Below are 144,179 nucleotides of genomic sequence, written 5' to 3'. Positions count from 1 at the left end.
ATAAAACATTTTCTGACTATTGTGTACATTGCCTTTATCATCACTTGCTGGTCTGGTATATTTATTGCTTGAAAAAAAATAATTACTAAGCATATGTTTCGGGGTAAAGCCTCTTGAATACATACATACTATATGTCCATACCGATTGGTGTGATTGGCCTTTGGACAGTTGCACCTACAATTAGATAGCAAAAATACATGTGTTCTACTCATCACATTTATTAATGATTTTTGTGAGATTTTTGCATGTTACTCCTTGGTCACACCTGCAGTGGTGGTGTAGTACGGCGTATTTCTATATTCCAGCATTCAATGGTGCATGTCACAAGTTTTTTTTCTATTGGATTCATAGGAACCCAACAGAAAGAGAAAAAAAATGCTTCTATATAAAACTAGAGCCGTATAACGGTACAGTATGACTTCATATTATGGCTCCCCCTTTAACTTATTCATTATTTATCTACATTTAACTTGTATACAGTGTGATTTATCTGTCTGCAATTACCTTTGACTTGTCTCTATGAAAATAAGATGGAATTTCCTGTATGCATAGTGTGAACAAAATAAAATAGTAGAGAAATTTTCCTACAGACAACTAATCAAATTTAACTGCACAGCAATTGTAGCGAAGATATAGTTTGGGTTTGGCGTCCTATTATACTTACCGCGCTTCCCCGAGACACTGTCTTACATTAATTTTTGCCTCAAAAAGGGCACAGTGTCTTATTTTCAGGGGGGGGGCTTATACTCACCTGGTCCGCGGCGTACTGATGGTCTTCGGCGGCGCTGTGATAAACTGCGTCCTCCTCGTCTCACAGCTGAACTTCTCTGGTAACAGGGCTTTGAATACCCCAGCTCCAGCAAAGCGATGTCATTCACTGAATGGCTGTGATTGGCTCATCGAGCGCCGGCTGTGATTGGCTGCTGGTGTCGGTTAGCTAATCACAGCACTCGCTTTCCTAGAGGCGGGATATTCAAAGCCCCATCACCAGCAGAAGTTCAGCTGTGAGATGGGGAGAACGCAGTTTACCGCAGCGCCGCCGGAGACCTTCAGGACGCCGTGGACCAGGTGAGTATTGATTTTTTTGGGGGGGAAGGGTGGGGCACTTTAGCTAGGTGCTATTTTCAAGGGAGGCCTTATATTTCAAGTCTGTCCCAAAAACCAGATAGGTCTTACTATTGGGGTAGGACCTATTTTCAGGGGAAACACGGTAGTTGTGAAAGGCAAAAGTGACGCTCAGTGGTTTCAGGATATTGCATACAGAAGACCATTATTGCTATAGTGTAATAGCGTGAATTTAGGTTCTCTTTTAGAATGTTTAGTGATATCTAATATTTAAATGGGTTTTCCAGTGAAATACTACTGATGACCTATCTAAAGGATAGGTCATCAATAGTTGATCGGCTGGGGTCCATTGCTCGGGATCTCGACTGATCAGTTGAGAGGGTGCATGCTATCAGCATTGCAAATACACAGAGGTTAGAGTTAAAAGCCTCCATGACAACCTCTGTAGTGGCCAGTGCATGTAACTGCAGGCAAGGCTCCCATTGGAATCAACATGAGCTGAGCCTGCAGTTACAAGGGCCAGCCACTACACAGAGGTCAGCACGGAGGCTTTCGATCTGACCTCTCTGTATTTGCGGCGCTAACAGCATGCGCCTGCTCAGCTGATCGGTCGGTGTCCCGAGCGTCCAGTCGATCAACTACTGATGATTTAACCTGAGGATAGGTCATCAGTAGTATTCTCCCTGGAAAACCCTTTTAATTCTACCTTCTGTTTCTCATTTTATACTATTTCTGATTATAGAATTAAAAGCAATGGAGGATGTTTGGAAAGCAGAAAAGTAAAAAATGTCTGGGATCTACACGGCACATACGATGTGGTTGTGAACTGTTCAGGACTAGGCTCAAGGGATCTGTTTGGTGACCAATCTATATATCCTGTTAAAGGACAAGTAGTGGAAGTCAATGCTCCATGGATAAAGCATTTCATTAGAGATGGTGATGGGAACACCTACATTTACCCTGGAATATCCGGTGTTACTCTTGGAGGAACAAGGCAGAAGGATGACTGGAGTTTCTTCCCAAATGTACAGGACAGTAAAGGTATTTTAGATCGATGTTGTCACCTGGAACCTTCCCTGCATGGTGTCCCAATAATCCAAGAGAAGGTGGGCCTGAGGCCAACTCGCTCAGGGCTAAGAATAGAAAAAGACCTTCTTAATAAAAATAACCTGCAGCTCCCTGTTATTCATAATTATGGTCATGGTGGAGGTGGGTTTTCTAATCACTGGGGAACTGCTAAAACAGCTACTAAACTACTGCAAGAGTTAATTCCTTCAGTACATAATGTTTATGCAAAGTCAAAATTATAAATTCAAACAAAACATCTGGGAATCACAGCTGCATTATTTCACATCATGTTTCCAATTCATATTTCAGATCTTTATTTTTTTTAATTCTGATTTCCTGTAGAATTGGATTATAAAGAATTGCAAAGCATTTTTATCATGGGTTAATGTACTGTGATTGAGAATTGAATGATTAATAATATTTATACAGGGGGGTGGACAAAAATAGGGAAACACCATACAAAATGAATGGGATTTTAATCATTAGCACTGAGCTGCCTTTTTGACCCCTGCTTGGCTGAGAGCTTTCCCAGCAAATTTGTGTTTACTTCACCTCTTGCCCTGCTCTGGGTGGTTTTGGGAGTGATCTGGTAATAGCAGCTGAGTGGCTCAATCACCTGACCAATGGAACCTTGTTGCCGAGGCAGCTGTTCACTTCTGCCCAGCAGCATCTGTGTCATATTACCACCATTTAAAATCAGTCTCTACATGTCTTATTAATATATGACTTATAATCCCATGTAGTTTGAGGCATGCATTTTGTATGGTGTTTCCATATTTTTGTCCAACCCCTGTATCTGTAATGGAAATCTAGTTATAGTTGTGTTTTCTTGCATAATTGTAAATAGAAAAAGTTAATAGATTGCCATATTTTACTCATTATCCCCCCTAACTAAGGCCGCCTGCAGACAGGCGGAAATTCCGCGGCGTGATTTCCCGCGGAATTTCCGCCCCTGGAAACTGTCATAGGATTGCGTTAACACACACAATCCTAGGCAGACGGCCGTGATTTGGCCGTGCGAAATCTCGCGCGGCAAACAAATCGGAACACGCTCTATTTCTGTGCAGGCGCTGGGGTCGGGTCCCGCTGCGAGAATTCTCACAGCCAGATCCGACCCAGCCGTCTGCAGGCGGCCTAAGTGTGTATCCTTAGTTTGTTTTTTCAATGCTTAACTCCTGCTCACCAACAGACAGTTTTTGTCTTCCTAATTTTTTTAATCTGCCATGTCAATTTATGTGGTAATAACTTTGGAATGTTTTTACTTATGTCAGGTGATTCAAAGGCTGTTTTTGTGACACATTGTATTTTATGATAGTGATAATTTTTGGTTGATATGTTTGGCATTTGTTTAAAAAAAGAAAGGAAAATAGAGAAAATTTGGAAAAATGTAATTTTAAATCTTCTGTAAGATAGTAATACCACGCAAAATAGTTAGTAAATAAACTTACAAAGCCTATAACAACAATTTTTGAAATATTGAAGAACATTTCTATAATTAACTTTTTAGGGACCATTTCAGTTCTGAAGTGACTTTGAGGAATGCCTATATAAGACTGCCCTAAATTAAATATGCCATTTTAAAAACTGCACTGCACAAAGTATTCAAAACAGCATTTAGGAAGTGTGTAAACCCTTTGTTTTCTACAGGAATGAATGCAAAGTGGAGGGAAAATTTAAAGAGATTGTTGGACTTAAATTATTTATATAGTTTTGGGCCTCAAGTGCCCAAAACTAAATTAAAGCGACATACTCACCATGGCACTGCAGTGCCAGTTTGGCACAACATCACTATGGCATCTGTGAGGTGACGTCAGTGAGTCTTTTGGCCTGGTGATATCAACTAAACCTGTCATATGCGTTTCTAATGTAGAAGCCCCCAGCAGGTTTACAGAACGTCAATGATGACATCCCTGTTGGATCTCCCATAGCCTGCGGCAATCACATGAGTAAACAACTATGTGACTGCTGCAGCCGAAGTAAACATAAAGCCGAATGCACACGGATTTGCATTGCGGAATCCGGAGCGGGCATCTGCCTTCAGATTCCGCAGCAAATACCGCCCATAGCATGCTATGGCAAAACGCAATTTCATCTACACAAGCGGAAATTAATTGCAATTTTCTACTTGCAAAGGAGAAATCGCAGCATGCTGTGATTCCGTACGAGATCTGCACAGACAGCTTCCATTGAAGTCAATGGAAGCCGTCCATCTCGCAACCCTTCTGCAATCATCATTGCGTGAAGGTCGTGGGATCTGCGTTATTGCCTAGCGATGGAGCAGCATTATCTGTACGGCGCATGTGCTCTGGCGCGACAGCCGGCACATCTGCAGTGCAGAGGAGAAGAAATCCGAATAGGTACGCAGGAGTCACTGGCTGGGGACCAGGTTGAATTCCATTGTTATATGCTATATGCTCATATACTAATTAGTTAATTGCCTCACTGCATAGCTTTCACAGGACACACACAAAGAGACTGAGTGGTGGAAAAATGGCAGAAAAAGAAACTCCAACAAAAAATAAGCACAGATGCAGATAATGTACATCATTAGTCAGCACTCAGCACCATATGGACGGTTTCAGATGAACGTGCTTTTCTCCCGTTATGCGGCCATGATTATCACGGCTGCATAACGGGACCTTGGTGGGGTTAGCTCCATGGTTTTGTTTTCACTAGCTCCTTTCACGCCCGTTAATTGCATGGCTGAGAAAAAATAGGATCTACCTTATCTTTCTCGTGCGTACTGAATACTACGCGCAGGACAGATCAGGCAGCACCTATTTTCCTGTAGTAATTTTCAAACTCCTGTGCTTTGGTGCAGAATTTGAAAAGCTGGAGAAGGGGAAGAGATTCCCCTCGTTCAGGCACAAGTACGCTACGTACCGGTGGGCGCAGTTGCGCCCACTCTCGTCTGAAACCGCCCCCACATAGTTTATGCTGCTGTGGGGATGTGACGAATTCCGTTTAAAAAGACATGTAAAGTGTATAATTCACGTATTTTAAACCCTCATAGCCTATAATGAACATATTACTCCCCAAAATAGGATATGCTGGGTTTGTTTTGAGGTTGAGGGCTGGACGTAGCGATTGCAAGATCACTCAATGCAGAAGTCAACGTGGGACCTGTGCAGCGCAGAATGCAGAGGCCAGGAGGAAAAATATGGGTGAGTATAAGTTTTTGTCTTTTCATTTCACTTCCGCAGTTTGCCCCTGCCATGACTGACCCACTGGGACTGGGATTCCTTGGCCAGTCTGCCAATGTCTCTAGACATATTTAAAAGTTAAACACATTTAGCAACATCATATGACATTTGATAAATTTGTCGCATTTTAACCAGGAGAAAGGAAGAAAAGCTGGCAAAACTGACATCAATTTTTTCACTGATGATGATTCCCCTTAGAATGTCTAATAGTCGTAGTAAATCTTCCATTGCATTTTAGGGCTTGTTCACACAATCAAGATTATTGCACAAGTTTTTTGCGATTCCATGTGCACAAAACGCGCAGGAATATGAAAACCATTCTTTCCAATAGGACCTTGAAAGAAATTACATGACACTCGCATGCTATGCTATGCAATTTGTTACTATTGACGACAATGGGAAGCGGTCGCTATGTTTTTACACGCAGTGATGGGAATTGTAAGCAAAAACGTAAGACAATTGCATATATGCAGGTGCAATATCAGGCTGAAGTTTCTCGACCCGTTAGTGCCCTCGTCCGTGTGAATGTAGCCTCAACTTTACAGGCCTTTCTCTCAGGCCTCATTCACACAGCAGTATTCTGGTCAGTATTTTGCATCAGTATTTGTAAACTATAACTAGAAATCTAACGTAAACAAGAAAAAGTATAATGGAAAGATTTCCACTTCTTATGTGTTTTGGACCAACTTCTGGTTTTAGCTTAGAAATACTGAGCACTGACCATAAAATGCAAGTGTAAAAGAAGTCTTACACAGATGGTTCACTGTGTACATATTTGCTAAAACTAAATATCTAATTGTTCAGAGATTATGTTTTTGAGGAGAGAATACAAAAACTGCCTCAAGTGCAATACTGCTTCTGACCACCAGGTTGTGTAAAACACCTTCTTTTATAGTAGGATAAACGCAGCATTCATGCAGGATTCTAGAAGGTCCAATATCTGATGTTTACAGAAGTAGATTCCAATTGTGTTTTTGTGAAATATTTATATGATTATTGTCTATCTGCCTATCTACACATCCACACACAGGCAGTTACATTCTTCATGTCCAACATCTCATGGTCTCCAAATTCTAAAACTGAAAGGGGAAATTTATATCTTTAATTCATGTTTCATATGGTGTACTGGTTTTCCCAATGTGTAAATACTGAGCTGTTCTCTTGACTTGATTGAGTGATCTATTTAAAGAGGTTCTTTGACAGTTTAAGAAATCAATCTGATAGCAGAAAATGTAAAATAAAAAAAATCAAACATTACTTATCTGTAAATCCACCGCTGCTCCAGTGCTGATGTTTTGGTAGTCGCCATGGTCTGTGTTTACTTTCCTGCAGTGAGGATGTGCCATATGTTAAAGTCATCACTGTAGCCAATCACTGGCCTCAGTGGTGACACCGCTGGGATTGGTTGCAGCGGTCACATGGATGTACACATGGTTGGACATAGCTATATTCCATGGAGGAGGGGCAACTGCAGATCAGTTGATGGTATGCCGACTACTGGAATACCAGGAGTGTATAGGACTGGGGACAGAGGATGCCATCACTGGCTTTCCATATGTTCGTCCAGCAAAGCAAAAGAAATTTCATCACTCATCTCATGCTGCTACCTGACCTGCATAGCACAACTCCTCCACCTTTTTCTGCTCTCTCCAGCGCTTTAGAACAAGTCCAGTACTGACAGCAGGGGAGGAGTCACAGGCTGTGCTGGCCGCAGCAATGCCGCAAATCACCCATTCCAAAAATTAGCTTAAAGCCTCAGAATAAGCATAGGAGATAGAGCACTCCATTGGGAGACAGCGTTTAACAAAATATTACCCATTCTAATAGCACCCCAACAACCAAATACTATCAGGATTCACTTGGAGGAGCCTAAACTCTGACTCACTGTCAGTTTTTGCCAACAGTGCCCCCTTTCTGTGTCTGCGCACCCACTTCACAGCTGCAGCAAATGATGTATAAACAATAGAGCACATCCCTGGATCTATGCTATCATTGACCTACACAACCCAGGGATATGACAGATGATGAATGAGCTGAAATTTGTCTCTTTGTTGGGAACTTCACCAAGGGGTAAAATGACCAAGTCTGGAAAAGGAGTTTCAATAGGCTTTGCCATGCAACCAAGGCTAACTTCCTTTTTTAGTTTGGCTGAAACAATCTCCAGAAATTGAAGACTAAAAATGGGATAAGATGTGCAGGAGATGGGATCTTAAAACCCTCTCCAAAACCTCTAGCTAGCAACAGTCTATTTGATGCCCGCTTTCTGTGCTGTGGCTACTTACGTGGTGCAGGGATTTGAAGGAGGGAGGGATGGAGGAAGGATGAGGAGAGAGGAGAAGTAGCAGTCCTTCTGTCTTCTTCTCTTCCCGCCCCCTTTATACTGCTTTATACTGTTTTTTCTAACTGTTGATTGGTGCGGAGTAGCAGTCAGTCTACTACTCCAATCAGAGCTCTGTGGGCACTATGATTTCACGTAGCCCGGTTCTCCACAGAGGAAGATTGTTGAGTCACTGGGGCCACTCTGCTGTTGAGCCCTACAATCTCAGGCTGTCTGGCATCCTATCTTGCTGCTGATTATGAGACAGCACCTCTACAGAAGCTGAAACCCCGGCTGTGTAAGTATGTATTTATGTATGTTTGTGTGTGTATTTGTAAGTATGTCAGTGTATGCCCCCATGCATGTATGTGACATGTATGTTTGTATGTATAAGTGCCATTATGTACCTCTATGTGTGTTGTAAGAAGGAGGGGGGGGGGATATGTATAAGTGCAATACCAGAGATGGCCTTTAGGGGGCTGGAGAGCAGACTTACCTTAAAAGAATTGGCAGACTGAGAACAGGGTCATATAAGAGTCATTTAACAGTGTAGGGGAGTTCTGGACATTTCATTCCCAATTAGGACATTGAAATGCCGCTGTCAGAAAGCGTTAACAGACACGAATTATCTCCGTTTCAGATATTGCAAGTAGATGTTGGCTGAGCCCACTCCATACACCATATTTACCACCAAAGTTTATATATGTCCTATCTGCACAGGGCATAGGCAGCGAGGCTTTTTTCATAGTAGCATTGTAATCTCCATTTCTTTTTCTGATACGGGAGAAGGAAAACGAATCCACTGGTCAAATGGATCAGTGTTAGGATTCAACCACTGACTATAATGGGATCCATTCAGTTTGTGTCTGACTTTCTGGCATTTACCATATGTGAATGAAACCTAAATGCTATAATCATTAAAGCGTAGCTGTAGGGATGCTGCTGATTATTACGTGTCATAAATTCTAACATTTATACACTAATCTAGGGTAATGACAGAGGCAGAGGAATCAGGTGCCTTTCTTATATTCGTCACAGGGGAGATTCCTAAAATATAACTTTTATTTCAATCAAAAATCACGAACAAACGTACAATAAATATCACCACCACCTTATGTCAAGTCCCAATGGCTATTAAGTGCCATAGGACTGAGCATATACCCCTAAATATATGTATATTCGGGTATACAGTGTATCCCTAGTTAATATTAAGATCTTTCTATCGCAGATATTACTCTCTAATATAGGAAAACTAAAGGTATAAAGTTCCTACTAGATTCAGTTAGAGGGTATGTGAGTAATCACTGTATGTTCATATCTTCCCCATAAACTAGAGTTCTTGTAATGATAGTAGCTCTTCTAGGAACCCAATACAGTGAGGTACAGATGGTGTAAGCACTGGTATATTAAATTCCCCTTGGGGATAAGTGTTCAATCTGGATCCTGTGTGGCAATAGTTGGTATTTATGTCAGTCACTAGTAAATGCAGAGTCCTAGCTATTCAGAGCTGGGCCTGATCCAGAAGAGGCATCTATCTTCCACTTCTATTATCCCAACTCAATAACAATTTATGTTGGATTATAGATTATACTTAGTGTCCAATATCAAACATCAGAGCCAATGGGTGGTAAGACCAAAGTGTGCTCAACTACTGATGTTCAAACTGGTTATAGATTTTTACAATCACTGATGTTGTGATTAGTTCAAGAGTTTATTCTTTTAACCCCTTGAGTGGCGGGTTTCCTACCCCCCCCCCCCCTGTCGTGCCCATCAGGGCAGGTTTTTTAAAATGGTCTAATCATTGAATTTCAACAAATTTTGCAGTTGCGTCTCAAGAGCCATAACTTTTTCATTTTTCCATTAACATGGCCATATAAGGGCTTGTTTTTTGCGGGACAAGTTGTGATTTTTTTAAACAGGGGGGAGGAAAAAAAGAAATGGGGAAAAAAGAAAAAAAGGGGCCATGTCATTAAGGGGTTAAATAATGTATTAACTTCCTTCTCTGGGTCATTACGACGCATGGACACCACATGTGTGATTTGATTTTTGATTTTTTTACAAAGTAAAGGGAGACAAGTGTTTTTATAATTTTTTTCCTTTTTTTTTTTTGTCCCTTTAGGGGACTTCCACAGGGACCCATCAGGACCCCCTGATCACATTCCAGGGGTCCGATGCTGACAGCCCTTTACATGCTGCAGTGACAGCCCTTTACATGCTGCAGTCACATAGACTGCAGCATGTAAAGGGTTAACACAGCAGAGATCGGAGGTTTTCTCTGATCTCTGCTGTAAGAGCTGGTACCTAGCTCTCCTCTGACAGCCAAGCACCAGCTCTCCCTGCCACAGAGACCATCGGCTTGCTTCTGACAAGCGGATGGTCTCTATGGCAACCTATAAACAAAGCAGGAGACTTAGAAGCAGGAGGGCAGATCGGCAATATCTTCTGCTGGCTTTTCAAAGCCCTTGCTTTGTTCTCTCTGGGTCTGTGCAGGCAGAGCACAGTGTCACAGCTTGTGGCATTGTGCTCTGCAGCTCCCATAGTGATATAGCCCGGAAATCTTCCGGGCTATATCACTATCGGCAGTGGAGCTCGTCCCGGAAAATTTCCGGGTGTGCCACTCAAGGGGTTAATAGACATGAATGCATGGGTTGGTTCTATTCTTTTCCAGACACAAGTTTATGGACAGGTTAGATGCATTTCTGTTAATTTAAACGACTACTCAGGAACCCTAGTTCCCCCTGACTCTATCTATAAGTGCCTGAAAAAAGGGAGGGCAAGCACCACTCACCCTGGGTCGAACTTATTTCAGTGAATGTCTAAAAAATTGGGCATTCACCAATAACCTGACTAGAATCTAGGTAGTCAGTGATTGTTCTGTAACCCATAACAATAAGAACTACTCAGCTAAGTGTGCTTAAGAAGATGCCTAGGTAGGTTCTCCCTACAAGGAGCAATATCCCTCACTTAAATCCTGACTGAGTGCCTTGAGATATAGGCTGGCGAATATATCTGTCCCTAAGAGCAATATCTTAGTTCTCCAGCCTTGATGTCTAGAGCCTACCACTATAAATCATTGCTGCAGGGGATGCTTTCACCCCATTGATTTCAATGGGGCAGCAACAGCGTCGGCAGCAACAGCGTCGGTCCCATTGAAAGCAATGGGATAGCATCGCAGACTTTTGCCACAGCTGTGACAGGGGATTTCTTCAACCCCGCGGTCCTGGCGGGGATGAAGAAATCCTCTACCATAGTTGTCACAGCTGTGTCAGGGGAGCGCAATGTACTCCCTATGCTTTCAATGGGGCTGTCACTAGCCCCATTGAAAACAATGCGTGATAGCGCAGATTTTTCTTAGTGCTGCAAACCTTGAGTGAAGAGTCTATTGCCAGTGGGTATGAGCCCTTAGTCATAACAAGTCTACTCTAATTATGATCTCTCACTATTTTCTGTCTCCCTAGCGCTGTTGATTGGTAATATTGTATTATGTCGTCACTGGAAGTTAGGGGTGGGACATAATACAGCAGTATCAAAAAAAGGTCACGCCCCTAGCTAGTAATTGGCTAGGGGGTGTTTCATAGCCAAAGTGCCGTTCTCAGGACTGCGGCACCAGGAATGTCTGTGTCAGCACATCGGCACCAACTGTGAGCAGGGTAATTCCAAAGAAAAAGACACTTGACAATAGTGTGCTGTGCTGTCAACTTGCTCACTTCATATGTCTCACGATCCACTGCTTGCTCAAACGGGTTCACCTGCCCCCGGTCCTGGGCTTAAATAGCAGAAAATTCCATGCAGGAAAAAGTGTCATCCACGCTTGCTTGCAGAATAAAATGTATAATCTTCCTTTATTTAAACATATTTAAAATTTGCCAGGTATACACATCTCTGGACCAGACGCGTATCGGCTGCACAGAGCCTTCGTCAGTGGTCTACCACTGACGAAGGCTCTGCGCAGGCGATACGTGTCTGGTCCAGAGATGTGTATACCTGGCAAATTTTAAATATGTTTAAATAAAGGAAGATTATACATTTTATTCTGCAAGCAAGCGTGGATGACACCTTTTTCTGCATGGAATTTTCTGCTGTGAGCAGGGTACTGGGTGTCAGGGAGCAGAGAGGAGGCGCCCGCAAGCGAACAGACAGCCAGTGGCCGGCAAGCACCACTTAGGCGTCGGAGGGGTCAGTGGGGCACCGGGCATCTGAGAGCAAAGAGGCGGCAACCCCAAGACAGCAGACAGCCAGCACGCAAAAGTGCGCTGGTGGATGGGACAGAGCTGTGATTCGCTGGGCGGCTGGGAGCCATAACACAGAAGCGCCGTGGGACCGAGCACAGCTATGGCGCAAGGGGTGAGGAGCAGTGACACGCCGGCCGGGAGCTCCAGGGACAGTGAGAGGTGCAGCATGTGCATTTATTTTTGCTTAGGGTGAAAGTTAACTTACCTCTTAGGCTTAGATTATTAGGTGTAAATGCTGCCATGTTACTGCTGGAACATGCCAGCATTAACAGCTCATAATGTAAGGCTAAGAAGAAAAAGAACCCCTACCTAAGCCTGCAGGTCTGGCAAAAATGAATGCACACGCTGCTGCTAGCCCCTTAAAGCCTTTACCCAATCAGGAGCTAGGGGTGTGACAGGGGCGTTCCTCTGTCAAAGCCCTAGCTTCTGGTGGCGTCAAGATACAATAATACTCTGTTGATCTCCATTTTTCTTTGTACTCCCCTCCCTTTACCCAAGCAAACTGTTCTAAGGTCTGGTTTCCAGTACTGTTAATGTGTGAAGTGGGTGGTCCCTGCTGCTCATTGTCAATGGCAGATGTCGGACTATCAGTCAAGAGCCATGCAGCCAGCCCTGCTGACAGGTCCTCTTTAAGTGATTTTCCAAACATACAAATTCAAGATCTTATCTCCTTATTATGGATTTGCAAACACGTGTACAGTGGAATAATTGTGTCAGTGCCTTGGCTGCCTGCCATTTACAACATGCACAACATCTATCCCCACAGGCTACTGCCACTCAGATCGCAAAAAAATCTGGCAACATTGGATGTGTAATGCAATTAGCAGGTCTCTGCCTATCTCTTGTTTAATAAAGCCACACCCGCTGACCAAAGGAGTCTTAGGCCGAATGCACAGGGATAGGTCGGATTCCGACTGCGAGATCTCGCAGCGGAATCAGACCCTGTGCCCAGGCAGTGACCCCTGCGTACCTGTGCGATATCTTTTTCTCTGTGCTGCGGATGTGCAAGCTGGCGCGCCGCTGCACATGTGCAGTGCAGAGAATGACATGTCGTTGCACCAGCGATGACATTTCGGAATTGCTGCGGGACAGATGGCTTCCATTGACTGTAATGGAAGCTGTCTGTGCGAGGCCTGTACTAGAATAGGGCATGCTGTGACATTTTCCCCGCGAGCAGAAAATCAAAGTTGACCTCCGTTCGTGGGCATGGAAAAGCGTTTTGCATAACATGTCTATGGGCAGTATTTGCTGCTGGATCCGGAGGCGAATTCGCCCATGGGCATTGGGCCTTATTCCCCACAGTACCGCTGCTCCAACCTGAAAACAGCTACCAATGGAGGGGCTTGTGATGCAGCCACGTCCATCAGCATCTTTGGTTTTTTTCCTGTTCGCAGGTCTGGATGCACAGGAAACTAGTTGCAATACGTGCCGCTCTGTTGTTGAACACTACTTTGGTGAGAGACATGGGTTCATAAAACAAGAGAAAGGCAGAAACCTACAAAATACATTAGTTAGTAAGATGCCAACATATACTATATCTACTTCTTTTACACTACTCATGCCAGGTTGTGGTGGGGTCGTTCCCAGAAGCAGGACGATTGAGAGACAAAGCACACATTGCAGTAAACAGCAACAGTGTTTTTTTGGCAGCACACTTCGTAAAATTAGTAATAGAAGTCACTTTAACTTGGCACATGGTTTCAGAACATAACGCAGCACAAAATTTGTAGAATTAGCAGTAAAGTTGTCTACTGCTCATTGCAGGGGAAACCAACTGCTCTGCTATGAGACAGAGATAGCCATCACTTGCACATTCCTAACTCCATGCTGGATGATCTGCTGGGTGATCAAATCAGCAACATGCGAACGCACTGTTAGTGTATAAACTTTGTCACAGGAGAGATTCCAAAAATATAACTTTTATTTCAATCTTTAAAAATTTGGCTCCAAAAATCACGAACAAACATGCAAGAAATATCACCACCACCTTATGTCACGTCCCAATGCCTATTGAGTGCCTTAGGACCGGGCATATACACCTAAATATATGTATTTGGGAATACAGTGTATCCCTAGTTAATACTAAGATCCTTCTATTCCAGATATTATTCTCTGATCTAAGAAAATTAAAGGTATAAAGTTCCTACTAGATTCAGTTAGAGGGTATGTGGGTAGTCACTGTATTTGTATTTTATTGGCTGAGCGCTGTGACCAATCAGAGGCAGGCTCAGCCATTTATTTAATTCAATGAATGGCTGAGCGCTGCCTCTGATTGGCTGAGCGCTATGACCAATCACAGGCAACGCTTAGCCATTCATTGAATTCAAAGAATGGCTGAGTGTTGCCTCTGATTGGCTGAGCGCTGTGACCAATCACAGGCAGCGCTTAGCTGTCCTTCAATGATGGCTGAGCGCTGCCTCTGATTGGTCACAGCGCTCAGGCAATCAGAGGCAGCGCTTTCAGAAAGCGGAGATTTTTCAATCCCCAGCCACCAGAAGACAGATGAAAACTTACGGGGACGAAGAGAACAGCCGGACTGCTCTTCTGGGTGAGTTAATTTTTCTTTTATTCTTTTTAAAGCTAGGGATGATTTTTGGGGTAGGCGCCAAACCCTATATCACTACAGAAAATAATAAACAGGAATAAGGCAAAGCCTCCAGCCTTGATGTCTACAGCCTACCACTGTAAATCATTGCTGCAGGAGATGCCTTCATCCCATTGCTTTCAATGGGGCGGCAGCAGCGCCGGACCCATTGAAAGCAATGGGATAGCATCGTGGACCTCTGCCACAGCTGTGGCAGGAGAGTGCAATGTACTCCCTATGTTTTCAATAGGCCTGACACTGCTGTTGCCGACCCATTGAAAACAATGGGCGATAGCGCAGATTATTCTTAGCGCTGAGAGCCTTGAGTGAAGACATCGCAACTGAGAATGAAACCAATGAAAATCATTCATGCGTTTTCACTCACTCTCCCATTGCAGGGAAGTCTATCGCCAGTGGATATGAGCCCTTAGAGTCTGCTATATAGAGTCATTACTATATGTATCCATGTAAAATGCATCCATTTCACAGGAAATAGTCCCTGAGGGATTGCTTTTATTTTACTGGCTTTTTTATTTGTATTATTTTTACATGGCTTTATTCTTTTTTTTCTATTTTAGTTTTTTTTCTCCTTTTTTTGTCTTTGTCTCATGGGAGCTGGGAGGACATGATGTGTGTTCTCCCAGCATTCCCCTGTATGCAGATAAAAGACAATAGCAATTTAATTCCTGTTGGCCATTATCTCATTATTAGTAGAGGATTGGTGGGAGGGCAGAGATCATGTCCTACCAGTATGCTCTCCCCAACATACTGCTGAAAGCCTGAGACATCATGAAGCCACCAGGAGTTTCCAAATGCAGTAAGGAAGCTTCTTGCATTTGGGTCCAGTTGCAGAACACAGTGCTCACTAAGGCTACTCTCACACATTCATTCAGAAAACGTCACTTGAAATCGTGGCATTTTTACCGTGATCTTGACAGGTGCGTTAAAAAGCGCTAAAACGGGCACAAATAGAACAGACAGTGCTTAAAAACCGTGGCGTTTTAACTAGAGCAGGTCTGAGAAGCCCCATTAAAATCAATGGGAGCATTGTACCGTGGCTAGCGCAGCGCTCGGTATGCCACGCTAATGGTGTGTGTGAGAATGGCCTTAGTGCAAATGCTGTACAGCTCCTCCATTGGGGCTCTTCTGAGGAGCATTTAAACAAAGCGTTTTTAACGCGGTAGAACGCTGTTGTAGAGTTTGACTGTGTTTTTAGACGCAGGTTGCTATGCCACCGAGAATGGGAAAAAAAACTACAAGAAGTTGTCAGCATCTTATCTCTAGCTTCCCAGACAAAGGAAAGGCCAGTTCAGAGAAGATACAGGAAGGGGCAGCAAGCCTTGGGATAGATATAGATATGGAGGAAAAAGCTGCAAAATGGGAAACAGATTTCCCCTGTACAACAGTTAAATAGCGCCTCTGTGGTCATGTGACTGTTTTAGGGCCGTTTCTTGTGGGTTGGCTCGGTTCTGGCATTACCAGCTTGCTTGGCTGCGTTTTTTCCTGTGCAGAAAATGCAGTCAAAAATCCATGTCAACGCAGCTGAAAACGCATTAAACACTGCATTGAAAAATGTAGTATTTTTACAAGTGCCTCTGTAAGAGTGGCATTAGGCTACTTTCACACATGGCCATAGGAAAAGGCTGTGATTTTTACCAACATTTTCTAATGCGTTTACAGCACTTTTTAACACACTCCATCATTGTGATGGGTCATGAGTGTGTTAAAAAGCCTGAAAACACAATGAAAAAGAGCAGACCGCGCTCAAAAATCGTGGCATTGGAAAATGTCGCATTCGAATGCAGGTCTGTGAAGCCCCATTGAAATCAATGGGAGTGCTGTACCGCGGTAAACAGTGCATGTGTGAGAGTGGCCTTAGTGTATTTTAGCTTCCTGTTTTATCTGTCAACCCAATCTTTTTTTAATGGCAGAGCTATATGGCATTAAAGACGACCACAGATATGTGCATTCCTGAAGCACAAAACATCAGCAGATAGGACATAAATATGCTTTTTGTGGTCGTTTAGTGGTTAAATATAAAAGGGGCATATTTATGAAACCATCTAAATGAAAAACTGACAGCAACCAATCACAGGGCAGCTTTCATTTTTCAAGAGCAGACTTGGAAATGAAAGCTGTGCTGTTATTGGTTAAAGCAAAGACAGTTTTGCTTTTAAACAGTTTCATAAATCTTTCCCAATTGTTCTGTCATTTGTTTGTATGCTACCATACACAAGATATTCCCCAACAGGCACCGGGAGTTAATTAGGCCAAGGGTTATCACAAAGGAAGCTCCTCCCTTTGTCTGCATTATATTGCTTGCCTTCTTAGAATACATAATTTCATAGCTTTCTCTATACACTCCTGTAGTGGGCCAGAGTTTGGATTGGCTGATGTACACATGATGAGTGGTAGATGAGTGGTTAGGGGAGAAGTGAATTGGAAGTTGAAGAGAGTGGAGTGTGGGAGGTGGTGGAAGAAGAAAGTGGAGTGATGCAGATGAAGGAGAGATGGACTGTTGCTCCTGCCGAAGCGCAGCAATAGCCATAAAAACCACAAGTCAAGCGACAATAGTGAGTAACCGCCTGACATTAATGTTAATTGTGGAAAAGTCTGGAGTCCGTCCAGTTGAGAGAGTTTCGTTCAAGAGAGTAAAATCCAACAGATAACTGAGACTGTGGATAAATATACCTTGGGAGACCCGCACTGCACGAGTGAAGAAAAAACAGGCGAGAAATGTAAATCTACTATTACTAACAAGTTGACAATGTACAAGTTATTTTCACGCAAGTCATTCATCTGTTATTGCAAAAGTTATTTGAAGTAAAAGAACAAGACCGAACATTCCCGGTTTCTGTTGAAAAAGGACTTTCAGTGTGTGGACTTATTTAAGTGAGGTGATCCGCCTCTGATTAGGAACGTTGGTGACAAAACAGGAACTCAAAGTAACCAAGGTTACTAAATGTGATCTCTTCCGGTTAGTAACGAGGTCAGGTTCTTTGCCAGCCATTAGGAGGAGACAGTAGAGCCCCATGACAGACTGCTATTTTCTCTAACCCGCCGTCTCCTCACCTGAGGGCCTGCTCCTTGGACACTGCACTGCCAGATAATAGACCATGTGACCTTATATATTTGGAAATTAAGACTTTTCGTAAATGGCTTTCATTATAAATGCCTGATTGTTTGATTTCTATGCTTGCATTGTTTTCCAAGGCACTGCATACTGGAGGACTTAGTAATTTCTGTCAGTCAAAGTAAACTGACTCCTCCCCCAGCTAGCTCACCTGCTATGCTAATACAGAAGGCTGTCTCATAGTACCAAAGGATGATGGAGGAGATCAGAAAGACAAAGAGCAGAGCACAGAAAGCTACTATTACAGAGGGCTGTAACTGACTCCAGATGAATGTTCGCTCAAAATTCATCAGAATCTGATAGTTGTGAGCGATAATTTTGCATTAGGTACTAGTGGGCTAATTAGCCCATTGGTAGCTAACTAGCTTCATTTGCATGTATGTAGAGAACAGCGGGTGGCCTGTTCTCTAAATACATCACTACTGTTCTCCAGTGGGACAGCAGCTGAAAGAATGTTATCAGCATCAGCGTACGGTCCCTCTTATTGGGGTCAATGGATTTTAAGCTGAGCTGAACTCAGCGATGGGCAAAAATTGCACAATGGGCACATTTACAAGCAACGATTATTGCTCAAAAGATGGCTTTGGAGCGAACTTTGAGCAATAATCGTTGTGTGTAAAAGGGCCTTTAGACTAGAATTTGATAAGCCAGTCTAAGTAAATGTGCTTCTATGTTCTTGTACAGTTCCCTACAAGTCTTGAGCTATATAACATTTAATTATGGAACAGATAAGACCAATCTTTGCTGGTCATTGTTGTAAGCTATAAAAAGGCAAAAAGATTGGATAGGTTATATCCATTGACAATGGAAAGCAGGGCTGCAAAGTGATTTGTTTTCAGATGCAGTGCAATGCCAGTTAGAAATGGTGAATAGGGCTTTTGTTAGGAGAGGGAAGCTTGGAATCTGCCTCTTCAAACAGGTGAAATTCTTTCAGTAAGGGTTCTGGTTAGACGTTAATAGCTTTGTTCATTAGAAGGTCTCGGGAGTAATGCTATCATTGTAGTGTATTCTTAAATAAAGGGTACACTGGTATTCTGAAGACATCTGACCTTTATACGCTAACACTAATGCCTCCGTCATACAATTTTCTGCACCATGGATTCTTTTGTAGTAGCTTTTGGCAATAGATTTTATTGCCATCCAGAGTCCTTAAACAAAAATATATCTATGAATTGTAGAAACAATCAGGAGATAAGTATGCTGGTATTTTGCAAAATTGTAGGAAATTCAGTCACCCCAAAGCCACAGGCATATGGACAAAACTGAACAAAAGGCATGTAATGGTATTAAAGGGGCTGTTCCAAGATCACATTGGTGGCGCAGTGGCTTCTTTATCTCAAAACAAGTGCCTCATGCGATACAACTTATTTTCAATTTCTTACCATTCTTTAGTAATCCGCCCTGTTGCGACACCATGTCTGTCTATGCCTCATTGCTACTGGAGCCGGCCTCCGGTAGTTCTATCTCCAGTGGTCGCGCATGTGCGCTGTTTTTCTGTTTCCCTGCAGCTTTCCTCTTCACCGTCACTGCCAGGAAGCGATGCACATGTGCGTTGTGACTGGCTTTCAGCCTGGTGGCGCATGCTCGGAGAGGCCGATTAGGCTTCTCTGCACTGCTAATGAGTATATCAGCTGCATGCTTGGCTGTCAATGTTACAGCCGTACAAGTGCCGTAACTGCACTGCTGAATCCACCAATGAGCAACACAAGTGCTACATCTGCATATTAACCCCTTAGTGACGGCCCCATCGGGATTCTACGTCCTGTCCTGCTGGGCTTAATTCCTAGAGGATGTAGAAATATGCATCCTCTAGGAATTAAAGCCCTGCAGGCCCAGGACGTGATAGCTCCATGCTGCTGGTTACCGGAGGTAGCCGACAGCATGGAGCTGTCATCCAGGGCTGCAGGACCCCACCTCCGGTCACGTGATCGCCGGTATCCACCGGATACCGGCGATCGCGTTAAAGTCAATGAGAAGTTTTAAAAAAGTAAAGTTTCAGCTCCCCTTACGGATCGGATCCGTAAGGGGAGCTGAGAGTACTCACCCCGGTCCTTCGCAGCGTCCGGTGTCTTCTATTTTATCCCCGGCCCTGCCGCCGGCGTCTGCGCATGCGCGCCAGATGCATTACGTCACGCGCATGCGCAGAGAGCCGGGAGGCCCGGGAAATTTAAAAACCAAGAGCAGGGAGCTGTCACCAGGAGCCGCTGTATGCGGTTCCCGGTCACATGATCGATGCTATCCAATGGATAGCAGCAATCATGTAAAAGTTAAAAAAAAGTTAAAGAAGTAAAAAAAAAAAGAAAAAAGTTTGTTTCATCTTGAATTTGATGCTGCCACTTCATCTTTATTTCTGCAACTTTGGGATTTGATCCGTGTCCCGGTGGCTGCTGCATCGCAGCTTTGTCCCACCCCTATGGGAATTTAAAGTGCTGCTGTTGTGGATATATTTTTCTGTCTGTAAATAAAAGTGCATCAGGACACGTGAGTGTTCCTTTATCACTTTATGTAATTGCTGCATGAAACGGTTCTCAATGGGGTTTTTTTTATGCAGAAATCAAATGCAAATACTAATATTTGCTTCCATTCCCTCCATTTCAATTTTTTTAAACTGAACAAATGACACAGTCTGCAGCATTATTTGTCCCATTTAAAAACTAAAACGATGGAAACGGTGCAAACAGAAGTATTTTGTTTTTTAAAAATCCCAATGAAATCAACGGGGTAAAAAAATGGAACCGTTTAACTCAGTTTTATTTCCATCTCTCTGCTACAAAAACGGACCAGACAGTCATAAATCCAAATCAGAGATAAATGCAAGTGTGAACAAGCCCTTACAGGGTATACCTATTTTATTGTCACAGTTTTCTCATTTTTATTACATTGTTAGAGCAATGTATCTGTGGCATGGCTTGATAGACTGCCTGTCAGATCGCGGTATAATGTAATGCTACGATATTACATCATACTGCAAGAGCGATCAAAGCATTGCAAGTTCTTGTCTCCTATGGAGACTAAAAAACATGCAAAAATTTGTTTATAGAAGTTTTAGTAATTATTAAAAAAAAATAAAAGGTAATCAAAGTTAAAAATATTTATAAAAAAGAATCTAAATAATAAAACCCAAAGACATATTTGGTATCGCTGCATCCGTAAAAGTCCGATCTATCGAAGTAACGCATTATTTACTCTGCACAGTGAACATCATCAGGAAAAATAAACAGTGTCAGAATTGCGCAATGTAATCAAAAACAATCAAAAAGTCGTATGTACTACAAAATGATACCAATAGAAACTAAAAGATGTCACGCAAAAAATGAGCCCTCACACAACTATGTCGACAGAAAAATAAAAAAAAAACGTCTGACTGTCAGAAGATGGCCGCAAAAAATAATTTAAAAAAATTATATATCTATGTAAAAAAATTTAATTAGTACAGCAAAAACCCCTACAAATTTAGTATCTTAGTTATCGTACTGACCTGTAGAATAAAGTTATCATGTCATTTTTGTTGCAGTTTGTACGCCGTAGAAACAAGCCCCAACCCCCCCCCCCCCCCCACACACACACACAGATTGTGGAATTATTTTTTTTTATCATTTGACTGCATGTTTTTCAGTATTTTATATGGTACATTAAATAGTATTGAAAAATACAACTCGTCCTGCAAATAAACTCTCAGACAGCGACGTCGATGGCTATACAAAAGAGTTATGATTTTTTTTAAAAGGGGGGAAGAAAAGACAAAAATAGAAAAAAAAAGACCTGCGTTTGTAAGGGGTTAATGGAAACAAATTGATGGTATAGCCCCTTTAAAGTCTATTAGCATTCCCTACAAGTCAGCACACAGGACATGGCTTGGAAAGCCATTGTTCCACAGTCTATTGTGATTTTGTAATCTTCCCAGTGTTTTGTGATTATACTGGGATAGCACACATTCCAGTCCCATCCTTGTAGCATCTACGTACCATAGTTACAATACAGTGCTAACCTCCTCGTGTCCAGATTGTCCGCTCCCTGGCCAAATGCACCAGCCATACATCCATATCTCAGTCACTTTCCATGGTTTGAAAAGCCGGCAAAGGGGAAGAGATTCCCTTGTTGACGTGCAACTACCATCCGTGCCGCCGAGAGTAGCTGCGCCCACGCTAGTGGGAACAAACTCTTCATATGGATTTGAAGTACGCTTAACTGAAAGAGGCGTTATGGCTGGATTCACACGGGCGTATGTATTTTACAACGTTTATGCTCTCGTTCAGACGGCACGGACCTGGCGCATATAGGCCGAGCCTGCAATGCCGTTGCATGGGGTGAGACAGTTAAGCTCTGTTAAGCTGTCTCTCCCTCCCCCTCGCCGGCTCCTTGTCGGCAGCCAGCAATGGGAGGGGGCGGGATGGGGTGGAAGCTTAGCAACTAGCTCCTGCCCCCTCCCATTGCAAACAGCCAGCAAGGGGCGGAGAAGAGGAGGGAAGTCACGCTGCTAAACTGCCTGCCACCTCCCTTCTCCGGCAGCTGTCATAGGCTCCCATAGGAGTCTATGCAGCCAGTGGCGGCGTAAAAGCGTCCGGCTAAAATGCATCTTGGATAGGCCGGACGCTTTTACACCACGGAAATACGCCCATGTGAACTGATCCATTGTAAACCAACGCATCAGAGGGGCAGCGTATATCGGCCAGGCATGAAAGTGCGGTCGATACACGCTCGTGTGAATCCAGCCTAAGGTAGATTCACATGGGGAAGACTGAGCATTTTCCACAGCAGATTTGCAAATGGAAAATGTGCAATGCATTACAGAACAAGAAATGTCATCCACACGTTAATGAAAAAATCCTCAGAGTATATTAACTTGCAGTGCGTATTGTAAATCCCCAGTTTGTCAATTTATGTTATTAGATTGTTTGCAGCTTTGTTGCGGATTTTCCCTGTGGGCTTCAATGCGGAAGGCGAGATCTGCAACACATCCAAATTGTTACTAATTTTGCTGCGGATTAACAGATTCTGCAGCGAGGAATACTTATAAAATCAAAAAAGCTGTCAAATAAATATAACATATCCTCACCTCCGTATCTGCTGCGGTGCAGAGGCTTGCCTCTCCCATGCCAGTTCCTGCATCCTATCCTCCAGCAATGATGTGTTGTATGGACACGACTTCTGCACCCAATCACAGGCTACAGTGGGCACATGGGTTGAGTAGCTTAGCAAATGTTTGGGGGGGATTTTTGGCCACAAGGATATTATGTGTGTTTCTTTTCTGGTTACGTTTTCCCATTGAAAGGCATATTGAAAACACTGAACTTCGGCTGTATTTGTAAAAAATCACACTGCACCAAATGGCACACAGGTGGCAAAAGGCAACACAAAACAATGCACCGCTTCTAGTGCATGTAATACTTCCATAGTGACTTGCAGCTACGGTAACGTCTGGTTGTGAGGTATTTTACCTAGAAATCATGGCATAAAACACTACAGGAAAAGGCCATTAAAAATATGGGGTTTTCCTAAAAGCACTGTGTGTGAAACCATCCTTAGGGCTCCTGCACACTGGTAAGGTGATTCACGGCCCGATATCGCCCTCGCAGTATTTCTGAAAACCCTGGATGCAAGGCGTTTTCACTGCAGGGTTTATTTTCATCCCCTCCGCGGCTGTCACAGCCATGGCAGGTGATAGCGATGTTTGCCACTGTTTTCAATGGGGCCGGCGCTGCCACCGGCTCCATTGAGAACAAGGTGAAACCCCTGGAAGTGACAGCCTCACAACCGTGCGGGGCTGAAGGAATCCCCTGCTGTAGCTGTGACAGCCGCGGCAGGGGATCGCGATCTTCTCCCATTGCTTTCAGTGGGGCTGGCACTGCTGCTGCCGGACATTGGAGCCAATAAGCGATATCGCAAAAATAAAGGAGATGCTGCAATTTTGGGGGGCTCAAAAAACTGCCGCAAAACCGTGTGTGTGCAACCACTAAACTAGTCTTACATTGAATATTTTTTTGTAAACACGCTTTTTTATTTGACATAGTGACACTTTTTTCTGGCTGTGTTCAGACGTTTGCTGTAGATCAATAGTAATGTTTTTTGGTTTTTTTTGTAGTGCCGTTTTTACTGACTTTTACTACATTTTTGGGGTCTATACAAGCTGCTTGTCTGAAACTGGCTTAAGGTTGCATTCACATGGGCGAGAGCAGGTCGTGCCTGGTATTCCTGGGCGCGACTTGTATCATACAGCACATGTACACTCTGTCTATGCGATGTACGAGTGACTGCACAGTAACATGTACTATTTTCGTGCAAGACTCGCACGAAAATAGAAAATGCTGCGAGAGAAAATTTCCCATGGACATACACCCATTACAAATAATGGGTTGTATTTTCGTGCGTCTCGCAAAACTCACGCAGTTTTCTCACCCGTGTGAATGCACCCTGAGGGCTTATTCTCACGAGCGTATTTTGTCTGGCGTTTTCACGGCCGGCCAATATATGCTTCCCTCCCACTCACTATCTCTCTGCTTCTCTCCTCCCTTCCGAGCGGTTTGCAGTGGGGCTGGGCGGGACGGGGTTGAGCTAAGCAATGCTATAGAAAGTGTCGGCCGGCGTGAATCGCCGGCGGTTTACGGCCGCCGAAAAAAACTGCCGTAGACAGGGGGCCTAAATGAAGTACAATATGTGGCGAAAAAACAATGTCAGAATCACTTTGATATGCAAAACCTCTACGGAGTTAATCTATGTTAAAGTGACACATGTCAGATTTCCAAAATGTAGCTCCGTCACTAAGGCTCAAACAGGCTTGGTCACTAAAGGTTTAAATTCTATACACCGGGGCGCATCATACAGATGCAGCAGCGCAGGACTGAAACGCTCTTGTGTGCTGGACAGGAAATGCATCCTAGGGACGCTAAGAGAGCCATTGTAGGGCAGCCACCACGCTATGCAAGCAGCTTGTGCAGGATCTATTATCCCCTTAAAGGGGTTGTCCCGCGCCGAAACGGGGTTTTTTTTTTTTTTCAACCCCCCCCCCCCCGTTCGGCGCGAGACAACCCCGATGCAGGGGTTAAAAAAGAACACCGGACAGCGCTTACCTGAATCCCCGCGCTCCGATGACTTCTTACTTACCTGCTGAAGATGGCCGCCGGGATCTTCACCCTCGGTGGACCGCAGGGCTTCTGTGCGGTCCATTGCCGATTCCAGCCTCCTGATTGGCTGGAATCGGCACGTGACGGGGCGGAGCTACAAGGAGTCGGCATCCAGCACGAGAGGCCCCATTGAGGAAAGAAGAAGACCCGGACTGCGCAAGCGCGTCTAATTTGGCCATTAGACGGCGAAAATTAGACGGCCTCCATGGAAACGAGGACGCTAGCAATGGAGCAGGTAAGTGAAAAACTTCTTATAACTTCTGTATGGCTCATAATTAATGCACAATGTACATTACAAAGTGCATTAATATGGCCATACAGAAGTGTATAACCCCACTTGCTTTCGCGGGACAACCCCTTTAACGCCACAGGATGTAAGGTTACGTCATGACAGCGTGGTACTTAACGCGACGAGATGTAATCTTACGTCATGTGGATGGCGTGGGATCAGAGGTGAGCACATGCCACCCCGTAGTGGGAGACAGCTGTTACTGATAGCGGGCCTCCCCCTGCAACTCCGAAGCCCCCACACCCCCCTGCTGTAAACTCCCTACATGCCAAGATCTATGTAGATCACTGCATGAAAAGGGTTCACAGAGGGAGGGAGGGAGCTCCGTGACGTCACTGGACCCCAGTGATGTAATCGTGGAGGGCTGATGGGTTGCCACGGCAACAGGACGCCAGATACTGGTGTCCCGGCTTGCCATTGCCTATGATTGCTATAACAAGCGATAAAGCGTTGCAGTACAGAAGTCCTTCAATGCCTTATCACAGTGATCATAGCTGATATGGTTCAGGTCCCCTTCAGGGACATAAAGAGTGTAAGAAAAGAAAAATAGTGTAAAAAAAAACAAAAACAAAAAAAAACAAAAAACCTTTTTTCCTAGTTTTCCGCTATTTGTATAAAAAAAATTAAAAACTTAAGAGAAACCCCACATATTTGGTATCATCGTGTCTATAACTACCTGAACTATAATTTGAGAACACTATTAATTCTGTGCAGCAAAAACCGTAAACAAATGGAGGCAAAATGCTTATTTTGTTTATTTTGCCTCCCAAAAAGCCCAATTAAATTGACCAAAAAAGCCATATGTACCACGAAATGATACAAAGAAACATTATGGCTCATGCTGCAAAAGAACAAAACCTCACAGAGCGCCGTCTGTGGAAAAGTATAAAAGTTATGGGACTTTGAATGCAGCGATGTAAAAATAACTATTATAAAAAAAAAATGTTATTGTGCAAAAGTGGAGAAACCTGAAAAAATTTTTTATTTTGGGTATTGTTGTAATCGTATCGATCCGCAGAAAGAATATATTAAGGCCTCATGTCCACGGGGAAGATCTGGCCCGCCGCGGATTCTTCATGCAGAATCCCGCAGCGGGTCCCTCCTTTCCCGGGGACATGAAGCCTAAAAAGAAGAATTACTCACCTGTCCGGACGCTGCGGATCAGCCCTCCGTCGCGGCCGGATCTTCTTTCTTCGGCACTCTATTTTTTTTAACTCCTGCTCTCCCGTTTTCCCGCGCTCGAGAGCAGAAATTCAGCTGCTGGTGTGCCGCAGATCCGGACGGCTTCCATAGGCTTTAATAGAAGCCTGCGGGAGACCCGCACTAAAATGGAGCATGTCGTGGTTTTTTCCCCGCACACACAATCCGCGCCTCAGGGGAAAATGACATCCACAGGTATTTAACTACCTGCGGGTGTCCAATGCATCCCTATGGGGTGCGGATTATGTGTGGGGGTGACCCGCTGCAGATCTGTCCCCGTGGACATGAGGCCTTATACGGCCGTGTCGACGGAAAAATAAATAACATTATGGCTTTTGAAAGATGGAGATGAAAATCCCCCAAAAATCGTTGCGTTCTCAACGCCAAAATAGGCCGCATGCTTAAGGGGTTATGATATATATAGATATGAATTGGCAGTGCAAAACACCCCACATTTTGTGAGTGCCACCCTCCAGAACGTGGCTCATGCCCCTTGGCCGAAGCTGCCAGGTAAGTAGCAGAGGTGTGAGGCTCAGGAAGTAGCAGTGGGCACTGAGGTACATGTAAGACTCACAGGGGGAGATACTTGGGCGTAGGGCTGGCATGGTGACTAGTCCCAGTCAGGCAGTGGGCTGCTGTGAGGGACCCGCAGGCTGACGAGTGTGGGCGGGGCGGCGGCTCGGCTCTCCACATGAGGTGCCGCACAGTCGCCTCAGTCCTCCCTCCTCCGGACTCTCACCTCGCGGCACAGTCCGTTCCCGCAGGCAGCGGAGGATGCTGTGGCGGGAGTGCAGGCTGCGCTGGAGACCCTGCACCCTGCGCCTGCTCGCCCTGTGCCTGGCCGCCCTGCTCTGCACTCACTTCTCGGCTGAGCTCAGGCGCAAGCCCTTGTCCCAGCCGGGGCTCATAGCTAAAGCGCCGGCCAAGGAGCTTGGAGTAGAGGGGTCCAACCGCAGAGCTGAGGAGCTGCCCAGCAAGAGGCAGGTGATCTATGTGAGAAGGAGCAGCAAGGGTGCCAGCCACGGGAGACAGGAGGGCAACGCCGGTGTGCCCAGGAGGGACCCTCTGCAGGTTAGTGACCCCCAGTCTTCTCACACAGGGACATTACCGCCCTGCAAGCTGCTAACCATGCCGTTACCTGTGTGTATGGGAAAGCTGGGGCCAGCACAGCGTGGGCATGACTACTGTTCAGGAGCCCGGGCACGTTGGGTGATTGGCATAGTGGTTCCCTCTTTCTCAGACATTCATATAACTAATGCCCCTTTTACGCTACCACATTCTCGTTTGAACGTACGAGTGACGTCACCGCTAATTTGTTGGCACTCGTGCAGCCTGTTTAGACGGGCAGATCATCGTTGAGAATCGCTCACTGTGTAACACTAAGGCTTGGTTCCCGCGGGACGGAAATCTCACGGAATGTTTGCAGCGGGAGCGCACGGACATTCCGCAAGATCTTCGCAGCGGGAAGGCTGCTTCCAAGGCGGTTTTGAAGTGGCTTTCTCACCTGTATTCTGCTATGGTAATCTCACCACGTAGAGAGCAAAGAGCCCGCAGCGGGCATGTCGATACAATTGACATGTCACGTATTTGAATTCTGCGCTGCATGTCAGTTTCCGCGCAACTTGTCCGCAGCAGACTGTCGGCAGCGTGCGAACGAGATTTTTACAAATCTCACCCACTTTGCTGCTTAGTCTCAGGTTTGAAAATGCATACAAAATTTACGTGCGGAAGTCCGCGCCAACCGCACCCTATGTGCACCCAGCCTAAGCGAGGAGTGTTTACACATAACGAAAAGTGAGCTGCAGGCTGAAACTGAGCGAAAAGCCAATGAAAAGTGCGCGATGGCTCGCGTTTAGACGTAACAATTACCACGCACTTTCGTTCTTTTGAGCGACAATCGTTACATGTAAATGGGCCTTAAGAAACAATGTAGCATTTCTAAACAATTGGACTGAAAAGGGCAAAAGTACAAATTTTGATTGAGATTTACAGTTTTTTTATATAACGTGAGGAGGAAATTGCCTTTAACCCCTTAATGCCAGAGGATGCAAGTTTACGTCCTGGCTACGGGGTACTTAGCGCAACAGGACATAAATGTATGCCCTGCGAGTGGCGTCGGATTAAAAGCTGATCCTGCGCCATCCAGCAGCGAGAGTCGGCTGTTACTGACAGTCGGCTTCTCCCTGCAGCAGGGGTGCATAAGGACAGCGAACCCCGCTGTTAACCTCTTACGTGCGACGATCTATACAGATTGCAGCATGTAAAGCGTTCACAGGGAGGGTGCTCCCTCTGTGACACCATCAGATCCCCTGCGAAGTAATCACAGAAGGCCAATAGGTTGCTGCAACAGGACGCCAGATACTGGCGTTTCGGCTTTCCATTGCCTTTGATCACTATTACCATCGATTAGGCTTTGCAGTATAGGGCTGGGTTCACACAGGGCGAAAATTCCGTGCAGAATTTCGCTACGGCAAATCTGCCTGCGGCTGCTAATCCTGGGATTAGCCCACCATGTGGATGAGATTTGTCAAAAATCTCATCCACACGGGTGGCCGATCAGTCGCGGCAAAGCCAGCATTAGCCAGCATGGATTCCCCGGCCGCAGCATGTCTATTTTTTAGCATGCGGCTAAGCTGCTCCAAAACTTGCGGCTAAGTGCCGTGCATTTTGAAGCTGCGGTTTCCTGTCGGAAACCTTCCAGTTTTTTGCTGCGGCAAAACCGCGAGATTCTGCCCTGTGTGAACCCAGCCTAGAAGTTCTGCAATGCTTTATCATAGCTGCTATGGTTCAAGTCCTCTGGGGGAACATAAAAAGGGTATAAAAATATTTAAAAAGTGTAAAAAAGGCAACAACAAAAAACCCTTTTTTGCTCATTTTCCATTTGGTGTTGATTTTAAACAGTGGAAAAATTTGCAACATTTGGTGCAGAATTTGATGTGGATTTGCATCAGATTTAATACCTTAAACTGAAGGGATGAAGTCTGAATACGTGTAAAAAAATCTGCATGTAATACAGAGCGCAAAAGTGTGTGTGAATGAGCCTTAAACTTCTACAGCAGCTTCATACACCTTACATCGAGGCAGTTCTTGAAGACTATACAGTTCTTTCTGAAGAAGGTAGAGCGGAAGGGTAATGAACTGCTGTACATGATGGTTCATTACTATCATCTCTTTGTACTGATGCTGTTCATAAATGACATATTCCATATGGGGGCGCTATTTTATCATCTGGTCTGTCCTCAGCCAACCGTTTTAGGGGCTTGTTGAACTTTCCATGTGGGACATCTGTGCTGAAGATGCCTCCAGTTGTTTTTGTGGCTTTTCTCAAAGCATTGGTACATTATTTAGGAACAAAAAACCCACATTATTTTGGAAAGGCTTCTTAGTTTATATTAGTGAGTGTGACAAATGTTCCCAGATATCCAGATCCTTGCAGCTAGTACAGAGACAAACCAGTAGAATTAATAAAAAGGTAGAGTAGTAAAAACCTCCTTTTTATTGATACAAAGCGTTGATTATTATGTATGATGATCTGTTTCCCCTTAGTCCTAACTGCAGCACAATATGGGGGTGTTTCTGCCCCTGTGTACTGGGAGAATAGATTGAAGTTTTAATAAGTAAAGAAACTGAAAGTAAATAAATACTGGCCCTCCTTCTTTATTAGAACTAGCTACTTCTAATCTGGTCAATGTCTATTGAACGTGTTCTGGGAGCTCCAAGAGGCTGCTTCGCTAATATACTCTAAAGGCAGCAGGGCATTTTCTGCCCAAGAAATGGCCACATCTTCAGTGGAGTGGGCCTTAAAGGGGTTCTGACATGAGAAAAATTTTTTTTGCTTGCCTTGCCTGGCCAGGACCGATCCTCAGGCATGTCCCCTCCATCCGGCATCTTCTTCTGCAGTTTCTTGAAGCAGAGCTGGTGCGGTCAAAATGACCACTTACTGCTCTGCTCTGTCCGTCAGCCACTTCCGAGGTGAACGGACAGGCCGCCCACAGCAAGCACGTCACAAGCAGTGCTTGCTGTGGGCGGCCCGTCTGTCCTGGCTGAACTCCAAGTTCTGCACGTGCGCAGTGGAGAGGCGGTCCATCCTGGCTCCTGTCAGAGGGCACCTCTCATCTGTGCCTGCGCGCAATCCCGGAGGGGGGGGCCCGTCCTGGCTCGTCGGAGGAAGCTGAAAGCCTGCTGGGAGATGAGCCCGCTGCACAACAACAGAACAAAAAGGTAAGCATTAGGTTTTTATGCTTTAGCACGCCAAAAATCGTGGGGTCCCTGTGTCCATTAGGCAGACCAGGGAACAATGGCTGGTAAAGCATAAAAATCTGATTCGTGTCAGAACCGCTTTAATAAACTCAGAGGGATTTAGCCTTTGAGAAGTGAAAGCAAGTTTAATGGTATTATTGCATTACTAACCCACCTGCTAAGAGTGGGTTTGGAAGCCTTCAAGCCTCTACATCTTGCAGGATAAGGAAAAGGACATTTTCTACTATTCTAATGTCTCTGGATCTATTTAAATAAATTCTAAGACCTCTATATATACGGTAACTAGGGGGTGTCATCCAGCTAAGGTTTGGGAAATACTGGTAATGATATAACTGGATTAATATTTTTAAAGGATGGAACCTTGGAAGTAAGTACCTAAGATAGACTGTATCAGGTAAGAATGTTATATATGGCTTCTCTGAGGATAGAGCTTGAAGCTCCCCTATTCTTTCAGCTGATGTAACAGCCAATAAAAAGGTCACCTTCATGGAAAGGTGGTCACTATGCACTGCCATCTTGCCTTGGAGCTGGGATGCAAGGAAGCACCCAGCTCCAGGACTTCTTGAGTCCTGTGAGAGAACTAGTGTTACGGCACTCTGACCCCCCGAGCGCCAGGTGGGGTGCCCTGATCTTCCCGCACCCCACTGTCCCTGCCTACTTGCCTCGGCCCTGGCTAACCCCAGGCGGACAACTGGACATGGTCTCTGCCTTGGCTAGGGACCAGGCGACTGACAAGATGAAAACTACCTAATGGGGGGACAGAGTGCCGACAGAGGAGGTAGGTGGAAAAGACCAACAGAAAACAGACTGCGCTACAGGCAACTAGAAGGAAACTGACAGACAACTAGGAACTGACTGAGACTAGCAGCAGACAGACTGACTAGATGCAAGCAGAACCAATAACTGGCAGTGAGCTCAGGTCACTGCCAGCCTTTTAACTTGGGGGTGGGGGAGAGCGGGCGGCACCCTACGGGCGGACACGCCCACGCCGCCGCATGCTGGTTGCCCCACGCCGCCGGGAGAGCCCCAACTGCAGAGCTCCGGGACGCCGGAGCCGACACCGGAACGGCGCGCACCGGCCGCGGGACCCAGCGCCGCCCGGCATGGTAACATTACCCCCCCTCTGACGGGGGACCTCCGGGCCCCCGGAAACTCGACCAGGCTTATCCGGAAACCGACTTTCCTGACTCTGCGGGTCTGCCTGTCCTGCTTCCTAGACCTGAGCCTCCTATCTGCCTTAACCGCTAGCTCCATAGCCTCCCTTAAAGACCCGGGAACGGGATGGGAAATTAACAGGTCTTTAACTGCGTCCGAGAGGCCCTGCAGGAAAACGTCTTTCAGAGCGCTATCGTTCCATGCCGTATCCCCTGCATAGCGTCTGAAGTTGGAGCAATAATCCTCCACACAAAACGACCCCTGCTGCAGCGCCAACAACCGCGAAAGCGCCAACCCCGCTCGGTCCGGTTCGTCGAAAATACCCCCGAGTTCCTGAAAAAAGGAGTCCACGGACTGCAGGCAGGAGGAACCCTCGGGGATGGAAAAAGCCCAGGTCTGGGCAGAGCCCCGCAGCAGGGACATTATCAGCCCGACCCCCTGGGCCTTCGACCTGGAAGAACGGGGACGCATCCGAAAAAACAAACGACACGCCTGTTGAAAAACAAAAAACTTGTTCCTCTCCCCAGAAAACACCTCGGGAAAAGGGCACTTGGGTTCTGGGCTGGTTGAGGCGTCGGGCCCCTGCGACACCCCCCGCTACTCCTGGGCCACCATGTGGGCGGATAAATCCTGGATCACAGGCACCAGGGCCTGCAGCTGGTTTGCGAGGGAACTGATCGCCTCCATGACAAAACAGTTTTTAAGGGCTAGTTATTATGTTACGGCACTCTGACCCCCCGAGCGCCAGGTGGGGTGCCCTGATCTTCCCGCACCCCACTGTCCCTGCCTACTTGCCTCGGCCCTGGCTAACCCCAGGCGGACAACTGGACGGCGGTCCGTGCCCTGGCTAGGGACCAGGCGACTGACAAGATGAAAACTACCTAATGGGGGGGACAGAGTGCCGACAGAGGAGGTAGGTGGAAAAGACCAACAGAAAACACTGCGCTACAGGCAACTAGAAGGAAACTGACAGATAACTAGGGACTGACTGAGACTAGCAGCAGACAGACTGACTAGATGCAAGCAGAACCAATAACTGGCAGTGAGCTCAGGTCACTGCCAGCCTTTTAACTTCAAGCCTCCGCCCAGGGGCGGAGAGTGGGAGGAGCCGACTCTCCCACTGTTGCATAAGGAAGGTGGGGGAGAGCGGGCGGCACCCTACGGGCGGACACGCCCATGCCGCCGGGAGAGCCCCGACTGCAGCGCTCCGGGACGCCGGAGCCGACACCGGAACGGCGCGCGCTGGCCGCGGGACCCAGCGCCGCCCTGCATGGTAACAACTAGTGCACGCCAACGCAGGTCACTAGTGACAGCATCCAGCTGCACCAGCAGGAAGCCACGAAAGTCTATGGGGTCTTGGCCAATCAGATAGGAGATGCTGTCAGGCAGTAATAAGCAATGTGGTTGTGAATCCAATGCAGGAGTGAGATAAAACACTTCCTAGAAGCAGCAGCAGAATCTGGGTTTTTCTGTAGCTGCTTTCACTTCTCCTCCCCTCTCCTTAGGCTCTTATGAAGAGAATGTGAGCTGATTCATCTTGTCTAAAGGATGAAAATGGACATATGGCCATGTAGTTCAGCCTATTTCCCCCTTCCACCCCAAGGTTGATCCAGAGGAAGGCAACCCCTCCCCCCAAAAGACGAGGTAGAAGCAATATTGTTACAGTCAAGAAAGGCCCCTGTTATACTCTTTTTCATAGTCTCACTGCTCTTACAGTAAAGAACCCCCTTCTATGTAAAAAATCTTCTTTCCTCTAGATGTAGAGTCACAGTCCTGGGTATAAGCAGACGATGGGAGAGATCTTTGTATTGTCCCCCGATATATTTATACATAGTTATTAGGTCGCACCTAAGACCTTTTTTTTTTCTAAACTAAACAACCCAAATTTTGAGAACCTCTTCGGTTATTGTACTCCGCCCATTCCATCTATTAACTTAGTTGCCTGTTTTTGAACTTGTGCAAGCTCTGATATATCCTTATTACCACTGCCCAAAATTGTACACAATATTCCATCTGTGGTCGGTGATTTGTAAAGAGCAAGAACCTAGTTCTTTTCATGTGCCCTTTTACCTTTTTTAAGGGCTCCTGTCCACGGGCAAATTTTCACTGCGTTCCCCACAGCGATAATCCGGCCACGGGAAACACAGTAAACGCTTTCCAAGCGTTGCTATGGAAAGCAAACACCCCCCCCCCATCCACGAGTGGAGAATCATTGCAATTCTCTGCTCGCGGCTGGCAATTCGCAGCATGCTGCAAATTGCCACAATTCTCCGCGGTGAGCCTTTCTGTCAGATAGGCTGACAGCGGAGATCCGGCTCCCGGCTCCTGCTCCTGAGCGGAGGCTCCCTCGGCGGTGATTCGCTGTGGGTTTTCGCAATGCCCGTGGACAGGTAGCCTAAGGCACCTTGTGATCCTATTTACTTTGACAGCAGCTGCCTGACACTGGTTGCTTCAGTTAAGTTTTACGATTAATTAAAATCCCCAAGTCCTTTTTCATGTCAGTTTTACCCCATGTTTTTCCATCTTGTGCTATTTACTTTACATAGTATTGTATTATTTACAGATATTAATAGGCACAGTATCAAACGCCTTTAAAAAAATTAAGATATACTAGATCCAATGACTCTTTCCGGTCCAAACTGGAACTTACCTCCTTGCAGAAGCTGATCAGATTGGTTTGACAGGAGCGATCCCTCATAAACCCTGTAATCCCTCTGTGAACCCTTTACTATGTAGATTGCGGCAGGGAAGGAGTTAACAGCGGGGGTCGCTGTCCCGATGCATCCTCGCTGGTGAAGTGGGAGGCTGGTTATCAATGACAGCCGTCTCCCACTGCCGGATAGTGCGGGATCTCTTCTGATCTCGTGCGGGATCTCTTCTGATCTCGTGCTATCCACAGGACGGGACTGTATCTCCTGTTGCGTTAAGTACACCTCTGCCAGGACGTACATTTACGTCCTGTGGCGTTAGGGGGTTAAAGAGACTCTGTCAGCTACTTTAGCCATATAAGCTAAGCTTATGGGTTGAAAGTAGGTGATCGCTAAGTTCAGAGATGTAAGTGTTCTACTTACCTCCCCTGTTGTCTCCCCACCATCTTCCCCCATTGTGAGCACTGAAAGCTGACGCTTAGTGCTACTGCTAAGTAGACTGACAATTCTAATAGTATATTGTTATACTTAGCTATCAATGCTGACATCGGGGGAACTACGGGAGAGGTAAGTATAACACTTACATCCTCGGACTCAGTGGGTCAACTACTTTCATCCCAAAAGCTTAACGTATACGGCTAAAAGTAGGTAACTGGAAAGTAGGTCAATGGAGAGGGGCGGGGGGAGCGAGAGAAATCTTCTGCAGCCGCCCCGCCCCCCTGCTGGCCGCTCTGTGAGTGAGCCAGCGCTACTAGCTCCCGTGCAGGAGCATGGGAGCGCGGGGATACAGGGACGAGTGTCAGGCATCGTTTGCCCGACATTTGTCCCGTCTCAATGGACCTTTATTATCAGCCATTTGTTTGCAAAGACGATGGAACACTACTATACACAGTAGCCAGTAAAGTCCAAGAAGGAATAATACGACTATTATATGATTGCTGTATTTGGCTTATTGTTAATATTATGGCTGAAATCTGAACACTACTGAAAGGTACAATTCTAAACAGATGTGAGCTAAACAGGGAGCAGTAGGAAATAACTGTAGAATGGAGTGTATAGTAATGAAGCTCATGCATAAACATCAGTTACTAGAATGCCAACCAGATAAGTGTCTGCTTCAAATAACCTTGATACTATTATTCACAATACTGAGTTTCTCTAGTTAATATTCCTGAATCTTATCATGGGATCACTGAATTATTTTAGCTAGAATGTCACTGGTTCTTGATAGTTATCTGACAGCGGCCAACACAATTTGCATAAATCAGTAGTGCAAGTGAATTATTGCAATTTTGGAATATATCTTATTAGAGAGAAAAACCTTTTCTGCACTTTTGAGCCAGCCCTTCTCCACCCTGACTTATACTGATCATTCACTCTGTAAGGGCTTAGTCACACGGGCGCCCGTGTTACTGCAGGTAGCAGATGGCCGCACTTCAGGACGGCCGTCTGCAGCGCCGGAAGAAAGAACACGGGACCGACTTCATTGCTGGTCATGTGTTCTTTCTTCAGTGCTGCGGGGAGTCGTCCGTCCTGAAGTACGGCCGTCTTCTTCCTGCAGTAAGGGCTCCCACACACTTGCGTTTGCGTTTTTTGTTAACGCGATTGTCAATGGGACTTTCTAATGTTAAAAACGCAACGCAACACAATGCACCAAAAACGCAAGTTGCGTTGCGTTTTTAACATTAGAAAGTCTCATTGACAATCGCGTTAACAAAAAACGCAAACACAAGTGTGTGGGAGCCCTAAGGGCTCAGTCACACAGGCGCATCGGCGTCCGTGTACAGGTGCCGATGCGCCCGTGTGACTAAGCCCCAATACTGTTAAAATCATAGTTCTTACCTTTCTTTACACTGAATGATCACTGCATAAGGCCGGCTGCACATGGCCGTGACGGGCTCCGCCGCGGAATTCCACGGCGGAGCCCGTCACGGCGCCCCAGAGACCCCAATACGTACCTTCGGATCCGGAGTCTTCCGTCCCGCATAACGCTTCGGCGCGCATGCGCCGCAGCGTCATGTGACGTGCCGGCCGCGTCATATGACACGCCCACAGCGTCATGTGACACGCTGGCTGCGTCATATGACGCGGTTGGCGGGGAAGCGGTATCCCGCTATCTTCCACTGTACTACAGCGGGAAATAGCGTGACGGACGGGCTTCCATTTACTGCAATGGAAGCCGTCCGCACGTACACCCGCGGCAAATAGAGCATGCCGCAGGTGAGGACGGGTGATTTCACGGTGCAGAATTCCGCCCCGTGAGCATTGAGCTATTAGGTTCAATGGAACCTAATAGCTGCGGGCAACGCGGCGGAAATCCGTCCTCGGGAAGGAGCCCTAAGGAACACTTATTTAATAACAGACTAGTCCATCGTTTTGCGCGATCATGACTTTCAGATGTCATGACAAACCTTTTCCATACTTAATTTGACCCATACTCACTGCAGCAGCTCCGTCAGTTGGTGCACATTTTGCGGATAGGTGGATGCAGATTCCACAGCCCTCTCCAGCACATGTCAAACATGTTCAATAAGGTTACAGTCTAGTAAGTTTGGGGGCCAAGGCAGTGTGGAGAATTCATTGTCATGTACCCCTAAACACTCCCTAGTGATCTGATCTCGATGACACAGTGCATTGATCTATTAAAAGATGGTACTGAGGTCAGGTAATGCTTCCTAAAGATATGGGTGCAGGTGTTCAGCTAATAAGTCCCTGTAACATTCACTATTCAAGGATTGTGGTATGATAACCATATAGGTCCTAGGCCATGCCAGTAAAAAAGTCCGCAGAGCTTGAAACTTCCACTGCTGGCCTGTTGAACCCCAACGGTGTACCCATGGGATACAGCTACATGCTGTTTACGTTGGATGCTGACCCATCCATACTTATTGTTCAGCAGAAAATGGGATTTGTCACTCCAGATGACCTTCTGCCATATGTCCAAGGTCCATGGACATCTTTCCTCTGCCCATGTGAGGTGTCATTGGTGATGACGTTGGGTCATCAGGTCACTCTTGTCGATCTTCAGCTATTGTACTCTGCATGGTCATTGTGGAAATTTTGACTACCGTCACCACTGTTATACTGCTGGATCAGTTGATTCACTCTGCATGTTGTTGCTGTAATTCTAGACTCACCATCTGATGCCCTCGCCTGCAGGATCGCCTCCATCTTCTGTCAGATGGTTGTTCATGGCTCACTCTTGATGTCGTGGTTCAGGAATGGCCAAGAAGTGTGGCTGTTTCAGAAAAACTGGTACAGCACCTCAAGTCACCAAAAATCTGCGAGTACTCAAAGTCACCACGGTTACCGATGACTGCCAAATGTTGCCTTCTTCTGCACAGAGGAGAGGTCAGCACATTGTCTGAGAGTACATCCCAATGCAACAATCACGTGTTAAGGCTGATTTAAACACAGTGAGAATCGCTCAAAAGAGTCCTTTGAGCGATTCTCGTTGTGTCTAAATGCACTGATATCATGCAGTTTTCGTGCATGAGTCGTTGATTGTCACCTCAAGTTTTCTGGAATTGAGCAATCAGCTGTTATCAGCGGAACAGGCTGTTATTACAGGGGTATTTCTATTGAAATACTGTGGTATGATCTCTAGAGGACTCTGTACACAAGGCATTCCAGAAATATTAATGAACTGAAACACATTTGCAAGGAGGTATGTTCTGAAATCCCTCTTCAATGTTTTGCAAATCTGATTTGCAGCTAAAGGAAACTTTAGGTGGAGGTGATTGCTGCTAAGTGCATCTACAGGGTAGTACATTCAAGGGTTCACAAACTTACTTTTTTCCCCTTGCACTGTGGATGTTTACTCAATATGCTTAATAAAAGCCATGTTTGTGTGTTATTAGTTTAGCTAGATTGAGTTTGTGTATTATTGTGGCTTAGATAAGAATCAGACCACATTTTACTAGTAATCAGTGTAGGAATTCAAGTAATTCCATCCAGATTCACTTATTTTTATTCTTGCAATTGTATAGGGACATATTTGAATATTAAAGAGCTGTCTGTATCTTATATCCTGTCATGCCAGGGTTAGATAGTCGGTATGGATGCAGGCTGATATGTGATACACAATTTAAGGCCTCATGTTCATGGACGGGTTGGATTCCATACCGAGAATCCCACACAAAATCCAGCCCTGCCTATGGCAGCTAAGTCCTATTTACCCTTCTCCCTGTCAGCGGTGTACATGCAGATCCCTCCACTTCCGGGTTTGCTATACTGTGCATGGTCCTCACAGCTCGCTGTTAGATATGCGCAGTACAGTTTTTTGTTTTTTTTTTAAGTCTCCTGCTTTCTTGTGGAATCCGTGGCAGGTCTGCAGTGTCAGCTGTAAGTGTGCCACGGATCGGACAGCTTCCTTTGACTTCTGCAGAAAAATGGAGCATGCTGCGATTTGTTTTCCTAACCAAAAGGTCCGCCAAACAAATCTGAATGCTTAAATTAATTTGCAGACGCCCATGTTTTCCCATGGACGCTTGATTTGCGGATCTTCTGTGCGGGCTCCACAAATCAAACCCACCCATGGACCTTGGGTCTAAGTAATACAGAAGTGTTTTCTACCTAGCCACTGCTTAGATAAATGCTAAATCATGGACCCACCAGTTGTCAGAATAGGGTCAGCTTAGCTGTTTCCGTCCGTGCCATAGCCTTCAAACACAACTGCAAGGCACATGCATGTTTCATCCAAACTCCTAGGTCTTGCATTCTTGGTTGGGAGTCCAGTAAGGTTGTAAATCGATCATAAAGCAATAACAGATACTTGTGATATTACAAAACTGCATAAAATAGGACAACTCCTTTTAACTAAATATGCCACAAACCTAAATTAAACCATTTTGTTTTTATGGGAAATGGCACAGACATCAGTTTTTGAGTTGCAGGAATATGAGTTCTCTGGCCACATTCTATGTCTCATGGTGCTGTTAGGACCTCCGTGCCTGTGTTTATGTACAGGCTGCAGTTCTGCTTGGTTTATGGGACGCCATAGGCACTGCAGACAATGAGAGAGCTTGGCCATCAAGCGCTAAGCTCGGTCATTGGCTGCAGTGCCTGTGGCGTCCCATACAGAGAGGCTGGGTTAGCCTGTAAACATAATGTCAGATTGGAGACATGGGACACAGTGACAGCGAGGAGGTGAGTATATGCCTATTTATTTTACTGCATGGGGGGCTGGTTGTACAGAAATGGTAGAACTCTGAATACTCTTTTAACACTTAACAGTACAATACATAAGGATGGGGTTTCCAAAACCCTGTCCACAAGTATCAAGATTTTTACTGCATGCTGCAGACTTGTTATGTTGTGGAATTGGTGCAGATCTTCCCTGCAGATTTCACTCTTTGCAACCTAAAGGCTGAAATCTGCAGCAAAATTATACAAAACCACATAGACTACGAAGCGTAGAGTAAAATCTGTGCATTTGCTCACCAAAACCTTGGAGAAGGCCTGTGCATAGTATACTGCTGCTTTCCTGGTGTGAATGATCAGGCAAGATTGCACAGGTTCTCCGTGTTCTTGTCTTGTCATGGTTTGGTCATGCCTGTTCCGTGCTGTTTGCCACAAAGTCTTCTTCACGCACATTTTCCAAGTTGAAACATCTGCAGGCAGTATGTTATAGTCATACATAAATTAGGCTGACTAAGAAAAAATCTGTGACAATGGCCAACAAGCTCAGCAGTACCAAATGAGCACTATGAAGTATTTGAAGCAGATGTATCTTCTCCAAAATTGGCACTGAGGATTTTGGCATGGAAATGCTGTGTTGTCATCCGCTTGGATGCACAGCGAAGAAGAATTAAAGTCCTAAAGTCTTCCTATTTTATTTTAGTGCTTTGTACATATATACAGAATAGACCTCATCTTTGGAGGACATGGTTGGGTAAACGTCCAAAGAGTCTGCTAGAGCGAATAAATGATTCTTATTCAGGGCTCTTTCACGTGGGATGGAATAGGCCGCAGGATGCAGCGTAGACATGGATTTTGTCAATTAGTGTGGATGTTGTTGTGATTTTAACTGCGGAATGCATTGTGCAGAATGTCTTGCGACACTTCCTGCGGTTTTTTTTTCCAACAGACCTTTTTAGTTGCGGAGTTATATCTCCCGTGTGTTAGAAATCTGCAACAGCAATTCACAAGACGTCCTTCATTCTGCACTAGAAAGCTTTTCAATTATGGAATTTAATCTTGCAGTTTTGAAGTAAAGACCTGAGATGCAGAGAGGTCTGGCATGGACTAATTCCATCCCATGTGAAAGCACCCTCATAGTCCATGTGGTGGTGAGTGAGTAGCTTCTAATATTCTACAGAGCATGTTCCCATAAATTCCCATTTATTTAAAAATATTTTGCCACTATATAGATTGTTGGGGAACAGAACAGACTGCTGTGCAATAAATCTTAGTCTGCCTGCATATGGCAGAGCTGGATTCCGCATGCGGAATCTGGCCCTGGGAGCAGCGGCGTCCACACTTACCTGCTTACTTTGATTGTCATCTGTACTGGAGGGCCCGCAGATTGGACAACTTGCATTGACTTCAATGGAAGCCGTCCACAAGGAATCTGCGGAAAAATGGAGCATGCTGCAATTTTTATTTACCTCCATATGTGGGAACCGCAATTGGTTTCTGCATGTGTGCTGGAAGAATTGATTTCCCATAGCATTCTATGGGCACTATTTGCTGTGAATCCGTGGTGTGGACGCCAACCAGCAAATATCCATCCATCGGCAGGAGCCCTAAGAGCCTCATTTACCTTTGTCAGATGCTTAGTTTGTGGTCCTAAGGCCCTGTTAAAATTCAATTTGTAATGCAGGTTAATGTCTACTCCGGTAAAGCTTTTAACCTATACTGTATGTGGTCACAGGGGTCCATTAGCCACACAGAGGCCCCGAAAAGATTGTGCTTTTGTCCGCTGGCCGTCTTCGCTAAAATAAATGTCAGGAAGCTTCAGTGCTGTACCTCTCCATATATGAACAGCTTCTTCTCTTCACTTCTTGCCTATAGAATATGGGGATATGTAGATTACTCACAAGCTGCTAGAACATGTGTTGTGCCTAGCTATGGGGCGTGGATTATGGGCTGCTCTATACATGGCGAGTTGTGTGAGATGCTCAGGGTGCGGGACAAGATACAGCCCAAATTGATTTCTGGGGCATGAGTAAAGCTTCATGGACGTGATGAGGTAGTGGTCAGGAACAGTATATACTCCTTTGCTGGTAATGGTGGTGGCGAGGTAGATGGTTCAAATACAAAGACTTGCTTCACCAAAAACCTATCATAATGTGAAAGAGCCTAATGGAATTCTCAGATCCAGTTCTTGCTGAGAGGCAGATGGCTCAGAAGCCATGTCACAGAGGCAGCAGGGAACTTAGACCAGGCTTTACTTGTCAAACTACTAACAACCATGTTTTATATATGGCAGGTCCTACAGAGTATATAAAACACAGAGTCTGACCAACAGAAGAAGAACAAAGTTGGGGTTCTTGGAAGGGGAGGACAAAAATAACAAAATGAGAATGCAACTAAGCCATTATCTCAGACACAGCTTGGCGGTCCTGACAGAAGACACGGACCTATTTGCTCTATTTGCCGCGGGTGTACGCGCAAACGGCTTCCATTGCAGTCAATGGAAGCCGTCCGTTCACGCTATCTCCCGCTGTAGCACAGCGGAAGATAGCGTGAAAACGCTCCCCCGCCTACCGCCGCCGCGTCATATGACGCGACCAGCACGTCACATGACACGGCCGGCCACGTCATATGACGCGGTGGGCGTGTCATATGATGTGGTGGGCGTGTCAAATGACGCGGCGGCGGTGGGCGGGGAAGCGTCATGCGGGACCCAGAACTCCGGATCCGCTGGTAAGTATGGGGTCTCTGGGGGGCGCCGTGACGGGCTTTGCCGCACAATATTCCGCGGCGGAGCCCGTCACGGCCGTGTGCAGCCGGCCTAAGGCTATGTTCCAACAGGGCCTAAATACTGTGGACTTTCCTCATGGAAAATTGGCAGCATTCACAGTACAAGCCATGTGGATGAAAATTTAACAAGTCTCATTCAAATAGTGCATAACAAATTGCACAGAATTGACACTTGCTGCGGTTTTTAATCCACAGCATGTCCATTTATGCTGTGTATTTCACCTCTTCAAATTAGGAGTTTAAAATCTGAATCAAAATCGGCACCAAAATTCAAACTTAAAGGGGTTGTCCCGCGCCGAAACGGGTTTTTTATTTTTTTTTTAACCCCCCCCCCCCCCCCCCCCCCCGTTCGGCGCGAGACAACCCCGATGCAGGGGTTAAAAAAAACAAACGGAGAGTGCTTACCTGAATCCCGGCGGTCCGGCGTCTTCATACTTACCTGCTGAAGATGGCCGCCGGGGTCTGCTCCCTCCGTGGACCGCAGCTCTTCTGTGCGGTCCATTGCCGATTCCAGCCTCCTGATTGGCTGGAATCGGCACGTGACGGGGCGGAGCTACACGGAGCCGGCATTCTGCACGAGCGGCTCCATTGAAGAGAGCAGAAGACCCGGACTGCGCAAGCGCGGCTAATTTGGCCATCGGAGGGCGAAAATTAGTCGGCTCCATGGAGACGAGGACGCCAGCAACGGAGCAGGTAAGTAAAAAACTTTTTATAACTTCTGTATGGCTCATAATTAATGCACAATGTACATTACAAAGTGCATTAATATGGCCATACAGAAGTGTATAGACCCACTTGCTGCCGCGGGACAACCCCTTTAAAATCCACATGTAAGATATGAGTTATGTGGAACATACGTTACGTGTGCACATAGCCTCAGGCCTCTCTCACACAGGCACTTTTTAGTTTCATAAGGTTTTTATTGAGATAGCAAAAACTGAAGTGGATGCCATTCAGTGACAATTTTCCCCATGCAGGGGACATACAAAGCAAGTGAAAGATAAAAGCAAATAAAGATAACCTTTTTTTTTTACTTAGAGTAAAAATCTTGTCATAGATTTTCTCACAGTTTATTAAAAATTATACATTTTGCTAATTTGAATCAGAATTTTGAACTAAAACCATAAAACTTATTCAGCTTTACCATTAGGTCATTCTATTTCTCACTCTCTGTACAATCGCAGCAAATTCAAGGATATAGATTCAACAATATATAAACAATGGGATCGCTCTAGGTTGAAAGCAGGCTATTTAGACACAATGATTTTCGCTCAAAAATCCCTCAAAACCATCTTTTGAGCGATAATCGTTGTAGTTTTCGTTAAGCCGTCGCTGAAAGATTAGCGATCAGTTATCAGGGATTCACAGCGGGATACAGCTGATACTATTGTTTCAGCTGTATCCCGCTCCGTGGAGAAAGGCTGGGTATGAAGAACAGAGCGGTCCAGCTGTGTTCTCCATACCCTGCTCTGAGCGCTCTGCTGTATAACAGACGGGCGCTCCAAGCGGGAAACAGCTGGATGCAGAAGGCAAGCAGCTCCGCTTGTTTTCTGTATCCTCTGCTCAGAGCACTCATCTTTATAACAGCTGGGTGCTCTGAGCAGGGAACAACTGGATGCAAAAGGCAGGCGCCCTTGCTTGTCTTCTGCATCCTCCACTTGGAGTGCAAAATGATCGCTCCACGTTTGAGCGATCACTTTGTGCTGTAAAGCACACAATGATTATCGCTTAAAAATCGGTCAAAAGATCGTTAATCATTGTATCTAAACCAGGCTTAAATCCTGTAATACCAGGTCAATCCATATTCCCCATATTACGCCAAACTTTTCTAGCGTGTCAGACTGCATGGTGTGTAGCCTTTTTAAATAGAGCAATTTGTGAAATCCTATTCATCACCTCCGTAAAGGACAGGACATAGGCGCTTCTTGTCATGATTAACGCGGTGTTTTGAATGCCGCATTGATCGCGGTATAAGGCTCCCATTAAAATTGAATTGGGCTTTGCAGACATTCATTTGATTGTGGTGCTTTCCAGCGCTGTCTGCTCTATATTTGTCTGTTTAGCGCACCTCATCACCCATCACAATGATGGGCTGCGCTAAAACATGCTGTCGGTCGCAGGCAGCTGCGGCTGAAAGTTAAAGTAAAATTGCGGTAAAGTTCCACATTCATGTGTGAGTGGCCTAACAGTTCTTACATAGGTTTCATTAGAGACTGTGATGATGGTGGTACCTTCCTGTTGTTGACTGATAACAGCTAGTTACATATATATCTCAAGCTCTCTCCTTCCTTATCTCTTGTAGCGAGACTCTATCCTCCACAGAAACCCTAGTCAAAGTACTAACAACCACTTGTCCGTGGGTGAGTGAAATACATGCTCCGCCCCTCATCACATGATGCTTCACTTTATTAAAAACCCGCAGAGCCAGACGCATATATCTATATTCCAAAACACTTCTGCTTGATTCACAATCTGATTGGTTGTTTGGGTTGGCGGATTCACAATTCCGGCAACCTGATTGGTTGTTTGGGTTGGCGGATTCACAATTCCAGCAACCTGATTGGTTGTTTGCGTTGGCTGATTCACAGTGATTGGTTGTTTGGATTGAATCAAGCAAAAGTGTTGTGGAATATAAATATATGCGAGCCGGACAGCAGCAGTGTGTTTCCAGCACCTGTGGTGATGTCACAGTCATGTGATGAGTCACCTGTGTGGGAGGAGTCCGGGGGTTACGCGATCAGTATGTGTAGGACTCTGCTGTGTCAATTCTGATACCTGGTGTATGGGATGAAGAATGTATATAGCAGAGCTGTGTGTGTGTGTGTGTGTGTGAGACGCACAAGTGTAGCATAGCCGTGTGTGTGTGTGTGTGTGTGTGTGTGTGAGAGAGAGACGCGCTTGCGCGCGTAGCAGAGCCATGCGTGCCTAGTAGAGCTATCGATTATCTATCAAACGCCCTAGAGGCGCAATGACGGTGATGTCATCACAGGTCCTAAAACTATATTATATTAGTGTATATATACTAGTATTAGTATATATTATATTAGTAAGTGGTGCATTGCACCACCAGAAACACTGGTACTATAATTTCCTAGTTACTAGTTTCATTCAGATTCATTCTGCGGTGACATTCCTCTCTCCACCTGCAGACTGATGATACACAGCGTCCCACTCACCTGCTCCACTCTAGCACCATAAACAATGCACTTTTGCTCCCGTTCAGGTCCAGCCCTTTGTAAGGCCACTGGTGCAAGCTCAGCTATTCCCTTCAGCGAGGGGATCTTTCTGTTCACTCTAGGCCATAAACAGACAACTATCGGAGCGTCAACTGCTGCCATGATTTTCAACTGCATATCTCTACACGTCACATCATGACCCCAAACTACATCCATGGCACATGTTGCTGGCCCTTCCTCAGCAGAGGAATGTGTAGACTGTGACTTGTAGGCATTAGGGCCATTTGTCGCAGTGCCAAGCCATTTGACTCAAGGGGAAAATACCACAGATGGTGTAACTAGAAAGACTGACCCAGCGCTATATCTCAATACTTGTGTCCTATATTAAAATAACAGCTACATACTTGAATAGGAAGACATGGATGTGCTACAGGATGGTATGACGCAGCAGCCCTGGAACGTGGATTTCAACTGTGTTGTGGCCCCTGTAGGAGACATAGAGTTCTTACCCTCTCCAATTAAAGAGTTGAAGAGTAGCCTATATGAAGCAGAAATCCGCTTTCTGTATCTCCAAGTTCTGTGGCATTACATAGCCAGAGTTTTATGTGGGGGTTTATATTGTGGCTGTAAATCCTGGAACCCACGTGATTCTTCCGATGCAAACCTAGAGCACCATGAGGCTCTGCCCGAGGTTCAGGGACCACAACCTCTACTTGTTTAACACTGGCCTCTGCTCTAATGCAGATGCTTACAATGTACATCATGTGCTCCGTTCAGTGTTTGGTACTGCAAACAGTAAGTAAGCTGCATATAACCTCTGTGAACTGTTAAAAGAAAAAATATTTAAAAGACCTTTCCATTTACAACAGTTCACGGGGGTTATCTGGGCTGGTGATTCCGACAGCCGGTGACACCCTCCCCCCCCCCCCCCCCCTTCCCCGTATCTGTGGTTTCTGCATTGTGTATGACTGCAGCGACTTGCCATCTGTCGTGCCCAGTCCATTTTTTTTCCTCAATATTTGTGTTTACCACACTGTCATTTACCGATGACACGTGGGTCCACATCCCGTACTTCAATAGAGGCTATCTGCATGGAGTCTGCAGCAACATAGAGCATGTTGCGATTTTTCTTCCACTTGTGGATACGAATTAGGTATTCCACGAGTGTGGGCTAAAAACCAAAAGTACAAGCCTTTCAATCTGTGTGATTTTCTGCAAACACCGCTCACGGATTCCGAAATAGGAATCCAGTCTTGCGAAGCCAGCCGTAGGCTAACTTCACATGGGCGAGCGCTGTATGGGGCTGTGAATCCTGCCACCATATCACACTCGCCACCCGTGTGAAATCCCCATGGATGTGAGGTGTTTTAATGTGAAAACAGCATTTTATCACCTCCGGGATGAAGGAAATCCCCCGGCGCAGCTGTTACAGCCACGACAGAGGATCCGCAGAATTCTTCCACTGCTTTCAGTGGAGCTGGCGCTGCCACCGCCGGCCCCATTGGAGACGTTGGAGCTGCAATGTGAGATCACGAAGCTAGGTAGAACATGCTGTGATTTGTTTTCCTGCATGGCACAGCGCATCGCTGCAAGAAACGTTGCTAATGTATGACCCCATTCAAAAGAATGGGGTTCATATTTGTGCATCTCAAAATCTTGCGCAATTTTCTTGGCTGTGTGAAAATGATTTTTAGTATCAAACACTGAATGGAGCACATGATGCAATTTTTTGGCTATAGTGTTTATATATAGTGTATGCATATTATATATGTGTGCAGGTAAATAGTAAGTACAGTTAAAAAGAATTTGCCAAGAGAGGACACTTGAACTTAAAGTTGCTATTTGGAGAAGGTTTTCAGCCACAGTCCTATTAATGGATGAAGTAATTCTTCTACTGCGGTTGGGTGGCATGGAGATAATAAATGAAGACTAGTTAAGAAAGCAGCTTTGTACATTGCTTGTTAATACAAGTGTATTACCCGTAATATTACCGTACCCCAGAGAATGGCAGCCGGGAAGTAATGTAAGAACATGTGCCAGGCTGAGCGCACGTTCCTCCGCACATGCAGGTGTGTCTCCAGACACCGCTCACTGACTCACTGCTGGGGAGATGCTGACAGCCAGAATTAGTGTTGTCAAAATCTGCTGCAATTTCCTTTATGGCCTCAGGAGGTAGTTTTAAAATGGGTTTCTTTTGTTGCAAGTAAGTAATTTCATTGCCCTCGTCTTCGACTATGAAAAGAGTATTTCAACTTTTTATTGTGTTCAGTTGCAAAATACAGCAGGTGATGTAAATGTAGTTTCATGGGGTTACGCTGTGACTCCTGACAGAATGTAGAAAGTAACAAAGGTTGCTGTTCTTTTTAATTGGTTGTAGTGTAGGTAGGTGGATGGATGGTTGCTGGCCTGATGTTGTCATTAGGATATCTACAAGCTCAAAGCTTCCATTGCAGCAATGAACCCTGGGCAATTAGTTCTAGTCCACCCATGAGCACCATGTCAAAATGTCAATCTAATCTAATATTGCAGTATTTCTTTGCACTGCTTCTGTTGTGTATTTTATCCCAAAGTGGATGTCACTGCAAGCAATCAAAAATTTTCATTAGGCAAATCCTTGACCCTTTCCTGTAGCAGACGTTCTTCACCTTTTCATTGAAGGTTTTTCATTTTTCACTTTCCAAAAGCTGCAACTTTTGATTTTTCCAAGAACATAGCCATATGAGGGTTTGTTTTTGTAGGGCAAATTGTATTTTTTTTTATTGCCAAGATTTAACTCTTTGCATTCAATTTCCCTGCCACCCGCACATTTCCCAGCTCTTATTTATTTTGGGTAGGAAAGCACATTGTAGATTCGTTGGAATTAGGGCTTATTCACATGAGCGTATATCGGCCAGCCTTTTCATGGCCAGCCGATATACACTTCCATCTAAGCAGTTCCTTCCCTCCCCTCACTGACTCTCTGCTTCTCTCCTCCCCTCTGAGCGGTTTGCAATGGGAGTGGGCGGGATCGGGGTGGAGCTAAGCTCCACCTCTGTCCTGCCCCCTCCTATTGCAAATGCCAGAGTGGAGGAGAGAGGCAGAGAGCTGGTGAGTGGGAGGGAAGGAACTGCTTAGATGGAAGTGTATATCGGCTGGCTGTGAAAACTCCGTCCGATCTATGCTTGTGTAAATAAGCTCTGCTGGCCGGACAAGGACAGGTGGGTGGAGATAAGCTCTGCCCCCTCCCATTGCTGGCTGCCGACAAGGGGTGGAGAGTGGGCAGGAGCATAGCACACTAACTCCTGCTCCGTCCCCCCCCCCCTTCCCCCTCATTCCTTTGCAGAAAGCCGGCGATGGGGAGGGAAGGGGGAGACACCTTAGCAGAGCTAAACTGTTTTCCCCCGCTCAACGGCATTGTGGGCTCGACGTATATGCGCCCGTGTAAATAATTCCTGAGTCCAATGTTGGACATGGGCCAACATATGTTTCTAACAGTATGCAGGACAGTGCTCCGATGTTGGAGGCTGTGCTGCATATGTATGTTAAGGGTAAGAGTGCCTTAACACATGACGAATGAAGTGCAGAACTGCTGCAGTTGAATTCCTTTTGCATTTCTACAGATGGGCAGTTAAGAAGCTTTGTGGAATTGGCTGCTTTTTATGTTGCAGATAGTTGTATTTGTATGTACGGATGTTCTGCTGCAGAGTTTGCGTTGCGTTTTGTGATGTGGTAGTTCCTGCACGGAATCCATACTGGAAAACCTTTATTTTCAAACATCAACAAGCGTAGATTTTAAAGCACAACAGTGAAAACACTTTTAACAACTGCAACACTGGCGTAACTATGGGGGATGCAGGGGATGCGGTTGCACCCGGGCCCAGGAGCCTTAGGGGGCCCATAAGGCCTCTCTTCTCCATATAGGGATTCCTGTACTATGAATAAAGCATTATAGTTGGGGGCCCTGTTACAGGTTTTGCATTGTGGCCCATGATCTTTAAGTTACACCTCTGTGTTAAGGAGTTAAGAGAAATTGGGGGGGACCCAAGATAAACTTTTGTACCCGGGCCCATGAGCCTTTAGATACGCCCCTGATCTGCAACAAACTGTATTTGCAGATTTTGGGTGCAGATTTTATGTTACCCATTGAACTCTATGGAGACAATCTGCAGCACTTTCCACAATATAAATAGACATGCTGCAGATTTCAAAACCGCAGCGTTTTTCTAATTTCATGCTTTTCCACAACAACAAAAAATCTGCAACGTGTGCTGTAAACTCTGCAGAATGCCCTTAAAGGGGTGGTCTCGCGAAACCAAGTGGGGTTATACACTTCCGTATGGCCATATTAATGCACTTTGTAATGTACATCGTGCATTAAATATGAGCCATACAGAAGTTATTCCACTTACCTGCTCCGTTGCTAGCGTCCTCGTCTCCATGGTTCCGTCTAAATTCGCTGGCAGCTTGCTTTTTTAGACGCGCTTGCGCAGTCCGGTCTTCTCCTTCCAGCACGAGCCGCTTCAGTGTGCTCCCCGCTACAGCTCTTCTGCGCATGCGCAGACAAGCTGTCACTGCTCGGGAGCGCGCTGGAGCGGCCATTCTGTACCTTCCTCTGTTAGAGGAAGGTGCAGAAACTGGAGCTGCCCAGCGGAGAAGCCCAGCCCAGCAGAGAAGCCCAGCCCAGCAGCCCCGAGAAGCCGCCCAGGTAAGTGATGGGTCGGGGGGTGATCTTGACTAACAGGTGAAGGTCCCGGGCCACAGCGGTAGGCCCCGGAGCCCAGCGCTGGGCTCCGGGGCCTTCACCTGGGCTCCGGGGCCTTCACCTGGGCTCCGGGGCCTAGCGCAGGGCTCCGGGGCCTTCACCTGGGCTCCGGGGCCTAGCGCTGGGCTCCGGGGCCTTCGTCTGTTGTCAGAGTCTAGCGCTGGGGAGCCGGGAGCGTAGCGCTGGGGAGCCGGGAGCGTAGCGCTGGGGAGCCGGGAGCGTAGCGCTAGGGAGCCGGGAGCGTAGCGCTGGGGAGCCGGGAGCGTAGCGCTGGGGAGCCGGGAGCGTAGCGCTGGGGAGCCGGGAGCGTAGCGCTGGGGAGCCGGGAGCGTAGCGCTGGGGAGCCGGGAGCGTAGCGCTGGGGAGCCGGGAGCGTAGCGCTGGGGAGCCGGGAGCGTAGCGCTGGGGAGCCGGGGCGGTAGCGCTGGGGAGGCGGGAGCGTAGCGCTGGGGAGCCGGGGGCTAGCGCCGGTTACCTGCTGCCTGGCGGTGGGTGACTGGTCGGCGGCTGCGGTGGGTCCGGTCGGCGGCTGCGGGGCGTCTGGTTGCCATGGAGACACAGCTGGCAGCGTCTCGGGAGCGCGCACGTCGGGTTGCAGCAAGCGAAGGGAAAAGAGCCGGCGGCCATCTTGGGGAAACTTTTATAAGTTGCTGAAACGCTGGAACGGTAAGTACGAACCAGCTAGAAAAGTCATTTACAGGGGGGCTTAGTTATGTATGCTTAATTAGGGGGACTGGGCAAAAAAAAAAATTCACTGCTTCCTCGAGACATCTCCTTTAACAATTCCACAAACATGAATTCTGCACCATTTACTGCCTGTGTGCCTAAAAATGACACGTTAAGCTTATTCTACAGGTCAGTGTGATTACACCTCCACCAAATGTATTACTTTTTAAGTTTTTATTTCAAATCTAAAAATAAAGAGCTTTGAGGCCTCAAATCTGGAGCCCATACCAACATTTGTATTTTCAATCAATGGAGCTGTGCGAGGGTTGGTATTTATATTGGAACATGTAATAAAACAAAAATAGACGCTTCATATGTAACCAGATTTATATCGCTAAAGAATTTCTGCACTCTCCTATATGTTGTGCACCCACAGCACTCAATGGGCTGGATGAAGTACATGCTGATAGCTGCCAGGGATGGCTCCCGTCCTGCTGGGATGTTCCCTCAGGTAGTAAACGGATAAAGATGGATACCACTGGGGATATGGGCACTATTACCGGCCCTAGGCTTGTACTTGTATGGAAGCAGATAGTCTTTCAGTTTGGTTCAGCAAACAACCATCCCCTCGGCACGGTTAATGGAGGAAGCTGTGGCATGTATTACTGAATTTCAAAATTTGCTGTGAAAAACAGGAGGAGTGAAGTATGGCGACACGTAGAAAGTAGTACAATGACACTTTTCATTAAAAGTGAACTGTGGAATGTGCGTGTTAATCCATGGCTATGTAGCAAGTACTAACCAACAAGCTAAAAGTAAAAACCTGGAATGGAAATTACCTTAATTTATTAACCTGTTAGCTGCTTGCAGTAAAAGAGATGTAAGGCCTTGTTCACACAGACAATAATCTGTGTCCAAAAGCTCAGTATAGTGGAATCTAAAGCCTTCCTCACACATGTGTTGCGGTAAGCGCCACAATTAAAATCACGGCACTTTGCCGCGTTTTACTTTAGTTTTCGGCCACAGCAGTGCTGCAGAAGATCCCGGCTTTTAGCACAACTCATCATTGGTGAGGAGCGCAAAATACTCAAAAAATGGGACAGACTGTAAAATCACAGCGGTGGAAATCGAGTGGCTGTCTGAGCAGTCCATTGAAAACAAGCTAAGCACTGTAAAAACCGTCTGTGTGAGGGAGGCCTAGCAGCTTATCAACCGCTATCAGTTAGAGGCTACACATGTAAAGGACATACATGGTTTAAGCTGTCAGTGAAATAAGCACATATAAACATCTGAACGGATCTTTCAAGAAAAAATATCTTTTCCATCAGTTTAGCAAGTGGTTATAACTGACTTCCAGAGGTAGAATTCACAGTAAATTTAAAGATATTAACCCCTTAAGGGCATGGCCTCTTCTGGCCATAAGGACACAACAATTTTGGGGGGATTTTGATCTCTATTTTTCAAAATCCATAACTTTTTTATTTTTCCGTCGACACGGCCGTGTGAGGGCTTGTTTTTTGCGTGGCGAACTGTAGTTTTTATTGGTACTATTTTTGGGTGCATAGACTATATTGTAAAACATTTTTATTAATTTTTTTTTATGATAGGGAAAGAAAACATCAAATCTGCCATTCATTTTTTTTTTCTTTACAGCATTAGGCTGGCTGCACACGGCCGTGACGGGCTCCGCCACGGAATATTCCGCGGCGAAGCACGTCACGGCGCCCCCCCCCAGAGACCCCATACTTACCAGCGGGTTCGGCGTCCTCGCTTCCGCATGACGCTTCCCTGCCCACCGCCGCCGCGTCATGTGACACGCCGGCTGCGTAACATGACACGCCCACTGCGTCACATGACGCGGCCAGCCGCGTCATATGACAGCGCGGCGGTAGGCGGGGAAGCATTTTCACGCTATCTTCCGCTGTGCTACAGCGGAAGATAGAGTGAACGGACGGCTTCCATTGACTGCAATGGAAGCTGTCCGCGCGTACACCCGAGGCAAATAGAGCATGCCGCGAATGAGGACGGGAGATTTCACGGTGCGGAATTCCGCACTGTGAGCATTGTGCTATTAGGTTCAATGGAACCTAATAGCAGTGGGCAACGCAGCGGATTTCCGCCGCGAATTACGCGGCGGAAATCCGTTCGTGGGAAGGAGGCCTTAGTCATGCAGCATAAATGACACAATACATTTTTGTTTTTGTTGGTCGGTATGATTACAACAATACCAAAATATATATATTTTTTTTCAACTTTCCACATTTAACCCCTTTTTTTAAATTTTATTTTTCCTTTTAATCGCTACATTCAAAGTCCTATAACTTTTATACTTTTCATATTTTCCATGGATAGAACTCTGTGAGGGCTTGTTTTTTGTGTGACAAGCTGTTGTTTTTATAGGTACCATTCTGGGGTACATACAGCTTTTTATTCATTTTTATTACGTGCTTTGGGAGGCAAAATGAAAAAGATAAGCATTTTGCCTCAGTTTTTTTAAGCTTTTTGCTGCGCAACATAAAGAGTGTGTTCAATTTGTTGGGTGAGTCGTTGCGGATACGACAATACCAAATATGTGGGGTCTTAGTTTTTAGATTTTTTTTATACTAATAGGTGAAAAAGCACCAAAAAAATGTTGTTTTTTTTTTCATTTTTACACAATATTGATATTTTTTTTCACACTATTTATGTTCCTGAAGGGGACCTGATCCAGAACATAGATAGCACCTATGATAAAGCATTGCAGGATGCAATTTCTTATCGCTAGTAATAGCGCTCATAGGCAATGGCAATGCAGGACGCCTGTAGCTGGCGTCCTGTTGCCATGATACCCCGACGGCACTCCGCTATTAGATTGTGGAAGTCTGACGTCAGAGAGGGAGCGCGCTCCCTCTGTGAAACCTTTAAATGTCGCGATCTACATAGATTGTGGTGTGTATGGGGTTAACAGCGGGGGTCGCTGTCCCGATGCACCCCTGCTGTTGCAGCAGCAGGCCGGCTATCAGTGACAGCCGTCTCTCGCTGCTGGATAGTGGGGATCTCTTCTGATCTCACGCTATCTACAGGGCATAACGCTACGTCCTGTTTTGTTAAGTACCCCTCTACCAGGACATACAGTTACGCTCTGCGGCGTTAAGGGGTTAAAGGATAACAAGAGAAAAAATCCTTTCCAAGGAAACAATGCTAGTGTGATAGAACCTTAGGCTAATTTCACAGGGGCTAGCGCGATATCGGGTCATGTCAAAAACGCCTCTCATCACTTTAGGGAAGTGGCGATCCTCTACTGTGGCTTTCAGTGCGCCGGAGGACCGGCAAGTGTTTCCCATTTTCTTCAATGGGAAAACTCACATCACACTTGTGTGCACCTCGCATGCCATGCAATTTTTTTTCTAGCTCCATTGAAAACCATAGGCAAAGCATTCCGAGGAAATACCCAAACGTAGGAAATGCTGCGAATTGGGTTCATATTCGTAACACACAAATCTTACACGACTTTTCTCGGATGTGTGAAAGCAGCCTTAGGCTCTATATTTAATCTGTTTTTGGTGATTACACCTTCCTCTTCAATCATGGGAGCCGGAAAACGGAATCCTAGATGGGAACAGACAAGCGTTTACCTCCCCCTCCATTGACTGCATTGGGGTCCGTTGGGCCTCTGGTATGCCTCCAGCATATTCCTGCACTATTAGTGAAGCATGCTGCTATATTTCATCCAGTAGTTTTGTTCAGAAGGCTCCAAATGGAGTTTCTGATGCAGATGTGAACAGGCCCTAACTATAAGGCCTCGTTCACACGGGCTACAAAATCATTGCTATGTTTTGTAGCCTGAAAGAACCCATTGGAAACCACGGGCTTCACATACATGTGTTTTGTAGTGAGATTTTGTAGCCCGTGTGAACGACCCCTAGTGAGATATATATATATACCGTGCTTTGCCCGTGTTTTGATGAACTCTCCGCATACATAACAGAAAGCATCTGCAGGATATTTACAACCTCTTATTGCCATACTTGATTCAAATAATCACCAATTTACCTACAGATGTAAAAAAACCCAAATAACAGCAGTATATTAGCATACAATATAATTACTGTGCATGTATAATCATGAACCTGCACTGTGCATATAATCATAAGGCCCATTTACACTGGGCAAATGATGCCCGACACTTGTCCCTGGACATACTCGCTCTCGTGCACCTGCTGCACAGGACATAGTATCGCTGGCTCACAGCAGCATAACCGATGGATGATGAGCTGATCGTTCAGTGTAAACAGCAGCCGTTCAATACTGAACAGCCGCTATGTTAAGGCAATGGAGAGGGGCGTGGGAAAGCGAGGAAAGAAATCTCCTGCAGCCGCCTGCCCCCTATCTGGCCGCTCTGTGAGTGAGCCAGCGCTACTAGCTCCTGTGTAACAGCATGGGAGCGAGTACATGCAGGGACGAGTGTTGGGCATCGTTTGCCCAACATTCGTCCCATGTAAATGGGCCTTTAGTCAGCAATATGAAAATCACATTTTTGGCTCAATAACTGTTAATAACTATTTGTTTGTTATCCAAATAATGTGAAAATACTATTGATTTCCTGGGCATTCATTTTTGTGTTACCTAGTGAAATCCGCCTGTGTTGCTTAGAGCTTCATTATTAGGATGGATTACATTTGTATATGATTAGCAGTAAAATAAGACCTCAAAGTATTATATAAGCAGTAAGTGAACAGGGCATCCTGGAACAGGATATTCATAAGGCATGGTACAATACATGCTTGGCTCTGCAAAGTATACTTCTCCTAATGAATGGGGCAGTTTGCCAATATGTTATCTGTGCATGATCTCAGAGTTAGGCCTCATAAAATGTGAAACTGGACTTAATGGATATGGAAATGTGCTAAAACCTATTTCTTGTCCAATATCACTTACAAATGATGTCAGGGTTTTTGCTTGGATAAGTGACAGATAATATTTTGCAGTATGAAAAGCTCTTTATTTGGATGCGCTCATTGACACATCTAGATATGAAGTTCATTCCCTTTTTTGTTAATGTAATTCATGGTTACTATATATCTTTCAATAAACTCTAATGCCCTTTAGGTTAAAGTGATTTTTAGCCATTGCTGATCAGTATGTCCGAAAATATTCCTTTCTGATCACATCAAGAACTGCCTTGTTACCCAGGTTGGGTTTTATGCTATCGGAGATTGCAGCACCTGGGGAACCTCGGTTTTCACACTTGACCCTTCCAAATGGGATGCCAACTATGGTGACCCCATAGTGGTTGCTGACGCTGCCCAGGGCCAAGATACAGTACCTGAAGATCTGAACAGGAGTCTTGCAGGAATACAGGCTGTAGTCAGGACTGGCAGCACAGGTGCAATAGCTAGGTCTGGGCTGAAAGTCAGGGCAGGCAGCAAGTAATATCGGTACTGGTGCATTTTGTCTCCACCAGTACAATGGGTGGAGACCTGGGATTGTGCTGGGGGAGGTATAGCGTACGCCCACAGCTGCTGATTGGCTGAGCTCCTGTCTCAGCTGTCCGCTGGACTCCTTTCTCCGCTGTCGTTCTTTTGCCATATAAGCTCCCCGATGCCCTCCTTTCTCAGCTGCAAGCAGCGTGCTGCTTAGCTGCACTGTCTGCCTCCTGTCATGTAAGCTACCTGCAGTGCTCCTTTTTGCCGCTTGTAGCCCCGTTGTTGCTAGCGTCGCGGTGAGTGTGGGCGCCGGGGTGCCATCTGAGCAGCAGAAGGCTGCAGGGGCACTCCCATTTCCCAACTGTCAGCGCCGGTCTCTCTGCAATGTCCCCTGCTGTCTTACCGCCAGGCTGCCTGCAATATCTCATGCCATTCCCGAGCCCCAGAAGGTGATTCCGCTCTCTGTCTAGATATCCCCCGGCAGGTGTCAGCCCCTTTCTTGACAACAGTGCTCTGATACAGCGCTCCCTTCCCCAGCTGGCACAGGCGCTGCCAGCAACAGCGCTCTAACCCTCCATGCCGCAGCTCCGATCTGCAGACGCAGCAGTGCTCCTCGGCCACCTCCTGACAACAACTCCGTTAATCTCGCTAATCCTGTAACCGTAACCCTAAGGCAAACCCCCACCCTAGACTAACCCTAACACTAACCAGCCACAGCAAACCACCACCCTAGCAAATCAGGTGCTTGGGGGTGTTAACAGGGCGGATACAGTCACTGACTATGTCTCCACCCATACTTCTGGTGGAGACAAGATGCACCAGTACCAGTAATATCAGATTCCATAATATAGAGCTGAGATCATGGAGCACAGAAATAAGGATAGTCAGGCAAAAGGTCATAACAGGAAAGTACACAAACAAGGGCTTTGTTACCATAGCTAATGAGACTAGATTGCTTAGGCATCCTTTAGAGGCCAAGAGGATAGCGGAAGCAGGGGAGTGGTGTGCAGCAAGTGACCATTGGCATTGTCCACCCGAAACCCTAGAAGCAGATAAGCAACGGTGACCGATTTTCTCACATGAGGATGGATGGCATATTGGTTAATGTTTAATCTATTACTTAGAATGAAAGAGCTGTGCCTATGGACACCTTTGATGGTTCTAGCTTCAGCCCCACTATCCTCTCTCCTGAAAGTTACACTGGGCTCAAATGTAAAAAAACAAACAAAATAAACACAAAGTAAAACCTAGATCAAATAGGATTTAATCTTAGAATAACATGTCATTCTTTCAGCCTGCACGTTGGCATATTGACCTGCAGCCCTGGGCTGGTCCTTCACGTTCATTTGAAGAAGAAGCAAGACGATTTCTACACTACATCACAGAATCTCAGGTAAACCTACTTTAGAAGGTATAGAAAAATCATTCTATAGTTACCACTGAGAACTACAGTATTAATGACAGCTCCAATGACATATGCAAACTTTTCTTCTTGCAGGCAATCCTATGGTTCATTGTGATGCATGATTTGGGGTGGAATTCACAACTAAAATAAGAGTAATGAGCAGATCATTTTTTTAAATGTCCTCTGCATTTAACACGGGAATATGTACAGTGCTATATTTGATACATATGCTACAAAAGACTTAATAATGATAATCTTTATTTGTATAGTGCCAACTATTCCGCAGTGCTTCGATGCCTGGGGAGCTCAATCTGGGGGGTGAGGGGGTACAGGAGGTATGGGGGACTAGATCAGGAAAGTTGGTATGATTCTTTGAAGGGGTGAGTCTTTAGGGCACGTATGAAATTCCGTGCATCAGAGATTGTCTGGATGTTTTGGGGTAGAGCATTCCATGGGGTTGGCACTGCTCTGGTGAAATCCTGGAGGCGAGCATGTGAGGTTCGTATTAGGGGGACGTCTAGTTTAACACTGTTGGCAGAGTTGAGCATGCAGATTGGGTGATATATGGACAGGAATGAGGTGATGTATGCTGGCGCTGCATCATGAAGACCTCTATCAGTCATGAAATCATATAAAAGTGGAACTTTATACCCTGTGCTGTTTAAGTGACTTCTGCAGTTGTACATATTAATATCTTTATGGAAAAGATTGATCAGAGTTAAATTCTACCTCCATAGATCGATTGTTCTCGTTTGGTGACCAATGGCCTAACAAATCATTATGCTGATACTCTGAAGCCCTGGACAGTCTGCCTGGATGATAAATTCAATTTAGCACACCAGATCAGAAGTAAGCAATGCCGTGTCTACTCCTTCGGGTAAGATATGTTGATCTAGTTCATCAAATGTCTAAACTTTGCAAAAACTCTAGGATTCTCATTTTTGTTGACTATTATTATTATGTGTATGAAGTCCTTTGGGTTAGAAAATGTATCTGTGGCTAGGTTTGTAATTTGCCATTAATATATTTGAGCCCTTTCACTGTCAGAAACGTTTTTAAAATACAATTAAAGGGGTTGTCCCGCGAAAGCAAGTGGGTCTATACACTTCTGTATGGCCATATTAATGCACTTTGTAATGTACATTGTGCATTAATTATGAGCCATACAGAAGTTATCAAAAGTTATTCACTTACCTGCTCCATTGCTAGCGTCCTCGTCTCCATGGTTGCCGTCTAATTTTCGCCGTCTAATGGCCAAATTAGACGCGCTTGCGCAGTCCGGGTCTTCTTCGTTTCTCAATGGGGCTCCGTGTAGCTCCGTGTAGCTCCGCCCCGTCACGTGCCGATTCCAGCCAATCAGGAGGCTGGAATCGGCAATGGACCGCACAGAAGCCCTGCGGTCCACCGAGGGAGAAGATCCCGGCGGCCATCTTCAGCAGGTAAGTAAGAAGTCACCGGAGCGCGGGGATTCAGGTAAGCGCTGTCCGGTGTTCTTTTTTAACCCCTGCATCGGGGTTGTCTCGCGCCGAACGGGGGGGGGTTGAAAAAAAAAAAAACCCCGTTTCGGCGTGGGACAACCCCTTTTAAATCTAAAATAAAATGTATTACATCCTGATAAATTTTCTGAAAGTACACACCTGGCATATTGTGAAAATGCCAACCCGCACTTTATAGCATGGCACTCGTGCAACTTTGCAGTGGTGCATTGCTCAGCTATCTCTACAGACAGTGACTGAAACTGTGGTCATACATTGTTTTACCAAGTCAAGATACCAATAGAAAGATTTTGGACACTGTTACAATCGTACAATTAGTCTTTTATTGTAGGAGTCGTGGAATAAATATAGACTTAGTAGAACTTAATAGAATACATCACCAATTAGACGTAATCATCTCTACATCCTAGTCAGCACATAAGATGGGGGAAGCCCTTGATTTCTATCAAGGCAGAAGTCAATTTTATATTGGGGTCTAGGTCCCAGGCATGCCGTCAGATCCTCTCTCAAGATTATCTTGTATACTATTTACAAATAGTGTCTACATGCCGACGTGCACAGATATTCTTTGTTTATGCGTGCAAGCTCATCTTAATATTTGCCTGACTCTGTTGTCTCAATTCCAAATACTGTCCAGATACCTGGAGAAAACATAAGCTAGGTAAGCAAACATTAAGGCGGGGCTCATATGAGCGTATGATTACCATGTATGATGCATGCGCTGTTCGTCTGTGTGATATGCGGTAAGTTGCAGGAAGTCAATTATATTGCCTCACGTATTACATAGTTCCGACACGCTGATGGGAGGTCTGTTCTCTAAATACTTTTTTATTGTTCTCCAGCTGGACAGCTGCTGAAAGAATGTTATAAGCGCTGCCCGCGGAGAACTAGGCGTGCGGTCCGTCTTATCTTATTGTCCTGAGAGACCTGAAGTCAGCAATGCACAACGATTATTGCTCAGAAGATGGCTTTTAAACGATAATCGTGTGTAAAAGGGCCTTAAAATTCACTGCTTTAGATAGAGTCCATCTTAACTATACTGTCAATAGAATAACCCATTGTTCTAGACAGACCCTATATTAAATACATTGTCAATAGCTTTTACAAACAGAAAAGGTTGCATAAAATGTCACTATGGCTTCCAAAATACAATATGGAGGACATACAGAGAAAGCCACCAGTAAATCTGCGTAGCATTACTTTCATTAGGGGCACTCGGGTGTACTGTTCTCATGATCCACAGGGCTACCAGATGGGAATAACTTTTTTCAACAATCTCATTTTGTTCTTGTTTTAGTCATGTAAACTACAGTGTCAATAAATGAACCACTAATTTTAAAATATACCTGTTATTGATATATATAAAATGGACAAACACGTGTATATTTTTCTTCTAAAGTGAAATATATATATATATATATATATATATATATATATATAATTAAAATTCTCACCGTTTTATATATGCTGTGACTGAATGATGACACTACTATTATGACAGCAGAATATTACTTGTTTCTCCACTGTCTTATAATATCCTAGTGCCACTTAGGCTATTCAGGGTCCAGTCCCGTTCACACTGATAACACAGCCAGCTGGATCCCCAATAGTTCATCCACTCAGTATAATAAAGCCAGCATCAATCTCTGATATATCAGACCTCTCATTATATTCTGTGTAGCTAGAATATCTATGCATTCATGAGTCAATTCCCCTCCTAATATTCACATTCAGGGGAAAATCGCACAGGACCCTCTTCATATCTCAGGTCCTTATTTATAACCCCTCAACCTATTTTCCTTTTGCCATCAATGTTAATGTAACATCAACACCTATAGCCAATGCCGGCCACAGGTATAGAGGATATATTGTCTCATTACCACACTAATGCATCTACTATGGCATCAGGTATAGCTCAAACTCCATGCTCTAGAGTGGTATTCATCTCAGGCTCATACACTTAACATGGGCTTATATATAACTAGAGGGGAGCCATAGTTCTCATCTCCTTTCACCCCCCCCTTTCCTCTTTTCCGGGTGGGGAACTACAGCTCCCCTCCATCTTAAGAGGCTGTCAGTGAAGAGTCACAATTGACTGAAACCTAATATCCTTAAACCTGCCGACCGATTAATGAAGAGAAAGATCAATATGCAAGCAACGATGGTGCCTAAAATTATTGAAATTAAGTTAATTATCAGACCATTATAAGGGATTAGCTCAGCTAGAGACTATCAATTCCAATGAACAGCTGATGATGACCATTATAAGGGATTAGCTCAGTTTAAGATTATCAATTGCAGTGACTAGTTGATGATGGCTATCTGAACATGGGAGCTTATATATGCAGATTTATGCAGCATAAATGATGAGCGATGAGGAGTAGTGAGAGAAATCTCCTGCACTTCCCGCCCCCTGCTGGCTGCTCCATGAGCGAGACAGCTCTGCTAGCTCCCGTGTGACAGCATGGGAGCGCAGACACACAGGAACGAGTGTCGGGCATCGTTTACCTGACAGTTGTCACGTGTAAATAGACCTTAAAGGGGTTGTCTCGCGGAAGCAAGTGGGGTTAAGTACTTCTGTATGGCCATATTAATGCACTTTGTAATATACATCGTGCATTAAATATGAGCCATACAGAAGTTATTCACTTACCTTCCCTGCTCTGGCGTCCCCGTCTCCATGGCTCCGTCTAATTTCAGCGTCTAATCTCCCGATTAGACGCGCTTGCGCAGAAGGGTCTTCTCCCATCTGTTCGGTCCGGCACGAGCGGCATTCTGGCTCCGCCCCCTTCTACGCGTCATCGCGTAGCTCTGCCCCCGTCATGTGTGCCGATTCCAGCCAATGGCTCATATTTATTGCACGATGTATATTACAAAGTGCATTAATATGGCCATACAGAAGTACTTAACCCCACTTGCTTTCGCGAGACAACCCCTTTAAGGGTGGGTTCACACGAGCGTGTTTTGGTGCGTACTTAGGTGCGTACATACGTCCGCACCTAGGTACGAGCAAAAACATGCGTGAACACAACTGCGTGCTTGTTGTCAATGGAGCCGCGGCTGCTGCCGGCGGCTCCATTGAAAACAATGCTCTGCCGGTCCCCTGCATTCTTTTCCAGGGAAGGGCTTTACATATAAGCCCTTCCCTGAAAAAGAAACATTTTAGGGCAAAACAAAAAAGGAATTAAAAAAAACTTACATCTCCGCCGCTTCTGTGACCCCCGCGGGCATGAAGAACACATCTGCCGCATGCGGCAGATGTATCCTTCACCCCCGCTAGTTAAAAGAATTCCCTGCTGCTGCATCTGCCACATCTGTGGCAGATGCAGCAAAAGGAATTCTTCAATTCTCAACCGCAGCTGTCACACATGACAGCTGCGGTAGAGAATCCTGCTGCCGGCATCCTGTCAATGGCTTTTCAGGGAGCTGAAAAGCCATTTAAAATAGTGCAAAAAAAAAATAAAATTCTCACCTCCCTTCAGCTGCCGGGGTTCAGCTGCGACTTCTAGCGCTGTCCCGGGCTCTGTAGTTCTACGCTATCAGTAGCCGGGGAAATCCCCGCCTACTGGTAGCTCTGATTGTGGTTGGCTGAATTGATTCAGCCAATCACAATCAGAGCTACCAGCAGGAGGGGATTTTAAATCCCCAGCTGCTGATAGCTCAGCAGCGCTATAGAGCCGGGAACAGCGGCAGAAGTCCCCGCTGAGCCCCGGCAGCTGTTAGTGGCTTTGCAGGGAAGGGCTTCATAAGCCCTTACCTGAAAAGCCTTTTAAAATAGTAAAAAAATAGAAAATCACCTCCCTTCAGCTGCCGGGGCACAGCCGGGTCTTCTCCTGCTGTCCCCTGCACTGTGGTGCTGAACTTCTGATCTATCAGCAGCCGGGGATTTAAAATCCCCGCCTGCTGAAAGAGCTGAATGTAATTGGCTGAGGTGCTCAGCCAATCACAGGCAGCTCTCACCTGTCATTCATTCGGGGAGAGCTGCCTGTGATTGGCTGAGCACCTCAGCCAATCACATTCAGCTCTTTCAGCAGGCGGGGATTTTAAATCCCCGGCTGCTGATAGATCAGCAGCTCAGCACCACAGTGCAGGGGACAGCAGGAGAAGACGCGACTGTGCCCCGGCAGCTGAAGGGAGGTGAGTATCTATTTGTTTTGTTTTTTAAATCACTTTTAATTGATTTCCAGGGAAGGGCTTATATGTAAAGCCCTTCCCTGAAAAACAACTCAGGTGTGCCAGCAGACCGTTGTCTTCAATGGAGCCGCCCGCAGTAGCAGCTGCTCCATTGAAAAGAGTGCCTGCATTTTTATTTTTTTTTACACTAAAATCTTTCTTTTTCAGGGAAGGGCTTATATGTAAAGTCCTTCCCTGAAAAGGAATACAGGGAGCCAGCAGGCCATTGTTTTCAATGGAGCCGCCGGCAGCAGCCGCAGCTCCATTAAAAACAATGCATGCATTCCCTATGGTGCACGCATGTCCTATCTTGGCAGGCACGCACCTGCAAAGTACGGACATGTGCACACACCATAGGGAATGCAGTGTTGTAAATACAAGCATGTTTTAGTGCGTGCGTATGCACGCACCAAAACACGCTCGTCTGAACGCACCCTAAGTCACAAACCTTTTGTGTAAATCAGCTTGTGTCAAAATGTGTGACTTTTTAATGTTTTTCTTTAGTTAATAAAATCCCCACATTGTTGTTAAACTACTTTCTAAATGTCCAGGTCATATTCACCACATGCAGCACTGACTGTGAAAAGCAAATCCAGTCAGTAAGATTTCTTTCCATAGTCTCAGCAATTATGCTCCTTTTAAATAGGGAATGCACATAGGCTCTCTGCAGACTGGACTGCATCTTGTCCCATAGCAGCCCCATTTACCGGGGAAGCTGCCATTCTTAGGGCTGTAATAGATCTAGGTAGCGTCAGCATCTCCCTCTTGTTACCTCCTGATCAGTCACATGCATTGCTGCTACCCCTATTCAGCACACAGGGGGTATTGAAAGCTCATTGTGTAAGAAAAAAAATAGAGCAGACAGAAAATTAGCTTCTGTCTTCTCTTCTGGGTGCCCGGCTGTCTATTAGACTTGTAATGTTTCGAATTTCAGGTGTGCCATGTATTCATGTAATCTTTATAATAGTCCCCTGTAGCACACAGGGTTAAAAGAATTCTGCCATAATATGCCCAGCCTGATAATGAATGTGCTATTTGTGTGGAAGTATTACAGTGTCTGCGAACTAAAGGCCATACTCAAGAATCCTCCAAGCAGCAGAACGCAGGGAATGTTTATACTCTGCGTTCCTTCATGTTGGCAGCTCTAAAGCCCTTTAATTCCCTGTGGACTGCGTGTTATCCTTCTAAACTTTTGGCAGCACTGACTGTGGGCAGGCTAAGATTTGTAATAATTTTTCGTAAAGATATATCAAACCCAAAAAGATTATTTTTAAAGCGTGCTATTAAATGCCAGGATGCTTTACTTATGAAAAAGGGCTTTAAGTACATTGCATAAGATAAAAGCAAGTGCAATAAACCTTAAAGGGGTTTTGTCATTAGAGAAAAAAATCTATACTTGCCTATTCCTCCGCAGGGAGTCTTCTTACCAGATCTTCACCTGGCCACTCCAGTCTCCCAAGTCACCTCACCTCCAGCCGTCTGGATCCTCTTCTTCCTGTTGTGGACCATCTATTAGCTGCAGTTCACTTGCTGCAGAGTAGTGAGCGCTACAAGTGACGTAGCGTTCACTGCCTAGCAGGGAATGACGAATCTTCTGCAGCCTGCTTTAGTGCCCATGAGCGATATCTCACCGCTAGTCTTTCATATAGTATATTAAACCCTAGCGGCGAGATATTGCGCATGCGCAGTCCCGCTACAGCAGGCTGCCGAGGATTCTGCATTCCCTGCTAGGCAGTGAATGCTACGTCACTTCAAGTGTTCACTGCATTGCAGGAAGTGAACTGCAGCTAATAAACACTCCAAAACAGGAAGAAAAGGATCGCTGCTTCTCACCAGATCCATTGTTTTTGGCCCCCTCACACTGCTGAGACAGGCAGTCGGGGGACCCCATCAATATAGAGGATTGCAGGGTCTGGAGCCAGTGCTCCTTTTGCACCATTGTTAATCCGGCACTGAAATGCCCTTAGGGTGACTGAGTTCTGTGTCAAATATATTAACATGAGACAAATTCAAAGTCTGCATTTAAAAAAAATAACCTTTTCAGAAGGGTTTTTCCAATTTTAATGTAACCGGTCAGAGGTTAATGGATACCTGTGATGGATGCGTATGTTGGCATTTGTCACTTATAGGCTCACGTGTTAATTCAAAAAAATTTTAAAAACATATTGCATGATATATATTTTTATACCCTGCTCCACATCATGAAATGGCATATTCTGCTAGGACAGGTTATTCTATATCTTTTCATATTGTCTAGTGCCATATACCAGCCAGATGGAGGCCAAAAGGACACTTTTTTTTGGCCTGCTTCTGAATAGTTGACACCTATGTAAGTTTAGTCTGTATGTCATGCTGAAATGTGAGGTAAACTACTCATTGTTGTATAGATAGAGCCTGAAGGTTACGAGTTCAATCCCCACATGGTGCAGGTAGCTGGCTTGACTCAGCCTTCCATCCTTTTGAGGTCAGTATAATGAGTACCCAGCTTGGTGGGGAGAATTAAATAAATAACAAGTGTTTTTTTTTTTTCTTTTAAGTCTGCCTGAGCATCGGTAATATGTTCCACTACCAACATTTTACTACCGTTCCCCTATGTAATAATCCTTAATGCAGGACAATACAGTCACCAATCCCAATCAGTGTAGCAGTACTACAATGCAGCACACACATCTAAACAAGACTATGGGATGCAACAAAACTTCCTCTGTGTGTGACTGATTATAAAACAAGACTTTTTTTTTTTTTTTTACTTGGATGCTGCCACACCATTTTTTTTAAAGTCAGAATGTCTGGAAATTCTTTCTGCTCTTATTTCTCTAACATTTCTTGAAGTTATGTCACTAAATGTTAGGCAATGTATTGTATTCCAATAGTAATAATGCTACAATTGAAAATATTTTCAGATTAGGTGAAGATGACAACATATTTGAATTCAATATGGCTTCTGGGGGGTGTGAAGTCCATCGTTTTGATCCAAGCATATCGTCTGCTCATATCCATGAAGCAGATCGGCTCTGGCATCATCAACTGTCTATTGATTGGAGAGATCCCAACCCAGCCATAGCTCCACATAGACTACACAGAAACACCAAGAAGCTGAAGACCATTCTGAATGAGTTTGGACACTGGAAGGTAAGGCATACATACCAGTTAATAGCTTACCTATTGTAAATCAGTCTTTATTAAAACATTGAAATCTTGAGTAACTTTGTTATACTTGGTTCTTATATACTCTTCTTTCATACCCATAGACACTTTAACATTCTGTCACCTTAAAATTTTAAAAACCCTCCCAAAAATGTCACTTTTTATAGTAGATTTTGAGTCAGATATTGAGTGAGGTTCATCAGCGGTTTTACCGATGCAAAACTGCCTTTAACATTAGGTAGGGTGAAGGGTGCAAATATACCTGGATCAATGCTTCTAGGGTCAGCAGCAGGCAGAACACAAACTTTGGTGCGGCAGCAGCACGTGCTCTGGAGACTGGACCCCTCACTGATGCGCTCTGGAGACTGGACCCCTCACTGATGCGCTCTGGAGACTGGACCCCTCACTGATGCGCTCTGGAGACTGGACCCCTCACTGATGCGCTCTGGAGACTGGACCCCTCACTGATGCGCTCTGGAGACTGGACCCCTCACTGATGCGCTCTGGAGACTGGACCCCTCACTGATGCGCTCTGGAGACTTGACCCCTCACTGATGCGCTCTGGAGACTGGACCCCTCACTGATGCGCTCTGGAGACTGGACCCCTCACTGATGCGCTCTGGAGACTGGACCCCTCACTGATGCGCTCTGGAGACTGGACCCCTCACTGATGCGCTCTGGAGACTGGACCCCTCACTGATGCGCTCTGGAGACTGGACCCCTCACTGATGCGCTCTGGAGACTGGACCCCTCACTGATGCGCTCTGGAGACTGGACCCCTCACTGATGCGCTCTGGAGACTGGACCCCTCACTGATGCGCTCTGGAGACTGGACCCCTCACTGATGCGCTCTGGAGACTGGACCCCTCACTGATGCGCTCTGGAGACTGGACCCCTCACTGATGCGCTCTGGAGACTGGACCCCTCACTGATGCGCTCTGGAGACTGGACCCCTCACTGATGCGCTCTGGAGACTGGACCCCTCACTGATGCGCTCTGGGCACTGGACCCCTCACTGATGCGCTCTGGGGACTGGACCCCTCACTGATGCGCTCTGGGGACTGGACCCCTCACTGATGCGCTCTGGGGACTGGACCCCTCACTGATGCGCTCTGGGGACTGGACCCCTCACTGATGCGCTCTGGGGACTGGACCCCTCACTGATGCGCTCTGGGGACTGGACCCCTCACTGATGCGCTCTGGGGACTGGACCCCTCACTGATGCGCTCTGGGGACTGGACCCCTCACTGATGCGCTCTGGGGACGGGACCCCTCACTGATGCGCTCTGGGGACGGGACCCCTCACTGATGCGCTCTGGGGACGGGACCCCTCACTGATGCGCTCTGGGGACGGGACCCCTCACTGATGCGCTCTGGGGACGGGACCCCTCACTGATGCGCTCTGGGGACGGGACCCCTCACTGATGCGCTCTGGGGACGGGACCCCTCACTGATGCGCTCTGGGGACGGGACCCCTCACTGATGCGCTCTGGGGACGGGACCCCTCACTGATGCGCTCTGGGGACGGGACCCCTCACTGATGCGCTCTGGGGACGGGACCCCTCACTGATGCGCTCTGGGGACGGGACCCCTCACTGATGCGCTCTGGGGACGGGACCCCTCACTGACGCGCTCTGGGGACGGGACCCCTCACTGACGCGCTCTGGGGACGGGACCCCTCACTGACGCGCTCTGGGGACGGGACCCCTCACTGACGCGCTCTGGGGACGGGACCCCTCACTGACGCGCTCTGGGGACGGGACCCCTCACTGACGCGCTCTGGGGACGGGACCCCTCACTGACGCGCTCTGGGGACGGGACCCCTCACTGACGCGCTCTGGGGACGGGACCCCTCACTGACGCGCTCTGGGGACGGGACCCCTCACTGACGCGCTCTGGGGACGGGACCCCTCACTGACGCGCTCTGGGGACGGGACCCCTCACTGACGCGCTCTGGGGACGGGACCCCTCACTGACGCGCTCTGGGGACGGGACCCCTCACTGACGCGCTCTGGGGACGGGACCCCTCACTGACGCGCTCTGGGGACGGGACCCCTCACTGACGCGCTCTGGGGACGGGACCCCTCACTGACGCGCTCTGGGGACGGGACCCCTCACTGACGCGCTCTGGGGACGGGACCCCTCACTGACGCGCTCTGGGGACGGGACCCCTCACTGACGCGCTCTGGGGACGGGACCCCTCACTGACGCGCTCTGGGGACGGGACCCCTCACTGACGCGCTCTGGGGACGGGACCCCTCACTGACGCGCTCTGGGGACGGGACCCCTCACTGACGCGCTCTGGGGACGGGACCCCTCACTGACGCGCTCTGGGGACGGGACCCCTCACTGACGCGCTCTGGGGACGGGACCCCTCACTGACGCGCTCTGGGGACGGGACCCCTCACTGACGCGCTCTGGGGACGGGACCCCTCACTGACGCGCTCTGGGGACGGGACCCCTCACTGACGCGCTCTGGGGACGGGACCCCTCACTGACGCGCTCTGGGGACGGGACCCCTCACTGACGCGCTCTGGGGACGGGACCCCTCACTGACGCGCTCTGGGGACGGGACCCCTCACTGACGCGCTCTGGGGACGGGACCCCTCACTGACGCGCTCTGGGGACGGGACCCCTCACTGACGCGCTCTGGGGACGGGACCCCTCACTGACGCGCTCTGGGGACGGGACCCCTCACTGACGCGCTCTGGGGACGGGACCCCTCACTGACGCGCTCTGGGGACGGGACCCCTCACTGACGCGCTCTGGGGACGGGACCCCTCACTGACGCGCTCTGGGGACGGGACCCCTCACTGACGCGCTCTGGGGACGGGACCCCTCACTGACGCGCTCTGGGGACGGGACCCCTCACTGACGCGCTCTGGGGACGGGACCCCTCACTGACGCGCTCTGGGGACGGGACCCCTCACTGACGCGCTCTGGGGACGGGACCCCTCACTGACGCGCTCTGGGGACGGGACCCCTCACTGACGCGCTCTGGGGACGGGACCCCTCACTGACGCGCTCTGGGGACGGGACCCCTCACTGACGCGCTCTGGGGACGGGACCCCTCACTGACGCGCTCTGGGGACGGGACCCCTCACTGACGCGCTCTGGGGACGGGACCCCTCACTGACGCGCTCTGGGGACGGGACCCCTCACTGACGCGCTCTGGGGACGGGACCCCTCACTGACGCGCTCTGGGGACGGGACCCCTCACTGACGCGCTCTGGGGACGGGACCCCTCACTGACGCGCTCTGGGGACGGGACCCCTCACTGACGCGCTCTGGGGACGGGACCCCTCACTGACGCGCTCTGGGGACGGGACCCCTCACTGACGCGCTCTGGGGACGGGACCCCGCACTGACGCGCTCTGGGGACGGGACCCCGCACTGACGCGCTCTGGGGACGGGACCCCGCACTGACGCGCTCTGGGGACGGGACCCCGCACTGACGCGCTCTGGGGACGGGACCCCGCACTGACGCGCTCTGGGGACGGGACCCCGCACTGACGCGCTCTGGGGACGGGACCCCGCACTGACGCGCTCTGGGGACGGGACCCCGCACTGACGCGCTCTGGGGACGGGACCCCGCACTGACGCGCTCTGGGGACGGGACCCCGCACTCACGCGCTCTGGGGACGGGACCCCGCACTCACGCGCTCTGGGGACGGGACCCCGCACTCACGCGCTCTGGGGACGGGACCCCGCACTCACGCGCTCTGGGGACGGGACCCCGCACTCACGCGCTCTGGGGACGGGACCCCGCACTCACGCGCTCTGGGGACGGGACCCCGCACTCACGCGCTCTGGGGACGGGACCCCGCACTCACGCGCTCTGGGGACGGGACCCCGCACTCACGCGCTCTGGGGACGGGACCCCGCACTCACGCGCTCTGGGGACGGGACCCCGCACTCACGCGCTCTGGGGACGGGACCCCGCACTCACGCGCTCTGGGGACGGGACCCCGCACTCACGCGCTCTGGGGACGGGACCCCGCACTCACGCGCTCTGGGGACGGGACCCCGCACTCACGCGCTCTGGGGACGGGACCCCGCACTCACGCGCTCTGGGGACGGGACCCCGCACTCACGCGCTCTGGGGACGGGACCCCGCACTGACGCGCTCTGGGGACGGGACCCCTCACTGACGCGCTCTGGGGACGGGACCCCTCACTGACGCGCTCTGGGGACGGGACCCCTCACTGACGCGCTCTGGGGACGGGACCCCTCACTGACGCGCTCTGGGGACGGGACCCCTCACTCACGCGCTCTGGGGACGGGACCCCTCACTCACGCGCTCTGGGGACGGGACCCCTCACTCACGCGCTCTGGGGACGGGACCCCTCACTCACGCGCTCTGGGGACGGGACCCCTCACTCACGCGCTCTGGGGACGGGACCCCTCACTCACGCGCTCTGGGGACGGGACCCCTCACTCACGCGCTCTGGGGACGGGACCCCTCACTCACGCGCTCTGGGGACGGGACCCCTCACTCACGCGCTCTGGGGACGGGACCCCTCACTCACGCGCTCTGGGGACGGGACCCCTCACTCACGCGCTCTGGGGACGGGACCCCTCACTCACGCGCTCTGGGGACGGGACCCCTCACTCACGCGCTCTGGGGACGGGACCCCTCACTCACGCGCTCTGGGGACGGGACCCCTCACTCACGCGCTCTGGGGACGGGACCCCTCACTCACGCGCTCTGGGGACGGGACCCCTCACTCACGCGCTCTGGGGACGGGACCCCTCACTCACGCGCTCTGGGGACGGGACCCCTCACTCACGCGCTCTGGGGACGGGACCCCTCACTCACGCGCTCTGGGGACGGGACCCCTCACTCACGCGCTCTGGGGACGGGACCCCTCACTCACGCGCTCTGGGGACGGGACCCCTCACTCACGCGCTCTGGGGACGGGACCCCTCACTCACGCGCTCTGGGGACGGGACCCCTCACTCAGGCGCTCTGGGGACGGGACCCCTCACTCAGGCGCTCTGGGGACGGGACCCCTCACTCAGGCGCTCTGGGGACGGGACCCCTCACTCAGGCGCTCTGGGGACGGGACCCCTCACTCAGGCGCTCTGGGGACGGGACCCCTCACTCAGGCGCTCTGGGGACGGGACCCCTCACTCAGGCGCTCTGGGGACGGGACCCCTCACTCACGCGCTCTGGGGACGGGACCCCTCACTCACGCGCTCTGGGGACGGGACCCCTCACTCACGTGCCCCCTCTCTGTCCAGTGAGCTGCTCCACATCTCTGATAGTTGTCAGTTATAAAAAATGTATATTTAAAGGGGTTGTCCGGCGGCAGCAAGTGGGTCTATACACTTCTGTATGGCCATAATAATGCACTTTGTAATGTACATTGTGCATTAATTATGAGCCATACAGAAGTTATAAAAAGTTTTTCACTTACCTGCTCCGTTGCTGGCGTCCTCGTCTCCATGGTTGCCGTCTAATTTTCGCCGTCTAAAATGGTCGAATGGCCAAATTAGACGCGCTTGCGCAGTCCGGGTCTTCTTATCTTCTGAATGGGGCTCCGTGTAGCTCCGCCCCGTCACGTGCCGATTCCAGCCAATCAGGAGGCTGGAATCGGCAATGGACCGCACAGAAGAGCTGCGGTCCACGGAGGGAGCAGACCCCGGCGGCCATCTTCAACCGGTAAGTATAGAAGTCACCGGAGCGTGGGGATTCAGGTAAGCGCTGTGCTGTTCTTTTTTTCAGTCCCTGCATCGGGGTTGTCTCGCGCCGAACGGGGGGGGGGGGTTGAAAAAAAACAAACCCCGTTTCGGCGCGGGACAACCCCTTTAACATGTTTTAATACTGGAAACCTCTATATATGTTAAACATGTGCTTTTCCTAACATGGTGGCTTATGGGTGACAGATGCCACTACACAGGAACAAGGCTTAACAGCTGAAACGTGTTCTTATTTCCATGTACCTGACTGTACAAGTATGAATATTCAATAAAGCAAGGAATAATATTCTATGTGTCCATATTCCCACGTATCTACTATCAGTAATTCACAAAATGTTAACATGCAATGATATGAATGAATTTTAACTCTTGCTGTTTTTGGGTTTTTAATTTTTTTAAATGAGCACTTTTTCTTACAATACAGCATATTCTTGGCTGAGAGTTTTGAATTACAGATTATATTGATGTTTATAGCGGGTGTTTGGAGTTTGTATTTTTAATTGTATTGTCATTTTGGTAATGTAATTCTTCGTAATACTAGATCTGATGAATCATCCGTTCTGGTTTCAGTTCAGATTGCACAATTCTCAGTCTGTCAGAGGCTATGACTTTTTGGAGCCAAACTGAAATCTGCGGATGATGTGGGTAATTAACACCAGATGCTGATAGTAACTGCATGCAGTTCACATTAAATTCATCTCTCACATTAAAAATTTGGAACGATACAACTCAAAATACATAAAAGATCTGACACGTCGCACATAGAAAAGAAGCCATCAACACATTTATTTTTAATGCAATATACAGGCAGAGCTATTGAGGCTGTGTTCACACTTACATTGAAGCTTCCATTAGCAAGTAATACAGTTCTGCGAAGACGCATAATGCCGCATCCAGTGCTGTTCTTGCTGGCAAAACAGAAGCTATTATTTCTTAGTCTACCGAAACAATTAAAAGGGTGTTTGGGTTTTGTTTTTTGACGGGGAAGAAAATGATACATTCTGCTAATGTAGGAGCAGCTGCCCCTGGTCTGCACAGGTATAGCTATCCATGAGCTAACTAGATAGGACTAAGCATGTTCTCCGTCTTGTGATGCAAAGTCAGACTGCATTCAAGGAGTGAGATTGTCTGGGGAAGCTCCAGTGATAACTGTCCATATATGTGATGTCACTGGAGCTCTTTGAGGTATATGTTTAAGGGGTGGATGGGGTGAATGTCTTAGTGACATCAGTCAGTCACAGGCTATTATGGTATCTGTTAAAAGTATATTTTTTTTACAGTATAGTATTGTAAGGAATACCGTAGTCTACTACAGTATTCCCTTTTTTTCTGCTGTGTACTGATATATACCAGCCAGGTGGAGACCAAAAGGATACTTTTGACCTCAGTCTAACTAATGAATACCTATAGGCACGTTTATTATGTACGTTGGAAGCTTTCCCAGCATCAACACTAAATATAAGTCAGTTTCCCATATTCCAGAAAAACCTCACTTCCAGAAAAACTGCAGCATGTGGCACGGTTAGAAAAACTGTCGCTGCTTGGGCAAATTCTCAGAAGGGGGGCCAACGGGGGCCTGGTTGGGATGGGTACATGGGGCAATAAAACCGGTTATCCCTCCTCCTCATGCTTTTTGGGGGGTATTTTTTGACCTCAGTGGCGGGTATGGGGTGTAAAAAGTGGCGCTCTGTGAGGCTTCGTAAGCTTGATGAGGTGCGGCGGTCTCACACAGAAGACGCTCAACAAGCTCCTTCTGGAACTGCAGGAAGGGGAGCCTTCCTGGGGTCTCTTATATTTACGTATTACAGGTAGCGGTCGGTCGCATAATGTACTGCGCAAAACTGTGTACTCACGCAGGCGGTCATGCGCAGTACACTTTTTTTTGTTTGTATTTCCCGCACTGTCGCTTAGCGATGACGCGGGTACCCGCAGCCCGTACACAGTGTAGTTGCGTATGGGCTGCGGGTATATCCACGACCATGGAGCACAATGGGCTCTATGTTGCGGATATCCGCGGTAAAATAGAACCTGCTGCGTTCTCTTTTCTGCGAGTGGATTACACAATTCCGACCCACTGATATGAGCGGCATTGTGTAATCCAATGCGATTGATCTGCGTATTACCGCGGATTAGACGCATGCGGAATCCGTAATTCCTATCGGGTCATGTGAGACCGGCCCAAGGTAGATTGCTGCCTTTTTATTACGTGAGCGGGGACAGCTCAACGAGGCCACTGATCTAGGCTCTTGGCAACCGTTGGTCGCTGGGAGCAAGGAGATTTTAAATTTCCTTGGCTCCCCGACTCCTGCGCATGTATCCGTCATTTTGCCGGCGGTCGCATGTGCAGAATCCGGGAAGATTCACGGAGGAGGATCGCGCCGGGGTTCAAATATGGAGGCCTGTGGTAAAAAGTTTAATCTTCTCTCATCGCATCGGTGAGGGGAGGTGAAACTTCAATTTTTTAAAAACTTTTACGTGATCGCTATTATCCATTGGATAACGGCGAACACGTGACCAGAAACCGCTCACCGCGGCCCCCCGTGAAATCTCCAGGCTCTTGGCTCAGTTTTGTAGCCAGAAGCAGGGAGAATTTAAATTATTCTGGAAATCCACGGCTTTTGCGCATGCGTCCACCATTTTGGCAACAGGCGTGTGTGCAGAAGCTGGGGTAAGGTCCGTGGATAAATCCAGGTACTTTCATCCTCCCTCACGGATATGATCCGTGAGGGGAGATGAAACGTAAGCTTTTTCAACTTTTTTTTTCAGGATTTCAGGTTTTGGAACACCGGACATCACGGAGGACCCGAGGTGAGTATTTTCACTTCCCCTCATGGATCGGATCCATGAGGGGAGATGAAACTTGCACTTTTTTTTAACTTTTTCGTGATCGCCGCTGACATCTCCTGGTTCCCGGCTACCTTCAGGAGCTGGGAGCCAGGGGATTTTAAATTTGCCGGGGGGCTCCCGGCCTTCTGCACATGCGCGTAATGTCATCTGTCTGGCGTGCATGCGCAGAAGAGCGGCAGTGGGTCCCTCGGGGATCCTCAGAGCAGGGCTATGGGTTAATTCCCTGTAGCCCCACGCTCCCTCTCTCTGCTATGGGGAAATCCTGAAGCCCTGCGAGGCTTCTTCTCTCTCCTCCTGGAGCAGCTGCCCATTCACACGATTTTTAGCGTAGTATAGGCGCAATTTTTTTTTTTTTTTACGCACCTATATTGTGCTAAAACAGCGCTTATGTGAATGAGGCCTAAAAGGAACAACGACTAGACAATGCACATAACAATGCTTGCTGGTTGGTTGTACATCTTCATCTTCCCATGTGAATGGGGAGATGCATACCCCTGTCCATGGGGGACAATTGATTGTAGTAATGATCGTTCACCCCTGTAGCAGTAATACTTGGCATGTGTAAAAGAAATGCAAAGAGCGCCAATTATGCTTTGTTGATCCCTACTTGTTACATCAGGCTGAGAATCGTTCAATGTAAAAAGGACCCTAACCTTTGTGTATTTACTTTCAGATTGATGTCCTTAAAGCAGATATGGAAAGTGCAGAGTGGAAGATCTTGGAAAACCTCATTCTAGAGGGCATCATCGAGCAGATTGGACAGCTTGTTTTGGAGATCCATCTCCACTGGCCTGGGTTTGAAGTCAGTGGAAATGACAGCAGTGTTGTTAGATACTGGTTCAGCTTATTCAAGGAGCTCGAGCACAAGGACTTTAAAATGTTCTATACATACAAAGATTTATCTAAACCACAAATGTTCCTTAAGAAGGATGTCTTCAATGCAAGCAGTTGCTATGTACTAAGCTGGGTAAATACCAGGTGGACGTGACAAAGATAACGGATGACTTGATCAGAATTACAATGTTGCTTGATGAAGGAATTGAGCAATGAGGACTTTCTATGCTGCACAATATGCTGAATGGTGCACATCAGCTGACTTATTTTTCAGGGAAGTGACTCTTAAATTAAGAATCTTATTGATGGTAAAATGATACTCCAGATCGAATGTACCTGCATAGTGCTTTTTTTTTTTTTATAAATTTTTGACAGTCTAAAAGAAAAACTGTCTGTGCCTATAGCAACCAATTACCGCACAGCTTTCATTTCTTATAGTGCTTTTACAACATGAAAGCAGCTTTATGTTTGTTTACTATGGGCAACAAAGGTTGTTTTTTTTTTTTTTTGCTTCATAAATGGGGTCCATCGTGATTGTAGCAGGCAAGTGAGTGTATTATGCATTTTATAAGACAGCTGTAATTGACCAAAAAAATGGATTTTCACATATCCTCTGTAGTAAGGCTGAGACGGCTTAAGATCACCCCAAACTGGATTTCTAAATAGGGCAAATGAACAGGTTGCCATCAACCCACTTATTAGAGGGTCCCTCATGCGGTGGTAGGTGGCAGCATGTCCATGCGTTACACTGGCTTGTCTATTTCCTTGGTGTCACTGCAGGGAAATTTCCAACTTGCTGTTGTATGCCCCTCTGCAGATTACATAATCGCATTGGCTCTCCTTCCTGGTGGCAGGACATTTTATGAATTGCATATTTTCTAGGATGTAATAAGTAGATTATCCCTTTTAAAGCCTTGCCCTACAATGTGTAGCACTGGTTGCAGAGTGAGAAACTGCTTTCTGAAGAATATTCGTTGGTTTTAAAAATAAAAAAAACCTATGAATACCACCATATACAGTACTATGCAAACCTTATGCCGATATGAAAAAAAATGCTGCAAAGTAAGAATGCTTTTAAAAATAAAAAAAAGTGTTAATAGTTTGCATTTTGTAAATTGACAAAAATAAAGTGAATAGACAAAAGAGAAATTGAATCACATCAATATGTGGTGTGACCGCTCTTTGTCTTCAAAACAGCAGCAATTCTTCTAGGTACACTTGCACACAGTTTTTGAAGGAACTCAGCTGGGAGATTGTTCCAGACATCTTGGAGAACTAACCACAGATCTTCTGCAGATGTAGCTTGCTTAAATCCTTCTGTTTCTTCATGTAATCCCAGACAGACTGGATGATGTTGAGATCGGGGCGCTGTAGGGCCATATGATCACTTCCAGGACTCCTTGTTTTCACATAAAGATAGTTCTTAGTAACATTGGCTCAAAACATATTCTGCAGCAGGAAAACAACCCCCATCAGACAACTTCCTGATGGATAAGTATCTGCCTGTATTTCCCAGCATTGAGGACACCATTAATTCTGACCAAATCCGCAACTTCACTTACAGAAATGCAGCCCAAAGTTGCAAGGAACTGCCAGCATGCTTCACTGTGACACTCATTGTACCGCTCTCCTGCCCTTCCATAAACACATTGCCTTTTGTTACAGCCAAATATTTACAAATTTGACTCAGTCCAGAGCACCTGCTGCTATTTTTCTGCACCCCAATTCTTAGGTTTTCATCCCTAATTGAGTCGTTTGGCTTTTTTCTAGTCAAAAGGAATGGCTTTTTGACCACATCTTTCCATCAAGCCCACTTCTGGCCAGACTTTCTGAACAGTAGAGGGGTGTATCTGGGTCCCATTAGTTTCTGCCGGTTCTGAGCTGATGGCTCTGCTAAATATCTTTAGATTTTGAAGGGAAGTAAGAATGTATCTTTCATCTGATGCCATAAGTTTCCTTGGCCAACTACTGTGGCTTTGGTCCTCAACATTGCCGATTTCTTTATGCATCTTCAAAAGAGCTTGCAGAGCACCCCAAGTCTGCCTTGAAATCGTTGGCTGGGACAGACAGTGCTGATGCTGTAAAACTACCTTGTGGCTGTGCTCACTCTTTCCATGTTGTATGACCTGTGACATGAAACGGTCTTTCACAACCTCACCTTTGTAGCAGAGTACCATTACCTTTTTAAGCCTCCTGCCCAGCTGTTTTAGTTAATGACAGTTTCAACCTACATATGAAAATAATCATTATCCTCTGTTTGGTATAAGTGGTTAATCATACACCTGACTCCTACAAAATCCCTGACTTTGTGCAAGTGTTAATTTGGTACAGGGGTTGGCCCGTTCGCATGGAAAGTTTTATGAACTCGTTGTTACTTCAGAGGAACCGAGGAATTAAATATATTCACCATTTTGCATGAATCTTTGCGTTACCCAGGAAACACTACACGGAGGTGACCAAATTGATCAATCAATTTAGAACCTAAAACTTTTTGTGGCAAATTCTTAGATTTTTTATGACGCGGAAAGTTAGAGTAGTAGAAATGGGGCAGGGCTACTTCACATGGCCGTAGGCGCAACTATGCTCACTATAATAGCACATGAGTTTAAATAAAACAGCGGGAAGATAGGTAATACCTGTGGCCTATGTGAAAGAAAGCCAAGGCAAGTCCCACCTTTTCTCGCCCATACTATTACCGGCGACAATACCTCAAATTAAAACAAAACCGTTGAAATCAATGGTTTAGTTTTGTCCCATTATGTGTCTGATTATCACAGCCGCATAACCAGACTAAAGTATGCCCATGTGAAGAAGCCCTCAAAGGTGAGGTAGATTCTCCTCAGGATATGCACATAGAGGTGAGGTAGATTCTCCTCAGTATATGCACATAGAGATTAGGTAGATTCTCCTCAGTATATACACATAGAGATTAGGTAGATTCTCCTCAGTATATACACATAGAGGGGAGGTAGATTCTCCTCGGGATATATACATAGAGGTGAGATAGATTCTCCTGAGTATATACACTTAGAGGTGAGGTAGATTCTCCTCAGTATATACACATAGAGGTGAGGTAGATTCTCCTCAGGATATACACATAGCGGTGTGGTAGATTCTCCTCAGTATATACACATAGAGGTGAGGTAAATTCTCCTCAGTATATACAGATAGAGGTGAGGTAGATTCTCCTCTGTATATACACATAGAGGGGAGGTAGATTCTCCTTAGTATATACACATACAGGTGAGGTAGATTCTCCTTAGTATATACACATAGAGATGAGGTAGATTCTCCTCAGTATATACACATAGAGGGGAGGTAGATTCTCCTTGGGATATATACATAGAGGTGAGGTAGATTCTCCTGAGTATATACACTTAGAGGTGAGGTAGATTCTCCTCAGTATATACACTTAGAGGTGAGGTAGATTCTCCTCAGGATATACACATAGAGGTGAGGTAGATTCTCCTCAGGATATACACATAGAGGTGAGGTAGATTCTCCTCAGGATATACACATAGACGTGAGGTAGATTCTCCTCAGGATATACACATAGACGTGAGGTAGATTCTCCTCAGGATATACACATAGACGTGAGGTAGATTCTCCTCAGGATATACACATAGCGGTGAGGTAGATTCTCCTCAGTATATGCACATAGAGATGAGGTAAATTCTCCTCAGTATATACAGATAGAGGTGAGGTAGATTCTCCTCTGTATATACACATAGAGGGGAGGTAGATTCTCCTTAGTATATACACATACAGGTGAGGTAGATTCTCCTTAGTATATACACATAGAGATGAGGTAGATTCTCCTCAGTATATACACATAGAGGGGAGGTAGATTCTCCTCAGTATATGTACATAGAGGTGAGGTAGATTCTCCTCAGGATATACACATAGAGGTGAGGTAGATTCTCCTCAGTATATACACATAGAGATTAGGTAGATTCTCCTCAGTATATACACATAGAGATTAGGTAGATTCTCCTCAGTATATACACATAGAGGGGAGGTAGATTCTCCTCGGGATATATACATAGAGGTGAGATAGATTCTCCTGAGTATATACACTTAGAGGTGAGGTAGATTCTCCTCAGTATATACACATAGAGGTGAGGTAGATTCTCCTCAGGATATACACATAGCGGTGTGGTAGATTCTCCTCAGTATATACACATAGAGGTGAGGTAAATTCTCCTCAGTATATACAGATAGAGGTGAGGTAGATTCTCCTCTGTATATACACATAGAGGGGAGGTAGATTCTCCTTAGTATATACACATACAGGTGAGGTAGATTCTCCTTAGTATATACACATAGAGATGAGGTAGATTCTCCTCAGTATATACACATAGAGGGGAGGTAGATTCTCCTTGGGATATATACATAGAGGTGAGGTAGATTCTCCTGAGTATATACACTTAGAGGTGAGGTAGATTCTCCTCAGTATATACACTTAGAGGTGAGGTAGATTCTCCTCAGTATATACACATAGAGGTGAGGTAGATTCTCCTCAGGATATACACATAGAGGTGAGGTAGATTCTCCTCAGGATATACACATAGAGGTGAGGTAGATTCTCCTCAGGATATACACATAGACGTGAGGTAGATTCTCCTCAGGATATACACATAGACGTGAGGTAGATTCTCCTCAGGATATACACATAGACGTGAGGTAGATTCTCCTCAGGATATACACATAGCGGTGAGGTAGATTCTCCTCAGTATATGCACATAGAGATGAGGTAAATTCTCCTCAGTATATACACATAGAGGTGAGGTAGATTCTCCTCTGTATATACACATAGAGGGGAGGTAGATTCTCCTTAGTATATACACATACAGGTGAGGTAGATTCTCCTTAGTATATACACATAGAGATGAGGTAGATTCTCCTCAGTATATACACATAGAGGGGAGGTAGATTCTCCTCAGTATATGTACATAGAGGTGAGGTAGATTCTCCTCAGGATATACACATAGAGGTGAGGTAGATTCTCCTCAGGATATGCACATAGCGGTGAGGTAGATTCTCCTCAGTATATGCACATAGAGGTGAGGTAGATTCTCCTCAGTATATACACATAGAGGGGAGGTAGATTCTCCTTAGTATATACACATAGAGGTGATGTAGATGATCAAGTTGCAGCCCCTTTAACGTTCCTTATTTACATACCAAATTTTCAAGATTCGCATTTTGATTGTGAATTTCTCTTAAAGGCCTGCTTAGTACGCCTCCACGACCTGAAGGTAGCATGTGCAAAAAATATCCCTGGGCACACATGACGGGGCGGAGCTATGCGATGCCGCGTAGAAGGGGGCGGAGCCAGAACGCCGCTGCTGCCGGACAGACCCGAAGGCAGAAGACCCTTCTTGCGCAAGCGCGTCTAATCAGGCAATTAGACGCTGAAGTTAGACGGAGCCATGGAGACGGGGACGCCAGCACAGCGAAGGTAAGTGAATAACTTCTGCATGGCTCATATTTAATACACGATGTATATTACAAAGTGCATTAATATGGCCATACAGAAGTGCTGAACCCCACTTGCTTTCGCGAGACAACCCCTTTAAATCAGGTACCAATCCATCCTCCGCTTGACCTTGGTAAAATCAAAGGAAGCTTTTCGCCACGAGTGAGCGATAAGAGGATTTTTTACTCACCGTAAAATCTCTTTCTCGTCTCGTCATTGGGGGACACAGCAAAGACCGTGGGATATAGCTTCTGCCACTAGGAGGCGACACTAAGCACAAAAAGTTAGCTACGCCCGCTGGCTATATCCCTCCTGCCGACAGCAGGCTAATTAGTTTTTAGCTTAGTGTCTTGTAGGACGACATTGTACTGCCATCATTTTGTCCAAAGGCGGTTCACATTAATTATAAGGCCCTATTAACTGTAATTAGTCTGTGAGCAGTCCTAAAACTGGACAACAGATTCTCCCATGCAAATATGCATTATGAACGACTACCCGTCCACTATGAATGGAGGCAGGCGGGCTACAACGATCCCTGGCCCGCCCTGCCTGCGTTCACTAGTGATGATCGAGCCTGTATAAAAGCACAGGAAGGATTATGGCTGGGACGAGCTGTCGGGCATCTTTTATAGGTCACCCTGTGTAAGGGGCCCTTGCAGCTGTGTCAAGAAGTTCTTGAGGGCCTTTCTGACAAATGCTAATCAAGGATTATTTAAGTGCACCTCACACAGGCTGACAAACCTCATGGGGAGACACTGGCCCATACAGTTTCCTCACTGTCAGCCACACATTCCGGTTTACACAGATGTGCTACTGTCAATGATTTTTTGCTGTAGCATCGGAATTGGCTTATGATCATTTGTATACTGATTGGGGCGCTATTCACACAGCCCAATAATCGGACTATGTAAAGGGCTTTAATCCACAATGTGTGACCATGACCTAATGGAGTACAAGTGTATAATATAATTATAATGTGATAACTAGAGATGAGCGAGCGTACTCGGAAAAGCACTACTCGCTCGAGTAATTTGCTTTATCCGAGTATCGCTGTGCTCGTCCCTGAAGATTCGGGTGCCGGAACGGAGCGAGGAGCTGCAGGGGAGAGGGGGGAGGAACGGAGGGGAGATCTTTCTCTCCCTCTCTCCCGCCCGCTCTCCCCTGCTCCCCGCTACGACTCACCTGTCAGCCGCAGCGGCACCCGAATCTTCAGACCCGAGCACAGCGATACTCGGATAAAGCAAATTACTCGAGCGAGTAGTGCTTTTCCGAGTACGCTCGCTCATCTCTAGTGATAACGTTATTCTGAGTCAGCACGGTTCCAGTGATACCAAGTTTATACAGTTGTTTTATGTTTTGCTATTTTTGTACATATAAAACATTTTTTTCCTCTTAAAGTTTTTCTCTTGTGTCGCCACATTCCAAGAGCCATATTAATTTTCTTTTCCATTGCCACAGCTCTACAAGGCCTTGTTTTTTGCGGGATGAAGTCTAGTCTTTAGTTATCCAATTTTTAGGAACATAAAAAAATTTGATCGCATTTTATTAAATTTTTTCTAGAGGAAAGAACAACAAAATCTAATTCTGGCATGTTTATTTTTTACTGCATTCTCTGAGCAGTATAAATAATGTATTAAAGTAATTCTACAGGCCGGTACAATTATGCCAATACCAAATTGTAATAGTTTTCTTTTTCGCAACTTTCACAGTTTAAAAAAAAAAAAAAGTAATGAAAGTTTAAATGACCCTCCTTTTGCTATATCTATAATAAAATCAAAATTCTAAGAAAAATACATTTTTGGTATCACCGGATCCGTAAAAATTTGATCTATCAAAGTAGTGCAATATGTACCCTACATAGTGAATGTAGTCCGAAAAAAAAATAAAGAACGCCAGAAATGCACTGTCACCCTGTCTCCCAGAAAAAAAAAATGCAATAAAAAGTGATAAAAAGTTGTATGTATTCCAGATTAGTACTAACAGAAAATACAAGACATCCCGTAAAAAATGAACCCTTGCTCAAATATGTTGACAGAAAAATTAAGTTATTGCGCGAACATGCAGCAGAAAATAATTAAATGTCTTTGAAAAAAATACAAGTACTACAGCAAAAAAAAAAAAAAAAAAAAAACACAAACAAAAAAAACTTACAAGTTTGGTATCGTAGTAATCGCACTGACCATAGAATTATGTCGTTTTTGTTGCAGTTTGTGTGCTGTATAAACGAAATGCACTGAAATATGGCGGAATGTCACCATTTTTCATTTTACTCCACTTTAAATAGCAACATTGAAAAATACAAGCCCTCATACAGCGACATCAATGAATAAGTAAAAGGAGTTATGTTTTTGTTTTTTAAAGAGGGGGGAGGAAAAAACGAAAAAGAGGGGAAAAAAAGGGGAGCTAAATAATGTACTAACTTCCTTCTCTGGGTCATTACCACGCAGGGATACCACATGCATAATTTTATTTTTTATTTTTTACAAAGTAAAGGGAGAAAGTTTTTACTTTATTTTTTTTTTTACTTTTTAAAAAAAAGTTTTTGTCCCTTTAGGAGACTTCCACAGACGCCCATCAGGACCCCCCGATCACATTGCGGGGGTCCGATGGTGTCAGCCCTTTACATGCTGCAGTCGCATAGACCACTGCATGTAAAGGGTTAAAACAGCAGAGATCGGAGGTTTTCTCCATTCTCTGCTTTGTAAGAGCTGGTGCCCAGCTATCCTCTGACAGAGGGAGCCCCCTCCCTCTCTCAGCCCTTTACATGCTGCGGCCTAAGACCGTGGCATGTAAAGGGTTAACACAGCATCGGAGGTTTTCTCCATTCTCTGTGTAAGAGATGGTGCCTGGCTATCTTCTGACAGCCAAGCACCAGCTCTCCCTGCCACAAGCCGATGGTCTCCATGGCAACCTGTAAACAAAGCAGTGCAGGAGTTTAAAAATAGAAGCAGGAAGTTGACAACCGATTGGTAATATCTTCCTGCTTTTTTGTTTAAAGTCCTGCACTGTTCTATGAGGGACTGTGCAGGCAGAGCACACTGCCACAGCTTATGGTATTGTGCTCTGCAGGTCCCATAGTGAAACATATAGCCTGAAAGATTTCCCAGCTATCACTATGGGCATTGGAGCTCGTCCCGGAAAATTTCCAGGCATGCCACTCAAGGGGTTAAGGGAAGCACAGAGTCTAGATCATGTGAGGTAATTATCCCCCTCTACTCTTCCTTGGTCAGACCTCATCTGGAATACTATGTCCAGTTCTGGGCACCCCACTTCAAAAAAAGAAATCGACAAACTGGAGCAAGTTCAGAGAAGAGTTACCAAGATGGTGAGCAGTCTGCAAATCATGCCCTATGAAGAGCAGTTAAAGGATCTGGGAATGTTTAGCTTGCAAAAAAGAAGGCTGAGCGGAGACTTAATAGCTGTCTACAAATATCTGAAGGGCTGTCACAGTGCAGAGGGATCAGCCCTATTCTCATTTGTACAAGGAAAGACTAGAAGTGATGGGATGAAACTGAAAGGGAGGAGACACAAATTAAATATTAGAAAAAAAACTTTGACAATGAGGGTGATCAATGAGTGGAACAGGTTACCACGGGAGGTGGTGAGTTCTCCCTCAATGGTAGTGTTCAAAGGCTGGACAAATATCTGTCTGGGATGATTTAGTGATCCTGCACTGAGCAGGAGGTTGGACCCGATGACCCTGGAGGTCCCTTTCAGCTCTACCATTCTAGGATTCTATATAGATGTATTTACTGTACGGCTGGACAGAAGCCAGGTATCCATTGTGCTTAGAAATCAGATGAATGCTCTAGCCTCAAACACGCTAGGAACCCTGTGATTTTACCATATGTTGGAGGAATGCTATAATACAGAATCCGATTGAAACATGCATTAAATCAGAGATATAACTGGAGGACCCCATAAAAATCTACTGTGCTGTCGATATACTATCCTATTTCTGTAGCTCAATCCTGTGAGAATCAGGAGATGGATGAGCCAAATCACAGCCATTTAGTGATGTAATTCCACAAGTGGCTGTGAATGATCGAGCAACGGCTGTGATTGGCTGGTGCTTGATCTAATCTCAGCACTCACTTTGCTGGAGGCGGGGTATACAAAGCCCCATCACCAGAAAGAAGCTGAGATGTCAGAGTGGAGGACACTATAGCTTGTGGCAGCGCCGCCGGAGACCATTGTGAGGCATCAGGATGCCGCGGACCAGGTGAGTATTGGTTTTTTTTTATGTCGGTTAACTAGGGCTTATTTTCAGGGAAGGGCTTATATTTCAAGCCTTCCCTGAAAACCGCAGTAAGACTTATTATCGGGGAAACACAGTAGAAAAGGCTTTTGATTGGCAGAGTCTTTGACAGTGTTCACAAAGCGAAAAATTTGCTGTGTAATCTGCACCAATTCTGTGTCCCATTACTTTAAATGGGAATCCATGCCGTAGTCTATACAACACAGATTTCAAATCTGCAGGCAGAAAAGTGACTTAATGTGGTTTCCATGTTGGGAAATCTGTATTTTGATTTTGTCCAATGAAAAAGGCTAAATTCGTGGGCCTTTCATTTACACGGTCATGGCCCAAATCCACAGCCCAGCTGCACAATTTTACTATGGTTTTTTAGAGATAAACTCTACCATGTAACATATCCTAAGGTCAAAATTCATTCTGTATGAAGAGTAAATATTTTAGAACCCATTCTGAGATTCCTAAGGGACAATCTTTCAGGTACTAATTGCTGCTTGTCTGGCTCCCTACTATTGTTAAAATGTATACACCGTGGTTACATACAAGGACCAGAAACCACTAAAAACCCATTACCCCACAGCTGAGATTTCTTCAAGCAGTATAAAACTTCTTCAGGTCCTGATTGTTTGCTACAATGTATCAGTCACATGAGCAGATTTTGCATAGGCTTGCACTGGGGTATGCAAACATGCATTTTTCATGTGTGTGAAAAAAACCCCAACAAGTATATCCTATTTTTGCCCGTATTACAGACCCGAAATAACCTATCCAACCCTAAGGCCACCCTCACACAGGCGTTTTTTTTACAGCGTTCAGCGCTGCTTTTTCACCACAGTGCTAAACGCTGTACAAGGCTCCCATTCATTTTAATGGGGCTGCTCACACAAGGCTGAAAAACGCAGTGTATTCAACGCTGCGCTTTGACAATGATGCATGTTCTATTTTTGGCTGTTTTCAGCCCTGTGTTGCCCATTAACCGTTTCCAATCCACTGTCTGACCTCTGAAGACATTATGATTTAAGGCTGTACAGCTCCGATGTTGGAAGACGTCCGTCGGGGTTCTCTTACTGTATATATTGCCAGCCTCTCTGCTGTCGGAGCCTATCCAACGTATCACCTGATGCAGTACTGGCTTTAGCCAGCAGATAGCGCAGTTGTATAATAGCAAAAAAAGAGTAAGCCCCCTAGGAAAACCAGGATACAAATTGGATTGGGAAGGGTTAAAATGAATGGGCAGCGGTTTCAGTGTTGCCAAAAACGTGGCACAATTTACCTTGCTTTTGGCAGCGCTAAACGCCCTAGCTACACTGTCTGAGTAAAAAAAAAAAACACTTTTTTTTTAAATCAACACTTACCTTGCAGATGTCACTGTCCCCGACGGTGCTTTTGGGACTTCTCAGCCTTCAGAGGAACTTTCGCTGGCAACAGAGATTCTAAATCCTTGCCTCCAGAGAGAGATTGCTCTAAATGGCTGACAGCCGACTGAGCCACTCACAGCCATTCATTCATTGAATGGCTGTGATTTGAAGCATCCAGTGCTGGTTCTGATTGGGTCAGCCGGCGGTCGCTCAGTTGGCTTCAAAATCTCCCGACAGCTACGCTGGGGACAGCAGCTTCACCTGCTAGGTGATTATAGATTTTTTTTTTAGCCAGCAGCCATACTACTGGCATAACCAGGCAGAATCTGCAGAAAAAGCTGCGTTTCTGCAAATGCCTATGTGAGGGAGGCTTAAGGGAGCCGAAAAAATATGCATGATATTCACATAGGAAGTAAGGGGGAAATCTGCATCTACTTGCAGTGTGTGTGAATACAAAGTGAACACAGCATCTTTACATGCGCAAAAAAGCCAAAATACAACACACTCATCCCTATAGGATGGCAGAATATCCTATTCAGTGACAAACACAACCTAAACTGTGAGGAATTGAAGTATATCAAAGAGAACATGTGTCAAGATTAGACTTTAGATAAGGACTCATACCCACGCGCGGTTTCCCACTGCGCATTATATGTGCGGTGCACACATGCGTGATACGTGGTGAATGGAGTCAATGAAATGCAATGGACGTTCATTGCTCCATGCACTCCTGTGCACAGTTACGCTAGAAAAATAAATCGCAGCATGCTCTATTTCTCTGTGTATCATACCATACAAGGCCTGTGCATCCATACGCTGCCCACATGCAATACATGGTGTATGGGTAGTGTTTCCATATGCATCCCTGCTCTGCTCAGAGCGGGGAATTTAAAATAAATTAATAAATACACTGCGCAGGTCTGTGAATTGCGATTTCGGGGCATGCACAGTGCCATACACAGTCTCTGCCAGCAGAGCATATGAGCTGTGTACATGGAAACCTGCAGCATTTTACGCATACGGCTGTGAGCATGAGCCCTACATCTGCATTAATATGGTGACTGGTTAAGCAAACGCAAGTTAGAACCACACATGCAGGTTTTGAGACAATTTTTGCAGCATATTTTGAACCACAGATGGGAATGGATACAGAAGAGTTGTAAGTCTGGGTTCACACGGGGCGGATTTGCCGCAGCAAATCCGCCAGCGGCCGCTTATCCCGGCATTAGCCAGCCATGTGGACGAGAAATCTCGTCCACACGGGACGGCAAATCCGGCAGAATCCGGCGCTGCGGCATGGATTCGCCGGCCGTATGTTCATTTTTTTTCTTTTTCTGCTGTGGCTGCGCTCTCCTCTATGGGAGCGCCGGCCGCAGCGGAAGAGCGAGCAGCCAGGCTGCTTCAAAACCCGTGGCTATGTGCCGCGGGTTTTGAAGCAGCGCTTCTCCCAGCGGAAATCTTGCGGTTTTTCGTTGCGGCCAAACCGCGAGATTTTCGCCGGGAATCTGCCTCGTGTGAACCCAGCCTAACGCTTTTGAGTTTGCTTACGTTTGGATGCACTCCTGGCTTTACTAATTTTTTTAGCCAAACTGCATCAGATACTGCTACAAAAACTGCATGCATGATTCCAGCCATATTCAGATACTTGCCTTCAGGAAATATTACTAGCATATCAATGAATTACCAGCAGAATCCAGATAGCTATTTTTGTGTTTATGAATGGCACTGTAGAAAAGCACAAGTTATAACATAGTGATAAAACGCTTTGTCCTGCAAAAAAAAAAAAAGTTGTACATTCCAAGTTAAAATAGACTGCAATAAAGCCACAATGTAAAAAAGACCAATTTACAATTTTATTTTTCACTTAAAAATAAAGACTTCTGTACACGTTAATAATAGGTTTGTCTGAGCTTACATATACACACATACAGGGAGAGAGATGTAAAAACCACAAGACCTGCTGGTGAAAGTACTTTGCCACCTGGACACAGTACAAGGGTACACAACTTCCATCAGGGCACTGAAGCACTCAGGGACAAGCGTTCTCCTAAAGAATTTACACACAAAGTCTGATCAGATGTCTTCAGAGGGGATGACAGAAGGCGGCCCATGTACACCTTCAACACTGTAAAGTAGATCTTGAAAATGAACTGTCCTTAATGGTTGTCTTTAATCTTACTATGAGCCAGGTCTCTAGAACACCCATGCAAAGTACTTTAAATATATTCATAGTATATTCATCGAGAATAGACTCTCCATCTTCAGTCCCAAAGTTTGATGAGGCCGTCCCAACCACAGGTGATCACTTTGGAGGTTTCATGAGGATGCCACACTGCACTTATACATACTTTGTCATGGGCTTTCAATCTGCTGTATAGTTTGGTAGTCTTCCAGTCCCAGATGTTCAGCTTTCCATCAGCATCACCAGACACCACATAACTGTACAACGAAAAATACATTGTTATTGTGGTGGTAGCATCGAAAACAACAGATATCATTAAAGATGCTGTCATGTCCTTGGAGCAGCTGTAGCCCCGCTAACCATCAGCCTTTCTTTCTACTCCCCTCCCAGTACAGATTCCTATTAGATTCAGCACCCAAGGCAATCAATCTGTTGAGTGGGTGATCTTCACCACCAAGTGTCTGTCAATGGAGGACGTCATCCACTATAAGTGGTAGTGTCTGTCCAAACTGAAGACACTAGAAGTCGAATATACAGGGAACCTATGATAGAGCCAGGTGACCCGAGGACATAACAGATCCTCTTTAAAGGGGTTGTGCCAAGTTTATAACGTTATCTCCTATCCAAAGTATAACCTAATGATGATCGGTGGAGGTGTGACAGTTGGGACTCCTACCGATCCCGAGAATGGGGCTCCTGAATGAAGCAGAGGTCGCACACATTCACCACCACTCCATTCATTTCAATAGAGTACAAATTCTCAACAATCTCCAGCGCTCCTACTGAAATGACCACCACATTACACACTGCGTGAAATACTGAACTGCGTTTTCAGATCCGGTTGGTTGAAAAGTGAACTTCCGAAAAACACAGTTCAACTTTGTGTGTAATGTGCTCTCTGGAACATGAGAATTGCAACTTTTTGAGGTTATGATACAAACTTTGCTGATCCTGCCCTGTCTGGTGAATATGACACGAAGGGGGCAGGGCACTCCTGGTATTATATAAGAGTTGTGAAGGAGATTTACTTGAGAAAGGACGCTCAAGTTTCAGGAAGTGCATTGTATAGAATTTTATATTTTTCGGAACATTTAAATAAATAATACTATGTTTGGAGCCCTGCTCCACATTGTGAATTGGTTTTACACAATACTAATTCTAAGGCATAGAACTGCTCAAGAAAATTCTATTGTAGAAAAGTTGTATTGTTTTGATGAACCCCATAACAAAGAAAGATGGCAAAACAGAAGGGACGCCAAGTTCAAAAGTGTCATTTAAATACTTACACTCCCTTCCATGCTCCTTGATGTGCGTACTGCAAACTAGCAATCTACTGGAGTCTTCTCAATTATGTATGTGTGCCTAGTCCTATGCAGTGAACAGGTTTGTGAGAGCACAGCAGGGGAAAAGGAAGGAGTGCAAGTATAGCAGATGTGGACTCTGTGGCATTGTATGCAGAGTTCAGTCTCAAGTTACCATGGCCAAGGCATGGATATTGTATACTGAAAACATTGCATCCTGAGCCCACTGTAACTTGAGGTAAAGCAGCATTAATAATCCATGATCCACGACGATTCTTTCATCCATAATCTTTGCTCATGTTCTCCTTCACCCTTACCTCATATCTGGTGAAAAGTCAACTTGACAAGCATAGCCTGCCACCATATGGCCTTTAAACATTTTCTTTTTATTTAATCGGAATCTATTTTGTGCTCCAAAAATAAGGATCTGGTTATCCATAGACTGACAAGCTAACCATTTACCTGTGAATTAATAAAACGACAATTAATCCAAATATATCACTGAATTGCAATAGCTTAAAAGGGGTATTCCAGCAGAGTTGGGAACCCGCTGCCATGGATACCGGCCACCTAGCCTCAGAAACAGCCCTGCAGTAATTGCTAAACTTTCCATAGACTCTGCTATCATTGAAGTGAATGTGAGCTATGGAAACCGAGTAGCACAACACACTACATTGTGCCATGGTGTTTTAGCTCCCATTCACATCCATGAGCGCTATGGAAGTGCTCAGCTCTTTCAGATAGGTGGTCGGAACACACTGGCTGGGTTAGCCATCTTGGCCATGAAAGGCATGATTGGAGTGCCCCCTTTAAGTAGCTCAATATATGCAAGCAAATATCAGAATACAACAATTTACAAGTAGAGATGAGCGAGCGTACTTGCTAAGGCAAACTAATCGAGCGAGTAGTGCCTTATGGGAGTACCTGCCCGCTCGTCTCTAAAGATTCAGGTGCCGGCGGGGAGGAACGTGGGGGATCTCTCTCTCTTCCCCCTGCTCCCTCACCGCTCTCTGAGAGGAGCGGGCAGGTACTTGCATAAGGCACTACTCGCTCATCTCTAAATGCAAGAAACTAAATAGTAGTGAATTCATAGACTGCTGCTTGTGCTGAATATTGTCTTTCTGCTACTTTCTGGAAGAACGTCTTTTAGGCCTCCTGCACACGGGCGTATTTGCATTGCGGAGACTGCGGCAGTGGGCATCGGCCTCCAGACACCTCAGCAAATACAGCCCATAGTATTCAATGGCAAAACGCAATTTCATCTCCACGAGCGGAAATCAAATGTGATTTTACACTTGAAGAATAAATTGTAGCATGCTGCGATTTTGTGCGGGTTACGCATGGCCGGCTTTCATTGAAGTCAATTTGCACATTTTTCCTCTGCAGAAAATCAACAGCAAATGTGACCCACGTGATTGTACCCTTATGATCATCTAACCACATTATCAGACAGTGACGCACAGGAAAATACGTGGCAGATTGCTTGTTAAAGCACCAAATGCAGTATGTTAAGGCCCTAAATAATGATAGATCTGTGTAAACAGCATCTGTTCAGTACTGAATAGCCGCTGCTTACAGTGAATGGGGAGGGTGGGGAGAGAACTCTTCTCCAGCTGCCCCACCTCCCTGCTGGCCGCTCTGTGAGCGATCCAACAATACTCGCTCTTGTGCAGTAGCACGGAAGGGAGTATATGCGGGGAAGAGTGTCCAGCATAGTTTGCCCGACATTCGTCCAGTGTTAATGGGCCTTTATTGTACTACCATGTGACCGTTCAAGTCTGTTACATACCAATCTGCTAATGTGATTCCAATTACAATGCATCTAATGCTGTTAAATACACTTCTATAAATACAGGTAGCATTGAAGGAATTCTACTTACCATTAGGTGACAAGGTAACAGCAGGCATGGAGTGCATACTTGGCTCTGCTATGTATTTAAAATCCACAGGGATGTCCCTGGAGGAGAAAAACGGTAACAAAACCTGAACTGTAACAGGTGCTGCATTGTTAAACTGGGACAAAATTATTTAAAGGTTATTCCTCAAAATTCTCCTTACCATTTAAATATGCATCATATTTTAAAAGATTAAAGTAAGACTCAGGTCCCTGCACCAAATTTTTCCAGGGGGCAAAAAGGTAAGGGGGGTATTTGTTAAATTACTCACTTCTCTCGTTCTCCTGACGATCTGCTTGTTCCTAGGATCCCTCTTCATTCCTCCAAGATGGCCAGGGCCATTCTTACACTACCCAATGGAGACTGAGGACTATTGTTGTATTGGACAGTATAAGGCATTACATTCTGCTCTGCTTGGGTGGCAGGGATAATATGAGCAGTGCTGGCCAATCAGAAAGCAGCATGCAGTGTGTGCATAGAGTAGTGACAGCAGTCATGTTGGAAGAAAGAAGAGAGGCCTAGGAAGAAGCGGATCAGCATCTGAAACGGGGAGAAAGGAGTGTGATAAGTAGTGTTAGTTACAATTCCAACCAAAGGTGGTGAGAGGATAAGAGTCTCAAATTATAGCGGCAGGAAAGTGTGCACCATAATTTGCAATTTTCTATGCCAAAATACTGGAGCAAATCAATAAGTCCTCCCCTCTTCCCCCCCACATATACACACACAGTTCTCAAACTTCTAGCCACGCACAAATGATAGGCCTAAGGTATTTCCTTCCAGCAAACTCGCTCATCTTAGGCCAAATTCAAATGACTATATTAAATAGTATTTGTTAAAAAGGGCTCAAGCTGTTCACATTCCGGTACTGCATATATTTGCATCTGTAATTAATGAAGACAAATATGGACAAAACTTTGTGGAATTTAAAATCTATACCATCTGGAAGTGTAAAGCATATGTTTAAATGGGAAAGAGGTTGATGAAGAGGCTTTTCAGGTCCTCAAGAAATCTTCATGTCTGCAAATGCACCGATTTTATATTTACACTTCCATAATTGCAGTAGAGTGAACAAACACGGAACATACCACTCCCAGACTCTCAAGCTCTTATCGTCAGAGGTACTAACAAAACGCCTGTTCTCATCCACAAAAGTAATGGTGTTGACAGCTCCCAGGTGCCGGTCGTACTCTTGAACAATTTCCCCACTTCGAATATCCCACTGAAAGTTTGAATGATATATAAAAAGAAAAAAAAAAAAAAAAGTTATAAAAACTGCCCAAACTGAAAAGTTAGTCAGGCAAAAACAAAAACCAGAAATAGTCCAGCAGTTATAAATCATAACTAGAAATTAAGAAATTCTAGTACCAGTGTTTCTGGTGGCGCAATGCACCACACAGCTGTGTTACATGTACATCAATCCATTAGGATCCCCACACATCTCTACTACATGCATCCTGACCCCACACAGCTCTACTACATCCATTATGATCCCCACACAAGACAAACACAGCTTGGCCCCTCACACAATAGTGACGTCACCACAGGTCCTTTAGCTGACCGGATCTCTGTGGTGGTATTAGGTCAGTGTCTTCTGGTAGGACTGCCAAGTTGTGTCTGAGATAATGGCTTAGTTGTATTCTCATTTAGTTATTTTTCTTCTCTACTTTTTAAGAGCCCTAACTCTGGTGTTCTTCTGTCAGTTAGGCTCTGTATTTGATATATCCCGTAGAACTTACAATGACGTCACCAGGGGGCGGAGCATAAGAACCCACATACAGTACTTTCTACGAAACTGCACGATGGCTCCTTCCCAAACAGTGACGTCACCACAGGTCTTTCAGCCCACCAGATCCTTGTGGTGGGGGCAGGTCGGTGTCTTCTGTCAAGGCTGCTAAATTGTGTCTGAGATAATAACAGCTTTGGCTTAAGAGTTTAATACGTTCTGTGATGGAGTTCTTAAGCCACAATATTTGTATCTCAAATCAATGTAACCCATTGAAATGAATTGAAGTGCCATTAATGCGTTCAGGACGTCCCCAAAAATAAGCCCTAACTACATTACACTACATGTAAAACATCAATACTCACGTTCCACCGGCATTTCAGTCCTCGTGATGGTCTTCGTATCCTCTGCTGTGCCGACAGAGCATTTCTTCCTGGAAGCAGGACTTGAATACCCCACCTCCAGCAAGCTAATGCTCCCATTGGCTGATGCAGCACTGGATTAACCAACCAGAGCATTAGATTGCTGGAAGCAGGGTATTCAAGCCCCACTTCCAGGGAGAAATGCTCTGTCGGCGTGAAGGAGGACATGGCAGCCTGCAGCAGCAACGCAGACTATCGCGAGGACCGGAACACCGGCGGTGGACGAGTATCAGATCCTCCCCTCGAGCCGGAGCTTGCGAGCTTCTTGAATTGCGGTAACCTCTTTCCCTGAATTTTTGTTCAGATTTAAGAGCAAAAACTCAGTTTACGAGGCTGCTTGCAAGCCGAGGTACCACTGTATTCTCATTTTGCTATTTTTGTCCTCCCCTTTTCAAGAGCCCTAACTTTGTTGTTGTTCTGTCAGTCAGGCTCCGCATTTAGAGATGAGCGAACGTACTTGGTAAGGGCGATTTCGCAATCGAGCACCATGATTTTCGAGTACTTCACTACTCGAGTGAAAAGTACTCGGGTGCGCTGTGGGTGAGCAGGGGGTTGCAGAGGGGAGTGGGGGGGGGGGGGGGGGGGAGGGAGAGAGAGAGGGCTCCCCCCTGTTCCCCGCTGCTACCCCCCACTCCCCTCTGCAACCCCCCGCCCCACAGCGCACCCGAGTACTTTTCACCCGAGTAGTGAAGTACTCGAAAATCGCAGTGCTCGATTGCGAAATCGCCCTTACCGAGTACGTTCGCTCATCTCTATCCGCATTTCATATATGTTGTAGGACCTTCGATGATGTCACCAGAGGGTGGAGCGATTAGGTCAACAGGGGCAGAGCTGGCTAAATCTACCGCAATTAACTCGCGCAGACTATTTATTATAGTTTCTGGTGGATAACCCTGGACAGCGAATGGTTTGTTCACTGGATACGGCCAAGACCTTAGGCAGTGTGGAATGGGTATTCTTGTGGGTGATCCTTGTTAATATGCAATTTGTAGCAATTTTATAGTTTACGTTAAATAATATGAGGCGCCACAGACAAAAATCCGAGTGAATGACACAATCTCTGGGTTGTTTGATTTGCGTAGGGGTACTTGACAAGAGTATCTGCTATCTCCTCTATTATTTGCAATAGCAATCAATCAACTTGCAGTGCGTATTTGGGCACATGTGGAAATTCATGGTTTTTACTGTGGTGACTTGGAGGAAAAGGATCATCCTCTCTGCAGACAACATGCTGCCTTTTCTGGCAGCTGTCGGGAGTCTCTCCAGGCTGTCATGTCAACTATTGAGGAATTTAGCCAATACTCTGGCTTAACTATTAACTGGAGTAAATCAGAGCTGCTGTTGGATGATCCAGGGATAAATACTTAAGTTTCTTACACTGCAGCAGAAGATCTTGAAGTAAAAAATATCTGGGAATTTATGTATCTATGGTTTTATCGGAATTTGAGTGTCTAAACCTACATTTGTCGGTTCTGACTTTTTTAAAAAAAAAAAATCTACTCGGAAGTGGCTTGGTTGAGATTACCGCTGTCAGTAGTGAGGAGGGTCAATCTTATAATAATGATCTGATGCCTTAAATTGCCTTTAAATTCTTAACTCCCTGGTTTGGATACTCCAACATTTTTGCCATAAAGTTATCCGTTTAAGGAGTTGATGAGGTGGGGTGGAATGGTGCTTATTAAATTGCAATTGGTCTTGTGGTCTATTTTAGGGGATGGGAACTACAGGGAACGAACAGGATTCGGGAACTGCTCTGTCACTATTTAATGACCGATATCGGTCTTGAAGTACATAAGTTTAAGATCCACTCCCAAAAACAGCCACACCTGATGCATAAAACTTGGAGGAAGGCTTGCTCTGTTCTGAATGTACTCCGTTTACCCCTATATGGGAAACACCACGGTTGCAGGGGCTATCTATTCAAGAACGTTCTAAACATTGGAATATCAAAGGGATATGTCGGTTTCCACATACTATTCAAGGGAGGGAACAGTTTTTTCGATTTCTGCTTACAATATGACCTGTCATGGACTGAATTTTACAGTTACAGCTTGCTCTTGCTAAAGAGTGAACACAAGAGAGATCGTTTACTCTCTAACGGAAAGCACAACGTTGCTCAGTAGCGTTGAGTGTTCTGTGGGCCTTATTTCCAAATTGTACAAGTACTTTCTCTTCAAAATGCATGAGCTTTTACCGTTGACCTTAAAGGCAAAGTAGACCAATTGAAGAGAGGCAGTGGCAGAAAATTCTGGAAAAAGTCCCGAAGCCGTTATTTAGTGAGGCACACAGATTGTCATATACCTACGTGCTCCAGAGTGTATATCACACACCAATGTGTCTTCATTCTATTGGACCATTTCTATTTCACTTAACTAAAATTGGAGTACTTCTGTATTAGTGTCAGGACCTCTTAAGTTGTATCTGAAATGTACTTATAAGATTGACACTCCTGTATTTATTATATTATATTTAGTTGAGGAGATCTAAGGTGCACTTTCTTGGCGTAGGGCAGGTACGAGAGTATGCTATTACCCTTTTCAGGACAGTTAATAATTCAAATCTAATTTGTGGGCAGTTTAAAACTAGGGGACTAATATGTCCCATGGTCCTCAAAGGGTTAAACTGCAAAAAGTTTTTAAAAAGTTACTCGATTTAAAAAAAAAAAAAAAAAGAAAATTGAAATGGTGAGTTGGTCAACTTTTTACATATAATTTTTTGTTATGTAGAAATAAAAATGTTACAAGTCTTGTGGAGTCCTGTATATTCATATGCTGCAAACTGCCCCTGCTGCTAATTGATAGCTTGCAGCCTGTTACCATGCAGAGGGGAAATCTATCAATCAGCAGCATGAGGATGGGGAGGCCACAGCATGAATGTGCCAAACTCCAACCTCACAGTGGGCTGCAACAGATAAGATGTAGGTTTCATCATTGAAGCATGCTACTCTCAGGGGGCAGCACTAAGTGACAGGTTCTCAATGTGCTCAATAACTCAGAAGCAGCTCTTCAACTGAGCCTGGCTGGGTTTACATTGTGAAATAACACTGCAAACCAGATCTTTACATGACCTGCAACATTTTCTGAATAGCTAACATACTAGCCTATAGGCTTTTATTGGAGTAACCTTGAGTATCAGTAATAGAAGGGAAAAAAAAGGTGGTAAACAAGCCACAATAACATTTTGTCAAGATACTTAGAGTGATGCAGACTCTAATCTGCGAGATATTTGTCCTATGAACCGCTTCAGAAAACGAAAACATCTGCAGAATAATACAGCCCACAACAGTAGATGCCATGTGAAATACAGCGTGACTCACCTGTACAATTTTTTTATCAGACATTCCTGCCACAAACAGATTCTGCTTATCTTCATCAGGATTGAACTTCACACAATATGGCACCTTTCTGTTTGTAAACCTGGATATGCATTGACCTAATTAATAAAAATCTCATAAATTAACATATTTGTCAAATTTACAGGTTAAAGAAAGCATGTTTCACAACAAAATATCACACTTCTGCTAATCTGCAGCTTACGTAAAACATTAACAATTAAAAAAACATGTAAAACTTGCTATGATTTTTATGGAATATACCAAGACAGTGCTTTCAATATCATGAAATGTATTGGTCATAGATTCTTCCCTGAATCTGATGAGCATGTAAATTGTGTTTGCATTTGGAAGCTCATCAGAAGGGAAAAAAAATACAAAAATACTTTTTTTAAACATAAAATCTCTTTTTTTTGTAGCCTTCATTAGGGGACTCAGGAACTATGGAGAAGTACAAAAATGCTCTTTTCTTGGTCGTTTCATTGGTGGACACAGGAATCATGGGATGTCCAAAAGCAGTCCCTAGGGTGAGAATCAGAACGAACCTCAGGTGCAAATCACCAGCCTATAGCACTTAACAGGCAAAACCTGCATGTCACCGTATGCGAACGCGTGCACCCTGTAAAAAGGTGCAGATGACCACGTCGTGGCCTTGCAGAGCGACAGGACTGAAGCCCGAACGCGCACTTCCAGGGAAGCACTGAGTGGGTAGTGTGTCATGATCCTAAAAGGCGATCCTGTCCCTTCCCACTATACCTCACCAGAATGGTTGAACAGATCTACCAAGAGAGTCGCCAAGGGGCAGGCATTTCCCTGGAGCGGTTATCTAGGATGATGAAGCAAGTCTGAGAGCTTGAAAGATGAAGTGGCAAATGGGCGAAAGGCACTTGCCAACTCAAATTTGTGGAGTGCCGTCTCCCTTGATTAAGGACGACAAAGAAAGCAACCCAAACTCCTTTTTCAGGTGGAACTTGGAAACCACCTTCAAAAGAAAAGAAGGGATCAGCTGCAGGATTAACTTGAAGAATCAAGAACAGGTCATGCCAAGAGAGCAGCCATTGCTGAGACTCTCCATATGGAGTCACTGCGACCAAAAAGGCCACCTTCCAGGAAGCGAAATGAAAGGACACATCCTTCAGTGGCTGAAAGAAGAGGACTCCAGAGCATCCACACCAGGTTATGGTCCCCTGGCAGGCAAGGGGAGGCTGTGTGTACTACACCCTGGAGGAAAGTTTAGACATGGGACTTGGATGCTAAAAGGTGTGTGGAAAGGAAAAGCCCAAGACCTGACCTATGAGAGAGCTAAGGGCCAATCCTGCATCCAAACCAGACTGGAAAAAAAAAAAAAAAGACTAATACATGGGAGAAGACCCTGGGAGAAATGCTTCTCCGCATACCACCAAAAATAAGCCTTCCAGGTCCTGTGGCAAATTCAGAAAGACGACGGCTGCCTAGCTTGGATCTTGTCTCCTCCAAGAAACCGTAAGACAGTGGCTTCAACAGCTACCCTGTAAAATTGAGAGACTATAAATTCAGATGAAGACTGCTCTGAGGGGGAAAAAAAGAGAACAAAAAAAAAAAAAAAGATCCTGACCATCTGGAAGAGGCCACAAACAGTTTGCAACAAGATTGGCAACAATCAAGTACCTGGAATGTCTGGGCCAGTCAGGAGTCACAAGGATGGCAAACTCCTTGCATCTTAATGTTGAGTTTCTCCAGCCGGAGAAGGAGGTAGAAAAGAGGCGCCACAGAATTACTAGAGTGTTTGTTGCATGTGCGAGAGGGTAATGGACTCTGAATACGAAGTTAAGGCAAATGGTCACAAGATCGATATCCAAAATTTCCAAAAGGTGGCCAAAGCTGAACCTGCAGTCTCAAATGCAGTTTTAGCCAAAGCTTTGATGTGACTATTTGTGGGATTTTTAAGGGCAGCTGCCAGTGGTAAAGTTGCTGACTGGAAAGGAGGGACAATAGGGAATCCACAGTCGAGAAAGAAACTCACTTCACTGCAAACTGATAGGAGATGTCTTAACCTTGGAAAAAGGTTTGTCTGGGGGAAGTTTCAGTTTCCTAGACAAGAATTAACTGAACTCAGGATGGTTATGAACGTCTTGGGAAAAGTCCTGAATGGCTGAAGGAGACATCCTCTTGCATAGTAGCCACGTCCGTGTCAATGGCCTGGAGGGTGTTCCAGACAGCGCTGATAAGGCTATCATAGAATTGTAGAGTTGGAAGGGACCTCCAAGGTCATCTAGTCCAACCCCCTGCTCAATGTAGGATTTACTAATCCCAGACAGATATTTGTCCAGCCTTTGTTTGAACACTTCCATTGAAGGAGAACTCACCACCTCCCGTGGTAACCTGTTCCACTCTGACAGTGAGGGTGATCAATGAAAGATTTTTTAATATCTAATTTGTGTCTCCTCCATTACAGTTTCATCCTATTGCTTCTAGTCTTTCTTTGCGTAAATGAGAATAGGGCTGATCCCTCTGCACTGTGACAGCCCTTCAGATATTTGTAGACAGCTATTAAGTCTCCTCTTGGCCTTTTTTGCAAGCTAAACATTCCCAGATCCTTTGCACCTTATATTCTTGTTCCAGGCTGGATCAGACTTTGAATAGGACTTCGAGTGGGACAGTTTGCCTTGGGAGTGCTGATCATCTAAGGGTGAAGAGCACTCCGAGGCAGGTTCCTGTGAGGTGGTCAGGACAATGGGGAACCCATAAGAGGGAAGGCCTCCAGAAAATGCTTTTAGGTTCTGACATGCTGTAGCTTCCTTCCTGTAGCTCAGGTTCACCCTGAGAGGTGGATGAAGGAACTGAGGCAGCTGGTGGTGAAATGAGGCCTTCCATGACATATGGATTGGGGGGAGTGGGGAATTCTACCTACTAGTGGTAGGCTGGAGTCAGGGGTGAAGCGCTGCCAGCTCACTGAGAGTAGGCCTTGCACAAGCCTGTGTGGATCTGATAGCTGTGCCTGACAACTGGAGGTCGGGAGATCAGAGATACTTCTTTACTTATCCCTCCGCAGAGCCAGGATTCAGCACTGTAGCTCACTACAGCCCTGGACTTTGTTGTGACAGGAAATCACATGACCACGGCAGCAAATAAGGGGCTCTAGCGTTACATTCTTGAACTGACATGGCGCTCAGAATGTAAGCACAGATACCAGCGGTGAAGCTGCAGTCTTTCATTGGCTGCAGCAGTCACCTGATTTTCTGTGACATATGTCACAGGAATCTGTAGGACCACAGAGAGTTTTAACCCCAGGGGGTAATACTGAGTACCGGAGAACCACTTTAAGGCTAATTTCACATGGGCGAGCTAGAAATTCAGCCGTGAATCACAGCCTGATTTTGTGCTCGCCATTATGCGAATTCCCTTCGGATGCGAGGAGATTTTGTTTCAAAACCATCTTGCATAATTTTGGTGAAGAAGCGATCCCATAGGAAGTGAAGCGCTGAGCAAGAAGCGGACAAGAAGCCCGTAAGCTGGCGGCAAGTCTTTCAGTTTAAATGCTCTGCACAAGCCTTGATGAACACATTATTGCTACAATACAAAGTGAATGGGTGGCCCTGTTACATAAATATGAAACAAACGTCTGCTACATTTGGAGGAAAATCTCCCTTAGCGCCCCATAGATATTCTAGTGTTGTGCTTCTCAAACTGTGAAGCAGGCCTCATCATTAAGGTGCCCTATAGGTATAGGCAAGGCACTCTCACTCTTTTTGTGCTCATTTTAGAATTAAAGACACATCGTATGACAGCATTTCCAGTTATTAAAATGGAGCCTTAAAAAGGGGTTGTACCAAGGTTAACTTTTACCCACTTGTGTTCCATTTCCTCTGTCCCTGCAGTGAGGAGGAGATTGAATGAAGCTGTGGCCGCGCATGCAAGTGACAATACATTCATTTTCAATGGGACTACCACAGACCGTACAAGCACTCGGCTACTTCCATTAGCACCTTTGAAATGCATGGATTAGCAGCCGCACATGTGTGGCCACAGCTCAAATCATTCTAACATCACTATGGGTAGGAGAAGCAATTCTGCAGGGATGAGAAAAGTGAAACACAGGACAACCATTCTAGGGATTGAAGAGAATTTCCACAGCAAGACCCCCACGGATCAGAGGTATCACCTATCCTGTGGGTAGATAAATATTTTAGGAATCCCTTTTTAAGCCATTACCTGTTTCAGAGTCCCATAGCTTGAGATAGCGGTCATATGCTGCACTTAGGAATTGGGTGCCAGCATTGTTGAAACAAATATCACGAACAGCTTTACTATGGCCTGAACAACAAGAAAAACAATAGTATTTATATAGTTCCACAGCAGTAGATGAATACACTGACCTACCAACTGTTAACAGACCTAATTACCTTTCAAAAATGACAGCAAGTTAAAAGAATTCTGTCACCAGGTTCATGAAGTTTGACTCCGAGCCGATCTGCAAGTCATGGAAGCTGCCACACCGGCTTCTCCCCGCCCACGTCATACAGAGCTGTGTGTAGGGCGAGAGCTCCAACTCTGCATGCTGAGGGTGGGGAGAGGCCAGCATGGTCCACTCAAGTCAAACTTCATGAACCTGGTGACAGAATCCCTTTAAGGTATACTGGCCCATCCTAGTTATGGACTATACAGCAATCTGCTATTGGTCTTTCCATAAATCTTTACATAGTGAACACATTAGACATAAAAGCCAAGAACTCATTTATGCCGAGCACCTTCATGGTAATAAAGGCTAGAAAAAACTGCAATAAATCTTATACTTGCAAATAGTCCAAATAAAACTAGATGCTTTGTCTAGAAGAGCAGAAATACACTTAGTCAAAAAAATAAAATCCCTCCCCTAGAAGGAGTGGTCAGAATGGAATGAGACTTTCTGTGTGATTGTAATGTTGATATAAGTAAGTGATTACAATATCAGAGCAAAAGGATGATTTGTAGAAAACTGACCCCTCGAAGGGAGGCTCTAGTACCCTGTTGTACGACCTCTAGCTTGAATGCAATATGATATACGGGCGGCATGGAGGTTCTAGTACCCTGTTGTACCGTCTCTAACTAGAATGCAATATGAGATACAGGCGGGAATGGAAGCTTACATGTTCTACATGGCATCCTGCAGCCTATCAGTCCACATTTGGTGTAACTGAGCCTCTAGATCGTGCAAACTTGTAGGTTGTGGAAGTGGTCATCCCAGAAAGTCCTATACATGTTAAATGCTAAGCTGTCATTGTCCCTCGAACCACTACTAGGGATGACTGAATGTAGTATGTGAAAACCCCCACCACCCAGCAGTGGGGGTAGTGTGTCGCTCTACTGTAAATGCAAAACTGAGGCACTAACCCCTACGTCTCCAGACATGAACACGACCATGGTTAGTTCCCAAACTAAACCTGAATTTAAATCGCTAAAGGCAACCCGGGTCACTTTATAGCAGACCAGTTTAGTCATTCACGACAACACTGAAAACGGAGGAGACTGTGGGTGTCAAAGGCAGTACATGTAATAGGTGTTGTGAGACCAAATGTCCTTCAGCCAAGTGCTTGGAAATGGTTCCGACAGACAGAGGCCTGTAATGATGGTGCCATCCGGATGGCAGACAATGAAACAACTGGTGCTGCTCATGCTTGTCGGGCGATCAGATGATCCTCTCTACTGGTGGTCTGTTGTGGGCATTCTGAGCCCAGTTGCGTTGTGTGTATGCCCTCACGCATCCACTGGTCCCAACATCTCTTAACAGTCTGGTCAGAAGAGTCACGGTGGCAGGCAACTCGTTGATATGATCATCCCGTTCCTCGCATTCAAATAATGCGACACCTCTTAAATTCTGTTAACTGAAGGAAATCTCTGATTGCATTCTAGAGGCATCTAGTGGTCAACAAGCTCTACACAAGTGGAAAGAGGTCACTACACACAAGTAGCCTCTGAGAGCCTTTTTTATAGGCCAAGGTGGCAAGACCATTCATCTAATCACACCACAACTGCCTGTGCAGAGTTTTGCCACAAAATGACAACTCCTAGGTATTTTTTTTCCTTTCTGTACAAAAACTGTATATATTCTGAGCACACCTTAAGGACGTTTAGGGGATAATTAAGTTAAAACTGTACCTATAAAGGTCCGTAAACATCTTCGCTCATTGTACACTTCCCAAAGCTGAAACAGATTGCAGAAAACGTTTAAGATGACAATGCAGCAAACTGGTAGGGTCTGAAATATCCTTGAAAATATTCAATGCCTACTTAATGCAATTGTCAGGCTTTTAATGCCTACACAATAGATCAAAGAAAAAACAGCTAACCCATTCCACTATATTCAGACTCATTGGTACATAGAGCACATTCTGACCCCATTCAATGTAATAGACCTCAATAAGAAATCAGACATTATGCATCCTTTGTTATGGCAATCAAATCACCAGCAGGTTATTTATATTCCTGTAACTTATGGCCTGTAGCAACAAACATGTGGCCTATATCACAAAAGAAGAGCTCCATTCATAAACATGTAAAGAACTTCTAAGCACGTGAAGCTACCTGTAAGGCCACTTTCACACGGCCGAGAAAAGCACGTGAGATGTGTGTTGCAAGACTTACAAATCTTGGATGAATAGGAACCTGATTCTTTCGAATGAGGTCATATATATGTCTTATGTTTGGGCATTCCCTTGGAATGTTTTGCCTATTGTTTTCAATGCGGCCAGGAGAGGCATCACACGGCGTGCGAGGTGCATGCGAGTGTGATGTGGCGTTTCCCATTGAAAACACTTGCCGATCCTACTTCCTTGAAGTGATGTGCGGCATTTTTGACACAAACACCTAACATCCATGGGAAAATTGCATGTTCAGGCCACGCGAAATTAGCCTATAAGAGGGGGAAAAAAATATTTTAACAGAAATCAATAGCCTGCAGGTATTTTATGACTGCTATAACTAAAGATGTGTGATGCATCAGATACACCTTGGGGTCCACTTCATTGAGCGTTATCTGGATTTTAAATGGGTTACAATAATGTTACACATAATTACGTCCAGAGCTGGATCAACCCTTTTCCCCCCACACAATGAATACAAGCTTTAAGGGTCCACAGCCTCAGACTACAGGTTGACATAATATGCAGTGGCAGTGATCTGACAATCTTTCACCTATGTTTACCTCAGTTAACAACTTTAATGTATTGAAGATAAATGAAATGGAAAAATTACTAACCTTAATCTTGCAATCCATGGAACAAGACAATAGCAAGTGGCCAGAAAGGGGGAAGAGTCTTACAGCACTGACACCCTAAAAGAAAAGCAAGAAAGACTGATTTAAATTCTAAAAATTTCATTTTTTATTTACTGTAATTTTCTGGGTCTAGTTTTCATCCTATCTGCACACACTATGAAAAACATTAAAGACCGATCAGGAGATGTCCGTTTTTGCAAATATTAGGATTCCTCGGGACAATAATTCGGGAACATCTTTTCTTATAACTCTACACTGAGTTTTCTCGGTTATTCTTCCTAGCAGTGTGTCTTATATAAGCTCCTATACATTGGGAGACCTGCAAGTCATGTGTAATTTATTGCTTAATGAGCCGTTTATCTGGCAGAACCTTTTGATTGGGAAGGACACGGATTACTTACCGGTAGTCCCTTTTCCAGGAGTCATCACGACGGCCCCATTACATATGGAGGTTGCCCTCTGACCCAGGTAGGGACAGGAAGAGTTTAAAAGCACCTCCCTTTCCACCCATGCTTCAGTGACTTATAAATCATTACGGTGGACAATGTTTACTAAACCAAATTTTACCTTTATTCGGTCATATTTACATTTGAAGAACATAAATTATTCTTAAAGGGGAGGGAACTATGGGCCGTCGTGATGACTCCTGGAAAAGGGACTACCGGTAAGTAATCCGTGTCCTTCCAGAGCGTCATCCCGACGGCCCCATTACATATGGAGTATACCAAATTATACGTGGCCCTAGGGTGGGACTACTGCCTGAAGGACTTTACGTCCGTAACTCAGGTCTTTGTCCGACTGGACGTTAACCCTGTAATGTCGGGTAAATGTATGTATACTCGACCAGGTCGCCGCCTTGCAGATCTGCTCGGCAGACGCCTGGCCTTTTTCTGCCCAAGAGGAGGAAAGAGAGCGAGTGGAGTGGGCTCTAATTTTTCCCGGAGGGTCGAGACCCCTGGCTTTATATGCCTCTTGGATGGCGGTCTTGATCCACCTCGCGATGGTGCTCTTAGTTGCCGTCTTTCCTTTTGCCGGCCCCTGAAATTGAATGAAGAGGTTATTATTTTTACGGAAAGAGCGGGTGGCCTCTAGGTACGCTAGAACAGCTCTCCTAACGTCTAGGTTATGAAATTCTCTCTCTTTCTCGTTACGGGGATTTTGACAGAAGGAGGGCAGAGTGATCGTCTGCTCCCTATGAAATTTTGACACTACCTTCGGAAGGAAGGCTGGGTCTAGTTTGAAGGTAATCCTGTCGTCTTGTATTACCATGTATGGTTCAATACATTGTAATGCTTGCAATTCCCCTATTCTCCGAGCCGATGTTATGGCAACTAAAAGGGTAACTTTTAGTGTGAGCAGCCTCAAGGAGAGTTGTGAGAGGGGTTCGAAGGGGGATTGGCAAAAGCTAGTTAAGACTATATTTAGGTCCCAGGTAGGAAAGGTTTCTCTAACAAAGGGTCGAAGCCGTTCTGCCCCTTTGAGAAACCTACGCACCCAGCGGTGTTCTGCCAAGGGAAAATCTAGATAGGACCCTAGTGCTGCTGTATGGACTTTAAGGGTTCTAGGACTAAGGCCTTTTTCTAGGCCTGCCTGCAAAAATTCCAGGATTACGGGAATGTCAATTCCTGGGATTTTCCCTGGCTCTATTTTACAGAACTCTGTGAATTTTTTCCATATCCTATCGTAGATGGCTATCGTGATAGGTTTACGGCTTTTTGTTAGGGTAGTAATTACATTATGGGAGAGTCCCTTCCCACGCAGTATCATGCTTTCAGCATCCATGCTGCTAGCTTCAATTTCTCGACCCCTGGGTATGTTAGTGGGCCCTGGAGGAGAAGATCTTCTACGGCTGGTAGTAGGAATGGACCCTGGATCGCCAAGGCTTTTAGCAGGGGATACCAGGGCCTTTTGTCCCACATAGGGGCAACTAGTATGACTGACGCCCGGCTGGTTTGGATTTTCCTGAGGGTGCGGGGGATCAGTGGGAAGGGAGGAAAGGCGTAGGCTAGGTCCATGTCCCAGCTTTGGGACAGGGCGTCTACCCCGCGTGGATTGTCTCTGGGGTTCAGCGAGTAAAAGTCCTGGCACTTTGAATTTCTCTTCGTGGCGAACAGGTCTATCTGCGGTTCTCCCCACTGGCAGATTAGTTGGTCGAAGACTCGCTGATTCAGTCCCCATTCTCCTGGATGGATGCTCTGTCTGCTCAGGAAGTCGGCAGCGACGTTTGTGGACCCTTTTAAGTGGATCGCTGAGAGGGACAGCACGTTGGATTCCGCCCAGCGGAGTATCTCTGTTGCCAGTCGTTGCAGGTGCGGGTGTCGCGTTCCCCCCTGGTGACGAACAAATGACAGAGCTGTCATATTATCGGTTAGGATTTTGACATGCCTTCCTTTTATAAGGGGTTCTGCCGCCTGAAGGGCTTCCCAGATTGCCCTTAGTTCTCTGAAATTGGATGAGCGTTTAGCTACTTGGGGGTCCCAAATCCCCTGTAGATTTTGGTCGGCTACTTGGGCTCCCCATCCCGTTTTGCTGGCATCTGTTGTGATGGGTACGGTAGATTCTTGTGACCAAGAGGTACCTTTGCTTAGGTTCCTCTGTGAGGTCCACCAGCGTAGGGACTCTTTGACTCGGACGGACAGGCTCACCTTCTTATCCAGGGATGTCTGCCGTTTGTCCCAGTTGGCAAGGATAAATCCTTGTAATTGCCGGGTATGGGCCTGTGCCCATGGGACTATCTGAATGCAAGCCGTCAGGATGCCCAGCACCTTCATTGTTTCTCTAATGGAAACCGCCGTAGCCTGACAGAAGGATTTTACTCTTTGGGTGAGGTCTTCCTTCCTAGATGATGGAAGCCGGGATTCCTGGATGTGGGAGTCTAGTAATACTCCCAGGTACACCTTTTGTGTACCAGGGTTCAAGTCGGACTTCTGCTTGTTCACTATCCACCCTAAACTGTTTAGGGTGGATAAGACCATGGATAGGTCTATACGCATGGTCTTCTCCGTCCTTGACACCAACAAAAAGTCATCCAGATACGGAAATATGCGGATCTGATTCCGCCTGAAGTAGGCTACCATCTCTATAACGATTTTCGTGAATACCCGAGGGGCGGTGGAGATTCCGAATGGAAGGGCCGTGAATTGGTAATGTTGGATCTTGTCTCCCTCCCGCAGAGCAAACCTCAGGTACTTGTGATGGGCTGCCGTTATTGGGACATGGTAATATGCATCTTTAAGATCTATGGTGCACATTACACTATCTCGATCTATTAGTGGGACGATGGATCTTACTGTTTCCATCTTGAATTTTTTGTACGAGATAAATTGATTTAGGGCTTTAAGATTAAATATAGTCCTAATGGAACCATTCGGTTTTTTTATTAGAAATAGGGGGGAATAGAATCCCTCACCCCTTTCGTAATCGGGGACTTGTGTAATGACCCCTAGGTCCTTAAGTTCCTGAACGCCTTTTATGAGGTTCCCTTGTTCCTGTAGGGACCCCGGGGAGGTTATAAGGAATCTCCTAGGGGGTAGCGAGTGGAATTCAATTTGGTACCCTGCTTCGATTATTCGGAGTACCCAGGGGTTAGACGTTACCCCTTGCCACTGGCTTAGATAGCCCGCTAATCTACCCCCTGTTTGTTCAGGGGAGGGTTGGACTTCCTTACCCCGACCTCCCTTGGGGTACGACCATCTTCCAGTCTTCCCTTTCCCTTTAACTTCGGGAGGAGGCTGGCGCATCCTCTTCGGGAAGGATGGTTTCCTGAAAGGTTGTCTGTCAGGCAGGGTTTTACTCTTGTCGCCGACTTTTTCCAGGATTTTGTCCAGGACGGGCCCAAACATATATTCCCCTTGGAAGGGGATGGCGCAGAGCTTATTTTTGGATGTAATGTCTGCGGCCCAAGTCTTCAGCCATAGTGCCCTTCTCGCTGAGTTGCTGAGGACTCCGGTTTTTGCCCCGTATCTTACCGTTTCCGCTGATGCGTCAGCCAGGAAGGCGGTAGCCATTTTTAAGAGGGGGAGACAGCTGGCCAACTCCTCTCTGGGGGCCCGATCCTTTATGGAGGCTTCTAGCCTGTTTAGCCAGAGCGCCATGGATCTAGCCACTGAGGTTGAGGCTATGTTAGCCTCGATGGTGAGGGATGTTGCCTCCCAGGCTTTCTTCATTAATCCGTCGATTTTTTTATCCATCGGATCGGATAGCTGGGAGGTGTCCTCGAAGGGCAAGAGGGTTTTCTTGGCCACTTTTGCGATCTGGATGTCCACCTTGGGGGTTTCCCTGTACAGGCGGACGTCCTCGGTAGCGAATGCGAGCCGGTTTCGGATCTCTTTTGGAACAGTGATCCTTTTTTCCGGTTCCTGCCATTCATCTATGATCACTTGCTGCAGCGTCTGGTTGACTGGGAACATGATCTTTCTTCTAGATCGGAGGCCGCCAAACATCTCATCCTGGATTGTTCTCGGCGGGTTATCTTCCTCAATTTGCATTGTTTCCCTCACCGCCTTGATGAGGTGCGCAATGTCGTTTGATGAGAAGTAATATTTCTTCTCGTCTTCTATGGGAACCGGTGGGTCCTCTAATTCCCCTTCGGATAGGAGCTCCAGCGATTCACCGGAGATCGAACTCGCCGACTCGGTCTGTCTAGGTCTTTTAGGGACCCGTGACGGACCTGGCTGGGCCTGGGGAAGGGACGCCATGGAAGCCTGCAGCTCTTCCCTTATCATGCAGCGGATATCGGATTTGAATGCTGCTTTCTCCTCTGCGAGAATTTTCCCCGTGCATCTGTGAAGGCAGAGCAATTCACTGTTATAGCAGTGCAAGCGTTGGATTCAGGAGCATTACTTGCGGTAATACACTCACTCCTCGCATAGGGGTTTTTTATAGCTCTCCTCGAGCCTTTTGTTGCAGAGGACGCATTTTTTCGATTTTTTCCTCGGGTCCATTTTCTTTGGACCCTCCTTATCCATCTACCCATGAAAGTGGGGGAGAGGGGAGACAAGAAAGGGAACATATATGCATCCGCTGTACAAGTGACCATTTGCGCATGTTTTGGCGTATAGCCTACTTACAGTTGGTAGGGTGTCAATCTCTCCCTCACGTGCTGAGCTGTCGCGGGTAGACATACTCACATACACTTGTCTGGCAGTCAGCAGGAACCTCCATGGAGTTTAGCCTGCTTTTATGGGGAGGATTTTCAAATTTGGCGCCATTTCCGGGTTTTCGCCGGTAGCCACGCCCCCTACGTTGTGCGCGTGACGTCACCACGCCGGATGACGTCACCGCTATGCGCCCGAGGTCCAGGGAGGCCGCCGCTGCCGTTCCCCTGCCAGGAGGAACTATCCCATCACAGCAGCGGCGGCCCGAACATGCGATCCGCGCGAGGGAGACCAGCGCTACTGGGCGACTGACGGCTCCGTCGGCAGCGCAGGTCGGGGATGCAGGGACTCTTGAGTGTGCGGCCCCGACCTCTACCCCTCCAGGGGGGCCGCACAGCGTGCGGTAAGTGTTTCTTTGCGGTAAGTCTTCTTGCCTCCGCAGCTTCCTATCTCCTGCAGCTCTGGAGCTGCTCCTCTGTCCCACCGTAGGGACAGGAAGACACTGAAGCATGGGTGGAAAGGGAGGTGCTTTTAAACTCTTCCTGTCCCTACCTGGGTCAGAGGGCAACCTCCATATGTAATGGGGCCGTCGGGATGACGCTCTGGAAATACAAGTATGTTATGTATAGAATTATCTGATACCTTACACAGGGCTACTCTCTTTAATACAAAATCACGTAACAGCAGAGTATAAAGGGATTGTCCGCCACTAAACTATGATGACCTATCTTCAGGATAGGTCATCAATAGTTGATCACTGCCTGTGATGCGAGCCGAGCAGCTGTTGTCCCTCCCTGTGCAGTGGGAGGAAGCAGATGGCTCCGTACACATTGTAAATAGAACCTGTGCCTGCATTACCAGCGTCAACCGCTACAATATGCTGAAGACACCTGCTGATCACCTATTGTTGCCCTACCCTGAGGATAGGCATCATTAATTTAGTGGTAGACGACATCTTTAAGTTAAATTAGTTGTCCACAATGAGTCGGGGTGTTGATGAACTTCCCTGGGAATACATGTTGAAGACAATTCTGAGATAATGAGAGGAAAGTGAATTGCGCCCCCAAATAGTATAACCAGTTAAGGCCCTTTATATAAGTGCAGACAAGACCAAGTCAAATCCCAGTTGCAAACACACATGCCGATATAATCAAGTAAAAAAATATAATCAAGTGCAAGTACTATGTAGACAAAAAATTATACATGTATGCCATTACCAATATCTGTGCAAGTATGCAAAAGGCAACACTAGGCAAGCCACTAGGAAGTGCACAGCAAGGTATGTCAGTCACTAGTAAATCTAGATAAAGTGCAAGTTGCAAATATATATATATATATAAACCAATAGCACTAAATCAGCATACAAGTAGAAATCTACTACTAAATATACATATTAAAACAGACACAGCCCTTCAGACGGCACCCCCAATGCACATTTCGCCTTGCATTTTATTTTAATCATGGTGTTTAATAAAGATGAATATTTTATTTGATGAGATGGTTTCTGCTAGGTTTTCTTTTCTGGGTGTTTCATAGAAAAACAAAATCTTTTCAAGGCTGGCCCATGTGATTTATTTCATATCATGACTGGGGGAAAAGAATGAGCTTATAATTCTAAAGCACTATACAGGTGGTCCCCGACTTGCGAACAGGTTCCGTTCCGGGAGCCCGTTCGCAAGTCCATTTTGTTCGTAAGTCGAACAAATGGTAGTATGGAAGCGGGATCGCGGGTGGATCCCGCTCCATACAACGTCGGGTTGCAGCTGTTCTTACAGCGGGCACCCGGCAGCAGCAGTTCCGACGAGCCGCGCCGTTTGTCAGAACTGTTAACACTTTAAATACCGCTGTGACAGCGGTATTTAAAGTGTTAACAGTTCTGACGAGCGGCGCGGCTCGTCGGAACTGCTGTCGCCGGGTGCCCGCTGTAAGAAACAGCCTGCACCCGACGTTCAGGGGGCCCGTACAGCGTCCCACGATGAGATCGCGGGACGCTGTGCGGTTGCTAGGCAGCCCGGGACCTCCTGAAAGGCCCCAGGGCTGCCTATGCAGAGTGCCCATCAAGCGCATGGCTTGATAGGCGCTCTGCATAGACAGCCCTAGGGCCTTTCAGAAGGCCCCCGGCTGCCTAGCAACCACGATCTGACCGGACAGGTTTCTATCAGGCTTGATAGAAGCTTGTCTGGTCCCTGCACAGTATGATGTAATGCCATAGCATTACATCATACTGTGCAGGACAGATAGTTCGTATCTTGCGAAATTCGTAAGTCGAATGTTCGCAAGACGGGGACTATCTGTATATGTAACTATTATAGCATAATATCGGTTGATTTGGAATATGGTTTCTACCATTTACCTACTACCTATTGTATGATGCACCAAAATTATGGTAGCTTTGTTGTTGCTTGGTATTGCCCTTGCCAGGACAGTTATCCCAATTTCGTAGGTGGGATTGTAGGTAAGGGCACAAAATGGTCACATTCAGGATCACTATTACCCTCTAGTAGGGCAACGTCGTTTTACCAATTTTGTTTTAGGTATTTTTTTTTTCTTCTTTTATATTTACATCCCCCTTTGAGCAAGTGACAGGACATGTAAGAAGTTTTTTAGGAAAGTATGAAATCATTGTCTATTATAAACTAATTTTAACCTTTTTTTAAAAACTTTTATATACATTTTATGCTTTATTACTATCGTTGTTTATGTTAAAAATAGTTGTAAGGGGAAAAAAATATATACAAAGAACAGGAATGCAAGACGTTAGTGGCTGCATGTTTTAATAGAACACATCAATGTCTCAGTGGATTGCTGCGATAATTGTGATAGCTAAACTATTCAACAAGACATTCTATTTTAAGGCAGCAATTCCCTACTGCTTAACCAGAAAGCAAAACCTTTCAGGACACTAAAAGAGAAGCCCTAGAAAATTGTGAAAAGGAAAATATATTTCAATGACTTGCTTTACTGGCAAAAGCTCAAAACAACTGGATAATGATTGTTTATTAACATTAAATTAAAAGGAACATAAAATATTACATTGAGTTAGGTTTTATGTACAGCGTTAATAGTATAGTTCATTTTTTGTTACAAAATGAAAAAATGTTACATTTATAATTTCCGTCCTTTTAGATAAAATAGCTAAAAATGCATTTTCTGCATTCTATTATGTATGTGCAATATTAACATTACCTTTGTATGTCCGGACCAAACGTGAATTTGTTTCTTGGGAAGATAACATTTCTCGGGCAGTTCTGAAGACCGAAGGTTAACATCAACATCTTGAGGAATGTGTAAATACGATCTACCCTGGTAGTCATACATTTCCTTAACTAAAAGGGAAAAAAATAAATAAATAAATAAAAATATATAATATTTTAAACAGTTGGCTTAGAGACTGGCTGAAAGAAAGAGGGTGTTCTTTTTTCAGGCCGCCTGCAGACCCGCGCCGCTGCAGGGACCAGTGCGGCGCTCACCTGCCTCCGGCTCTGTGATGTGCCACCTGCCAGCGGCCCGGGAGTGACATTTTTGTGTGGGCCTCTGCGAGATAGCACAGAAATAGAGCATGTCGTGATTTGTTTTCCGTGTGTGATTTCACGCAGACAAATCCCGGCCGTCTGCCTAGGATTGCGTTTTTTAATGCAATCCTATGGCAGCTTCCATGGCCGGAAATTCTGCGGGAATTTCCGCCTGTGTGCAGGGGGCCTTAATCAGCAAAACTCCTGACCGACTGCATTTAATTATGCAAAATGAAAATTTGTTTCACAACCAACAAAGTTGCAGCTCACTTCTGCTTATTTTGGAGGATAAAATAGCATAGCCGACAATGTTAGTCTATCCTCCAAAATGAACAGAAATCTTGTCAGAGTGTCTTTGGTTCGATTAAGGGTTCCATCTGAATACTATGTCTGGAGATTTAGATGGAAGCCAGAAAAAGAAAAAAAAAAAAAAAGCAGCTGTGAACACAACAACTTTACGTGTCGAGTATAACAGGGTAACCCTACAGCCCCTTTGTGAATAATCTCGGCTGAGAGCATATATAGTACAGACCATTAAATCCGGTCCAAATTCTGAAAGTTTAACCTCTTATGAAATCTTACATAGTGGTCTTCAATTCACATTTTAACGCCTTCCAGCTGCAGCCTTTTTACGTTTTCATTTTTTCTATTACCACTTCTAAAAAATGGTGACTTTATATTTTTTCAGTAACAGTCACTTAGCAGATGGCACATATACATAAAAGGAATTTGTTTTGATTTGGTAAAGTCAGTGCATAATGGAAGTTGTCACAAATGGTGACCAGAATGTAAATTGCCGCCATCTACAAATTAAAGTTTTCATTGGTGATCACTTCGATCCCAATCAAGACCCTGGACCCTGGAGGGGTTTTCCTACACAGTCTGATAATGCCAGTACAATGTGAGAGGAATAACTGGGGGATGGTACAATATAGAATTATAAGAAAAGATGTACCAAAAATCCTGGGGGAATAAAGAGGGTGGCCAAGGTTTTTAAAAAAATGGCTTCCGTCCTGCTTCCTTATGTATATAAAAAGGGGGCTAACAGTCATTTCGATAGCTCAGCTAGCCCCCCTTTCCATCTTAGAATTAGTACTTATACATGGTATCAATATGTTGGGGGCGTTCTCTTGTGCCAAATAAATTCATAAGAAGAATAGAGTTGATATCAGGACAATGAATGGAATTTACATAGGACAAGGCAACCCATTAAAATTAGAGATGTCAGAAGAGCAGACAGGTTCTCTATAAATATCCTTCTGCCAAAATACGCAAACATGAAATGACTACTTATAAATAGGGTACCATGCAAAATTGTCTTCTCATCTGCAGGTTTATCATCCTCCTGTTTGCCTCTCTTCTGCCTTTTTGCTGTTATCTCATCAAGTTCCTTCTGCTCTTCCTAAAAATCAAGAAAGCAATAAATAAAATATATATATATATATATATATAAATAAATGTCAGAGTGGTTTCCCACAGCATTTTTAGAAGACACTTGGTTTACATTTATCTCAACAAATGTTGCAGCCAGATGTTGTGCTGGTTAATAGGGAGTTATAGAATGGATAGACTGCATTTTGTTGTGCTTTAGCTTACTGTAACATCATTTTTTAGGTTTACAATGTTATTTCTCAACACAGCATTCTCTAATTATGGCCCTTTTTTCAGGTATTTTTTCCATAGACATCTCTATAGGCAAAAATAAGATGCCCAACAGAAATGCTTGCAGAAAACAACTTCAACCCCTCTACTTTATGTCCAAGAATTCATATTCACCTCAGATGGTTTGGCAACATCTTTCTCATCAATATATTTTGCCCAAGGACCTAGGAAACCATCGATGTCAGATGCATCACTGCCTTTCACCTTTCTCCGCTTTTCAGTTTTTTTCTGACCAGTTTCAAACACTGTTAAACCTAAAAGAGAACATGAATTATGCTGTGAGCCAAGAAAATATAATTGGAACTAACTCTTGGGAAAAGGTAACATTATTTGTAACAAACTACAGGAATGTAAGGAGTCCCACTAAGCGAAAGAGATATTAGAGCTCTCAAAAAGGGTGTTCTTGTTTTTGCTACCATTTTCAAATTACTTTTGAGTCTAAGGATGGCTTCACATGACCAAATTCTTATTGTGGTGCCCACAAGAAGCCGCAGCAAACCACGCGCATTAAAAGGGTATTCCGCGAGCAGAGGAGAAAAAAATTTTTTAAATCACAACATGCTTTATTTTGCTGAGGACTCTGCGCGTAGGCCTCTAAGTCAATAGAGGTCGTCTGACCAACAGTCCATTCACAATTAACGCTGTGGATTGGTGGCGGGTATCCGCGTCATCACCTAGCAGTGGTGCAGAAAATGTAAAAATATAAATATTTCTAAATCTATACTGTGCATGACCGACGGCAAGCTTCTGCAGTCATCCGCAATACAGATGATGCAGGTGCGTGGGGTCACTGACCGAGGTCACAAACTGATTCCACTGTGGGATTCCGCATGCAGAATCCAGCTTGTGCAGCGTGTGCAGCCAGCCTAACTAACAAATAAAATGTCAAGAAATATGTTGAAAATTGTGGCGTTGCTTAAATGGCAGTCAAACACAATGCTGCAAATCAAGTTCTTACCTTGATTCTTTTCTGCATCATCAACTGAGCCAATATATTTTGTGGAAGTCTGTTGAATATCTAGTGATGGATCTAGGGCATAGCCTGGAACAGAAAGGGTTGTCAAGAATAATTCTCTCTCCTATCGGCTGAATTTTTTTTTAACCAAATAGAGCTTCATTGGTGTGCAAGATAAAGACAATAATAGTCAGTAACCATAAAAATGGAGGACAAAAATATTGCAGCTGTACAATAAAGTGGTACATACCTATTGAAATAAACTGTTGAAGAGTGCACAAAGCAGAACCATACAAGATGTAGACATCAAGTGCAAGCACAGTAAGGAAACTGACTTGCAAGGTTAAATTAACACTGCTCAGAGTGTTGCAATGAGCACAGTAGAATAAAAGCCATACTACTGGCATCACAGCTCAGCAATGGGAGTTATGATGCCAGGAGCAGTACACATGAAGAGCTGCAGTAATCATCAGCAGAAACTTGATTTCTGCTCACTTACAAAAGGAAACCAGCACAGGACCACTGTAGCTGCACTGCAGTATTGATGGAGGAAACAAGAGGGGAGTATGTTTTTATGTGGCCAATACAGGAGTCACTGTCACTCCTGGGGCCAATACAGAACGACATATCTGTTTGGCTTCTCTGCAATGTGACAGCTGAGCTCTGCTACATAGCTGTGTGGCCTCTCTGCAGAGCAGGGCATTGTGGGATTGCAGCACAACGAAATCTGCTTGCAACATCAGTTTGCAAAATAAGAAAAAAATAAAACAGGTAATATGCAAGGTGTTTTGAACCCATGTATGCTGTGTTTTAAAATGGTTAGGGAAAAGAAACATTATAACAAAAATTTCACCCTGTGTGGCCGGACAACCCCTCTAAACATGCTGCAAATAAGCATTTTAGGAGCTTCATTTCTCACTGAAATCCACAGGGCGATTCTAATATTCCATCTCTCTTACCATATGTTGCAAATGTTCTTCTCTGCTGTTCAAACATGAAGTCGTTTATGTGTGCCGGTTCTGCATATCCTGAAAGCATGTTCCTTGGAGCTGCCATCTGCTGGGTTTTAAATGGATTGTTGGGTCCAAGCTGCAATTACAAGATACATTTATTTTCTCCACACACAAATTTCAACAAAACATTACAGTATAAATATACAAAACTTCGGTGACTTTATCTGTGTAGTTCAGGACATTGAGTTTTTATTAGGACAGAAAGTTTTAGGTCACTATACAGTCTTAAAGGGGTTGTCCCGCGGCGAAAGTGAAAAATTTTTTTTTTCCACTTACCCCCGCATTCTGCCCTGTTAAAAAGAAAGCATGGGTTAGTTTTTAAAAAGCACATTGCGCTTACCTGCATCAGCGTTCTGCAGCTTCTTTTCTTCTTGTGAAGATGGCGCCGCTGGTCTTCTCCCACGGTGGACCGCAGGTCTTCTCCCATGGTGCACCATGGATTTTCTTCTCCTTCCCTGCGTTCCATTGCCGATTCCAGCCTCCTGATTGGCTGGAATCGGCACACGTGACGGGGCGGAGCTACGATGACGACGCGGTGACTAGCTCTCCGGCACGAGCGGCCCCATTCACCAGCCAGAAGACCGGACTGCGCAAGCGCGTCTAATCGGGCGATTAGACGCTGAAATTAGACAGCACCATGGCAACGGGGACGCTAGCAACGGAGCAGGTAAGTGAATAACTTCTGTATGGCTCATAATTAATGCACAATGTACATTACAAAGTGCATTAATATGGCCATACAGAAGTGTATAACCCCACTTGCTTTCGCGGGACAACCCCTTTAAGTTTTAGACAACTCTGTAGAATTAAAACCTAAGGCAAATCATAAGGCATAACATGAACATATATAGCATTTAGTCCTAAATCATGTTTAAATTGATAATAGCATATCAGTTAGCACTAACTCCAATATCACAGATGTCTCCATCAATGGGAAAGAATACAAAGCTAGTCTGCTTGTTAACAATATTACTCATTCTCTCTGAACCTCTCACTTTTCTCCCAAACTTACGTGTTTCTTAGATAGGTATGGCACAGTATCAGGTCTTTGAGTTAACACTAGTAAATCAGAGATGCTATACTGTAACACCACAATGCACACAAAAATCAATCAACCTCAATTTTGACGTCCAGGCCCTCAACAAATACTTCCTATACCAGCGATTCCCAACCAGAGTGCCGCAACTTTTCAATCTATTACTGCTATAAAAAAAATGTAAAAAATTATATCTATCCATCTATATCGTTTGATTTAACCCCCACCCCTAATAAAACTAGCAGGGATAGGGGACCCGCTGCACAGGAATTCCACAGCATTTACAGTAGTTCCAAATCTAGTCCACAAGCGGCAGAAAAAACGTGCACGATACCCATGCAGAAATTAACATGTGGTGTGCAGTCCCGCAGCATGCCAACTTTAATGCCCTTCTTTCCACTGTGGAATTGATCTCTTAATGAGTGCGTAAATTCCGCACAAAAATACATGATAAAACTTGGGTCAAAACCCGCCACCAACTGGTGTGGGCTGTGAGGCAGTGTTTCCGCTACCGACATGCCGCATAATATCCGCTATGAACATGCCGCCTCAAATCAGCCTCGTATGGACACAGCCTTAGGGTAGGTTTACACATAGCAGAAATGCTGCAGACTATCGTCAGCAGAAAATTCTATGCCAAAAATCACAACATTTCTTCGAAAGATACAGAAAATACACACCATCAGCGTGGATTCTGACTCTAAATCAACTGTGCTTCTCCAGCCGATTTCAGAACATACCACGCTCCCTTCTCACCTCCGAAGTCTTTGTGCTCTCGGCGCCTCACCGGGCTTCCGGCAGCCTTTAGTAAGCGCAGCGCCACTAGTCAAGTTGATTAGGAAGTGTCCCAGAGGCTGCCGGGTGACTGGAATATCAGAGGTAAAAATCATATGTCATTAACGCCACACCCTCTTTTTGGTAGGGGTGCTCTGCAGCAACATTTTTTTCCCAGGGGCTCCCCAAGGCTGGAAAGTTTAGGAAACACTGTTCTAAAAACTAGGAATCAGTTTGACAAAATTAGATACTAGTGTGAAGTGGAATTATAAATGTTTATTTTTACAAGTTACCATGCGATCCCTAACCATTTCTTGAATAGAGTTATAAAAGAAAAAAAAAAAATACACTTATACTGGTTCGTTCCGAAAAACGGTATTACAAGGTGCTGTTAGCTGTCTCTGTGCTGCACCTCGCTTAGCTGACTGTCCCCCGGGCGGGGTGGTTTTGGCTCCCTGCTGTAGTGCTGTGTACCCCTGCGGTTGTGTTCTCCGTGCTGGGCAACAGCTTCTACAAAATTCATATGGCGCCAAGTTACTTCACCTCACTCTGCACTCCCTGATGGCAACCCTGCTCTGCGGTCCAATACAGAGGAGGGTTGCACAGACAGGGAAGGCCGTTGCCGATGTGCCAATGCGCGGCTGCAGTGTGGGACCTGCATGGCAACCAGCACATGTCACTACAATCTCCGGTGAGGCAAGGCGTGGCTTTCATTCAGTGTCTGGGGCGGCTGTGGGCTCCGTTCTGCAGCACCGGCACGGAAGCGGCTTCACAGTGCCGTGCTGTCCCTGCTGAGGCTCCCTTCATTGCGGTGAATGTGTCGCCAGGCCGGGAAGTAACGGTATGATTGTGCTAGAACGCATTTTGAGCGGCCGGCGGGTAAATACCTTGGAGCTGCGGATGGCAGCCTGTAATGTATGCTTTCCCTTTGTATATTTGGTATTTCAGCCGCACTTCAGTAGCGGTAAGCGATTCCAGCGACCTGATTGGTTGTTGGGTACACCCCCCCCCTTTGGGGATGTGCACTAGTGGCCGGCCCGTTAAATAAGTAGCAGCAGGGCCATAGGAGGGTCGGCAACTAACCCTAACCCAAACCCCCCGCTGGTCTTGTGAAGTAGCACTCGTGCACATTTCCAAGGAGGGGGGGGGGGGGGGTGATGTACCCAACAACCAATGAGGCCGCTGGAATCGCTCACCGCTACTGAAGTGCGGCTGAAATACAATATATGCTTTCCCTTACAATCTTTAGTGAGCTGCCAGGACCTACATTCTATGCAGCTCGGCAGCCAATCATGTACAGGGGGCATAAGTCCCCTGTCAAACTTGACTCCACCAGTACTTCCTGGTGGCGTAAAGATACACCAATACCCTGAAACACTAAGAATATACCAGTCTATTTTCAAATTTATAAGGGCCAGTAGGTGACCGCGAATATCCAGGAATGTAATGTACCTACATAAATAAGTAGATGCCCCATCTATTCTAAACTTTATGTTTATGCAAGGGATCATCTGGCCAGCAGGATTCCATTGTCTTCTCCTGGCAGAGTAAAAAATGTACCCATTCTGTATGCAAGGCAAATACAATGAGTACATTGGTTACTTCCCTCAAATCAGTAAGCGCAAAAGACTGCATGCATTCCATTAAAACGGAATGAAGTTTGAGCAGCTTAATGATGGTTTTTATGCGTGCTAAAAACCAGTAACAAATGACAAGTGAACGAATGGTGCACGACTGCCCGCGTTTACGTGTAATGATTTTTGCTCACTTTCGGACATTAAAACGAATTTTGAGCTACCATCGTTCCATGCTATAGGGCCTTACCTATAGCACAATACACTTCAACAGTTAAGAATACTTTGTGCCTCAACTGTGGTGTAAATTAAATGGTTTGTATTTGAAAATACAATGCCCATACCCTCTAACCCACTCTTTCCCCAGATCTGAAACCTTCCAATTTTCAATGGAGAAGGAACATTAAGTCAAAGATGATACACAGTTTCCTTCTTTGAGGAAAACTGATGATTTAGAGCCATTTGTGCTCTCATTACACCCCGATGAAGGAAACTTTGTGAACTCAAACATTTAAAGGGCCTTCCTGCAATGATTTTTTAAATTCATTCACTATGAAGCTATGTCCCCAGTACATAAAAGTGAACTAGTGTTAGCTTGGTTAGGTTTCATGCACAAGAGCGAGACTCTCGCGTGAGTTTCGTGCATTGAGAGAGACGCAAATATGAACTCCATTCTTTTGAATGAAGTTATTCACATGATCAATTTTATCCATCACAGCGATGCTGCAAGGTAAAAAAATAAATAAAATTACTGCATGTCCTATCTTTTGGCATTTCCTCGGAATGCATAGCCCATGGGTTTGAATGGGACCTTTAAAGACTGCATGGCACTTGCATGTGAGTGCGATATGATGTTTCCCATTGAAATCAAATGGAAATATTTGTGATACTCTAGCGCGCATTAAATACACCCCTAAGGATCGCAATTTCACAAAAATATTGCACTTGCCGCCTGCGTGAATGTAGCTCACAGGCGGCAAGTGCAATATTTCTTGGTCTGAAACTTCCAGCCTTTTTTCCCCCTCGGTTGGTCATGTGATCTCATTTTTGACCAGCTCAGATTGGGGTTAGGGATTCATTTTCTAGTCAGATTCTCAGCATTGTGTGATGCTTTTACACGAATCTATCATAGAAACAGTCTAGATGGGGGTCTAGACACTCCGGTCAGTTATTGATGATCACATAGCTATAAGCGGAGATCACAGTTCACCCACCTGACTGTATACTTATTGTCTGTAGCTTCTTTAGGTGAATATGGTAATGATAATTAAACTGTGCCCCCATGCATGTAGAATGATATAACCTTATGATACTATTCTGATGCATCATGTGATTAATGAAAAAGTGATTGTAAAAAAAAAAATCTCCGCCTCAAGATGGTGCCTGATAAACATCAGACAGGGGGCTGTACTGCATGAAAGTGACCGAAATACACAGAGGTGACCACCAGAGTGTGACAGGAACAGAAAAATGTGTGTGACCTTTAATTGCCACTGATCTTATCTAGCTCCTCATACTAAGTCTGCCTGCAGATGGCTGGGTCAGATCCCGCTGCGAGAATTCTTGCAGCGACTTACCCGCTCCCGGAGTCTTCCGTCTCCACCATTTGCCGACTGCCAGCAAGCCGGCGTACGCGCAGAGCGGAGCCGCCCCATCACTGACATTTCTGTGTGCACCTCTGCGAAACACACACAAAAATAGAACATGCTGCAATTTGTTTTCCACGTGTGTTTTTTTACGCGGATAAATGGGGTGACCTTATCTAACTATAGTATCCTCAAGGCTCCACCTCTTAATCCCAGTTTGGACTTATGTATGGTTGGGAACGTAGTTTCAGCATTACTCTTCCTCTTGACACCTGGCATAAGAATGCACAATAAAATAGTTGCTGGCATTACTGATGGAGACCTTCGTGTCCTACATAGGATATATTGGATATCCACATATCTGGTACCTACATATATTCTGTCCTATGGTCTCCTCATACTTTTCTAGACAGTGTGGTCTTTCGGGAACTACATTACACATTTAGCGATCTTGCAGATGGGTACATCTGTGGCATGATATCAGCCGACTAATCAGAAGAGTACTGGGAACTATCCCCTTTACACTAGCTGTTTCTTTTGGGAAATCTTTATGGCTGCTCGTATTCATACTGACCACAAATGGAGGTCTACTACCCTGTCCTATCATACATTGTGCATAGCGGATCATACTGCAAGGAAATTCTGGCCATAACAAAAGATACCAGGGATGTCTCTGATAAGCTGTGGTCACCCTAAAAATTTCACTTATTAAAAATCAGTCCCTAATTGTGTATCAGTACTAGTTATTTTTCTTTCCTTGCTTAAAGGGGTTTTCCAGTGAAATACTATTGATGGCCTATCATCAGATTAGGTCATCAATAGTTGATCGGCTGGGGTCTGCCGCTTGGGACCCCGGCCAATCAGCTGAGCGGGCGCATGCTGTCAGCGCCGCAAATACAGAGAGCTCGGAGCTGAAGTCTCCATAGTGACCTCTGTGTAGTTGCCATACTTGTAACTGCAGGCATGGCTCTCACTGATATCAATGGGAGCTGTGCCTGCAATTACAAGCGCCAACCACTACACAGAGGTCACTGTGGAGACTTCCGCTCCGATCCCTGTGTATTTGGAGCGGAAGCTTCCACTCCAACCTCCGTCCCTGAGCCCGAAAGTCCCTGTGGATAAACTGTAGTCACAGATGATGCCCTAATGGAGTGGAGCTAAAAAGCAGCATCTGAGAATAAAGTGATCATACGCTGTACATAGGGACTTAAGGCCTAACGATCAACGCTAAAAATTCTCTCAAAAGCCATCTTTTGAGCAATAGTCGTTGCATGTAAATGTGTCCATCTTCCACTTTTTTGCCAAACGATGGATTTCAGTTTGGCATGAAACCCATCGTTCGACAGAACAGCTGAAAAGAAGGACCGCACGCTTTGTTCTGCCCAGGGAGCACTGATTACATTGTCTTAGCTGTCAGCCCCGTGGCAGAACAAAGGGAATGTATTCAGGGAACAGCGGGCGGGAGTAGTGTTCTCTGAATACAGCTCTTGGCGGGTCACACGATACTAATAGGTATTAGTACCAAGTAGTAGTTTATGCAAAAATGATCGCTCAAAAGCCATCTTTTGAGCGATCATCTTTGTGTCTAAATGTGCCTTTAGATTTCTTTTTTTTGAGCTTCTGACTGGACAGTCATTTTAATCTTGCCATAAATATGCAAATGTATTTAAAGAAGAGGTATTTCTACAAGCTTCACCATGAGCTTCTCCATCTGGCTTGGCTGAGTATACATTTTTTTGTATCCAGAGAAGGACGATGAGCTGCTACCATGCACTTCCTGAAATCCAACAAGTCAGATGCCTTTTACTCCGGGCGAGTATATGGCCAACACATTTTACAGGAGGTTAATTCAGAAACTTGGACACCAGTGAACCTACCATCCACCTGGATACTTTATTTTGGCAATGCGATTAAGAATACAGTCCATAACAGCACTATACACTGATCTTGAGAAATCTGAATAACTTACCTCAGGTGCAAACAATGTGTCATATGTTGGATTGAATTGCACTTCTTTAACAGCGGGGTCAAGATGCAGGCCAACATCAACATTTTCCTGAAAAAGAAAAAACAATTGTGCTAGTTGTATTGGACATCCAAGTGCTAATACACTGCAGAAGGGCACAGCAGTAAGATGGCAGAATAAAATCACAAGAGCTTTGGTTTTGGTAAAAGCCTCCGCACTACTTTATGGGGAGCTTTAGAGTTTATGGATATTTCAACTTGAAATTACATTGTGAATTGGAGAATTACAAATTGAGAATTTCAGTGTGGATTTGGATGCAATTTTTTAGGTCTGATCGGCAGCGTAATTTTTTTAAAAGCGGTTTGCATCTGGCCTTAAAACACTTCTGCATGTAGTTTTAGTGTTCACATATAAAGTGAAGCTGCATAAAAAGTTGGTCTGTAATACTGATATTGCATCTCTTATCTTGTACAGATGTTGAATTACAGTCTGTATTATACACCAGAGTATTCAGAGATCTACAGGGTACACAGCTGAAATACCTAGCTTGAAATCTGGAAACAGCTTGCACTCATTCACGTGAGCACATGCAGTTTTCGGTCCATGAACATGAAGCGGTTTCACGTATAGAAACACTCCATAATTCCGCATATCTGGCCATGCATAGGTTTTTTTTTTTGCGCATGTATTAACAGCGTTTTTCATATACACACATAAAACAAAAATTGAAACAGGTCCATTGATTTTATACAGAAACTAGCTGATATACCCGGCTTCACCCGAATTAATTTGATCCAGGTGTTTACACGAAAAATTTTATGAAGTCAGGGTTACTTTAGAGGAACCGAGGAATAAAATATCTATACACATAGAGGAGCGTTAGATTCTCCTCAGACTGCATGTACCGATGTCCCTCTGCAGAATATGCCACCCCTCCCACTCTCCTCATTTAGGACCTAAAGAAGCCTTGCGCCAAATTTCATGCTTGTACGGCAGCGGAAAGCTGCATTACGTAGGGGGTGCACTTACTTTTGCACTTAGCATTGAATAATTGAGTTTTGACCCCTAGCCTAGCCAGTCTCCAGATCTCAACCCTATAGAAAACCTTTGGAGGGAGTTGAAAGTCAGTGTTGCCCAGCGACAGCCCCAAAACATCACTGCTCTTGAGAAGATCTGCATGGACGAATGGGATAACATATCAGGAACAGTGTGTGGCAACCTTGTAAGAAACTTACAGAAAACATTTGACCTCTGTCATGGCCAATAAAGGATATATAACAAAGTATTGAGATGAACTTTTGTTATTGACCAAATACTTATTTTTCACCATAATTTGCAAATAAATTTGTTAAAAATCCTACAATGTGATTTTCTGGATGTGTTTTCTCATGTCTCATAGTTGAGGTCTACCTATGATGTCAATTACAGGCCTCTCTCATCAAGTGGGAGAACTTGTACAATTGGTATCTGACTAAATACTTCCCCCCCCCCCAATGTATATGGTATAAGTATGCTCATTTATTTTGCGGGGTTACTTGTGACTGCTATTGATGTATTGTAATATGATGTTAGTTATACATTGTAACACGCATATGGGACATCAACCATTATACTAATGCATATTTGACTGACGATGTACTGTTTTTTTGTGTGAGGGCTGCACCATCTTGTGAAATTTATACATTTTAAATAGTAATATTTTAATATGATTGGTAAATAAAGATTTTTATATATTCCATATCTGTGTTTTGGGGATTGAGCAAAATGTGCCTGACGAATGTCAGGCAAACAAAGCCCTACACTTGTCCCCTCAAATACTCGCTCCTGTACTGTTGCACAGCAGCTAGTACCACTGGCTCACTTACAGCGGCCAGAAGGGGCCGGGACAGCAGGAGGAGATTTCACTCCTTGTTCTCCCCCGCCCCTCTCCATATATGCACGCGACTCGTGAGGTTTTGTAGCCCATGTTTCCCTATGGAGCTTTCCTCCTTGTTGCATTGCACAAAAACGGGATTTTCGTGCGGTGCGATGCAACTTTGACAGTAGGATTTCCTACTGTCAAAGCTAAAATTTAAGCCCTGGCTGCAGAAAAAAAACAAAACACACATACATCACTTCTCGCCGGGTCCCTGGCAGTGATCTTCTCTTCTGGTCGGGGATTCAAAAATCCCCACCTTCTGGAAGCGCTGGCTGTGATTGGCTGATGCTTAGCCAATCCCAGCCAGCGCTTGATGAATGGCAGTGATTGAACCAATCACAGCTATTCATCGACTGCTAGCTGTGATTGGCTAAGCGTCAGCCAATCACAGACAGTGCTTCCAGAAGGCGGGGATTTTTGAATCCCAGGCCAGAAGAGAAAAACCATTATCTGTGGCATGGACCTGGGAAGAAGATGCGGCCGGGGTGACAGTGCGGGACAGGTGATGTATGTGTGTTTTGTTTTTTTTCCCCCCCTCTTTAGCTACGGCTTATTTTCAGGGAAGGGCTTATATTTCAAGCCTCGCCCGAAAATCATAGCATGTGGTGCTACAAAGTTACATATCACCACGAGAAATAGCAGCGATATCGTGTGAACGAGGCCTTACACTGAAAGATCATCATTCATCATTTATGCAGCATAGACGATGAGCTATCACTGATCATTCAATGTAAACAGCAGCCGTACAGTACTGAACGACCACTGTGTTAAGTGAATAGAGAGGGGCAAGGAAGAGTGAGGAGCGAAATCTCCTCCAGCATTCCCGCTGCGAGCCCACGATACCAGCTCCCACACAGCACCATGAGAACAAGTATGTGTGGGGACGACTGTCCGGCATAGTTTGCCTGACATTCATCCAGTCTATATGGAGCTTTACTGGTTAGCCAAACCTCACATACAGAAACAGAAATACAGCTGAAATTGAGAAGTCTTCATTCCAGATAATGACTAACTGGAAGCAGACAATTACCACTGAAAAACAAGCACTTCAGTACACTGTATTATTAGAACAATTAAATAGAAAACAAAAAGGCAAAATTCACAACGGTTAATTGCATTAAATGAGAACATGTATTTATGGTATTAGCCAGCTGAAAAACACTTATCGTAATACCAATTGGTTAGAGAAAAACATTCCAAACGCCAACTCTAAATGTGGCAATTGTTGTTTAGCCTAATTCATAAGGAATTAATGATTAGGAGGGGTACTCTTTATAATTAAAGGGAAACCGTCACTATGATTTTGCAGGTTAAACTGTATTGCAATTGTATAGCTACCGCCATGACCATTGCAGAGCAGTCCTTAGTAATGCCTATGAACAGTCCATCACCCTGCCCAATGTAATAGGGTCCCGTAGCTCCTCAGAACCAACCCAAACCCAGCCTTTCAAGTTGTGTTTGATGATGCCCCCCCCCCCCCCCCACACTCCTTCTGTTTTTTCTTCCTGCCGATGGAAACATGCGTACATGACCTCCGAGCAGCAGTAGCTATAGCAAGGAGGACATGCTGGAGGCTGGTCAAAAAAAAAAGTTAGATGTATAATAAAGGACAGTCACTGTCTTGGCAGAAGGTGAAAGTGGAGAGACACAGAAGCCCACGCTACTGCCACCGCCAAGTACAGATCATCAGTGAAGAGGTGCAGCCCGAAACTTCTAATGGTGGTACCCGCTTTCAGACCACTTAGGCCACTCACACACACAGCATTGGCAAAACTCCATGATTTTACTGCAGTTTACTGCACTACGTCATTGCGATGGGTGAGGAGATGCGTTAAAAAACGCAAAAATGTGGTAAAAATCGAGCCAACAGTGCTCAAAAATCACAGCGTTACAAAGCGTCCCAGTTGAGTGCAAGTCTCCGAGGCCCCATTGAAATCAATGGGAGTGTTCTAGTACTACCGAATCCTCTCTATAATAATCACCTTTATTTATATAGCGCCAACATATTCCACAGTGCTTACAAACCAGGGTGAACAGATACAAGAACCACTGTTACATGTAGTAATCAGTAGCGGTGAGGGTCCTGCTCCAACGAGCTTACACACTACAAGTAATGGGGTGATACAGAAGGTAAAGGGGCCAGAGATGTGCACGGTATGGCGAGGTGGGGAGTGAGGGATGCTATACACATAGATAATGATCAGATTAAGCTGTGTGGTGGCCAAATTGGTATGACGGCAGGGGCCGGTTGATTGCAGCCAGCAGGGATTGCAGTCAGCAGGACAGGGAGAATGTTAACAGGGGAGTACAAAGGGGTTTGGTTTGGAGATACGGTATGCCTCCCTGAAGAACTGAGTGAGCTGCAGTAATCGAGCCGAGAGTGGATGAGGGCAACAGTGTGCGATTTCAGTATGTCCACTGCGAGAAAGGGGCAGATTCTTCAGCATCAGTACATCATTAGCTTCGATGGGTTTATATAATAAAAAAAAAAAAAAAAAGCTAGTTAATGCCCTTTAAAGGGGTTTTCAGGGACTCCAACACTGATGATCTAACCTAAGGATAGGTCATCAATATCTGATTGGTGGGGTTTCTGCTTGGGACCCCCCCCCCCCCCCAATCAGCTGTTCAAAAAGGCTGCAGAGCTCAAAAGAGCACAAGAGCACCTGGGTCTATTCAGTGCATACCAACTAACATTTTGTAGCAATGCTGCCTGGTACAGCAGCTCAATACCATTCACTTGAATGGAACCAAGTTGCTCTGAGACCCCATGACATATGAAGGGCACATTACTGGCCTGAGAAGAGGCTATGTTCTTGAGATAAGGGAATTTTATAACATATGCAATGCAGAGGTTAATTAATTAGGTTGCTGTCAACAATACTAATGCATCATTGAACATGCTGTTCATTGACCAGTTAAACATGGCTTCTTTTCAGAGGTCAACAATGGTAAAAGTTGTCCCCCTAGAGTTGAAATCCATCAAGTGTCACGTTTACAATAGAAGTACTGCAAGGCAATGATTTATCAGCCTTAAGAAAGTGAAAAGCTGTTAACTGCTTTGCGTGGGAGAATGGCTTTTAACTTTGCAGCATGTTTCCAAGGTGACAAATTAAAATTCCACTCTGCCAGCAAAAAGAACACTTTCCTGTAACAAGTTACAGAAACTCTTTAAAAGAAAAAAAAATAAAGGATTTACCCAAATCATCAACAGTAAAGTAGTCTGTAGAACAGGGCACATTAGGGCCCCCTGTCAACGGGCGTTGCTGAGATTCCTCAGGAGCCGTAGCCAGCAGACGGATCTCCGCAGGTCAGCCTATCTGACAGATAGGCTGACCGCGGAGTATTGGGGCAATTCACAGCATGGTGCAAATTGCCGGCCGCGAGCGGAGAATCGCAATGCTATGGAGAGCTTCAGCCGCCGTGGACAGGGGGTCTTAGGGCTTCTGTCCATGGGCGATATGTCACTGCGTTACCCGCAATGATGATCCACACGCGGGTAACGTAGTGAATGCTTTCCATAGGATAACTGTGTACATGAGTGGAAAATCGCTCGTGTCTAAAGATAGCGGCATGTCGTGATTCTCTGCGATGGACCTATCACTACAGACAGCTTCAGCGCAGAAAATCGCGATGACAAAGTCCTCCCTGGCGTCGGCTACCGTGGTGGTATATTGCATCACCCATAGACACGCGGTCATACACTATTGATGCAATTTACCGTATTTTGAGCCAAAGCTATAAGTGGATCCACACTATAACTGAAGAAAAAAAATACTATTTAGAGGCTATTCTGTATAACCAAACCGGACACGCACTTCACACGTTAGAAGGACAAATATGTCAAATGAGGGGAAATAAAATAATGATTGCTTACTACCAAAATATGTATTGAATTAAAAGGCATTAAGTTTTCATGTGAAATACACTGCTACCTCTTTACAAGCATGTTTTGGGGAAAACTTTACAGCCAGAAGCATCTTATAAGTAATGTGCATCAAATTCTGGCTATAACTGAAATAAGGCTGAGTGTCCATGGGCGATTTGTCATAATGCGATCTGCGGCGATAAATCGCACACGGAGCACACATGACACACTTTTCATAGGATAACTATGCAAAGCACAGCCCAATGTACACCAGCAGCGATTCACCCATTATTAAGATAGGTTCATCCAGGATATTCAGAGTGACATTAGTACCCCCCCCCCCCCCCTCAGCCGAATCTCCCTCACGATATTCCATCCTGCCCGTGGACACTCGGCCTAAGTCCTCATGTCCGGGTCAGGTTCAGACTACGAAATTTCATAGCGGAATCATACCCAGTGCCGGCTAGAGACCCTATACTCGCCTGTCAGGATCCGTGGCAAGTGTCTCAGGTTTCGCGCATGCACAGCGCAGGGCATGACATTTCCGTCGCGCTGACAGTACCATGGGACAGATGGCCTCCATTAACTGCAATAGAAAGAGTCCATACGATTTTCCGTACAGAATAGAACATGCTGAGATTCTTCCCCACAAGCAGAAAAATCACTGTTGATTTCCGCTCGTGGGCAGGGGAGAATCTTTTAACAAGGCATGTCTATGGATGGATATTGCTGAAGAATTCGCGGCGGGAATCTGGCTGCAAATTCTGCAATGATAATCCATCTGTGGGCATTGGGTCTAAATCTAAAAAGTGAATCCATCAACTCAAACATGGTGTCCAAACTGCAGGCATGATGTTATAGAGCAGGAGAAGCTGAGCAGATTGTATATAGTTTCATGGGAAAGATTCAGTATAACTTGCTTTTTATTCATTTATATTTCTGCACATTTTGAGCTGAAGAGTCCAATGGGTGGTCCTATCAGTGATTGACAGCTATCTGTGAATGACTGTACATACTGGGAAGCCTGTGTTAGGCCACCCGCACATGGCCAGGTCAAATCCCGCTGCAAGAATTCTCACAGCGAGATGCAACCCATGCCCTGCATTCACCTTATACTCACCTCCTCCAGTGTCTTCTCTCTCTGCACTGCGATGTGCTAGCTGGTGCACAGCCGCAGAGCAGAGCCGGCGCGTCAGCAGTGACTTTCAAAAAATAAATAAATAAACAGGAAAAAAAACAAAACACTTTTTGTACAGCCCACCTATAAATGAAGACTTGCACCCCAAAATGGATCCCCGTTTGACCCGTGTTCAGAAACATACCCATTGCGGCCCTAATCTTATGGCCATATGCACAACAGGGCCCAAAATGAAAGGAGCATTAAAGTTCAACAGTTTAACTTTTACATGATCGCCATTATCCACTGGATAACTGATCACATGACCAGGGACTGCTCACTACGGCTCTCGATCACTGCTTCAGGCTCTCAGCTACCTTTAGTAGCTGAGAGCAAGGATACTTTAAATTTTCCGGGCCCTCCGCAGCTTCTGCACTTGCATCCGCCACTTTGCCGACGCGCGCATGCGCTAAAGTTGGTGAAAAATTTGTGGATAAAGATCCCATCGAGGGACATAGACGGAAGTCTTAGGTAAGTAATTTCACCTCATGGATTGGACCCGTGATGAGAGGTGAAATTTTAATTTTTTTTTAACTTTTACGTGATCGCCATTATCCATTGGATAGCGGCGATCACGTGACTGGGGACTGTGAAATCTCCAAGCTCTCGGCAACCTTTGGTAGCCAGGAGCAGGGAGATTGTAAATTACCTGGGCAGTCCATGGCTTTTGCGCATGCGTCCACCATTTTGGCAACAGGCGCATGCGCAGCAGCCGGGGTAAGTTCCACGGCTAAATCCAGGGGCCTTAGGTACATAACTTCATCCTCCCTCTTGGATATGATCCATGAGGGGAGATGAAACTAACTTTTTAAACTGAATAACAATCATCATGTGGGAACCTCATACAGCATTCCCCGGTGATCTCTCTCTGCTCCTGGTTACACAGGCCCTGAGCACGCGCATGCACTGAAGGTGACGTAAGATCCTGGAAGGACCAGATCGCCACGGGACATCACAGAGGACAAGGGTGAGTATTTTCAACCTCCCCTTATGGATCCGATCCGTGAGGGGAGGTAAAGCTAAATTTAACTTTTTATTTACTTTAATGCGATCGGCGCTATCAGTCGGCATGGAGCTGTCACATCCTCAGTCTACATGGTTTTAATCCTCAGAGGAAGCATGTTTTTATGTCCTTAAGGATTAAAACCCACTTAGACAGGACGTAAAAAGACAACGGGGCCGTCACTAAGGGGTTCATCAAGTAAAATTGTAGATCTACATATTCAGTATATCCAAATAGGCTACACAGTGAAGGTTTGCTGACAGAAGAAGCCGACAATAAAAAGCAGCCCTCCAATATCCTCTATGAGATGTGTAAGGTTTACCCCCCACCCTCTATGGTTTTACAGTAATCTTTGAGCACATTATATCGCAGCTTGAAAATTGTTCCAATGAAGAACTGCAACATTACTGTAAAACCATGGGGGATGTAGACCTCAGCGTGGTACCAATACAGCCATGGCCATGGGGGCCTTTCACACCTCATACAAGATATTGGGGGGCTGCTGCTTCTTTCGGCAAAATGAAAGCACTATTGTTTGCTCTAAATCTACAGCAGTGACTCCACAGTAAGCGCAGGCACTTGTCCTTGTCAAATGTTTCATTTGTTTTCCAAATGGGTCCTTGGGTTTTCAATGGAACTCCCATTATCGCTAACAGTATTACTAGTGACCATTGGTCTTCATTTCACAATTGTCTGTTCCAGCAGAACAGAAGAGGGGACTGTCTAATATTTCCGTCCTGCTGTAGTTTCTGGGCACAGAAGGGGCATCTGCTTGTACCATCCTGCTTTATATCAAAGCCAGAAAAATTGGATATTTAACAGGCGAAAACCCTTATCTTATGTTCACTTTGAGAAAAGTACAACCTGCATGCCACAATGTACCCGAATGTTACAGCTAATCACTTGCTGCCCTGATCAGCCCAACAATGCCCAACTTGTTGCAGTTATCAACGCCTGAAATGTTTTTAGGAAAATAGTTAAAAAGCTCCATTTCCTACCTGGAGTTCCACAGAAGTGCCCGAGCCCTTGACTGTACCAACCTGAATCTGAACCACTGCGGCACGCTCCATATGCGGGAAGAATTATCTTCATACACATGTAGTCCAAGGAGACCTGTATGACTCTGGACCAAAGGAGGCATGACCGCTCTATCACAGGACTGATGTATGAAGGTGCCCCAATAGCCTCAGCAGAGCAAACAGCAGCAGTAATGTCCTGCTGCTTAGCCCATCCTCCCCACACACTCCTTGGACATCCGCTAGATGTATTTGCGCAATACAATTTCTCAAACCCTCTAACAAATAGTGGTTTAAGAACATGTTACAAGCTTTTAATGGGCATGCCCATCGTTAAGATCAATGCATGCATTCTAACTGTAGTGATTTTAGCCGTCTGTTACTTGGGCCTCATTCATATCCGAGAATGTCCTACTTCAGTCTGCAAACACACACCAATCATAACCCACGTGTCATCTGTAGGGGTATTAGTCCAATTTGTTTTTTTGTTTTTTTCACACTTGCATGTGTCATCCGTTTTTGCGATTCTGTACATCTGAAATAGCGCAGCCTAGAGGGCCATTTACACTGGTAAACAAATCAAAACAATTTTTCTGTATCTGGTTTGGAAACAGGTTGGTTTAACTAATTTTGGGGTGCTGAATTCAGTGGAAGAATCAGATTCTGTCTATCACGTCACACTTCTGAGATACATAGCACTATTACATAGACAATAATACAGTATTGCCAGTAGTGCCTGGTTTTAAATCCCCCACCCCCAAAAAATAACACTCAAAAAAAACTCAATAATATTTTTCTGGTAATGTATTTGTGAATGAAACTCAAAAAATATTGCTATGCTGAGGTAAAAATTATGAGAAGTCCTTCATGCAGATTACAGCAAACACTAAAACAGCAGTACAGAGGGGCTCATGTCAGTAACCTTCCTGCTCAACTACACTGTTCTGCCATCTAGTGACCATTTTTAGAACTTCACGCACTGTGAATTACATTCAAATAAAGAGCTTATCTTCGTCACCCATTTAATTTTATATAAATAATTCACCAGAAAATGAGCACAAAACACACACAAAAAAAAAAATTTGAAAAAATAAATCTAAAATTACATAAAACCCTTACGTGATACATCATTTCTAAAGGTAAATTCGGATTCTACACCCAAAAATCCATAAGAATTGACATATCACACACGAGATGCAAAAATGCTGTTGAGCAGTGTTATCGCACCAAATTCATTCAAATGAACAATGCACGATAATCGTTGCATGTAAATGTACAGCCATCGTGCACTACACGTTTACTTTTCATTTGCTGCTCCGTTTTAACCTGCATTAAAATCACTCACTTCTCGCTGTGTCTAAATGCTCAATGCTCAATATATCACATAGAATGTGAAGCGCTGAGCGAGAAGTCAGCGATACTGAGCGATGATCTGTCTAAATGCTCTGCACAAGCGCCAATGACTAGCGGTGACGTCACCGCTCATACAAATAGTTGAGCTGACTGTCCCATGTAAATGAAGCATTAGATGACTGATATTTATGATAGCCTGTGGGAGTTTAAAATACACCATAAATACGCATCTAACATGTATAGTTAAGGTGGGGGTCGCATGGCTGTATGCAGAATCTGCAGCGGTTTCCAGCAGTAAGCCGGATGTGCATTGTACTGCGTACTCACACAGGCGGTCAGGCACAGTACATCTATTTTTTTGTTCATATTTCCAGCATATCGGTTGTGACAACGGAACTGCGTGATCCCATGTATTTGACTGATCGGCATTTCACCGCAGATCAAACATTCGTGGAATCCGGAGTTCCTATCCGGTTGTGCAACACTGATAATACTGCGTACTGAATATTACGTGCAACACATGTATAATATGCAGCCCGTGTGAGCGAGAGAGTATCAGTCAGTGGTTGCAGGGCGCCATGTATTACAGATATTATCAGACTCGTCTCGGACAGCGCTGGCCGCATGTTGCACGTTCTCAAATGTGAGCTTTTATAACCTCCTGTACAGATCCACAGGGTGACAGACCGCTGAAACCGCTGAGCTGCCCACAGACCCGACCAGCATCCTTTCAGAAAAGCTTCACACTTTTATAGAAAAAAAACACTGCCGTTTTAGAGCCGAAGCCAAAAGTAGATCCAGCAGGAGGGAGAAGTACCAGTTCTTCCATCATACTTCCCATATCCTATGAATCCAGTTCAGGCTTTAGCCCAAAAAGTGCAGCATTAAATAAAAACTAAATCCTTAGGGTTCTTTTCCACGGACGGATTTCCGCTGCGTTGCCTGCAGCTATTAGGATCTATTGAACCTACTAGCTCAATGCTCACGGTGCGGAATTCCATCGCGGAATTCCGCACCGTGAAATCTCCCATCCTCACCCGCGGCATGCTCTATTTGCCGCGGGTGTACGCGCGGCCGGCTTCCATTGCAGTCAATGGAAGACGTCCGTCACGCTATCTTCCGCTGTAGCACAGCGGAAGATAGCGTGAAACCGCTTCCCCGCCCATCGAGTCATATGACTTGGCCGGCGCTCTATTGCACATGCGCGCTGAAGCATCATGCGGGACGGAAGACGCCGGATCCAGAAGTATTGGGGGTCTCTGGGGAACGCCGTGAGGGGCTCCACCCCGGAATTCCGCGGCGGAGCCCGTCACGTCCGTGGGAAGCCGGCCTTAGTCCACGCTCACACGGGCATTTTTTATTTATACACAGTGTTTAGTGAGTGTTTTCCATGCCTGCTAAAAACACTGCATTAAGCCTCCATGCATTTCATCTTGGCTCCTCAGACCGGCGGTTTTAGGGCGCGCTGTATGTTTTATTTTCAGCAGTGCAGTGCATTTTTTTCACAGCCTACACCCCCATTAAAATGAATAGGGTGTGTTAAAAACGGAGCCCAAACGCTGCGCTCAGCGCGCACAGACCCCTGCGTGAGGCCTAGGGGTGCGAACTGAATTCATATGGATAGTCTGCTTCAAAAACCGCACCTCTTCCACTGATGGGGCGACAGCCGGTGCCAATCTGTGATCACAACTGCCCAGAAACCGCAGCACAAACCACGCTGCGTGTGAACGACCCCAACAGAAGCCTCACCGTTAATCATCCGGGTCTCTTACAACACTCCGTCATTGCTGCAGCTATAAAGAGGCACCAAGTGACACACTGAGGCGCGGTCACATCAGCGGCTAAGGAAACCACCGCTGATCTCCACTACAAGCAGCAGATGAAGTAGCTCAGTGCCATTCCATCGCATCAAATCCATCAAAGTGGCGGGCAGATCTGGCGGGCCTCGCTGCAGGCAATGGGATCCGTTTAGCGCCACTACATCCCATAATATATGGTTCTGGTTACCTGGAGGTGGCCAACAAGCCCCCAGCGCTGATGTGGACGAGCTCTGCGCCATGTTGGTGCCCCTGGCAGGGTCCCCCCCGCTGAGCTCTCTACCGCCTCCGTGCGGGCAGCCCCCTGTGTGACACCACGTCACCCTCCAGCAGCCGGCACCGTACAGTCAGCCCGCACCTCCCGCTCGGCGCCCCAATGTAGTATGAGGAGACGCAGCGCTAAGTTGTCCGCCCCCCCCTTCAGCACCTACCTTCACGGCTACCGCCGGCGCTGAGTCCACCACACGTAGCACACCGGACGATGCCGGCAAGGGCTTCAAATGGGAGAGCCGCGGTTCATCATCCTTCTCAGAGTCCGAGCCAGAGCCGCTGCTGTAAGACACCAGGGAGGCAGCTGCCGCCATGATACCTGCGGAAGTTCGTCATCCGCTGCTCGCCACCGTATGGCATTCTGGGAAAACTACACGGAAGCCGATTGTATTCTGCTGCAGTGTCAATAAAGTTTGATGTTAAAAAAAAAAAAAAGAGTTCACAGTCTTCTTGATATCTGTGCGTTTTTTGAGCTGTGATTTTGCGCCGGGGAGTCCGGGCCGGCGTGTGTGATCAGCGGCAGAATAATAGTTCCTAAGCCTGTGTTCACACAGGGCGGATTTGTCTCAGTTTTGCCACGGTTTGCCATTGCATATCTGCACTGCGGAAAAACCGATACGTTTGCAGTGCAATGCAGTGCAAACGTGTTTGGGCAAAAAGCTGTTCTCACAGGGCGGATTTTTTTCTGCACCGCCGCAGTGTGAAAATGCAGCTGGGGTGCGGTTTTTCAAGACGCAGCATGTCAATTCTTTTGACTTTTCCGCAGTGTTTTTTTGTCCATAAACCTCTATGGAGGCCTGCACACGGGCGGAAATCCCGCGGCGGGATTTCCGCCACTGAAAGACTGCATAGGAGTGCATTGCAATACGCACTCCTATGCAGACGGCCGCGGTTTGGCCGCGCGAAATCTCGCGCGACAAACAAACCGCGGCATGTCCTATTTCTGTGGGGGGCTCGCAGAGCCCCGCACAGAAACGTCACTCACCCGGCTCCGGTCTGCGTATGCGCCGGCAACGGCACATGAAAGAGCCGGGCGCGGGTAAGTACGCGCTCCTCCCTGCAGGCGCTGGGGTCGGGTCCCGTGGCGAGAATCCTCGCCGCCGAATCCAACCTGCCCGTCTGCAGGCGGCCTATGAACGCAGAAAAATACACAGCAAAAGTAAAAATGGGCTGCGGGAAAAAACGCTTGACAAAAAACAAAAATAAACCTTGAAGCGGTTTTGCCGCAGAAGCAGTTCTTCTGTGACAAAACCATAACGGAAAAGCCGCAGCAAAACTGCGGTAAATCTGCCCTGTGTGAACCCAGCCTAGGCGCGCAGGGATTTTTGTTTTCCATGGTCGCATTCCAGAGGCCAGAACTCGTTGGCCCCATGCACACCGATGGATTTCTGCTGCAGGATCCGCGGCCAGTCGCCTGCCACAAATTCCGCAGCAATGTCCATCCGTAGCATGCAATGTAAAATGATTCTTCTTCCACACGAGCGAAGAAAGAATCACAGCATGCTCTATTTTTGTGAGAGACTCGCACAGACGGCTTCCATTGCAGTCAATTTCGATTCCGAAATGTCAATTTTAAAATAGCCGCGGATCCGCATCATTACCAGTGCATCACTCACTGCACTGCTTATGGCCGCCTGCACATGGGCGGAAATCCCGCCGCGGGATTTCCCGCGGGATTTCCGCCACTGAAAGTTTGCATAGGAGTGCATTACAATACGCACTCCTATGCAAACAAACCGCGACATGTCCTATTTTTGTGCGGGGCACGCACTCACCCGGCCGCCGTCTCCGGTCTGCGCCGCAGCCGGCACATGAAAGAGCAGGGGCCGCCAGGTGCAGGAGAGTACGCGCTCGTCCCTGCAGGCTCTCGGGTCGGGTCCCGCGGCGAGAATTCTCGCTGCCGGATCCGACCCGCTCGTGTGCAGGCGGCCTATGCGTGGCGGCGCGCCAGCCGGCACATCCACAGTGCATCTGAGACACGTGCGCTGGGTCACTGGCCGGCACAGGGTCGGATTTAACTGCAAGATCTCACAGCCGGAATCTGCCTCAGCCGTGTGCATGCGGCCTTTTGCTTTTCCATCACTATAGGCCTCCTACGCAAGGACAGATATTTGCTGCAGAATCCACGGTCAGTGTCCGCACCGCGAATCTGCAGTAAATACCGCCTATTACTTCCCAATGAGATGCGCTGCTTCCTACACGCAAGTGGCAAGCAATTGCGATTTCCACTTACAGAGTAAAAATCACAGCATGCTCCATTTTCATGCGGGCCCCGCATGGACGGCTTCCATTGAAGTCAATGAAAGTCGTCTGACCCGCAGCCTGTCTGAAGTAAAGATTCTGCACAGGCTGTGAATTCCACGTCATCACGAGAAAAAAAATGTGAAAAAATCTGTACTACACAACTGCGACGGTGAGCGGCCCAAGGTTCATCCACAGTACAGAAAAAATGGCGACAGAGGAGGCACGCGGACACCACTGCTGCGCAGGGGCCTAAGTTGTAATTTTCAATGTCATCATTCTGATGCACACAATTGGGTCGCATGTGGAAGCTTGCAGCGGATTTTGACTCTGTGCCCAACCAGCATCTGCGCATATCTGTCCCGAAGTCTCTTTATCTGTACTACGGATGGTCCACCCGACGAGCCGTCGGACATGCGCAGTACGGGTTTTTAAAAAAAATCCTGCTTTTCTCACGCTGTCAATAGGCGATATCATGGGCATCGATGACCTTTTTGCAATCTCAATTGTGGAAGGGCCATGGGCCAGACAGCTTCCATTGGCTGCAAAAATAGAACATACTGCGATTTTTCCTCCATGAGCGGAAATCATAATTGAAAGGTATGTCCGTATGCGTGTAATCGTTGAGTACGTGCAGTTTTTCCCCATCCAATTTTCAGACTAAAAAGGTATATAAAAATCAATGGAACGAGCAGCCGGCCACTTTCATGGATATGTTCACTCAGGTTGGTTTTTGTACTTGAAAGACTAGCCCAAGTAAAAACAAAATGCAGCTTGTCTTCTTTTTGTCCGATTATTGGACAACATAGCCTATGTCAGTGTGCGGTCTCCCACACATCAGACAGGATGTCCGCGTGCTGTCCGATCCGAGCTGCGCATAACTCTTTTTTGTCTGTCTGTGCAGCTGTGTGACAGTTGTTGTTTTTCACTTTTAGGTCAGTGACACATTGCCATATTTTGGCCTCTGTTCTGCTCCTGTAATAATAAAGTGTGTCTCATCCTCACTGCGGGGCTCTTGACGCAAACATTTCTGTGATGCTCAGAGTTCGAGTCAGGTGACCCACGGTCAGGACGGGACGCATTTCTGTATTACAGATGGTGCAGCCCCAAATACAGCAGTGTGTCATCGGACTTAGGGCGGCTTCAGACAACCGTATATCGGTTGGGTTTTTCACGCCCAGCCGATATATGGTGTCCGTCTCTGCAGGGGGAGGAGACTGGATAAGCCGGGAGCAGTGCACAGAGCTCCCGCCCCTTTTCTGGAACTTAACTCTGCCCCGTCCTGCCCCCTGCCATTGCAAATAGTGCCAGGGGCAGAGAGGGGGCGGGAGCTTAGTGCACTGCTCCCAACTCCTCCAGCTTCCTTCCTCTCCAGAGAGGGACATCGTATGTCGGCCAGGCATGAAAACCCAGCCAATATACGGTCGCCTGAATAAGCCCTAATTCTGTCTTTTGGGCGAATCATTAAGAATATAACGATACCAATAATTTTTTTAAATAATAAAGAGTTTTTTATTGTTAAAATGGAAGTTTTTGTGTTTTTCATTTGGATATTTTTATATGTCAAAACTTTTTTTTTTAACAGGATTTCCTAGCTGCACAAAGGAACATTTAACCGTTTCCATAATGCATTGCAATAAAAGAGGAATTCCCAGACTCACAATGGCGTGGTTCGCAGTAATGACTTTGAGAAATAAGCGTGCAGTGTAAGGGCTTATTCAGACGACCGTATATCGGCCGCGTATTCACGCTGGCCGATATACAGCGTCCCTCTCTGCAGGGGGAGGAGGCTGGAAGAGCCAGGAGCAGTGCACTGCTCCCATCCACTCTCCACCCCTAGGCACTATTTGCAATGGGAGGGGCGGAGCTAACTCCCAGAACTTAGCTCCGCCTCCTCCCCACCTCCTCTCATTGTAAATAGTGCCGAGGGGCGGGAGCTCAGTGCACTGCTCCCGACTCTTACAGCCTCCTCCCCCTGCAGAGAGGGACGCCGTATATCGGCCGGCGTGAATACCCGGCCGATATACATTCGTCTAAATAAGCCCTAAGGGCTCCTGCACACTTGCGTTTTTCTTGCGTGTTTTTTCACGCGATATCGCTGTGTTTTTTAACACGATTGTCAATGGGACTTTCTAATGTTAAAAACGCATCGCACAAAAATTGCAAAGCATCAACTTGCGATGCGTTTTTAACATTAGAAAGTCCCATTGACAATGGCGTGAAAAAAACGCAGCGATATTGTGTGGAAAAAAACTCACAAGAAAACAGTGTGCAGAAGCCCTAAATGCAAAGAAAATTGCTCACTATACATTAAAAGTTGTTACCGCTGACTTTCACTCAGCATGAGAGCTATCATTGGATCACAGTCTTCTCGCTCAGTATAAATGCTACCCGGCTGCCCCTATAGAAAAAAAATCTAGCAGAAAATTAAGACAAATTAGAAAAATGGAAAATAATTCTCCATTTAGTTTTAAACGGGTTTTAAAGTATTAAAATAACGTTAGATACGGTATTAGTGTATCTTGACGCCACCGGAAGCTTGGGGTTTGACAGGAAGAACGCCCCTGTCACACCCCTGGCTCCCGATAGAGTCAAGGGAGGAAGGTCCCAGCAGCAGAGTGGATTTGTAGTGGAGGTGCTGGCTTAGGCTGAGGCTTACTATTGTTACATAAAATGGTCCCATGTTACCACTATAACATGTCAGCATTTACATGTGACACTGTAAGCCTAATAAGAATAGTAACCCTCAGCCTAAGCCAGCACCGCTGCCACAAATCAATGCAGATGGTGCATCGTGTCTGCTCGGTCCCACACGCCATTAAATCCATGCCTCGTAGCTGGCCGACTGCTCACCCCTCCGTCCCGGCCACCGCCGCACGGATTCGTCGTGGCCGATGGCTGTCAGTTGTGTTCCGCCGGCGGCAGCAGTGGTCCCTCATGGCCGCTCGCGAGAAAGCAGAGTTACTTTGCTTTGCCTTCCCGACGAACCACTGCACTTGTACACTGCGGGGATGAAGGCCGAGCGGTATGTTCAAAACACCTGGGGGATGGCGGAGTGGCTTCAGCAGCTCCACATGCAAAGCCGCTTCATGGCATTGTGCGCTCCCTCATGGCAACCCTGCTGTGAGCTTCTACACACAGCAGGGTCCCGCCTTCTGCCACGCCGGAGGGGAAGGGGCTTTCAGCAGCAGCGCGGGCCCGGGAGGCTACGGAGATGCAGGGCGGCCTGGATTGCAGCTAAAACAGCCTCCTTACTGGCCTGCCAGGACCTGCAGACAACCCAGCTTTCTAGCCAATCAGGTACAGGGGGCGTTACCCGCCTGTCAAACTTGACTCCACCAGGACTTCCTGGTGGCATCAAGATATACTAATACCATTAGATACTCACCCTTCCATGCTGCTAAGTCTTCACTAGCAGGTGCACAGAGCCAGTGATGACATCCCTAATAAAAGGGCTATGTGACGACTGCAGCCAATCATCAGCTGGTAAATAGCCGTGGCACTCACGTAACCCAGTGCTGGGTCATTATCACTGCCCTGCCAGAAGTGAAACTCAGCAGGGACCGGAGAGCCAGCGAGACGGCAGGGGAGCACAGAAGGGTTAATATGTACTGCAAGGTTTTATAGAATACTATGTCTCCAGATTCTACTTAGAAAAGTACTTGTGTGCGCTTTAGTGGTGTTACTGTGTATATTATATAGAGCAGGACAAGTAACGGGTGTGTAGTATACAGAGCGGGACAAGTAATAAGTGTGTAGCATACAGAGCAGGACCAGTAGCGGCTGAGAGAGAGAGTTGTGCTTCTCTGGTGTGTGCGTCCAGGAGCGGAGTCATACAGATAACGTGGACTGTAGACCCGGTTTCATTCTGTGTTTTCCTCCCTGACCTCTACAAGTTGCCACCTGGCCGCTCTGCCTGCAGCACCGATCACGGGTCAGGCAGTGCGGCCAACCTGAGAGGAAGAAGAGGAGAGTAGGGGGGAGGAGGAGGGAGGCTGTCACGTTGCCTGGCAGGGCACAGTAAGGATGTCATCATGTGCTGCCCCTGGCTCCTGCTGAACGGCGTCCCCTGCATCTGCCTGTGCTGCTGCTATCAAGGGAGAACTGGTCCGGGTATGTGTATATCTGTGTCTGTATATGTGCATATAGTATGTGTATATATATCTGTATATAGTGTGTGTATATAGTGTGTGTGTGTATATACTGTGTATATACAGTGTGTGTATATACTGTGTATATAGTGTGTGTATCTATCTATCTATCTATCTATCTATCTATCTATCTATCTATCTATCTATCTATCTAATTATCTATCTCTGGTATAAGTTATACATCTCCCTGGATTTACTGTATATATTTTCACTTTTTACACACAATTAAAAAACGCATCAAAAAACACATGCGGTTATTAATTGTGTTTACAGCTTCTTAATAACATACGCAGTCTTTAAATACCGCATGCAGGTTTTTGTATGTGTTTTACTTAATTGTGGTTCTAAAGTACAACAAAAACATGAACGCACCCTAAGGCCACAGTCACACAAGACCGAAATCCCGCAGAAATCTCGTGGAATGACCGCACAGGAATACTGCGAGATTTCTGCGTCAGAAATGCAGCTCTATAGCTCGCGCCATTCGGCGCGGGTTTTGAAGCGGCTTTAGCGCCTGTATTCTGCTGCAGCCATCTCTCCGCATAGAGAGGCCACCGCGGAAACGATACAATTGACATGCCACGGCTTTTATTTTCACACGGCATGTCAATTTCAGCGCAGTTCGTCTGCGACGGACTAGCTGCAGCATGTGAACGAGATTTTTGCAAATCTCGTCCACTTTGCTGCTTTGTCCCAGAATAAAAACTGCTCTCCAATTCCGGGGCAATTCTGCCCCGTGTGAACCCAGCCTAAGGCCACTCTCACATGTGTGTTCAGAAAACGCAAGTTGTAATCGTGGCATTTTTACAAGAATTTTGAGCGGCATTTTGGACACCGGTTACAGTGTTTGACAGCGCTTTTTAATGCACCCCATCATTGTGATGGGTGAGGAGGTAAAAAAACATGAATGCGCAAAAATAGAGCAGACAGCTCTCGAAAATTGCGGCGTTAGGAGCACCACATTTGAGTGCAGGTTTGAATAACCCCTTTAAAATCAATGGGAGTGTTGTACCACAGTTAGTATGGTGCTCGAGACATTGCGCTAGCAACGCTAAAAAGCGGTGAGTGGCCTGCGGGGCTACAAACAAATTTTCATGTGCAGGAAATGCGTCATGTTTGGAAAGATTACGCTAAGGAGTTAGATCATGTATGGAAATTTGTTTTGCAGCTGTATGCAGCACGATTTAGGTATAGGTATGGGGGAGTGGGGGTTGGAGCCGGGGGG

The 144,179-nt window shown here is 45.9% G+C and overlaps 4 protein-coding genes across 7 annotated transcripts in view; 2 read left to right on the top strand and 2 right to left on the bottom strand.

The window, feature by feature from the left end:
* Positions 1-2,376, top strand: part of DDO (D-aspartate oxidase) — a 22,782-nt gene extending 20,406 nt beyond the window's left edge. The window contains exon 5 of the mRNA XM_066580534.1: positions 1,809-2,376. Within this exon, the coding sequence (XP_066436631.1) occupies positions 1,809-2,376 (568 nt within the window). The remainder of the gene's footprint in view (positions 1-1,808) is intronic.
* A 24,531-nt stretch (positions 2,377-26,907) lies between these two features.
* METTL24 (methyltransferase like 24) lies at positions 26,908-77,074 on the top strand. Of its 4 annotated transcripts, none has more exons than XM_066606950.1 (5): positions 26,908-27,284; positions 57,485-57,583; positions 58,333-58,472; positions 66,168-66,396; positions 75,635-77,072. In XM_066606950.1, the coding sequence occupies exons 1-5, from the start codon at positions 26,988-26,990 to the stop codon at positions 75,947-75,949; spliced, it is 1,080 nt and encodes a 359-aa protein (XP_066463047.1). In that variant the 5' UTR covers positions 26,908-26,987; the 3' UTR covers positions 75,950-77,072. The 4 variants fall into 4 exon arrangements, with proteins under 4 accessions (XP_066463047.1, XP_066463061.1, XP_066463055.1 ...); XM_066606964.1 differs by lacking the exon at positions 26,908-27,284 and adding an exon at positions 37,509-37,627 and having other exon boundaries at positions 75,635-77,073; XM_066606958.1 differs by lacking the exon at positions 26,908-27,284 and adding an exon at positions 40,452-40,566 and having other exon boundaries at positions 75,635-77,074.
* Positions 77,075-88,715: 11,641 nt separating this feature from the next.
* Positions 88,716-136,915, bottom strand: CDC40 (cell division cycle 40). The gene is made up of 15 exons (XM_066606937.1): positions 136,724-136,915; positions 124,147-124,233; positions 117,154-117,283; positions 116,198-116,281; positions 115,354-115,493; positions 114,883-114,979; positions 113,252-113,391; positions 104,952-105,026; positions 103,853-103,898; positions 101,930-102,031; positions 97,724-97,839; positions 93,348-93,481; positions 92,248-92,324; positions 90,685-90,829; positions 88,716-89,323 (listed from the first exon to the last, which is right to left on the bottom strand). The coding sequence occupies exons 1-15, from the start codon at positions 136,874-136,876 to the stop codon at positions 89,146-89,148; spliced, it is 1,704 nt and encodes a 567-aa protein (XP_066463034.1). The 5' UTR covers positions 136,877-136,915; the 3' UTR covers positions 88,716-89,145.
* LOC136632202 (uncharacterized) lies at positions 105,517-110,662 on the bottom strand. Its single transcript, XM_066606923.1, has 2 exons — positions 108,637-110,662; positions 105,517-107,299 (listed from the first exon to the last, which is right to left on the bottom strand). Exons 1-2 carry the CDS (start codon positions 109,691-109,693, stop codon positions 105,711-105,713), a joined length of 2,646 nt encoding a protein of 881 aa, XP_066463020.1. The 5' UTR covers positions 109,694-110,662; the 3' UTR covers positions 105,517-105,710.
* Positions 136,916-144,179: the final 7,264 nt, after the last annotated feature.

Source organism: Eleutherodactylus coqui, chromosome 1 (genome assembly GCF_035609145.1).
Source record: "Eleutherodactylus coqui strain aEleCoq1 chromosome 1, aEleCoq1.hap1, whole genome shotgun sequence".
Classification (NCBI taxonomy): Eukaryota; Metazoa; Chordata; class Amphibia; order Anura; family Eleutherodactylidae; genus Eleutherodactylus; species Eleutherodactylus coqui.
The sequence above is the reverse complement of the archived record's forward strand: the minus strand, read 5'-3'. Positions and strand labels throughout refer to the sequence as shown.

What these genes read in the sequence shown, in the direction of transcription:
- CDC40 (XM_066606937.1), bottom strand. Translation starts at nt 136,876, where the DNA reads ATGGCGGCAGCTGCCTCCCTGGTGTCTTACAGCAGCGGCTCTGGCTCG. An exon ending in TGAGAAGACAATTTTGCATG is followed by an intron (nt 113,392 to 114,882) that starts GTACCCTATTTA and finishes TTTCCCTTTTAG; the next exon opens with TTAAGGAAATGTATGACTAC. An exon ending in GACTTTTCACCAGATATGAG is followed by an intron (nt 89,324 to 90,684) that starts GTAAGGGTGAAG and finishes TTCGTTGTACAG; the next exon opens with TTATGTGGTGTCTGGTGATG.
- LOC136632202 (XM_066606923.1), bottom strand. Translation starts at nt 109,693, where the DNA reads ATGATAAGGGAAGAGCTGCAGGCTTCCATGGCGTCCCTTCCCCAGGCC. An exon ending in GTACCCCAAGGGAGGTCGGG is followed by an intron (nt 107,300 to 108,636) that starts GTAAGGAAGTCC and finishes GTTCGTCACCAG; the next exon opens with GGGGGAACGCGACACCCGCA.
- METTL24 (XM_066606950.1), top strand. Translation starts at nt 26,988, where the DNA reads ATGCTGTGGCGGGAGTGCAGGCTGCGCTGGAGACCCTGCACCCTGCGC. An exon ending in CCAGGAGGGACCCTCTGCAG is followed by an intron (nt 27,285 to 57,484) that starts GTTAGTGACCCC and finishes TCATTCTTTCAG; the next exon opens with CCTGCACGTTGGCATATTGA. An exon ending in ACTACATCACAGAATCTCAG is followed by an intron (nt 57,584 to 58,332) that starts GTAAACCTACTT and finishes CTACCTCCATAG; the next exon opens with ATCGATTGTTCTCGTTTGGT.